At 28.1% G+C, this 138,569-nt stretch overlaps 10 protein-coding genes and 2 long non-coding RNA genes across 19 annotated transcripts; 6 read left to right on the top strand and 6 right to left on the bottom strand.

Moving 5' to 3' along the window:
- Window positions 1–4,095: 4,095 nt before the first annotated feature.
- Window positions 4,096–4,972, bottom strand: LOC127250554 (ethylene-responsive transcription factor ERF027-like). Its single transcript, XM_051273892.1, has one exon. The coding sequence runs from the start codon at window positions 4,925–4,927 to the stop codon at window positions 4,235–4,237; it is 693 nt and encodes a 230-aa protein (XP_051129849.1). The 5' UTR covers window positions 4,928–4,972; the 3' UTR covers window positions 4,096–4,234.
- An 8,981-nt stretch (window positions 4,973–13,953) lies between these two features.
- Window positions 13,954–19,507, bottom strand: LOC127250739 (lysophospholipid acyltransferase 1). The gene is made up of 8 exons (XM_051274168.1): window positions 19,039–19,507; window positions 17,381–17,436; window positions 16,373–16,593; window positions 15,870–16,278; window positions 15,392–15,477; window positions 15,244–15,307; window positions 15,047–15,159; window positions 13,954–14,296 (listed from the first exon to the last, which is right to left on the bottom strand). The coding sequence occupies exons 1-8, from the start codon at window positions 19,344–19,346 to the stop codon at window positions 14,156–14,158; spliced, it is 1,398 nt and encodes a 465-aa protein (XP_051130125.1). The 5' UTR covers window positions 19,347–19,507; the 3' UTR covers window positions 13,954–14,155.
- Window positions 19,508–24,705: 5,198 nt separating this feature from the next.
- LOC127250410 (uncharacterized) lies at window positions 24,706–28,688 on the top strand. Of its 2 annotated transcripts, none has more exons than XM_051273692.1 (10): window positions 24,706–24,822; window positions 25,597–25,703; window positions 25,819–25,946; window positions 26,030–26,096; window positions 26,629–26,681; window positions 26,782–26,836; window positions 26,927–27,001; window positions 27,458–27,575; window positions 28,223–28,269; window positions 28,360–28,688. In XM_051273692.1, the coding sequence occupies exons 2-10, from the start codon at window positions 25,620–25,622 to the stop codon at window positions 28,465–28,467; spliced, it is 735 nt and encodes a 244-aa protein (XP_051129649.1). In that variant the 5' UTR covers window positions 24,706–24,822; window positions 25,597–25,619; the 3' UTR covers window positions 28,468–28,688. The 2 variants fall into 2 exon arrangements, with proteins under 2 accessions (XP_051129649.1, XP_051129651.1); XM_051273694.1 differs by having other exon boundaries at window positions 24,737–24,822; window positions 25,593–25,703; window positions 28,360–28,687.
- A 1,387-nt stretch (window positions 28,689–30,075) lies between these two features.
- On the bottom strand, window positions 30,076–32,869 carry LOC127250611 (F-box protein PP2-A12-like). The gene is made up of 3 exons (XM_051273977.1): window positions 32,441–32,869; window positions 31,964–32,082; window positions 30,076–30,864 (listed from the first exon to the last, which is right to left on the bottom strand). Exons 1-3 carry the CDS (start codon window positions 32,759–32,761, stop codon window positions 30,447–30,449), a joined length of 858 nt encoding a protein of 285 aa, XP_051129934.1. The 5' UTR covers window positions 32,762–32,869; the 3' UTR covers window positions 30,076–30,446.
- Window positions 32,870–42,078: 9,209 nt separating this feature from the next.
- On the bottom strand, window positions 42,079–46,000 carry LOC127250443 (uncharacterized). The gene is made up of 12 exons (XM_051273726.1): window positions 45,865–46,000; window positions 45,627–45,754; window positions 44,533–44,594; window positions 44,166–44,424; window positions 43,995–44,078; window positions 43,836–43,918; window positions 43,548–43,731; window positions 43,399–43,478; window positions 43,170–43,311; window positions 42,973–43,077; window positions 42,700–42,828; window positions 42,079–42,263 (listed from the first exon to the last, which is right to left on the bottom strand). The coding sequence occupies exons 1-11, from the start codon at window positions 45,998–46,000 to the stop codon at window positions 42,721–42,723; spliced, it is 1,371 nt and encodes a 456-aa protein (XP_051129683.1). The 3' UTR covers window positions 42,079–42,263; window positions 42,700–42,720.
- Window positions 46,001–47,035: 1,035 nt separating this feature from the next.
- Window positions 47,036–49,903, top strand: LOC127250738 (pentatricopeptide repeat-containing protein At4g38150-like). Of its 3 annotated transcripts, none has more exons than XM_051274166.1 (3): window positions 47,036–47,144; window positions 47,844–48,825; window positions 49,478–49,903. In XM_051274166.1, exon 2 carries the CDS (start codon window positions 47,869–47,871, stop codon window positions 48,796–48,798), a length of 930 nt encoding a protein of 309 aa, XP_051130123.1. In that variant the 5' UTR covers window positions 47,036–47,144; window positions 47,844–47,868; the 3' UTR covers window positions 48,799–48,825; window positions 49,478–49,903. The 3 variants fall into 3 exon arrangements, with proteins under 3 accessions (XP_051130123.1, XP_051130124.1, XP_051130122.1); XM_051274167.1 differs by having other exon boundaries at window positions 47,058–47,144; window positions 47,869–48,801; XM_051274165.1 differs by having other exon boundaries at window positions 47,058–47,144; window positions 47,869–48,825.
- Window positions 49,904–53,715: 3,812 nt separating this feature from the next.
- Window positions 53,716–56,283, top strand: LOC127250734 (cytochrome P450 76C2-like). The gene is made up of 3 exons (XM_051274157.1): window positions 53,716–54,292; window positions 54,852–55,313; window positions 55,616–56,283. The coding sequence occupies exons 1-3, from the start codon at window positions 53,861–53,863 to the stop codon at window positions 56,234–56,236; spliced, it is 1,515 nt and encodes a 504-aa protein (XP_051130114.1). The 5' UTR covers window positions 53,716–53,860; the 3' UTR covers window positions 56,237–56,283.
- Window positions 56,284–60,820: 4,537 nt separating this feature from the next.
- On the top strand, window positions 60,821–64,088 carry LOC127250731 (geraniol 8-hydroxylase-like). The gene is made up of 3 exons (XM_051274153.1): window positions 60,821–61,330; window positions 62,743–63,204; window positions 63,357–64,088. Exons 1-3 carry the CDS (start codon window positions 60,899–60,901, stop codon window positions 63,975–63,977), a joined length of 1,515 nt encoding a protein of 504 aa, XP_051130110.1. The 5' UTR covers window positions 60,821–60,898; the 3' UTR covers window positions 63,978–64,088.
- A 4,963-nt stretch (window positions 64,089–69,051) lies between these two features.
- LOC127250735 (flavonoid 3'-monooxygenase CYP75B137-like) lies at window positions 69,052–107,362 on the top strand. 5 transcript variants are annotated; one of them, XM_051274163.1, is made up of 3 exons: window positions 69,052–69,553; window positions 86,073–86,534; window positions 86,680–87,473. In XM_051274163.1, the coding sequence occupies exons 1-3, from the start codon at window positions 69,122–69,124 to the stop codon at window positions 87,298–87,300; spliced, it is 1,515 nt and encodes a 504-aa protein (XP_051130120.1). In that variant the 5' UTR covers window positions 69,052–69,121; the 3' UTR covers window positions 87,301–87,473. The 5 variants fall into 5 exon arrangements, with proteins under 5 accessions (XP_051130120.1, XP_051130115.1, XP_051130117.1 ...); XM_051274158.1 differs by lacking the exons at window positions 86,073–86,534; window positions 86,680–87,473 and adding exons at window positions 70,112–70,573; window positions 70,726–71,412 and having other exon boundaries at window positions 69,058–69,553; XM_051274160.1 differs by lacking the exons at window positions 86,073–86,534; window positions 86,680–87,473 and adding exons at window positions 106,091–106,552; window positions 106,703–107,362 and having other exon boundaries at window positions 69,062–69,553.
- On the bottom strand, window positions 92,347–93,020 carry LOC127250743 (uncharacterized). The gene is made up of 3 exons (XR_007838766.1): window positions 92,913–93,020; window positions 92,634–92,834; window positions 92,347–92,555 (listed from the first exon to the last, which is right to left on the bottom strand). It is a non-coding gene; the product is annotated as an uncharacterized LOC127250743 (long non-coding RNA).
- LOC127250742 (uncharacterized) lies at window positions 98,211–99,094 on the bottom strand. The gene is made up of 3 exons (XR_007838765.1): window positions 98,987–99,094; window positions 98,708–98,908; window positions 98,211–98,629 (listed from the first exon to the last, which is right to left on the bottom strand). It is a non-coding gene; the product is annotated as an uncharacterized LOC127250742 (long non-coding RNA).
- Window positions 107,363–129,758: 22,396 nt separating the features above from the next.
- On the top strand, window positions 129,759–134,493 carry LOC127250736 (labd-13Z-ene-9,15,16-triol synthase, chloroplastic-like). Its single transcript, XM_051274164.1, has 3 exons — window positions 129,759–130,236; window positions 132,646–133,107; window positions 133,785–134,493. Exons 1-3 carry the CDS (start codon window positions 129,808–129,810, stop codon window positions 134,403–134,405), a joined length of 1,512 nt encoding a protein of 503 aa, XP_051130121.1. The 5' UTR covers window positions 129,759–129,807; the 3' UTR covers window positions 134,406–134,493.
- Window positions 134,494–138,569: the final 4,076 nt, after the last annotated feature.

The following is a 138,569-nucleotide window of genomic DNA, read 5'->3' as shown; positions in this document are numbered from 1 at the left end:
TGTCCCCATTGTCCAAGTTATATAGGACATCTTCAAATGAGGATGAGGTTGTCCAAGAATGTCGATCATCTTCTCCATCTTTCAATTTTCACATCAATTTATACTAACCAACCATTAAATTCAAATAAGTGTGTATGATTTCAATATTATTTTATTATTCTAAATAAAAAAATATAATATTTTTTCATAAAATAAATGTTTTAATAAAATTTTTACGGATTTTTAATAACTAACAACAAAATTTTCAAAAAATTTCAAATATTAAGAGTCTGTTCACCTTATAATTTTTTTTTTCACACAAATTCTTATAAATGTTACTATAAAATACAACACATGTATATTTGTACAATATATTTTATCTACTTATAAAAATCAATAAGTAAAAAAATAAAAAAATACTACCTCCGTTATTCAAATTTATTTTCATTTTTTTTATTGTCATCTAAATTTATTTTTGTTTTTATTTTTAATAAAAAATACCATTCTTTTTACTTTTTCTTTACTTATAAAAGTAAAAATTTCTATTTCTACTTATTTTTTTTAAAAATTCGTATCCGATCAAATGAGCACACAATGGAACCAAGGAGGAGGTAAAAGGTAAATATACTCTAAAATAACACAACAGAATTATTTTTTTTGGCCTCTATACCTCCTCAAAAAATATTTTTATTATTATTAAATAATAATAATAATAATAATAATAATAATAATACAAAGGGTAAACTGTTTCTTTAGTCCCGTAACTGGATCCGCTTATCATTTTAGTCTCGTAAGTGGAGCATGTCGCAAACTAGTCCCATAAGTGAAAGATTTTCGCTGTTTTAGTCCTCCGGCGCCGGAGATGCCCGCGTGGCTCGCCGGAGGTGATGTGTCTACCGGGCGTCGCTGACCTGGCAAACACGTAGATTTTTTTTTATTTTTTTTATTTTTTAAAATTTTTTTAAAACTTATTTTTAATTTATTTTAAATTTTATTTGTATTTTTTTATTTGATCCAATTAAAAAAAATAAAAAAAATATATATCCACGTGTCCGCCAGGTGTCGCTGACCTGGCGGACACGTCACCTCTGGTGAGCCACGCGGGCGTCTCCGGCGCCGGAGGACTAAAATAGCGAAAATTTTTCACTTATGGAACTAGTTTGCGACATACTCCAATTACATGACTAAAATGATAATGAGATCCAATTACGGACCTAAAAAAACAGCTTACCCTAGTATAAAAGCCACTTGAGAGAGAGATGACAGTTTATGGTTTGACCATTATTTATTCCAATATTTCGGAAAGGACTTTTTCTTCTACTTTTTGTCTCTCATATTGCTTTATTTTATATTATTTTATTTTTCCAACCAAATTTATTAATTATTATATCCCACAAAAATTAAAGGTACAAAAAAAATAAAATTTAATTTTTAGGGTAAAAGTAAATGTAATGAAAAAAAATATATATATATCTCATTATGATTTAATCATTTTGAAAGATTTGTTTCTTAAGGAAAAAAAAAAAAAAAAAAAAAACTTCTTTAAGATTTGCTGCAATATATATTGCCTCTGGTATGAAAATATTATAGATACAATGTAAAATATAATAGATAATATATATTGTATAAAATATTAACATGTATTGTCATTTTTATTTTATGTGTTATAGAATTATATCTAATACTATTTCCGTCTCACGTACCGTATCTGCTACACTGTAGACACGGTATTTTAGGAGATGTGTAATTAGTAGATAATTAAGAATGTATTCGTAAAAATAATTATCCTATAATATAAATAATTATAAATTAAGATTAAGATAACTAATTAGTTTAATTAAAATTAAAAATAAAATAAAATAAAAAAATTTAAAATGAGATTTAAGTGTGTAATCATTTTCAAAAAAAAGGAAAGTGACACGGTATGTGGAACGGACAGAAACGGCACCGTGGACATGATATCTGGGACGGAGGAAATATATTGCATGATATATATTGTAGTCCGACACTAATTTTATTTAATCAGCACGGTAATCGACGTTTTATATATATATATATATGTATTTGAATGTAATAAATTAAAATTGTCACAATCAACATGGGCGGAAAAGGAAAAACGTGATAAATAGTACTCACTGCGTTCCAATACAATAGTCTTATTTACTATTTTTGTCCGTTTCAAAACAATAGTCTTATTTTCATAAATAATCATATCACTATAAAAGTATCCTTACTTTTTCATTATTATTACACAATTGACACTACTTTTTACACTAATACACTCACAACGGCAAAAAAGTCTTTTACTCATATTTTTTATCCACTATCAATATAATACTCAATCCGTCTCGTAACAAAGTATTCATTTTTCCATTTTAGTCCGTCCCATAACAAAATATCTATTTTATTTTTTAGTAACTGTACTATCTACCTAACATTGCAAATACCCTTACAACTTACAATATATTACACAAATGTCATTACCTTTACATCATGCATACTAATAAGGTTACTTTAGTAATTTCTACTTTATTCATACTACATCTCAATATAATACTAATATTTCTAAAACTACGTTCAAAAAGCAAATGAATATCTAGTTATGGGACGGAGGAAGTATCAATATTTCTTAAATTTCGTGTCCAATACAGCCAAGACTATAATTATGGGACGGACGAAGTATTAATTATTGGTCCAACTCACTGTATATTTAATCAACTTAGGTTAGGTATTCAAGTGATCTATGTGCTTATTGTTAATTTATTAAATTTATATTTCATATATATATATAATATAATATCTTGATTTCTTAGATCCAATTTATGTTTAATAAGAAGTTGTGACTTCATTTCACAATCTACAATTTTATTTATTTCTTTTCATATAAGAATAATGATAATATTGATTTGCATGCATAATTCAAAGTTAGATTTGTTTGGAATTGATTTTGTAGTTGCAATAATAAAATTTTAAATTAAAATATTTTTATAGTATACATATTGTGATATTATAAATAATATACACGATCTTTTGATATAATATTTTATATAAAAAAATATATACGCGGTGTGTTTGGTTTGGGTTTAATTTGTAGTTTTTATTTAAATAGTATTTTAATATTCTCATTTATTAAAAGGTTAATATATAAGAATATTTAAAATTATAAAAAAAAAATCATAGTCGGATGTATTTTTTTTGGGATTTTAATTTTTAATTTTTAATTTTTTTATTTGAATTTGAATAATTATATATAAAAAAAAAATAAAAAAAAAATCAATAGAATGTGACAAATTCTACACCACAAACACACATTAATACTCAAAATCCAACAAAGCTATCAAAGTATACATAATTCAATATATATATATATATATATATGAATTCAAGACAACTCATGATTAAAAAGTTGGACCATTAGAAAATTTGAAAATAATACAACAAAATTTCCCTTCACTATATATATATATTTATTTATTTATATGTGTGTGTGACAAATTTCAGCAAACCCTAAAGATGATCAATTTCTCAATAATTTTCATTTCCAAACTAATTTCATGCAACAATTAAGGCATGCATATAATTTTTCCACATTTATTGGATTCAACATGCATTAAAAATTGATCATAATAATAAAATTGCTTATTGTAATTTGAAGATTTTGAATAATTCTATCTCCTAATTTAAAATTGGTAAAAAAAATATTGCATAAAGTAGAGAGCTTCACGCAATTTTTAAAAATATTTGTAATATTTATTTAAAATACGATAAAGACTAGTAAAATTTTTAAATTATAAAAAAATTGGTGTAGACAATTTTAAAACAAAATGTGAGTTTTAAGTAATTTTAAAAAATAATACTTCATCCGTCTATATCTAAGGATCATATTTACATTTTGTATCATTGTACTTAACATTAAAAATGTCGTTATATTTATATAATTTTTTGTAGAAATGTTTTTCTATTGACACTAATGAAATTATTTTTGTAATTTTTTTCTTAATTTGTACTATATTTATATATAATAATTAATATTCAAATATCAACATAAAAAAAAATAAATAAATAAACGAGACTATTAGAACTGGACAAAAATAGTATGTAATATTTTTAAATTATAAAGAAATTGGTGTAGACTTTTCAAAAGTGTGGGTTATAAGTAATTTTAAAAAATAATAATAAAAAGAAAATTAACACATACACACAATTTTTTCTTAATTACTTTCAATATATATATATATGTGATTATGGTTAGGCGTTAAAAGTAGCTCCAGAGCTTCCCGCAATCGGAGCCGTTGGATGGTTCATCGGACGGCGGAGATTCAATCCTGGGCGGGCTAACGAGCATGCCCTTGGCCATATCCATAAGAAGATTCGGCATATGAAACAATGCCTCCTCATCTACAAACTCCAAACGATCCTCACCGTTCATCAAACTCTCATCATCGCAATTATCAGCCGTCCGATCTTCCTGCCGCTCCTCCTCCGCAGCCGCCGTTTCCTCTTCCGCCCGCCGCATCATCTCCGCCGCGCCGGCGGCGGCTCTCCGAATGTCCGACGGCGAAGGTGACGACGGCGCGGGAAACAGCCCCACGTGGCCCGGGAAATTCAATGCCACGTCACTCCCCTTCAGCGCCGCCGCCGCCACGTCGTAGGCGGCGGCGGCCATCTCCGGCGACCGGTAAGTCCCCAGCCATATCCTCGTCGTCTTCCTCGGCTCTCGAATTTCCGACACCCATTTTCCGCTCCGGCTCCGAATTCCCCGGTACACCGGATGTCTTCCGCCGCCGGACCGGCCGCCGGAGCTCATCTTAGTGGAGATTTTATTGATCTTGATTTTAGGCGATTGATCAATCCTGGCCGTTGATTTAAAATCCGGCGGCGGCAATGGCGGCTGATCGTCAATTGGTGAAGAAGAATTTGAATGTAATTGAATGGAAGATTCAGACATATATAGATACAGATTGTTAGTATATATAAAATTGGAAGATATATATATATAATTGTTTGTATGTATATATTTGGTAAATTTAAAGATTGATAATGTGTATATATATATATATATGTATGTAATAAGTGTGTGTAAATGTAAAGGGAAAACCGTGGGAGATTCGTGGGGGAGTATGTGAAAATTAATATTTAATAATTAAAAAAATACAAAATAAAAATAAAAAATAAAAAAAGGTTATAGAAAGAAAAACACGTATTATTACAACACACAAATCCGTAGTCATTAGCTGTCTTTTCTCACATGATCGACTACTATGCTAGCCATTGCTATATATGATGTAATAAATAGTTTATATATATATATTATCTTCGTCCAGTTCTAAGGATCTTATTTACTTTTTGCATGTTAATATTTGAATATTAATTATTACATCAAAAAACGTAATAATACAAATTAAAAGAATTAAAAAATACTTCAATTGGTGTCAATAGAAGATATTTGTACCAAAAAAATTATACAAATATAAAAATATTTTTAATATTAAGTACAATAATGTAAAAAGTAAATATGATCCTTAGAAGCGACGGACAGAGTATTAGTTTATATGTAGTTGGTTTATATGTTGTATTGTATTAAATTAATACTCTATCCGTCCCGGTGCAAAGTTGTCATTTACTTTTTGCACGTAAATTTTTTAATATTAGTATTATAATTAGTTGTAATATAAAATAATTGAATTTATTATAGAAAATGACAATTTTTCAATGGGATAGAGAGAGTCAAATAATATATATCTATAATAATATTGTGCTATCAGCACAGTGTTGACAGTAATATATTATTATTAATATATTTATTTTATTATTTTGAGTTTTTTTACAATGCATTTATTTTATAATTTAGTAGATATGATTATCATATTAATAAAATATTTTTATATTTTACTTAGAATTATGAGTTTGTTTGTTTAGTGTTTTGGTTTGAAATATTTTTTTTATATGAAGTAAAAAATATTGCATAGATAATATAAAATTAATATTTTATATTAAATTTTAATTTTTTATAAAATATATATTAAAAATTATATCGAAAAAAAAAGTTTTGAGAGGGCAAACTTTTTTAGTTCCGTAACTGGACTCCTTTATCATTTTAGTCTCGTAAGTGGAGCCTGTCGCAATCTAGTCCCATAAGTGAAAAATTTTCGCTGTTTTAGTCCTCCGGCGCCGGAGATGCCCGCGTGGCTCGCCGGAGGTGACGTGTCCGCCAGGTGTCCCGCCAGGTCAGCGACACCTAGCGGACACGTGGATTTATTATTTTTTTCATTTTTTTAATGTTTTTTAATGGGACGAAATAAAAAAAAATATACAAATAAAATTAAAAATAAATTAAAATAAGTTTTAAAAAAAATTAAAAATGAAAAAAAAAAATCCACGTGTCCGCCAGGTGCCGCTGACCTGGCGGACACGTCACCTCCGGCGAGCCACGCGGACATCTCCGGCGCCGGAGGACTAAAACAACGAAAATTTTTCACTTATGAGACTAGTTTGCGACAGGCTCCACTTATGGGACTAAAATGATAAGGAAGTTCAGTTACAAGACTAAAAAAAACAGTTTACCCTTTAATTTATATATTCTTACATATTATACATCACATAGAAAAAATATAAAATATTATTAACAGATTAAATAAAAATAAATGTGTTATGTGATGTAAATATACATTGGATATACTATTTTTATAGAAATATTTATTGTTGATATAATAATATTTTTAATAAAACTAAGTATTAGATATGATCAGTATGTTTTCAACAGTTTTTAAATGAATTGATTTTTTATATGTAGTATGGTGAACTGTATTGATAATATAAAAAATAATATTTTATATTTAATAATTGATTTTTTAAAAGTGAATAATATATACCTTGTATTAATATGTGTATATTTATATTTTTTTTAATAATATTTATTTTATTGAAAAATGTTGAGTGAACGGATATATTTGAGGAACACTATAAATTAATAAATTGTTGACACTATGCTCACACTACAACAATTATATGTTGACTTATTGAATTTAATAAATTTCTCAATATTCAAACCATGTTTTAATATTATAGTATATAAAATATTAGTTGACTAAATTACATGCCTTGTTCCAATTAGATCTTAGTTAAGTTTGCTAAATTAAAATTTTCCTAAAATTTTCTTTAATAGATAATCCCTCGATTCCACCTAATTTGTCTACTTTAGTTAGGGCACGGAATTTTTTACGTATTACTCCCTCCGTCCCAAATATCATGTCCACGTTGCTATTTCTGTCAGTTCTACATACCATGTCACTTTTCTTTTCTGGAAAATGATTACACACTTTAATTTCATTTTAAATTTTTTAATTTTAATTAAACTAATTAGTTATCTTAATCTTAATTTATAATTATTTATATTATAGGATAATTATTTTCACTAATACATTCTTAATTATCTACTAATTACATCCCTCATAAAATACCGTATTTACAGTGTAGCAGACACGGGACAGAGGGAGTATATAATTAGTAAGTAATTGAAAAGTGTATTATTAAAAATAATTATAATATAATAAAAGTAATTATAGATTAAGATTAAGATGACTAAATAGTTTAAGTAAAATAAAAACATTATAAATGAGTATGAATTTTAAAACATGATAAAAGTGTATAACACGGGAAAAAATCATTTTTGGTCTCAATATAATCAAAACTCATCATTTTTTGTCATAATATAAAATTTTTATCAATTTTGGTCCCAATATAAAATTTTTATCAATTTTAGTCCCAATATAACTAAAACTCATCATTTTTTGTCCCAATATAATCAAACCTTATCTTTTTTTATCACATTGTCAACAAATAGACGGAAAATGCTTTTTATCATTTATGTGGAGCATTATATATAAATTTATTCTTTTTATCATTCCGAATTTTTTACAATAAATGTATAAAATTTTCAATTTAATAAATATAATTCTCACACATAAATAAAATGTCTTTGTATTTCATTTAAAATCTCAATCATGCTACTCTCAATCAATTGTTTTTTCGATGTCATTTTTAAATAGTATTCATTTAAAATAAAATAAATTACTATTATTATTATTTTTTTTTTTGTCTTGTATCTGACCTCATTTATGATATTATATTTGTTTGTAAATAGAATAAATAAAAAAAGAGACATGAAAGATAGAGCACTTTTACACTTTTGTCGAAGACCAAAGCAATATTACCTTTAGCCCATTCTTTTTTGTATGATAAATTTTTAATATATAAATTTTTCATGTTTTGATTTTAATGTGGGTTTTTCAATAATATAATTTAAATAAATTTTATTTTAATCTTCAATTTTATTTAAAATATTTTAAACTCTATATATTGAAAAGAAAATATATATATATATTTACATTTAAACATAACTTTTAATGATAATATTGGATCTTAAAAATCTATAAATAAATAATTCCATCCAACCTAATTTCAATAATGACAAAATAGCAATGAAATTGAACTGATCAATGAAGTGGAATATATTTAACATTTATCAAATTAATTGAAATATAAATTAGAAATATTACAAATGAATTGAAGTTAGACAAATTAAATAAAAAAGAAAAAAAAGTATAATTTAGAAAAAAGGAAATATCTTTTTAGAGGGAGAGAAAAGGATGTCGATTGTTAGACAGCCACCACGTGTTCCAACAGTTTACCATGATCTTCCCTTGATTCTCTTTATTTTCTACAATGTTTTGTTTTTTTAAAAAAAAATATATATACTCCGTCCGTCTAAAAAAGAACTATCCATTTATTTGTTTACATAGTTTTAAAAATATTAGTATTATATTTGAATATAATAGGAATAAAATAGAAATGACTAAAATAATCTTGTTAGCATATGTGATATAAAATTAATGGCATTTGTGTAATATATTGTAAGTTGTAAAGATATTTGTAATGTTAGGTAGATAGTACAGTTATTAAAAAAGGAAATGGATGCTTTGTTATGTAACGCACTAAAATGGAAAAATGGATACTTTGTTATGGGGCGGAGGGAGTATATTGCATTTCACATATTTTTTTCACAAAGTTTTAGAAACATTAGTATTATATTGAGGTGCAGTAGGAATAAAATATAAATGACTAAAATAATTTTATTAGTACGGTGTGATATAAAAGTAATGATATTTGTGTAATATATTATAAGTTGTAAGGGTATTTGTAATGTTAGATATATAATACAATTACTAAAAAAGAAAATGAGTATTCTGTTATAAGACGGACTAAAATGGAAAAATAGATAATTCTGTTATGGGACAGAGGGAGTATTATTAATACCGTAATATAATCAATTATATATAAAATACTACTATTAATTTTTTAAAACTAAAATTATAAATTCAAATATCTAAAGTATGGTTGCCCACGTTTATTTTTTCGATACGATTTTCAATATATATATATATATTATTCTCCTATAAAAATTAACAGTTAATATAAAATAGTAATAACTCCATTTTGAAAAAGAGAGCATGTGTTTGTTTTGTGTACATAAATTTTTTAATTTGTAGTAAAAATAGATAAAAATATCATTATTAGTATAGTGTAATATAAGAGTAACAACATTTTAGTAATACTTTTCTTTGTTCCTTAACAAACTATTTATTTTTCCGTTTTGATCCGCTAATAACAAAGTATTTATTTCTATTTTTAATAAATATATTATCTACCTGATATTACAAATATTCTTTCAATTTACAATATATTATATAAATGTCATTATCATACCATACAATACTAATAAAGTTAGTTTAATATTTTTACCTTTATTTCTATTACATCCTAAAATAATACTAATATTTCTAAAACTCCGTGCAAAAAACAAATAGATAAAAAGATATGAATCGAAGAGAGTACTGTATTGTAAATTGTAAATATATTTATTATGTTATGTAAGTTGTAGAATTACTATTTTTAAATAATATCCTTATTTTAGGATGGAAAAAAATAAAAAATGATATTCTTTTTATGAGACGAATAGAGTATTTTATATTTTTGATACAATTTTTCATATAACACATAAAAAAATCAATTCATTTAAAATCGTTGGGTGACCAGAGCCATTGTGGCACGTGACTTTATATATATATATATATATATATAATTAGTAATAAAATTATATATTAAGGGCAACCAATTGAATGAATATAGTCAGCAAACGTATTCTTCAGTTGAATCTTGTCAAATTTGTCGGTTATTAATTATTGCAAATTAATATTTAATTCCTAATGATCTCTCACAATTATTTATTTATTAACATTTTTTTTTTATAACGTGAAACTCGCATCTGCTATCCAAAAGTGCGCACCGGATAAATCTCGGTCGAATCTAATACCCTGCAAATCAGGCTCAACGGGAACGTAACTTCAGAGCATTGGTAATCAATACTAAATGCTAATTTAGATTTATAATATTTGTTAACCCTCGTGTTAGGTTTTATTTTTAACTTTTTAAAAGAAAATTATTAAGTAAGACTGAAAATTTTTAATGTTCCCTCCGTCCCCCATAACTAGATATTCGTTTACTTTGTGCACGTAATTTTAGAAATATTAGTATTATATTGGAATATAGTAAAAATAAAGTAAAAATGACTAAAATAACTTAATTAGTATTATGTGATATAACAGTAATGACATTTGTATAATATATTGTAAATTATAAGGATGATTGTAATGTTAAGTAAACAGTACATTTACTAAAAATAAAATAAATACCTTGTTAACGAACGAACTAAAGGAAAAAATAAAAAATAAATAGTTTATTATACGAGGCAGGAAGTAATATATATTGATAGATATATAATATCATCATTTCTCACTGCTATTCGGACACATGCAAATAAAAAAAAAAAAACAAATACAATCATAGCTTTTATTTCTTACCCAGGAAACAAGAATAAATTGATGAAATACTTATTTACCATTTCATTATGATTGAATATTATTATTATTTGAGTCAATTATGTTTCTAATACTTATAACTTTATTAAAAAAAAAAAAAAATTAAAAACATTATATATAATACTATCCCGGCCATAAGATTTCGTTTACTTTTTATGTTGATATTTAAATATTAATTATTATATCAAAACGTAGTGCAAATTAAAAAAAAAATTACAAAAATACTTTAAAAATTATACAAATAAATATAAAATATTTTTAATATTAAGTAAAACGACGCAAAAAGTAAATATAACCCTTAAAAGGTGGACGGAGGGAGTATTTATTTTCTATTTAAGTTTTTTGCTATACTCAATACTTTCAAAACATATCCAAAACCGACATTTGAAACCATAATGTAATAAGCATCCAAATCACTAATTCAAACTCGACTACGAGACAAAGATAAAGAGTAGCCGTGCAGATGAACTTCTGACCATGAGATCATATAAGTCAAACAATCAATATCTTTTGATCTTATCTGCCACATACAACTTGTCTAGCGAGACTTTTCTTGACTGAAACTAATCAGTACATGAAAATACATATGATGTGTGAACATATATATCTTAATCACGTCAATTTCCACTTTTCATGCTGATCGGATCAAATTAGCATAGTATTTGTGTTATATAGAAATATGAATTATCAACTTGTATTCTATGCGCTGACCAAATTAACACCGTATCTGCGGACTATAAAAATATACAAATGATGTATTGGTAACTAATTATAATCATCATGGTAAGAACAACCAAAGTAAACAGTCCCAAAGACAAAGACAAGGACAGACACAAGAAAACAGGGCATCAAATCAAATGATATGATGAAATATTATTGTTGTAAAGTGGTAATTAGAATGTCAGATTCAGACATAAATCCAACCAAATTCCAACTTCAATCTTTCTATGTCTCCTATGCTTTCTCGACGGCTGCGGATCCGGTACTAACTCAATCAAATCAGTTGATCCGACCAATATATGACATAAAAGTATCCACCGTATATTATATACTAGGCTAAATTGTACAAAATTTACCTGTGATTTAATGAAATTGCGTCAAATCCCCTATACTTTTAAAACTGCGTCAAACTCCCTCATGGTTTTATAAACTCTGCGTCTAACCCCCTCGACGCTCCTTATTTAACGGTATTTGACCTAAATGCGCTCAAATTGCGAATAAATTTTAAAATCTCAATTTCTAAATCTCTAAAATTACAAATATATTTATTTTTCTTATATTTAGCCTAAAAAAATAGTAAATATTCTCAAAATTAGCTATTTTTCTCAGGTTTTAAAGTTTATTTTTACTGTTTTTTAAGCTAAATATAAAAAAAAATAAATATATTTGTAATTTTAAGGATTTAAAAATTGAAATTTTAAAATTTATTAGCAGTTTGGGCACATTTAGGTCAAACACCGTTAAATAAGGAGCGTCGAGGGAGTTAGATACAGAGTTTATGAAACCACGAGGGACTTTGACGCAGTTTTTGAAGTACGGGGGATTTAACGCAATTTTGTGAAATCACATGTAGATTTTGTGCAATTTAGCCTATATACTATTATACATATTTATGATCTAGCATATGTTATGTTATAATATACTGACCAAATTGATCGGGTCAGCACCTGATCCGCGCCCTTTCTCGACTCATCCACTTGGCACAATGCACACTAGTTTCACTTGCACAACAATTATTTTACAAGTCACACACACCTATATACATGCATACATACATACATATATACATATATATTCTCAAAAACTAAGTACTATTAAATAACAAAACCATATTTGAATGAATGATGGATGACATGACCCCAACACTACTTAGGAAATACTTACCTACTTATCTTATTATGTCCAATTTAACAATCTTCAGCAATAAATACATGTATTATTATATCAATTTTTTATTCAAAACATCGTTTAATAATGAAGTTGTTGATTATTTCTATCTTAAACTCATTTCCACACTAAAAATAATTGTTATTCATTTTTTAAAATAACTACGAACTATGAAATCTTTCAATCACTTATTACACATTTCACAAAACATTATTTATTACTTTTCCAACATATATACAAAGAAACAAGATTTTTCATTTTTTAAACCATTTTTTTTATTAAATAGGTGTTCAAACCCAAAAGATCAATTTACATTTTATTCAAAACATCGTGTCTATATCTAAACATGTATTCTCACCTTAAAATTAAACATCAGAGCAATGCATATGGACTACTGATTTATAAATAAATAGATTAAAAAAAAAAATCAGGATATTCCCACGTACAATGTATATATGGATGCACAATGTGCATGTATTTACATAATATTAGTGGGGGCATGGAGGTGAGTGTGTTCTTTTAACAAAAGATATATATGATTTTTCAATAATATTAATATGTCACACACATTTATTATTTTTATATTCTCTACACAATTTTTCATACCTCAGATCAATTTTATAATACTAATAGAAAGACGTTATTACAAAAAATTATAAAGATGTTTTTAATGTTAAGTATAATAATACAAATAGTAAATGTGACCCGCGGACAGAGGGAGTATTTTAATTTATTCATAAAAAATTACTCAATATCATATTTAGTTAAAAAGTTCAATTATTCTTCAAATTTCTATCGACTATTATTCATCTATTTACACAATTGCCACTAATAGACCTTGCATATTTCTTATACTCAACCTACTTTAATTAAATAAATAAATAAAATACATATCAACCCTATAAAGTTTCAATTTTACCCTCTACAAAAAGCACAATAACAACTTTAAAATACTATCTATCACTTAATCTCCCGTAACCAAAAGTTGTAACCAAATGTTTTGAGCAACACTTTGTCGTAGGCAAAGTAAGTAGTTTATTTGAATGTAAATAATACATCACAAAAAACACCAAAACTATTAACTTACCTTACAAAGCATACTCTCTAAATTGGATACTAAAGATTTATTACCCAGAAAACACCAGATGGCTATGCAAAAAAAAAATCATCTTAATCAGATAATTTAAGACCAAAACCATAATTCAAAGTATTTCCAGCAACTAAATAACAAGCATGTAACACAGCAAAAGTCTAAGTGAGCAATAAAATAGAGAAGAAAAATAAAAGAAAATGCAGAGGATAGGGTAGGTGTATTCTTACTTAAGATCATGGAATGCAACTTTTGTCGATGTTCACTCATCTTTCTTGACTTTGGACCTTACGGGCCTAGCTGGTTTTATGATCTTTCCGAGCAGGATTAGGACGATCGGGAGAATGGTTCCTATGTAGTATACACTTGCATAAGCAGCCACTGTTTCATGCAGGCTTAGTACCTGAAAATAACATATAGCGAGATGGCAAGTTTTAACAACTCAAAATTACGATTAACATTCTAAGTTAATACTCCCTCCATCATCCAATTGTGTGTTCATTTGACCGAACACACGTTTTAGGAGAAATGGGTAAAAATAGAAACTTCTATGTTGTGTTCTTTTGTGGGTTTTTATTATTTAGATTATTTTTTCCCTAAAAAAGTATCACATCAAACAATTACTTTTCTTATTTTATACTCCCTCCGTCCCTTAACAATATATCTATTTTTCCATTTTCGTCTTTGCCATAACAAAATATTAATTTCCTTTTTAGTAACTCTAGTATGTACCTAGCATTACAAATATCCTTCAAATTTACATATATTACACAAATGTCGTTACATTTATATCATACAATACTAATATTCCTAAAACTTCGTGCAAAAAGTAAATGGATAGATAGATATGGGACGGAGGGAGTATTATACTATAAATTTATTTTACATTCAAAACATTACATCAACCTCTATTTATATCATATCAAACAACTATTCAAATTCAACTTTTTACTATTCAAAATCCAAACCCAAATACTAAAACTCACAAACAAACACACTATTACTTTTTTTTTGTAAAGAAAAGGTAGAAAATATGGTATTTTTTTACTAAAACAAGAAACGGGAATAAATTTAAATGACAACAAAAAAAATGAAAGTGAGAATAGATTTAGATGACAAATGGAGTATATAAAAATGTGGGGGAAGAGCTGACCAAGAAGCCGACGCTGGAGTAGTTCAAGACCAGTAGAGTGTAAGCAAAGTTTAGGAATACAAGCACTTTCTTGAGCTGAGCATTCTGGCAGGCTTGCTGCCATCTGTAAAGAACTGCTTGTAGAGGGAGAAAGGGTCGGGTAAGAGAGTTATAATAATGTGTCGTAATTAAGTGATATGTGTGGCTAAAAGTGTCACCTCTTGAACCGGCAATCATTGTAGCAGATTGAACAAAGAATATGATGTACCCTGGATATAATCCCTGCAAAGAGTGATACGAGTTTCAATCAGTAAACGTAAAATTAATAAATGAAAGACGCGTTATATTTTGTGCTGGGGTACTTACGTGCCATACAGCACTCACGGTTTGAGTAGCCAGTAGCTGAAAGAATCCCGGTTTTTTGCCAGGCTGGACAAGCCTCTCATAAACATCTACACGAGAAACCAATGAGTAGATGGCACAAATTATTTACAACTATAGCCGCTCTGAAGCTAACAATAGTATAAGCAGCCAAAGGATTTATTTTTTAACCGTAAACCGATCAAGAGGTGAGCAAAGTCGGAGACGCATTCACTTGAATAAATACTTTACATTTGTGTTTGTTTAAAGAACTTTGTTAGATTTTCACTATTCATAAAAGAATTTTCCTCAAAAATATCGAATCAAACACTTATTTTTCATTTTTTATATTATAATAAAAATCAACGTTACATTTAAAACATCACATCATACCGCTATTCCAATTCAAATTTTTTGCTATTCAAATCTTCATCCAAAATTCAAACTTTCAAACAAACACACCCTTAATGTAAAGATTACTTACAGTGTCTAAGCCAGGTGCTGACTTGAATATTCCATACAGTTGGTAACTGCACCGAACTCGTCGCCAACTCATTACCTAATATGTCAACATTTTTTGCTCGGTCCCATCGAGGTTTAGGCGGATTAGAATCTGTCCAGCCACTAAATCCCAGACCAGAAATAATAAAAGAAGCTTCTGAGATGGACCAAATGAAATAGTATTTCCAACGGGCAGTGAAGCCAGTCATGTACTGATAACTCAATTTTTTCCAGAAGCTGTAGTCTTGGTACACTGGCTCTGTGAATCGGGTAAGTGGAAAATGTGGAGTGAGGTAAAGATATATCCCCATACAGATTCCAGCTTGTAAAAGTGCCCTGAGAGTTGCAAGATAAGGAGACGGACGTGATCCCTGCTTGGAAGGTTGCCAGATCTGTTACAACCAATATTGAAGATTAGTAGTAGCAATGAACGATACATACAGTAGAATATATACAAAAAATATATATATAGAAAAAATGCAATACCCCTTTCCTCTCCGTCCATTCCAAATAATCTTTCATCTCATACACAGGTCCAGCAAAGTGACTACCACAACAAAGACAGTAACCAAAGTACTCAAGTAGTGATGGCAACTTGACCAACCGATTTTTCTTCTGAGCCTCACGAAGGCCATCCTCTTTCAGCAATCCATCATTGTAATTAATGACACATGAAATTATTTTCAGTGTTATCACCATAAGTGCCCCTGTGAGTTGGAAGCAGCAAGAAAGTAAATAAAATATAGATATATATTACTGTGGTTCTTATTTCTTTTTAATTTTTTAAAATCACTTCTTTTTACTCTGTGGTTCTTCGCTAGCAATGGAGTGATATGTCCGGATATCTTCTTTTTCAAGAATCGGGATATATTATAAAAGGGCCTATACTGAGAAATAAGGTATTTTACCATGGTACAGTTTAGGCTTCAGATAATGACAAGTTTTATGAACAAACTTTAGCATATTTCGACATCAACTATAATAACACACTGCAGGAGAATAATTAAAATCAGCTTCTACACAGTGGAAAAAGTTTTTCACTGATGCAAGACTGCAAATTGGGTATTGATAAAATATCGACGGCAGTAGGCTTTTGTAAGAAAAACTATTGTGGTACTTCAAAAAAGAAATTTTCTCCTAATACTCCTCTTCAGGTCTTTCATAATAAACAGATTGGTATCGTGTGAAGCTAAAACATATCAAGTGAAAATGACAAACTCATGATTATTGTGTGTGTGCGCGCAAGTGTGTAAGTCCAAACACTAAATTGGATACAATAAATACTGAAATAATCTCACACATTCATTGTTATAAATTTACATCTAAATTTCTTAAAACAGGTTATAGTCTTAAATGATTATGCCCTCTGTCTACTCCATATAAACCTCTATAGAATATTAGCATGTCATAAAACAGATGGAATTGGAAATAGACGAGAAAAATGTCCGATGCTAGAAGCAAACCAACAATATCAGGAAACAAGATGGGGCTAACCTGTAGCATCTATACCTCCTTCCTTCCATGCATCACCGCTCATGTAGTATACATGGCTACGCATTACACCAATAGTAAAATATTTTAGAAAACTTTTTCATCACAACAATGCAACTTTCAAGTACACAATTAGTATGATCTAGTGACATGAAAACAGAATTTTAGTCAAATTCCATTTGGCAAACATCTAGGTCAAAGTCCCGTTCCCAGAACACCAACTAAGTGATTGAGTGCCACTTAACAATATAAATGCCGGTACATAAGTTTAAAACAACTAAATTAAGGAAAAGTAATAAACATCTAAAAAGGTCAAGAATTATGCTAGTACACAAATAAAATGTAATCCTTTCATTATAAATCAGCATTCCACAAGAGCAACCCCAGTTCATATTCATCTAGTAGAACTTGTATGAAATTATGAAGGGAAAACTGAAATGATAAATGAGCTGATTTTTATTTTAGAGAAAGAAAAGATGAAACTGTAAATTCTGCTCAATTCTTAATGTACATGATCACAAGCATCGCAAGGCTATTCCGAAGCTTTAACCCATGTGTATTTGCATGGAATTATTATTTGATCTTTATAGGCACAATGCAATTACTTTTACAAATTTACTAGGATGACGCAGGCCCTGTTAATAAATATGCTATGCTAGTCATAGTTTGCATTAGGTTTGCTTAATTTTCCATAAAATCAGCTGTTATATCTCAGCAAAGAGCAAAGTACACTTCAAAGATGAATACACACATTCTCGATCCTGAAGCTGAAATCATACGATAGTTAAAACTTGAAATTTACAGCTTTGTTCGGCTGTTAGTTTAGCAAGTTTTACACCCATCCCAACCACCTTAACAATGACATAAAGTCCTTCAAAGATAATTTTACTCTCTCTTATATATGCAAGTAAACAACTATATTTCAATCATCACTCGTATTCATTTTCGCATCAAACTTGCCGACACTTATGACATACACATAAACATTCAAATATAGATGCACTTTAAGACCGAATTTTTCACTAACATATGACATCACATCTACGATAAACATAATTATAATTAATATAAGTATAAATGTAAATGTAAAAGCACAACCATTTTTAGAACTCTTTAAAACATACATATCTGCGTCGTCGCGCACTCAAAATTACATCGAAACAAAGCCCAATTTTACGAAAATAATCATATGCATACTTATATGTCATGATGCTTTACTAAGAAAATCTCCAGGAAAGAAATTTAGGGAAGTAGATTGAAAAATGGAATCACTGCATACGTTTCGATTTTTTATAAGTTTTAAGCAAACAGAATTTGAAGACGACAAATTTATGAACAGAATAGTTATGACAAACGTAATGCTACATGCATTTGAGCAGCAGAAAAAGCAGCCTCGGTTTTGTCAAGTGAAACAATTAATTCTTCATTGAATGCTCTTTTTGATCTGAACATATATAGACAACAAATCTCAACGCCATAGTTGTTGAAGAACAAATTCACCTAATTTTTCCAAAAATTGAACAAATGATTGAATTCCATAGAAACGACAAAGCATATAACTCAACTAAATTAGACTCCGTGAAATTAAGCGCAGTATAAAACAACAATGGCAGATCGAGAATGTTGAAACAGAGTAAGGAGAGTAAAAAATCGAAACGCACCATCCAATGAGGTAGCCGAACGCGAGGAAGTAAGTAATGATCCCGCAGTACTTCCTACAAAGCACCATCGAAGCGTATCCCAACAGCATCGGCACAACGAAATGCAGATTCGAGGAGAATCCAAACGACAGATACGAAAGAAACGCGCCGGTCGCGGCGGAGTAAACGTGGCGCCCCGCCGCCCCCCCGGGGACAAGGCGGTGGAAAGCGCCGACCGGAATAGTGGCGACGAAGCACAGCAGGAAACGGAGCACCGGAACCGAGATGCCGATCGACGCCGCCATGGTGTCCATATCCGGTAGCTCCATAATGGCTGTTCAGATTGGGGAAATCGGCGGGTAACGAGCTCCGGCGGCAGAGGTCAATGGAGCTCCGGCGGCGGCGGCGGCGGCGGGCGGTAGAGGACAACCAAAATCGAATCAATGACGTCAGTTAAATCTTAGGCATTGCTGCAAATGGAAGCCATGGATGCACTCATTTATGGCGGAGATTGGAAGCAGAGCCGAAGCGCTGGTTTACGAGTTATTCGGGTCGGGTCGGATATTTGAGTCCGGGTTTGTTTAGATGATACTGTTTTGTTTATATAAACCCCAAAAACTTGCGGTATTATTTATTAACGCTAAATTTCATATTTATAAGTGGTTTCAAGAAATTGCGTTAAATTTTTGTGCTTTTGCGTTTGGAGGTTTTTATTTAACAATATTTAACATAAATACCGTTCAAACTGTAAATAAATTTTAAAATTTTAATTTTTAAATCTCTAAAATTAAAAATATGTTTAATTTTTTTTATATTTAGTTTACAAAATCAGTAAAAATAAACTCTTAAAATTTGAGAAAAATAACTACTCCCTCCGTCAGTAAAATGACATTTTTGCCCATATTTTTTTAAAAAAAAAAAAGTAATGATGATATGTAAATTAAGGGTATTTGTGGAAAAAAGTGAAGTATTTAATAAAATGTTTACTTTGTAGTTGCACGTTTCAAAATAGAAATATGTATACTTTCTAACTGGACGGATGGAGTATTTTTTAGTAAATTTACTATTTTTTTAAGACTAAATATAAGAAAAATGAATATATTTGTAATTTGAAAGGGTTAGAAAATGATATTCTAAAATTTGTTCGCAGTATGAGCGCATTTAGATCATATAACGTTAAATAAGGACCGTCGAGGGATTAAACGCTAGAATTTATGAAATCACGAGTTTAACGCAGTTTTAGAAGTACAAAAAAAATTGATGCAATTTTATGAAACCAGAAGTAAGTTTTGTGCAATTTAATCATTTATTAATACCCGTCAAATGATATTTGGTTATGGAATAATAAATTTTATTAATAATTTGTTATAATATTATTTTATTATTTTATATATAAATAATACTATTGGTATTTTAAATAATTTTAATATTATATCAATAGTATTATTGATATTTATATAGTTTTAGTATTATATTTTAATAATATATATATGTGGATATAATTAGATAATAGAAATTTATATAATACAAATAAATAAATAAAAAATTTATATAACTAATAAAAAATTTATTTATTTATAATTAACTTAAAATTAATTTTAGAAAAGATGAAAAATTTTAAATATAGATCAAAAGATATAAAAATAAAAAGATTTTAATTAATTATCTTTATTAAAAATAACGATGAGTCATGTTTTATAAACGGACAAAAAATCGAGTCATTCTTAGCAGAAATGAGAGAGTATTTTTTTCTACCAGTTTTCTTTTTTAAAAATATATATACATATGTATTTTTTTTAAAAAAATTATATATTTATACTTATTATTATTTTTTTTTATATTACCTACATATTTATTAATATTTAAAAAGTTATTTCTTCAAATCATTTACGAAACAAACACATCCTAAATGTTTCTCTAAACAAATAAAATAAGTTAATAATGGTAAGTTATGATATTGGCTTTATTCTTTTTATAAATTTTTTTCAACGCGTTTTTTCAAAAAACGAGTAATATACTATACATATTCATTATTTTTATATTTCATACCGAATTTTCAATACTTCACATTAAAAAATTTACTTTTCAACAATCTCACAAAACAAACACATCCTATCTCTTGTGATATTATTAATAATTTTTAATAAAAATTAATAAATATATATTTAAATATTTTAAAAGTTATAGTATTAAAATTTTTATATAATATAAATATGTAAATAGATATTGATTTTTTAATTAGCATAAACTAATTTTATAAAAGTTATAAAATTTTAAATATATGATATTGTATACTTAGGTAGTTAATTAAATTAATTTTATTTTTATTATGTATCTTTTAAATTAATAAAATTTACCTAATATAAAAAGATGTTACATAAAAGGAAACATACTAAAATAAAAAATTTGTAAGCCATGGATGCACTCAAAAGAAGAGTAACATTTATTTTTTGTAAGAAGATTTTTGAATATTAGCATTATATTGGTTTATAGTGGAAAAAAAAAATAAAAATGTCCTTATTAGATTATGTGATATAAAAATAATGACATTTGTGTAATATATTTGAAATTATAACGATATTAATTATATTAAGTAGATAGTACAATTATTAAATAAAAAAATAATATTATTATTTTGATACGAATAAAAATAAACAATTATATCTTCTTAGGAGACAGAGAGATTATTTAACATTTTTTTATTATAAAAGAACACTTGCATGATGTTAGTTGGATTTTTTAAATAAATATCTAACTCAACAAAAATTTTCGGAAAGCCTTAAATATGTAAAATTAACTTCTTTTTGTTATTGACAATTATGGCCCTCAATTAATAGCATTTTTTAAAAGTTTCCAGAAATCATTGTCTCAATTATTATTATTATTTTTTTTTTATCTAGGTCACATTCTTTCTCTGCCACTAAGCGGAGATACTCTCTTCTATTTTATATTCACAACAAATATACTCATTATAATTTTTTAATAAATTTTTATTTTTATATTATATATATTATTTTTTAATTTGTAGTATTAATTATTTATTTAATTGCTTTAAAATTTATAATTATATTTTATTTAATAAATTAAAATAAATTTACTAATATTGATTTGTTCAATAGAATTATATAATATTTGTATTTATATATTTTAAATTTCAAATTGATAAAATATATTCAATATTAGTATCATTTTGTAGAATAATGAGTTATAAAAATACTACAAAATTTAAATATAACAATAAATTCAATATAAATTACAAATACAAAACATATACTCCCTCTGTCCAAGCTAAAAGTATACAATTACCTTTGACGCGGAGATTAAAGAATAATAGTATTTTAATTACAGTGGACAGGTAAAAGTAGTAAAATGACATTTTTACCCTTTTTTTTTATAAAAGTAATGATGTGATGTAAAGTAGGGGTATTTGTGGAAAAAATGGGGTATTTAATGAAATGGTTACTTTGTAATTGGACGTCCCAAAATAGAAATATGTATACTTTCTAACTGGATGAAGGGAGTATACCATACTCCCTCCGTCCAGTTACAAGGGTTACATTTACTTTTGGCGCGATGTTTAATAAATAATAGTATTTTAATTATAGTGAGTAGTTAAAAGTAGTGTAATGATATTTTTGCCTTTAATTTTTTGTGTAAAAGTAATGATGTGATGTAAACTAAGGGTATTTGTGGAAAAAAGTAGGGTATTTAATGAAATGTAAACTTTGTAATTGGACGCCCCAAAATAAAAATATGTAAACTTTGTAATCGAACGGATGAAGTATTATATATATATATGCATATAAATTGGGACACATGGCAATGAAATCACATATTCCCAGCATCTCCGTCGAGATGTGGGAAGCACCATTCTATTTTTTTTTTTTTAAATGATGATGTGATGCATCTCCTCCGGCTGCGGCGTTGTGGGTGTCTTAATACTCCCTTCCCTCGTAATATAATAGTTTTGTTTATCATTTTTGTTCATTTTAAAATAATAGTCTTGTTTTCATAAATAATCATATCACCGTAAAACTATTTTTTCATTTTTATTATACAATTGCCACTATTTTTTACACTAATTTTAAATCCGTGCCCAACCCAATTAAGATTATATTTATGGGACGGGGGTATATCATTTTTTTTCTTCCTTTCTTGGTGTTAACAAAAGAAAATTCGCTATCTTTAATTTTTTTCAATATTTATGTCACTAAAATTGATAAATTTTATTTTGAATAAAATCAAAATTGATAAAAAAAAATAATAATAATTAATGAAAAAAAAAATTGATAATTTTGATATATAATATAATCAAAAATAATTTTTACTCTAACTAAACCAATTAAGTTTGTCAAAATGAATTATCCACCGGGTTGACCCGCTCATTCCATTTTTATAAAATTGGCCTAAACGGCCTTAGACTGTCAACCTTAACGGTGGCTCGTCGAAGTGATATGTAAACTTGTTTAAACGGTTCAAATCGCCGGCTACAGTTTGTCAAAATACTTTGAGATTGAACTTTTTTAACGACGGTTTCGATTACAGTTTGACAGTTTCGATTATAGTTTATAAATCAACGATTTCGATTTAAAAACCGCCAATTACGGTTTAAACATTCGGTTTATAATATATATTTATTTTTAATATGTTTATTTGAATTTTTTTTATATTTTTGAATTTTGTTTAAAAATAATTAAATTTTATTTTAATTTTATTTAAATATATTTATTACTCTATCTCTCCCACGTATATATTCATATTGTGGTTTGTGTTTTTGTTCGTTTTCCATCTCAGGTCACTTTTCTTTTTTGAAAAATAATTATACACTTTAATATCATTTTAATTTTTTAATTCAATTTTTTTTACTTTAATTAAACTAATTAGTTATATCTTAATCTAATTTATATTATAGGATAATTATTTTTATTAATATATTCTTAATCATTTAGTAATTATACTTATCATAAATTCTTGTCTCTACGGTAATCAGGATATGCATTGTGGAACCGGGAAAGTATTATTTATGATGTAAAAGTTATATATATAAATAATTAATTAGATTATTACAATATAAACATAATTAAAAATAATAAATTTAGTAAACAATTAAATTAAAAATAAATAAAATAAATTATAAATATATTAATGTAGTAAAAAATAAAATAATTTAAATTGAATATAATTATATAATAAAATATTATAAAATTTAAAATACAAATAAAAAACAATATTATAATATTATTATTTTTCAGTACCATTACAATTATTTATATTTATTAATATTAATATTAGTTTTATTTTTATAAAAATTTAATAATATATAAAATTTAAATTATAAATATATAATAATTATTATTATTCTTATTATTATTATTATTATAAAATTATCAATTTTAATTTTTACCGTAATCAATATTTACACATCCACAAGGCACAGCCGCCGCAACCACAGGTTCCCTTCTTTCCTCCTTTTTCTTTTCTTTTCACTCTGCTGCGCCTGCGAACCGGCGGTTCACGATTCGGTTCGGTTAGTGCGACGGTTCCATCGAACCGGCGGTTCGAAACCGAATGGGCAAGTCTAGACTGATCGGCCCGTCCGCTAAACCCTAATTTTAATACTCCTATAATTTTATTAAATTATGTTTTAATATTTTAATATTTAATTTTAATATATAATTCGTATCCTATCGTCGTCTATTCTTTTTCTTCGGTTTCGTCGTAATTTTCTTTTCCGGCCTCCGTCGGCGTCGGCATCTTCGTCGTCGTTCTAACGTGTTCTTCCCTTGCGGATTCGTAGGAAGCTTTGTAAGTTCAATCCTCACGCTAATTTTGAATTATTTGTTGCGATCGATTTCATTGCCGGTTGCTATGGATAGTTAGGGTTTGAATGGTTTGATTTTACTTATAATTGATTGTGTTAATTTTATATTTATTCGAGAAACAAAACTTATTCCATCTGACGGCTTCATTTCTGTTGGTTCTGCCTAAATCCTAAACCCGAAACTTGAAGAAACTGGTGGATTTAATTTACTGAATCATATACCTACTTTTGGCTCGATATGCACGCGAAATTGCTGATTTTCTTCGGATTACAACAATCCGAAACCCAATGGCGTCCTAATTTGTTGTAATTTGCATCCAATTCTGGAAGCTTTGGTATTGTGCTATCGAAGTTAGTATAGGGTGATTTGTTTTTGTTTGGCTATATCCTATATGAGTTTAGATATGTATATATATGTGTGTGTGTGTGTGTGTGTGTGTTTTTTGAAACTTGTGGTTGCACTCATTCATTGATTAGTATAGTGTGTAAGGGATTTGATTTATCTTTCAGGAGATTGCTTTTGTTGTTTAATTGAAATATTTCATGGTGATATAATCTCTCTCTCTCTTTCTCTTGTTGACAGTTTTGCCATTTTTTTGATGAATTTCAATTCTTTCTTTTGGTTAAATGAATTTTTCTTTCAAAATTGCTGCAGAATCTCATAAGACCCTAATAATTGCTTTAATCTGCTTGATGTTATCATCAATTTACAATTATTTAGTTATATTATCTTTTTTTTTTCAATTTTGTTTAGGCAGTTCTTGTGCCCCGACCATTTGAGATGAAGAAACGCGAGCCAGCAGTCGCAACTTCGAGTAAAATTACATTCGACGCTAGTGATGACAACGAATCATCCTCTGAAGATGTATATATTCGTTATCTTGCTTCAATTTTTTTTTTTTTCGATTTGCCCCAAATTAATTTTAAAGGTTAGGGTTCGTGGCATATGTGAGATATCATGAGAGTTTTTATCTGTATAGGAGCATGAAATTGAGCAAGAGCTTGCTGAGGTGACATTCGAAGATTTGCAGAGAGCAAAATCTGATGGTTCAGATATGATTTACAGAAAGCCTAAAGTGGAGAAGAAGAGTCGAGCAAACAAGAATAGGTTTCCCATTCTTATGGTTACACTTGACCATCATATTTTCAAATTTTTCTTTGATTCTGTATATGTGTAATCTGTTTGTTTAGGCCAATGGAGATCAGTAGCAAGAAGCCTGTCAGCAAATTCAGGGAAGTTATTCAAGCTCCCAAAAGGGTAAATTCAGTTGTCCCGTTTCTTATTTTTGAAGTTTCTTGCAATCTCGGCGTCATTTGTCTTTTTGTTTTTTTGATCTTATAGCTCATGTGATGCCTTAGATGCTAAAAATTCTCCGTTAAGATAGAGGTTATGGAAAATTTTGAAAAAATGGTAAAAGGTTCAGTATGATGTGATATTTTATGAGAGAGTATTTCATGTGATATTTTTTCGAAAAAGATACTGATGATGCATAGTGCTAAAAAATAGCTTTGTTTAAGTAGACACTTTTATGAAATTTTGATACTATTCATCAACTGTAACGAATGAAGGCCCTGTAGTTGAAAATTTCTGTCATAACTCACTTGATCTAATGCTGTAATCGAAGTTTTTCAACACCTGCAAAATGCAATGAATCTTGATATGATCGTGTTTCTGTAGTTCACTATTTGTTGCTTTCTTGTTATTGTATATTTTTCTAGTAGAGAACCAATCTAATCTTGTAGATGCTCTCCAGTTCACGTCTGACAAAATTTTCTTTGCATAATGTCAGGTGGTAAGAGATCCTCGTTTCGAATCGCTTTGTGGCAATCTGGACGTAGATGGGTAATTTCTTTTGCTGTACTCATAGTGTCAATTATGATGCAATGTTTGACACTGCCGGCTTCCTTTACTTAATATTTACTGCAATACTATGAAACTGTAGGTTCAAGAAGAGATATAATTTTATTTACGAGAGTACTCTTCCTGCTGAAAAAGCTGTACGTTTGATATTCAAATGTTTTATTAATATTGCTACACCTTATAAATATTCCGCCCAGTTGAATTGGTTTACCCTTTGAGATTTTCAGGAACTAAAGAAACAGATGAAGAAAACAAAAGATCCCGAAGCCATCCATGAGCTAAAGGATCGGATAACTCGGATTGTAAGTTCCTATTAAAGGTTTATGCTTTTAGAGTTCACTTAAGGGTGTGGAGGTTTGGATTTTGAGTTGAGATTTGAATAGTAAAATTTTTGAATTGGAATAGTTGTATGATGTGATGTAAATAGATGTTGATGTGATATTTTGAATGTAAAATTGATTTTTAGAATAATATAGAAAATGAAAAATAGATGTTTGATGTGATATTTTTTGGGGGAAAATTTTGGATGAATAGTGGATTTTTGGCAAAATCCCTCAAACAAACACACCCTTAATATATACACTTACCATTAGAAGTCAATAAAAATATACAAAACACGATAATCTTTAGGATTCTTCACACTTCACAATAAAAACACTTAAAATTATAAATATTAAACAAACACACTCTGTTGTGTGTGTTAACTGCTGCATCTGGTCTTTATATTAAAAACTCTTTAAACTTTTCATGCATATTAGGACAGAGAATTGAAATCTGCGTCGACAAAGAGGACTGAGAAGGATATTTTGGCTGAGCATAAGAAGAAAGAGAGGGAAGCTGCGAAGAAAGGGAAGAAGCCCTATTACTTGAAAAAATGTAACTCTCTCGTCTCTTTGCATAAGCTTTTCTCTCCAGATCGATTTTCTTTCTCCGTGATGAAATATCTATCATGCTATTTTAGTGGTTGGTAAAAAATGTTCTCCCCTCGATCAAAGTTGTTTATACCACCTCCCGGCACTTGTCTAGTACTGCAATTCATATATTGTGTTACTTTGGCTTCACCTAAATGCACTTGGTAGTCTGAACTTTGATATAATTATCGTTGGAGCTTCGATATTGCGCGCTGCTCTGTGGCTTCAAATTGTCTTTGCAGCGTTATGAATATGGCGGCTATTCTCGACAATTGTTTTCGTTATTAATTTTGTGATGGAAAGACAATAGTGAAAGTAGGTTCCGTTTAGATAGAAGTTTAGTAATTTTTGAAAATCGCAAAAAGTTGGGTATTTGATGTGATGTTTTGTGAGGAAAAAAAGGTATTCGATGTGATGTTTATTGTTTTTGAAAAAGTTACCGTTGATAAATAGTGTAAATTTTTTTAAAAGTATCTATGTAAACTAAGCCCGAAATACCTTTCAACTAGGTTGCAATTTTCGTCATGAAGATTTCATTTTCTTATTAAACTTTTTACTCTGATTCAATCTCGATTTGTATGGTAAATGATTCTTGGTTTTTTCCTCTTGCAGCCGAGATCAAGAGGCAAAAGCTGATCGAGAAATACAAAGAGCTCAAGGTATGTGACCTACCTCCTAACCATCGTATTCTTCTGTTATGATCTCATCGATAAAACTTGCTAAACGAATACGGCCCTTTTTCTCGCCAGGATTCTGGAAAAGTTGAGGCTTACATCGACAAGAAGAGGAGGAAAAACGCGAGCAAGGACCATAGATACATGCCGTATCGTCGACCTACAGAGCAACAAAATGAATAGAGGTCTGATCTCATTTACTTTACTGCACTTAGTTATTTTTAGGTTGTCTAAATTTTGAAATGAGGTGAAATATTTATTTCCAATTATTTTGGGTTGGATTTCATATAGTTGGATCTTCTTTGTTATATGAAATTATATGTATTAGTTACTTGTAGTATGCTTTGGAGTTTTATGGTTGTGATCTTTTAGGGTCTTAGGATTAGCGTGGTTAGTTATTAGTAATTTTGAAAGTGTTTTTGGAGATTTTTTTATTTTTATTTTTTATTTTTTTTTACTTTTTTAGAACATTGAATCTAATATCTTACAAACTAGTTTACACTTTATTTAGAACATAAAAAAGAAAAAATATATTGGGTTTTTTTCTTTTTTGTTTTTACTCCCTCCGTCCCATGACAAAGTATCTATTTTTCTATTTTAGTCCTTCCCATAACAAAGTATCCATTTTTTATTATTTTTTTATTTTTTTTTTAAGTAATTGTACTATCTACTTAACATTACAAATACCCTCAAAACTTACAATGCCATTACCTTTATATCATGTATACTAACAAAGTTATTTTAGTCATTTTTATTTTATTCTTACTATATCTCAATATAATACTAATATTTCTAAAAATTACTTGCAAAAAGCAAATGAATATTTCTTTTTGGGACGGTGGGGTATAAAATATTGTAATATTTACTTTTATTTGTTTACAGAAAATTGATAAATCAAAATAAATATTTTTATAATATATATATTATCGATTCATAAAAAATCACAAAGTAAATATTTGTTCGTGGGTTTTAGTTTTTGAGTTTAGATTTTTGAATAATAAAAAGTTGAATTTGAATATTTGTTTGATGTGATATAAATAAAATTTGATGTGATGTTTTGAATGTAAAATAAATTTACTCTCTCTGTCCTAATACAATAGTCTTAGTTTACTATTTTTGTCCGTCCTAAAACAATAGTCTTATTTCTATAAATAATCATATCACTATATAACTACCTTTACTTTTTAATTATTATTACATAATTGTCATTACCTTTACATTAATACACTCACAAAGGCAAAAATGTCTTTTACCTATACTTTTTACCCACTATCAATATAATATCAATATTCTTTAAATCTCGTGCCCAATATAATTAAGACTATAGTTCCGGGATGGAGGGAGTAGTATAATATAGAAAAATAAAAGTAATTGTTTGAATTGATATTTTTAGGGGGAAAAAATCTGTGTTAAAATTCACAAAATAACACAAACGATTTGAATTTTTTTTTAAAGAAAAAAAAATGAACAAGTAGAATCTTGAGGGAAATTCCATAAACACAATTTTGATTTGTGTTTAGTTTTGTATTTTGATCTAATCATTATGATTTGTTTGATTAAGGTTCCAAACTACTCTACAAAATATTTAAAAATATCTATATCAAACAAACAAAGGCTAAGTTAAAAACATAAATAAGTTTTGACATTTTGTAAAATTTTGAAAAGCCCCAATTACTATATCAGACTAATTATACTCAATCCTAAAAGAACAAATTGCCAACTATATTAGCAAAGATCAAAACTCACTCTAGATAACTAACTATCTTAGACAGTAATGATCAAGATATTGGATAATTAATTATATTTAAAATGTCAAATATTACCATTTAGTGAAGTAACATCCAAAAGATCCTTTTTGGTAGTATTAATTAATCAACCAAAAACACAACGCTAACACTCAATACATAACATCTCTGTCCCTCAAAACACTCTGCTACTCTAAACTCTTAACTATCACTCAAACTTCCGACCACCTCCAACGGCGGCGCCACCGACATCCGACCACCTAAAACTACGCTAAAACAACAACACAAGAATCCCGAATAGATTCGACACGAAACTCGTCCTCTACTTCCTCTAACCGCAAAAGAGATCGGTTCCCATAAAAAAAAATCGAGGCAACCTTTCCCGACATTCCGGCTGGCGCCGTCCTAAAAAACTCTTTAGCGCCGCAACCGCTCTCTATACTCGATTGGATAAATCACGACCGAATCTACACAAAGACCGCCCTTCGGGTGCGTGCAATCAATTTGGGTCATCGAAAACTTGACCTTCATCGATTTGCAAGAACTCGGGACGACAAAATCGCCGGCATGGTAATGGGCCCACCTCCCCGGCTCCTTCAAGTAGCATTGCTTCGTCGCTTGCTGGCCGTCGGATGTCGAGAGCTGAAATCTCACGGGTTTCCGGTCCCATCCGTTGACGTGCTCCGTGTTGCAAATGCGCCGCCCGAATCTCCGGTCCGAGCGGCCCAAATGTAGCCGGAATAGGAGGCTGTAGGATCCCGCGGGAAACGGGAACTCGATTTCGCCGTCCACTTCGAACCACCATATTTGTTGGAGATACGCGATCGAGTGAAACCTACACGAGAAAAGATCGGATATTGTAACTATGGGCGCCGATGTCCCGAAAGGGCGTATGCGTAAGTCGTGAGTTCAATGTAATGGAAGATGAATTCGAGAAACCAAAATACATGGTTACGAGTTCAATCGCTACAAAGAATTTATTTCAACGGATAAAGTATAAACCGAAAAGCATTAACTGATAGCACGTAACAATAGTCTACACAACAAATAGTATAATTGATCTCGAACACATGATATATTAAGAAAAACATATACTCCCTCCTACCCAATTCAAAGTACTATTTTTGTCATTTTCGTCTCTCCCACTAAAAAAATATTAGTTTTATATTTTAGTAAAAATAATCATATACTAATACCAAAATATCCTATTTTTTTAATATTTATTTAAAAGGCATGGATTAACTGTTGATTCGGCCAAGTCAGCATCATGCTGATTTGACCAAATCAAACATATGCTATAAGGATGATCAACATATATTTATATGTATCTCAACATATTTATAATACTAGTATATACTATTTATAACACATCATATGCTGAGATATGTATAAATATATGTTGATCACCCCTATAACATATGCTAATTTGACCAGATCAGTACTAAGGTGACTTGGCCAGATCAGCACATGAACTACAATCTTATTTAAATTACAAATATACAATTACACAAAATAGATTACACATGCTAACAATCTCTTCATCATGTGTTGTCTATTCATATTGAACGACGAAACTCCTAAACCAAGCCATTGCATTAATTTATTAACCAAGTTTCACTATCGATTCACAAAGTGTATATGTTGAACAAACGTCAAAAATTCTACTAAACAACCCATAAATTATACCGAATATCATTGCTCGTCACATCCAAGTTGCATAGCCAATTCGCAAATCATAATGTAACTCAAATCGAATAAAGAGACAACGGATTTTCCAGATCAATCCCCGACCAACAAAATAGACTGTTATGTCCTTTTCGAGCCTCTCTAAATTGCCCTCATATGCAATTCTCATGCTTTTTCATAAAAATACACTATTTTCTCCCACAAATCATCATATCCGATTTGAATCAAAATTCAAACTCATTTCTCACCTCGATTCATCAGTCGGAATCCGGCTCCAATATCGCCGATCATCGATCCCGGTGATCGCCAATCCATTCGATGAAATGAGCATACAAATCTTCCCTGTGGTCTTATCCATCCAAACTTTCTGCAAATCAAAACCCAAATCAATAATCACATCAAATGTATTTCTTTCTACAAAGTTTTCTTTTTTTTTATATATATATATTTATACATTTTTATTTTAATATAACAAAATATGACATCAAATATTCGATTCTTCATCAAGCAGCTAAAAGCCCTCTTTCTTAACAGCATATAGTACCAAAATCACGAAACCCTAATTTCACAAAACCCTAATTTCACAAAACCCTAATTCTTCGAAGACATCACTTCTACCAACAATTATTCCACAATTCGACCTAAAACCGTCGCCAATCGACGAACAGAAACCACAATATATATATATATATATATACGAAGAAGGCGATAGAGATCGATCGAACCTTAGCGCCGCCGTCGATCGAATTCGGCGTACAAAGCGCCGCGTAAACATCTCTCTTACACAAACTCTTCGCCGGAACATCGCCGTTCCCAAAAACCCTATCGACGACGTCGCCGTAATTCGGCGGCAGCTTCGATCCCCAGACGAAATCCGCCGTCGACGCTCCTCGGAAAGCGCGATTCAGCTTCGCCAGCCGGCAGATCTGCGGCGGATCTAAGTGCACAAGCACCGACGCCACGCAGCCCTCCGGCAAGTCGCCCAACCCAGTCTCCGGCGACCGGCTCTGCGCGGAATTTGAAAATAACGAAAACGACGACCCCATTTTTTCACGAATTCGATCGGCAAATTGATATACACTTCGGCAAAAGGATTTATTTTGAGGTGATTGAAGAATCTGATTTTTACATAGAGAAGAATTTGGGAATTTTTCGCCAGTTGCAGAGGATATATAGGGAAGACGACGGTACGCGTACAGTGTGTACGCATCTGGACTTCGAGTCTACAGAAAATTTGGGAAGTGCTGGGATCTCGACTCTTGATTAATCTTATCCGTCCCCTTTTTACAGTTTAGTAATATGGTCGATTTAGATTTTCTCGGGATCTCAGCTCCTGGGATCTGGTAAGAAATAGACGTACGGGGTTTTTTTAATACTGTAGATTTCATGACTAATTTGGATATAATTTTTTTGAAATGACGATTTTGCCCTTATTTTTTGGCCCCTTCTGTACATCGCCTGTTCTGATTTTTTTTTTTTTTTTCCTTTTTTATTTTAGTGTCTTATCCAATAAAATTTTTTTAGACGTTGTTTAATTAATGGAGTAAATATTATTACTCATTGATCATTAATAATTTTTTTTATTTACTTTGAATATGTTAATTTATGTATGTTAGTATTTTATTAAAATATATTATAAATAATTTGACATATAGGATTTAAAATATATATTCTAAAATTTTCAAATTATATATATTAATTTTTATTTTAAAAATACTAATATCACTATTCATATAAAAACGAATTAGACAAATTAATTTGCCATTGATTTGCAATTGATTATATTTGGTTATTCTATTTTTCTATAAATATGTGCATCACAGGATGAACATACTGAATCATTAATAAAAGAATCTATATAAGTTAAACTTTTTTATCATATCTCCGTAAGTACAATTTTTATTTTTTTTTTATACCGTTGGAAGCATTATCTTTGTATTCTAATGACTTTATAAAGTCAAGACTCAAATACGACTATTTTCAATTAGACAACGATTTGATGTCTTACAACCAATCAATAGTATTATTCTTACGACAATTCAATGTCAAAATTCAAATATGACTATTCACTCCAAAGCTATAATGATTCATTTGCTCGTACAACAAAGCAACCGTATTATTCTTACGGTAATTCGATGCCAACATCTAATTATAGCAATTAAAAACCAAAATATGGTAATTCCATCGGTCATGCGGTCAAAAATATCACCGTACTTTCAACTTTGCAGATTATAACAATTTCGATTGCTCCTGCAACTGACTATTGCTACTATTACTCGTTGCAGGAGCTAAAAAACCATGATTCAACCATTCAGATTAATTGTTTATATAATTCTTATATATTTGGTGTTAATAAATGACAACCACAATGAGAGGTGCATCAAACATCCACGGTTGATTTTTCTGAGATGGCCATGTTCCGAACAAAATAACCTAGTTAATGCAAGAATTTAGAGACGCATTTGGCCAAATGAAAAATGCATTGGAAGCTTAATACAGGACCTTACTACAATCTCAACCTCATGATATGTTATCTTTTTTTCAAGAAGATGATTATTCGTCACTCACACCTGAGTGTGATGAAATGAGTTAACAGTCATTGGGGATCAAGGGAGTTCTCACATTGGGATATATTCGACACTCACTTCTCGAGATAATAATTTTAAAAATTCATATAGGATCAATACTTAATACGAGCATCGTGACTCTGATACCATATTAGATTATGTAAATGATCGTATTACCTTAACTTAGGGTGAAGAAACTCTCCACTTAATACCAATTGGTTTTAAGTTGGAAGTCTGAATTCCTTATTAGCATGGTATTAGAGCCTTCAATCTTGAATTCGAGTTTCACCGCCCTTCATTTGTCGTCATCCACGTGCAAGTTTTGTTTGGTGACATTTATCCCCTTGCACGTGAGGGGGCTTGTTGATTGCTTCCCGTTTGTAAATAAATAAATAAATTATGCGTATCCTAGTAGTTGAAACTTTTAGGTGAGATGATTATGTACATCATCTAACAGAGTTCATCTCTAAATTATAGGGTCTCGATTTGGTTGTGGTTTGAAATTAATAACTATTTGAGTTTTTATTTAAATACTTCATTTGTCTCACTTTTTTCGTTCACTATTTCTATTTTTGTCCGTTCCATTTTTTTTGTTCAATTCTTTTTAGAAAATATAATTATACATTTTAATCACATTTTAAATTTTCTAATTTATAATTTTTTTAATTTTTAATTATACTACTTAGTTATCTTAATCTATAATTAGCTTTATTATGCGATAATTTTTTTTACTAAATACACTTTTTAGTTGCTTACTAACCTAAATTCTCGTATCAAAAGATGAGATGGAGACAGTAATATTTTTGATATGATATTTTGTGAAAAATAAGGAATATATTTTTATTGAAAATTATGTGGGATAAATAATATTAATTTAAGTTTTAAAATATTAACAAAATAATGTATCATTCGAAACATAATTAAAACAAAACCAGCCACAATACAAAACAATAACCAAACAAAACCTTAATTATTTGAATTCTTAATTGTAATTAATTACGTCATTATCAATGTGTCTATCGATTTAGATGTTACGTATAGATGATCAATAATTAAATCAAAATTTCAAATGATAGAAATTTACAAAACTAAATTACGATGAAATATAGAACTAAAAAAATATACGATTTTTGTTTAATTAATTTATGTATATTTATATATACTATAAAATAATTATTGAATATGTGTATCATTGTATGAACATACTGAATTATTAATAAAAAATCTACATAAGTTAGACTTTTTTACCATATTTTTGTAAGTATAATTTTATTTTATTTTTTAAAATACCGTTTATAAAACGATTGCACGATTAATAAAACGATTGCACGATTATAAAAATCATATTTCAGATTTTATAAAATTTCAAACATGTAGCTACCTAAATGGCTTACATACGGATCTTACCGATTGTGCAAATTATAAAGATTGGTTAGTCTCTATATCGGTCTTCTAAGATTGTACAATCGAATACTGTGCAGATTTGAAATATCGGGTAATTCAATTGGTTATTCATTTTCAAAATTATTATTATTACTGTGTTGTTGTTGCTGCTATTAGATAAACTTATTCTGTCCATATATCTGCAGTTTGTCAATTTGATGTTTGTCAATTGAGTAATACATATTGGTCACTTGATTTACGAGAGTAAATGGTCTTTCTACGTAATACCAAATTGATTTTAAGTTAGAAATTGGAATCCTAATAAATTAAACTTTTAAGTTATATAACATTTAAATCATCTAACAAAGTTCATCCTTAAATTATATAGTTGGTTTAGTTGTAGTTTGAAATTAATATAATTATTTGAGTTTTATTTAAATAATATTTTTGATATAATGTTTTATGAAAAAATAATACTCACTCCCTCTCAAAAGCAAAGTTACATTGTTCCTAATTCAATAATTGTATAATTTAACTAACATAATAAATATTATTTCATTTTAGAATATATTGCACAAATGTTATTACTTTTATATGACACAGTACTGATAGGGGTATTTTTGTCATTTTTACTACAACATCAATATAATACTATATTAAAAAATTTACTTGCAAAAAATAAACGTCACCATTTCAATGCGATAGAAATAATATATTTTTATTGAAAATTATATGGGATGATTAATATTAATTTAAATTTGAAATATTAACAAAATAATGTATCATTTGAAACATAATTAAAACAAAACCAACCATAATATGAAACAAACTTACCAAACAAAACTTTTATTATTTGAATTCTTAATTGTAATTATTTATGTCATTGGCAGTGTGTCAATTGATTTAGATGTTATGTATAGATGATCAATAATTAAATCAAAATTTTAAATGATAGAAATTTACAAAACTAAATTACGATGAAATATAAAACTAAAAAAATACACAAATTTTGTACAATTCATTTACTAATATTTATATATACTATAAAATAATTATTGAATATAGTCTTTTATATAAAATTAGATATAAAGATAATATTTTTACAATAATATTTTTTTTTTAAAAAAAAAATAATCAAAACTTACGTCTGTCTGGTTGTAATTATAATTATGTCCAATCGTATTATAATTTTTAAAAATTTTATTTAATAAATTAAATTCAACAAGTTGCAACAAAAATAAAAAATAAAAAATAAAAGATGAACAGTTCTTATCAAATTTTTAGTTCAATATTAGAATGATTTGTTGATAAGTTGGCCACTATTGAATGTTGTCACATGTGACTAAGCAATATAGCTTATTGTTGGACACAACTTTGTACCAATTATTTAAATAAATAAATTAGATGTTGATATTTTATGAATAATTAATATTAGCAAGTTGTTAAATGTCAATTCAATAATATTATGCATGTTTATGGGACAAGTTGTCAATGTACTATTACAATGATTATTGTGATATTATGATCCCAACATAAAACTATTTTAAATGATGATAATATTTTAGTTTAAAGGGTTTTTTTTTTTTTTTTTTTTTTTTATCCGAAGTGAAATATGATAATTTTTTTCGATAATATAAAATAATAATATTTTATATCGAATATTGATTTTATGTGAAAAAATAAAATATATGTTATATATATATATTGGGAATCATATCGACGGTGACGTAGCTATTAGGAGGCAAAGGTGTTTAGTTCCCCTAGTTATTTTAATTTTGTATTTTTATTATGTAATATTTGTATAATTTAAAATTTTAAATAATTGATCACACTATAAATTTATTAAGAATATTATTATTACAAATATTTAATTCAAATATTCCAAAAAAAAAAAATTTGATTCAAAAACATTGAATATTGAGAAATATTTGAAAAAAATGGAATGGATAAACCCAACTAAAAAGTGGATGTCAACCTTAAAGATAGACGGATAAAGTATTTTTAAAAAAATTTGATTCAAACACATTGAATATTGAGAAATATTTTTGTGGTTGTCACACTTATTAAAGACTAAATTGCACAAAATTTATATGTGGTTTGACGAAATTATGTCAAATTCCCGTATTTTTAAAATTGTGTCAAACTCCCTTATGGTTCATAAACTCTGCGTCTAACCCCCTCGGCGATCCTTATTTAACGGTATTTGACCTAAATGCGTCCAAACTGCGAATAAATTTTAGAATCTCAATTTTTAAATCTCTAAAATTACAAGTATATTTATTTTTTTTTATATTTAGCCTAGAAAAATAGTAAAAATAAACTCTTAAAACCTGAGATAAATAAATATTTTTGAGTATCTTTACTATTTTTTTAGACTAAATATAGGAAAAATGAATATATTTATAATTTTAGGGGTTTAAAAATTAAGATTTTAAAATTTATTCGCAGATTGGACGCATTTAGGTCAAATACCGTTAAATAAGGACGACCGAGGGGTTAGACACAGAGTTTATGAAATTACGAGAAAGTTTGACGTAATTTTAGAAGTATACGAGATTTGACTCAATTTTATGAAACTACGTGTAAATTTTGTACAATTTAGTCTTTATTAAATTAAAAAGAAATACTCTCTCCATCAATTCATAAAGTATATATTTTTTTATTTTAAGTTGTACAATACAAAATAATTATTTTAAAAATATATATATTTTACAAGTATTTATATTTTATCGTCATATTATTACTTTTATACTAAAAAAATAAAGACAAAATTATGTTACATTATTTTTTAATTATTTATTACAATTAAAATATTATTATTTTTTAAATTTTATACCAAAAATAAATGCATTTTATCTAGAGAATATATTAAAGTTCCAAGTTGAAGAAGTGGTTTGAGACTTTTGCATTGCACATGAATCCAGCTCATCCATTAAATTTTATTTTCTTCTATATATTCGATATTCGTTAATTTATCTCATGATAGTGTTATTTGAATTTTCTATTTCAAAATAAATATGAGGATTCTTGGTGTATAATAAACATATATATATATTATTTATATAAAATTTACATAATTTAAGTTCGGATTTACACTCAATCAGTTTTGGATAAAAAATGTATTTTATGCAAATTTTAATATTCGCTCCATTCAAATACAATAGTATTGTTTACCATTTTTGTCCATCCCAAAACAATGATTTTATTTTCATAAATAATTATATCACTATAAAATTACATTTACCTTTTCATTATTATTATATAATTGTCACTACTTTTTACACTAATACACTCACAAGGGCAAAAAATTCTTTTATCCTTATTTTTTATCCACTACCAATATAATATCAATATTTCTTAAATCACATGTCAAACACAACCTAAACTATGGTTATGAGACGAATGAATGAAGTATAATATAAGAGGGTTCATATTGTAATTTAAAATAGATAATAACAATTATAAATATATACATAATATATACTCCCTTAGTCCAACTCTAATATTCCCCTGTCTCAAAACTAAAGTTTGGGTTGAGTTTGACACAAGATTTAACGAATATTGATATTATATTGATAGTAGGTAAAAAAATGTTGGTAAAAGACTTTTTTGCCCTTGTGAGTGTATTAGTGTAAAAAGTAGTGACAATTGTATAATAATAATAAAAAAGTAAATGTAGTTTTATAGTTATATGATAATTTATGAAAATAAAACTATTGTTTTGAAACGAACAAAAATGGTAACAAAACTATTATATTGAGACGAATAGAGTATATATATATTTACATTTAGCATGCGGATTAAAAAATATTTGTATTTTAATAGTAGCTAGTAAATATAATAATGTAAAGATTAAATTGTCAAAAAATATATTAAAAATTAGTGGTAAAATTCATAATTACCAAAAATAAAATATAAACTTTTGAATTGAAAAAACGAAAGTAAAAATATGTAAATGTAAAAACTATATGGAGAGTATATATTATTGAGATTTATTTAAGCAAATTGATTTTTTAGTCTAATTTGGATAACTAAAGTATTACTGATCCTTCAATCCCGATTTGTTCACTAATTTTACTTTAGTAATATGACATTTTAGATAATATAATTTTAATACTCCCTCCGTCCCATATTTATATATCCATTTACTTTTTACACGAAATTTTAGAAATATTAGGATAAAATAAAAATAAAAGTTGGTATTGTATGATATAGACGGAACAAAATAAAAAAATAGATAAATTATTAAGGGAATGAAAGAGTACTGTTTATGTCTTAAATGAAGTGTTTTATTGAATTTTTATGTATAAATCTTTAAATATTAATTATTATATTAATATATATTATAAATAAAAAAAACTAATAAAATCTCTATTAATTTTTTATAATACAAATTTAATAATATCTTTTAAAATAAATTATACAAGTATAAAAATATTTCAATATTAAACACAATAATACAAAAAATAAGTAGTACACTGGGTGTATTCTTCGACTAATTTCAAAAAATATTTTTCATTATAAAAATTAATATATTACACATATTTATTAATTTTATTTTATTTACAAAATTTTCAATATTTCACATAAATATATATCTATATATATCTTATAAGAGTGTGTTTGTTTGAGAGATTTTGTGGGATTTTCAATATTTCCACAAAAATTTTTCCCCAAAAATCAAACGCTTATTTTTCATTTTTTTTATACTCTCTCCGTACCATTGAAATAGTGACATTTGTTTTTTGCACGTAGATTTTTTAATATTAGTATTATATTTGATTGTAATAAAAAAGACAAAAATACCCTTATTAGCATAGTATAATATAAAAATAATGAAATTTGTGTAATATATTTTAAATTGAAAGAATGTTTATTATGTTAAATATGTAGTACAATTACTAAATTAAGAAATGATAACCGTGTTTTGAAACGAACGAAAATAGAAAATGGTAACTTTGTTTTGAAATAGAGGAAGTATTATACTTAAAAAAATCAATTTTATATTCAAAACATCACATCAGTTCTTATTTATATCATATCGTATAACTATTCAAATTCAAAATTTTTACTATTCAAATTTTAGCTCAAAATCCAATCCCTCAAACACACACTACCTAAAAATACTTTCACTAAACAAAACACACTTTTTTTTTATTTTTGGGCAAAATTGCCCATAACTCCATTGTGGTTTCAAAACTCACGTAAATTCTCCCTCTACTTTAAAAATTGTATGGTACCCCTTTATACTTTAAAAAACGTTGCATGAAACCCCACCACCATGAAACTTTCCTAATGTGATAAGAAGATGATTTCATATCTATATGTTTTGCATGGCAGGGGGTTTTATGCAATATATTTGAAAGTATAAGTGAGCCTCATGCAATTTTTTAAAGTAAAATGAGGATTTATGCTAAGTTTCGAAATCACAAAGTAGTTTCATGTAATATCTTTTAAAGTATAGGAGCAATTTTTTTTTTTTTTTTTTTTTTTTTTTTTGGAAAGACAATTTTGAGTCGAAAGTGTACCATTCAGATTTGTAATTTTCACCAGTAAACGACGGCGTTTGGTAAAGGTTTTGACAGCTGGCACAGTACACGCGACATTACAAGAATCTTACGTGTCAGATATTTTTATTTCTTTATTTTACTAAAACGGAAAAGGAACTTATTCGAGAAACGCATCTCGGTGCATCCAATATCTATTTAATTTAATAGAGCTTTCTAGAAACAATAAGTAGAAGAGGCCGGGAGTTCCAACACCAGACAGCCAATTTAATAGGCGTGTGGCGTTGTGGTCCCAGGAGCTTCAGAAAAATCATAAACAATTATCGTGTGCAAGGCTGTCTGTATTTGTCGTTATCTTACCGCCTTATCACTGCAATTATATGATAAGCTGTACGAACCGAACAAATCCAACGGTCCACATTCGTCCCTATCACGTCCCTATTATCTAACTCGATTATATCTAATTTGTATTATTCGTTAAATTGAAGTATCATTTATTAATAATAAATAATTTTATTTATTTATATATATTTTTTATTTTTACTTTAAATAATAATAATAATAATTACTTTTTTACTATTTTTATTTATGTCGGATACTGAATGACCGTCTCACTTAAAAACTCGAACGGTTAGGTAAACACAGTCATTAATCACTTACACACTTATCAGCAAACATAAATATATTTCTAAATAACACATTAGAGAGAGTATTATTTACATAAGCCATATTTAATACACATATATTTTCTTATACTATAAATTAACCATATCCAAAAAAAAATATATTTTTAAATTTATTAATTCCACCTATAAGTCCAAAAACTTTTAAATCCTAAACCCCAAATCAAATTGATTTGAACTTGCTATTTTCGTAGATTTTGATTCATTCAAAAAAATCATGACATTACAAACCAAAATTTGGGACAAACCATCTATTTTTGTAACATATTGCTTACAACCTTATTAGAAACATTCATCTACTATTTCACCTAAAAAAAAAAAAAAAAGAAAAAAAAAATTATATTTTTCTAACCCGAAATCCGAGCCGGAGCCGGAGCCGGAGCTACACCTTCGACCCGCCTCGATTGCCTGAAAATTTGGCAAAAAAGAACAAAAACAAACCATCATCTAATTCTTTATTCAGATAATATGGAGACTCGCAGTCGCTATTTTTCTGCGCAAACTTAGATTAATTCTTCGTATCATAAACTTGTGATCCTAAAGAATTTTTGGAAGGAAGGCGCGCTCAAGTTATCATTATGCCTATGGTTATAACATCACGCCTAAAAACAATGCATATAATACTTATAAGCTCACTCCCGGTCGCTATTTTTCTGCACAAACTTAGATTAATTATTCGTATCATAAACTTGTGATCATAAAGAATTTTTTGAAGGAAGGCGCGCCCGAGTTATCATTATGCCTATGGTTATAATATCACGCCTAAAAACATTGCATACGATACTTATAAGCGCGCTCGCCTCTATTATCGAATGTTTTTCAAATGGTAAAAATTATAGCATACCTTGTTGGACTTGAGAATCCATTATCTTTGCCAATAGTCACTCAGCCTTCCAACAATGGCGACGGCATTTTCATCATCAGGTGTCGCCTTCTGAGGATCGAAATCTTCTTTTCCGAGCCTCTCGCTTTCCTGAAGCTAATATAAAACATGTAATCTTCGGAGAAAAAGCGTTTTATGCAATGATAAAGTTCATATGGAATCAATCGAAAAGCACGTGTCAAAAGTGAATAACAATCGAACTAAGCAATAGATCAAAATATCGAAACTACTTACCTCTCCTTGGCGCAGGTTTAGGTACAAATCAGAAGCTTTAAAAGTTTCGATGGCCTTCAGTTTCTTTAGTCTGCTGAGCTGTAGTGAAGCAGGAGAATCATCATCCTGTAAACAAAAATGGGAAAAAGAAATGTCGAATGAATGAAGAAGACTGAGCTAAAAGGGAGTGCAGAAAAATTTGATAAATCTGATCTAACATTAACATTTTCGACACTGCAGGGAGTTTCGCTGGAGCCGGAATATAGTTGTCTCTTCATACATCTTACTAGGAATGTCTTATCCTGATCTTCGCCAGTTTCAGATTTGAGCGACGAACTTCCAACCTCAGGTGGAAATCGTCTGCAAGAACACCAAATGTTAGTTTAAACTCAATCGAGCAAATTCGTGCAGATACATTTTAGATTATGATGTATTGAGGCAGTTTACCTGCCGAATCTACAGCATTGCATTGTCGATTCTTTCATGGCAGATGACTTTCTTGCGGCGTATTCATCCTCATCTGCAGACTACATTTACTTCATTGTAATTGAAGAAGTTGCTGTGATCAGAATGTTTCGAATAGAGTAAGAGATAACCTGTGGAGATGGTAATGCTAGCAAGCAATTTTCAACGTATATTTCATCTATCTCCTTGCCATATTCAGTTGCATCAACAATAGTAGGTGAGATTGGTGTCGAAACTTTAGAGCTATCTGCAGCATCATGCTCATCGACATGTGTAATCGAATATTCGGCTATAACTTCTTTACTCTTTTGGGGCCTACACCACCAAATGCACATTCGGTAATTGCAGGAAGCATTAAACTAGCAATGGCACACTTCTAATGTAATCCATTAAACATTTGACTAGCTGGAGGTATTAACCTTTCATTTGATGGTGATTTCTTCGACTCTTCTGGAACTTCAGATTTCCATTTGAGATCTCTGTGACATTCCTCTTCTGCAGTCTGGATTTTTATTCAACTTTAGCGCGACTATAAGTTATGTATGATTCGCACGTTGCACAAAAGAAGAAGAGGAAACCTGAAGTGACTGTGCAATTGCACGTGCAAGTGCAATATCTTCCAGGTTTGTCGGTTCAGCTCGAGGAGTGGAATCAGCACCAAACTGTATCGAATGAAGACGACAATAAAGATGAGAGCAAATTTTAGAAGGTCAACAGAGCTAGATTCATGGTCTTAGTGTATTGCATACCAAAAATTCCTCTAATTCTTCAATGAACATTGGTGAATCTTTCTTGGAAGCTTCAATGGCTGCTTTCACCATTTCTTCTTCTATATCCTCGCGGCCAGCAGGAACATCAACAGCCATAGGAGGAGTTTCTAATGAGGATGAAGGTGAGCATTTGGATTCATCGGGTAGTTCATCGTCAATGTATGTAATATCAATAGGCATTTCATCATCATCATCAGTGATATCTAATTGAGAAGCAGAACGAGATGGTCGACGAATTCTGGAAGAGAAAGTATGTCATGTGATGTTAAAAAATGTCAATAATAATCATAAATATATATATGGAACTACTGCCTAGAACATTTTGGTTGCATTGAACAACACTAACAAGTTTCCATCTGCTTCGGCGAGGTAAGCGATTATAGCATCATTGAGGTTCCCGGAGTTCTCCTGCTCGACAAAATAAAGAACTATGAATTCAAAATCAAACAAGGACCGGAGAAAATGCAACAAAAGATGAAAACTTAGAACATAATACAAAAATGATTCCGGATAGTAAATCTTTCTTTAGAACTCTTGAACAGGGCTGTAATACAAAGGTTTCTATTCTTCTACTTGGCTGATTAATGAAAAATGAAAATGTACACAACGAGGTTTCTTCAAATCGTGTAATGACATTTGAAAACATCAAGAATGTTTGCTAGCAAAGAAGAGGAAAAGAGGCTCATCCACAACTTCCGAAATGAAAATTTCATATACATCACACTCAATGAATTTCCTAAATTAGTTGGCACAATGCAAACAAATACACAAAACAAGAACCAAGATATCGAAGACGTGAAATTAATGGTGTTGTAATACATCAAGACTCTTTGCTAAAAAGCGGAAATGAGGTGTATCCTGCTTAAGCACAAATTCCAAATGAAAACTCTATATACATCACACTCGATGAATTACTGAAATTAATCGACACAATGAAAACAAATACACAAAAAAAGAACCAAGATATCGAAGACATGCAATTAATGGCATTTGAATAAATCAAGATTCTTTGCTAGCCAAGAAGAGAAAAAGAGGCTTATCCACAAATTTCGAAATGAAAATTTCATATACATCACACTCAATGAATTGCCTAAATTAATCGACGCAATGCAAAAAAATGCACAACAAGAATCATGATATGAAGGGCGCGAAATTCCACGAGTTTGTTTAGTCACCGTTAACATTTTCCTTAATCTGCAAAAAAGTATTCTGTACACATATGTTTATGTTCAAACAAGAATCCAAAGATCACCAATAGTCCTCTAAATCAAAACTCATGGATTCTTTGCGCAAGTTCTATCAAGACCTAAATTAAGATTACATTATAATTATACCTCAGATTCATAATGAAAAGCAGAGAGAAAAGTCGTAAATCAAAGCAGAAATTATCCAAAACCCTCACAAACTTCAAGGTCTTTCATAATTCAAATCCACAAATGCCACGATCCAAGTTTCTTTAGAACATCGAGTAACAGCAACTAATAAAATCGAATTCAGAAACACCAAAACCCCAACGCGACTACCACCAAAAAGCGAGTACAATTGCCGAAGCTCGAATCGAACACCATCTAAAGGAACATCGAATAAAAACCGAAATTGAATCGAAAATACGCATTTACGATCAAGAAACACGAAAATATGAAGATAAACATTCAAATCAAGCAAATTCAATCAAGACAATCGAAAGCAGTGCGGTTGCTGATCGATAAAAGCGAAATGGAAAACAATGCCTCAAGCTTTTCAATAGCAATGGCTTCGGAAACTCCCGTTACAGCCTTGAAAGTCTCGACATCCTCTGGATCGATTACAATCATCTTGGAGAAAACCAACAAAGTGGTTCGCGTGCCGATTTTGTTATGCGAAATGTGACAACAAAATCGAATCCAAGTGAGTATTCAAAAGTAGGCAAATCACCTCTGTTCTTGGCGCCGCGATAGGGGTAGTTTCGTAAAAGAACATTAAACTGCAGGGGTAATTTGGGAATCCAAATTCTAACGGATTTTGTTGGGTAATTCCGTCCAAATGAAGTAAAGTAAGGATGTGTTTGATGTGTTTGTTGGAGGATTGAATTTTAAATTAACTATTTATCCCATTTTTTTTAAAAAAATATTAAATTAAATATTTATTTTTTATTTTTGTATATCAACACCTGTTCATACAATTGTTCAAATTTAATTTTTTTACTATTCAAATTTCAATTCAAAATCTAAACACCAGACAAATGCACCCTAAAAGTAAATTACTATATAATACTCCGTCCCACTTATTATGTCCATGTTGCCGTAAAAATACGTTAAATTCGTTGTGTTAATGTAAGGTTGACACGAAACAGAACAAAATTGATGTTTGATTTCAAATAAAAATCTAAAGTAAAATATATTAGATAATACTTTTTTTTAATAAAATAAATAAATAAATAATTGATCAATAATTTAGTTTTTATTAAAATGAGATAAAAAAATCTCTCCAAAAATTACAAAATAAAGGATTAATAGATTATTAATTTATTTTATTAAAAAAATTATTTAAAAAAATATTTTGTATTTTTTATTTGTATAAAACTTGCTTAGACTTTTTTTAAAACTAAATATTATTTACATTAATAAAAAATAATAAATAAAATATTGAGTATTTTGTGCATTTTTACTCTAATATTGGGTAGATCCGCCCATTCCACTTTTATAAATAAAACATTGGGTCGACCCGCCCATTCCACTTTTATAAAATTGGGCTAAACGGCCTCAGACGGGTCAACCTTAACGGGCCGCGGGTTGAAATGAACGGCCCATCCGATAAACCCTAATCTTAAATATAATTTATTATATATTATCTTTTAATATTTTTATATTTCATTTTAATATATTAATCATTTCGTATCGTCGTCTATGCTTTTTCTTGGCTTCGTCGTGATTTTCTTTTCCGGCCTCCGTCGACGTCGGCAGCTTCGTAGGAAGCTTTGTAAGTTCAATCCTGACTTTAATTTTTGAATTATTTGTTGTGATCGATTTCATTGCCGGTTGCGATGGATATTTAGGGCTTGAATTAATTGGTTTTAGTTGTAATTGATTGTGTTAATTTTAGATTTATTCCATCTGACTATAGTAAGGGTTTGATTTTTGTTGGTTCTGCCTAAATCCTATATTTATTCCATCTGACTATAGTAAGGGTTTCATTTTTGTTAGTTCTGCCTAAATCCTAAAGCAGAAAGTTGAAGAAACTGGTGGATTTAATTTACTGAATCATGTACCTTATTTTGGTTTGATATGCACGCGAAATTGCTGATTTTCTCCGGATTACAACAATCCGAAACCCAATGGCGTTCTAATTTATTGTAATTTGCGTCCAATTCTGGAAGCTCTGCTATTGTGCTATAGAAGTTAGTATAGTGTGATATGTTTTTGTTTGGATATATGAGTTTAGATATATACCTATATATATATATATGTATGTTTTGAACCTTGTGGATGCACTTGTTTATTGATTAGTATAGTGTGTAAGGGATTTAATTTATCTTTCAGGAGTTTGCTTTTGTTGTTTAGTTGAAATATTTCATGGTGATATATACTCTCTCTTTCTCATGTTGACAGTTTTGGCATTTTTCCTATGAATTTTGATTCTTTCTTTTGGTTAAATGAAAGTTTCTTTCAAAATTTGCAGAATCTCATCATCTTCCTTCCTTCAGATGTCCACTGCGCTCAGAACTAAGCTGCGATCTCTTTCCACAGCACATCTCTTTCGCAACATACGCACCTTTTCCTCTATCGATGATAGTGGAGGGCGTTCTAGTAACCCCCCGGAACCTATTCCTAACAGACCTCTGAGAAGGCAGTCTCATCCATCCCCAAGTTCTCGTCACCCAAAGTTTAACCCTATCCGCGAAAATGATAACCGAAGTTCAATTAAAGGCGAGACTGATTCTGATTTTTTGGAAAGGTTCAAGCTCAGTTTCGAGAGTAAACAGGAGCACCCCAACCCCAAATCTGAGATGGTGAATAGAACTGATCTGGATGGGAAATCAGAAACTGCCGAAACAGCATCTGCTCCAGAGGATGCCGATGAGATATTTAAGAAGATGAAGGAGACAGGGTTGATCCCTAATGCCGTGGCCATGCTTGACGGGCTGTGTAAAGATGGGCTGGTGCAGGAGGCAATGAAGCTGTTTGGAATGATGCGGGAGAAGGGTACAATCCCGGAGGTCATCGTGTACACGGCAGTAGTGGAAGGCTTTTGCAAGGCTTGCAAGTTTGACGATGCAGTAAGAATTTTTAAGAAAATGCAGAGCAATGGAGTGGTCCCTAATGTGTTCAGCTATCAGGTTTTGATTCGAGGGTTGTACAGTGGGAAAAGGTTGGATGACGCGCACAGGTTCACGCTTGAAGCATTGGAAGCTGGGCACTCCCCGAATTTGGAAACTTTCACGGGATTAGTCGATGCGTATTGCAGGGAGAAGGGCCTGGAAGAGGCAAAGAATGTCATTGGTTCGATGAGGGAGAGAGGATTTGCTTTCGAGGAGAAACCTGTCCGAGAATACTTGGATAAGAAAGGGCCTTTCTTGCCATTGGTTTGGGAGGCGATCCTGGGGAAGAAGGCCTCGAAGATGTCTATGTTCTGACGGGTTCTTCATTCTCCTTTTAACTTGGTATTTTGATAAACAATGCTGTGCCATTTTGAAACGGTGACATTCGTTTTTATACATATGTGCATTTGTTGTATTTCAGTTGGGGTAATTATGTCTTTCATGCCTAGTAATTATTGACATTTTAAAATATTTTTAAATACAATAATGGGTTATTTTAATTAAGCAGAGGATGATTCAGTTCACCATATTTTGTCTGTGGGTTATTTATATCATACTCCAACAAATTTATAGCGTGATTCAGCATATAAATGTTTAATGTATTTCTACTGTTTGTTGACTGGGTTAATTAACATGAAAATAAATCATGAGACGAACTAAGCTACTACATATTTAATATTATGTTGATTATTTATGATTTGCATGCTTTTCGTTTTGTTGGGATATAATTTTAATTGGCTAGGATATAAGGTTTTTGAAAACGTTTTGTTTAACTACAAAAGTGATTTTGTATAGATCGTATTGTATAGTTTTGGATGGCTTCTCTCAATAAGCAGAATACAGTTTGTTCTGATTCTTTATTAATTACATAGTAGAATGTTTAATGTTAGTAACTTAGTATCTATATATGGTTTGTTCATCTAGCTAAATAGGCGGAGAATCTTGTGTTAATTTAGTTTTTATTAAGTAATAAATTAGAATATACTGTGTGCAGGAACTTCGATGAAGTAAATGTGGCACATAGTTCAGGTCTACATGGAAATGGGGCAATGAGCATTCAACACTAGACATCTTCGAAATAGAAAAGATTTCTCTTATTAGAAGATCACTTCTAACCGACTTCTAGAGGTATGTGACGCGCTTTTTTTCTTTTTAACTAGATGAACAAAACAGGAGTTCAATTTCTTTCTTTCCTCTTTCGAATCTACTTGATAGCGAAAGAATCATCAAGAAAAAAGAAAAAAAAAACATTCCTTTTTGAGGACTATTAGTAAAATTTTGGATAGCTATAAAGTTTCGTACATTGGACACTATTAGTTGTAGGTCTATGACTATTTTAGCATCAGTGAATACGTGTGAGCGAATATGTATGATTTGGGTTACATGTTTATCTAATTAGTGAAATAATAATTTTGAACAATTGTCTTGAATGATGAAAAATTGCAAGAACTTACCTATTCTTGTTGTACATGTTTACAACATAGACCATCGTGGATTAGATTTAGGACTATTTCCATAGAAACTTCAGTTTAAAGATCAAAATGATAAAAGGCACTATAAAACATTTATCCCTAAGATCAATAGCGGCGCAAGGAGCACTATTTTACACTTGTAAAATTTTAAACTCCCTGGTCGTGTAATTTGTTTAATTCTTTGTCTAGGAATAGAATATGCCTGATAGGCGGATACTTTCGTGGTTTTCACTTTAATGAAATTTGAAGCAATTGTGTTCGAGGAACATGACACGCTTACAACTAGAGATTTTGAATCCAATTGGAGTTAATTTGAGTAAAATCTGCATTTGTGGTTTAAAATTTATGCCCGAATTTCTTGCTAACTTTGGATGGCGACATGCGGATGTTTGCATTGGTTGTTTTTACGTGTGAATGTCATGAAGAGTTTCGAGTCGATAGTTTCATTTGCTTTGTTTAATTTATGGACAACATCGAGGAAAAAGACAAGTTTCCCATCACCATCCATGATGCTAGAACATTACTTATGGTGTAATTATCGCTTCAAAAATGGAACATTACTTTTGTTTGCGCGTGCTATAGGTTTTTTGCCGGTTAGCTTTTTCTTGATTTGATTTTCGCCGCGCCCTATTGTGTTTGTGTAATAAAGTATATGCACTTGTTAGGCCGATTGCATCATCTTTGTTACTACTTATGTTTAAAGAGTATCGGTTTTCAATAAAAAAAATACTATTTCATCTGGGCAATTAAGATTCAATTTAAAGCTAAATTGTTAATAATCCTTAACCAATAAAGCTAAATCTTGTTTCTGAATACTACAAATTTGTGTTTTGCTCGTTTAGCTTAGCATACAAGTTTAAATAAGTTAAAACGAGTTGAATTTGCAAATAATTTACTTGCGTTTATAATATTTTTACCGTTTTTTTTTTTATTTTCGTCCGTCCAAATATAAGGTTACTATTTTTTAATTTAGTAACTGTATAACCTACATAACATAATAAATACCCTTTCAACTTACAATATATTACACAAATGTCATTATTTTGAAAAAACAAACGCCACCCTTGTTACGGGACGGAGGGAGTATTATTTTTTATTTTTCACCGGGATTCAAGAACTAAAGCCAAAAAAGCGCAATAGGACAAAAGGTTTTGATAGAAAAATGTTCGGAAAATTGGCGAAGGAGGAAGACCACGGCGGCGACATGACAAGGGTTTTTTTTTTTTTTTTTTTTTTTTTTTGCGACATGACAAGGGTTGATGACGCGTACTTGTGTGTATGCGATGGGCCGAGGGAGAAGTCGCGTCACATCGCACATAAAATTTTATATAACAACCATACAATATGCTGTTGGGACTCTCGTATGTTAGAAAAATAATTAATGATATGTATTCCTATTAGTTTAATTTTTTAGTTGAAACGATCATTCTGATAATCTTTTCAAAAATGTTCAAAGAAACATATTTATTATGAGTATATTTTTGAGTATGGAATTATGTATTTTAAAAAATATAATACTACTTTCGTTACTCATAAATTATATATATTTTTTATTTTGGTCTCTCTAATTACAAAGTAACTATTTAAATAATATTCATATTTTACTATTACATCATTATTTTTACATAAAAAATAATAACAAAATTATCTTTATATTATTCTTTAACTATCTGCTACAATTAAAATACTTCTCCCTCCGTCCCAATATAATAGTCTTATTTATCATTTTTGTCAGTACCAAAACAATAGTCTCATTTCCATAAATAACCATATCACCGTAAAACTATCCCTACTTTTTCATTATTATTACATAATTACCACTGCTTTTTACACTAATATACTCAAAAGAGAAAAAAAGTCATTTATCCTTATCTTTTACCGACTATCAATATAATATCAATATTTCTTAAATTTCATATCCAACACAATAAGACTATATTTTTGGGACAGAGAAAGTATTATTTTTTAAACTTCTCGCAAAAAATAAATATATATATTTTGGCTGGACGAAGGGGGTAATATAATTTTCATATGTCCCACACCATTGATTTGAGTATGATGAAGATAATATAATAAAATAGGACAACAAATGTGAAAGGGATCGACATTAATTTCTTTCCAAACTATTTGTCTCCATTTGTCTATAACAAGTTGCATAAGAAAGTTGATTTATTAGAAGCTTTTAACTCTTAATTTTACGGTCACGATTTCACCTCAATTCTATTAAATTATTATTTTTTTTTACTGTACAAGGATATTTAGAGCGTGCTTATTTGTAAGATTTTATCCATATTTTACTATTTTAATTTTCTTTTTCCTTTAAAAGATCAAATCAAACACTCAATTTTTATTAATTTTATTAAATTAAAATCTAATTTTATATTCAAAATATTACATAAATAAATATTTATATTACATCAAACAATTATTTCAATTCAAAATTTTATCGTATATATATAATATTATTATTCATTAACCAATGTGAAAATAGTAAGTGCCTTTAGTTCCACTTCCATTTACTCATTGTGCTCGCATTTGTTTTAAAAAATATTTTATCAATGGAGACTCATTTATAATTTTCTATTTCTACCAATCTTTTCAATAAAAGAATATATTTATGCATATTAATTTTTTTTCTTTATTTTTTAGCAACTTAATTTATGTTAATTATAAATATATATATCTATTTACTTTTATAATATAAAATTTATTCTTTACAAGATCACATCCATATCGAATAATTTACTTTTGTGAAATACTTAAATACATATTTTAAATTTATTTAAATTATGTATATATATGACATCATAAATAAATAACAATTAAGTACTTCCACAACCAAACTTCCAAAACCATTAACCAAACACATCGATCCTAAATTAGTGGATGGAGGAAGTATTGAAACTTATTTTCGATTGAAAACATTACATGTATCAATTACTTATTTAAAAAACATCCAACATTTATTTTCAAAACAAGTTAAAAAAGCGACGGGTTTTGTGCTGATGCAGCCAAGTCAGCATGGTGCTGATTAATTTGACCGGATCAACATATATCATATACAAATCAACGTATATTTACACATTGTACAACATATGCTAAATTATAATAGAACATATGCTGAATTATAATATAAGCTACATTGTATTATAAATATGCTAATGCATAGATATATACTGATTACATGTATAACAGATGCTGATTCGGTCAAATCAGCACCATGCTGACTTGATCGGATCAACGGCTGATCCATGCCTAGTTAAAAAGCTATCAAAATTCCATCTACCTAATGTTGTATTTGAACATAGGAGTCGCGATTTGAAGTTGAGAATAATAAAATTTAAACTCTAATAAGTGATTCATGCGACGTTGATACCATATTTCAAATATAAAATTAATTTTGAATAGGACGAAAAGAAAAATATGTAATCAATCTAATGTTTTTTTGGATAGAATAAAATTGGAGAGTCGTAAGAATCCAAGCCAATCCAACGTCCAAACAAAACATATTAACTTAAACGGTTCGCCTAGTGAGATTTGCCTTGTCGGACCTAGTTTACAAGGTATTAGATTCAGCCTGAGGGTTTACCCAGAGTGTACTCGACGAGTAGTGGCTACGGGTTCCTACGTTATAAAAAAAAAAACATATAACTTAAACTATCAAAGCCTACAACCTTTCGTATAAAGCAGGTAATTTCCAAAACCACAAGCCTAGCTAACAATTATATATTAAATGAAAATTCCAGAACATGAACAAACTAGCTAGTAGTTTAAATACATACCCACAAGCCTAACAAATTATAAATGAAAATTCTAGAACATCAACAAAACTAGTAGTTTAAATACACACTAGTTCCTTATCGAAAATTGAAGAACTCAAAACTCGAATTTAGAAAAATATAAAAATGGATCAGTTCTCTCAAGCAATTCTTACATTAGTCTCAATTCTTGTAATATTTTCTTCCATCTGCTACTTCAAATTTCTGTCCAAATCTGCAGCAAAATTCCCACCAGGGCCATGGGGTGTTCCGATACTCGGCTATCTCCCGTTCATTGGCGCTGATATGCTCAGTAAGTTCTCCCAACTCGCGAGCAAGTACGGAGAAATTTACATGCTTCGTCTTGGCAACAAGCTTTGTGTTGTCATCAATTCTCCGTCACTGGTGAAGGAGGTTGTCCGAGATCAAGACAATGTTTTCTCCAACAGGTCCCCGCCGGTTGCTGCCTTTATCGGGACTTATGGCGCGAAGGATATTGCGTGGTCGCCCAACAACTCCGAGTGGAGGGCGTTGAGGAAGGTTTTTGTGCGCGAGATGCTAAGCAATAGAAGCCTTGAGGTTTCGTTATACATAGTCATTAATTCTTTGGGAATAGTATTTTATCTCACTCGTCGTCGCGCTCTAATAATTCTAATATTGTGTGTAATACTTACGTGTGATTATTTTCTATATGATATTGCTACTTACTTGAGAAAATTGCATCTTATATCTACAATACTTCATTTATCTCAATTATTCAATTCAAATTTTAAAAAGTTTTTGAAATTTTAATTTATTCAACAATCTATGGTTTTTGTTGGATCCTTTTATAAAATTGTTAACAAAATTTATATTATAAAATTTCTGATTATGATATGAGATTTTTATGGATTCTAAAAACACAAGCTGTATTATAAAAAATATATATATATGTACAATTTCAAAACCAAGGCTATTAGGTTTGATTTAGAGTTTTGGTTTCGCACAAAGTATCTTGTAATATTTCAAAATAATACTATGAAGGAAGTTTTTCTATTCTAATGGTCAACCTATTATTATTTTCCTCCATTTTTTTTTTCCACCACGATTCATGTCAATATCTTCACAAAGTCGCATCTTAATTTTATTTCATGTGTAGCTTTCTTACACTCTTCGAAAGAACGAGGTGAGGAAGGCCATTCAACGAGTTTACAAGAATGGGAAGGCAGCTGTTGAGATTAGTTTAATAGCATTTCAAACCGAGCTGAATGTAATAACTAATTTGTTGTGGGGTGAATTGCTTCAAGGAGAAGACAAGGAAATATTTGGAAAGAAGTTTCGCGCGATTATCCCTAAGTTTGTTGATTTGTTCGGGAAGACAAATATTTCAGACTTCTATCCATTTCTGGCAGGACTCGATATTCAGGGAATAAAAAGACAGACAGAGAGCTATCGGCAAACTATAGATAGGATTCTCAATGATATCATTGAAAAGCATAAGAAGAAGTTATCGGAAGGTGTCATGGAAGAAGGGAAGAAGGACTTTCTTCAAATCTTGTTAGAGTTAATGGAGCAAGACAAAGATTCGATAAGTGTCACACAACTCAAAGCCTTGATATTGGTATGCTTCGATCATGATTAATTGAAAAACAATAAAATTAAATGACCATCTCATTTTAACATTTAAAAATTAATCAAAACATTAATTATCGATATATTTTCATTTAATTCTTTCAAGAAACATTGAATCAAATATGATGTGTTATAAATATGCTATCATGTATGTAATATATGCTGTATATCTTTATTACATATGCTGATTGGGTCAAATATGCTGATTTGAGCCAATCAACATAGGATCCACCACCATATTTATTTGATTTTTGTACGAAACATCGAATCAAACTCTTGTGCTTTTTGTAGGATATTGTTGCTGGTGGAACCGACACATCTGCGACTACAATGGAGTGGACAATGGCTGAGCTTATGAACAACCCTACGGCGATGGCGAAGGCGCAAAAGGAGTTATCCGAGGTTGTAGGATTAGACAACATTGTTGAAGAACACCACTTACCTAAGCTAAAGTACTTAGATGCTGTTCTTAAAGAAACATTACGCCTACATCCGGCAGTACCCCTTTTGGTCCCAAGATCTCCATCCCAATCTTCCATAGTCGGGGGCTACACCATCCCTAAAAACACAATGGTTTTCCTAAATGTTGCGTACATACAAAAAGATCCTCGTCTTTGGGATAGTCCACGGGAATTCAAGCCCGAGAGATTTCTAGGCGGCGATTGTGATTTTAGTGGTAATAGTTTTCATTATCTTCCATTTGGATCGGGGAGACGGATGTGCGCTGGCCTACCCTTGGCGGAGAGAATGCTAATGTATTTGCTAGCTTCACTTGTGCATTCTTTTGATTGGAAATTACCGAATGATCAAAAACTTGATATGTCGGAGGCATTCGGGATGGTGTTGAGGAAGAGTGTTCCCCTTGTTGCCATTCCTAATGCTAGGTTGTTCTATTCGAACTTATATATGTAACATATCTTCCCAGATCACAATAAACTGGTGTTTGTTCGTGGGTTTGAGTTTTTGAGTTTGGATTTTTAATAGTAAAAAAATTGAATTTGAATAGTTGTTTGATATGATATAAATACAAGTTGATATGATATTTTGAATGTAAAATAAATTTTTAGTATAAAGTCAAAAAATTAATTATTTGATTTGATCTTTTTTGTAGGAAAAAAATAATATAAATAGTAAAATTTTTGATAAAACTCACAAAAGAACACACCCTATATATTTGAACCAAACTGAAATTTTAGTCAACAGTTTACTAAATAATATTTATGTCAATAATGTTATTTTAAGTAAAGAGCTGAATTATAGGCTGATTAATAATGTTATTTTGACAAAGGTAGACACATCACATTCCTAATAGCTAGCATTTAAAAAAAAAGGGATAACTATGTTTTAGTCAAAGTACTATGTGGCACTCCTTATTAAATATAAATAAAATTAATATATCTAATATGCAAGTCATTGAAAAGGTCATCTGCAACAAATTGATTTTTTCTTAATTAAAGACCATCCAATTATTATTTTTTAAAATACCTAATATACCATCGATTAAAATCAATAGTTAGATTCACAATAAAAATTGATCGAACAGACAAAATAGATTCAGGATGATCCTGATTTTAATGTAGCATCAAGACCATACCAACACCCCTTCTAAAATTTTGAAGTCCTTGGTAGTGTAATTTTGTTTAGTTCTTTGTTACGTATAAAACATGCTATTATTGAGATATTTTAGATATTCAGTTTTAAATTCAATAGATTTATATTTATATTTAGATTTGCTTTTGTCTATAAATTAGATTACTTAGATTAGATTTGAGCCTATCGATATATAGATCATTTTATTTTAATGATCAACAAGACAATTTCATTATTTCCCCCAAAATTTCTAACACGTCTGATAGGCCTACACTTTTGTGGTTTTCACCTGAAGAACTTTGAAGCACTTGTGCTCGAGGAATATGGAACACTTACAACTAGAGTTTTTAATCCAAACCACGTTGATTCAAGTAAAAATTGCATTTGTGGTTGAAAATTTGTGCCCGAATTTCTTGCTAACTTTGGATGGTGACAGATGCTTGCATTAGTTGTTTTTATATGTGAATGTCATTTAGAGTTTCACATTTGTTGGATGCGCAGAAGCTATTAGAGAAATGCATCATTAATTTATTTATCTGCAAACAAGAGTCCCCAACGAGTCCCATCATGTAAGACTAGGGCTTTGGTATCATATCGGATGCGTAGAACGACCGTCTGATCTAAAAGCTCAAGCTATTAGGGAAACACATCATTAATTTATTTATCCGCAAACGGGAGTCCCCAACATCGTAGATAATTTCATTTGCTTCTTTAATTTCTGGACAACATCGAGGACAAAGACAAATACCCCATCATCATTTATGATGCTAGAACATTATTAGGTCTATCTATGGGTTCGAGTTGGAATTTAGGGACTATTGTTTGCTTTCTTTCTTAGAATTTTGGCTGATGTGTAGTTTCGGAAAAAAAAGGAGTTATTGTTGCACATGCTATAGGTTTTCTGTGGTTAGCTCTTTCTTCTCGATTTGGTTTTCGCTGCTCCCTATTGTGTTTGTGGAACAAATTATATGAACTTGTTAGGCGAGTTTCGATAGCATAATCTTCGTTGAGTTGAGAGCAAGTACTCATGTTTAAACGGTCTATAGTCTATGACTTTGTTTTTACTTGTAAGTACGGTTTTTAATTAAAGTATTTCGTCAAAATACTATTTAAACTAAAGATGCTGAACCATACAAAATGTCTGTATTTTGCTGAACTATTTAAGTGTGTATTTGATGGGATAATTGCAAAAAAAAAAATATCCCTTATATATATATATCATTATCATTTTTCTCATATATTTATGTTGCTGGCAAAATATATTCCACATTGCAAAATTCGCTATTTATATCCTTTATTCACGCGGTCACGCGCGTGGTGTGAACGTCACACGCGGCTAAAGAACAAAAATAGCGATTTTTTCAAACATGTGAGATATATTTTGTTAGCAACATAAATATAGGACAAAAGTGATAATGGAGTATACATAGGATATTTTTTTTTGCAATTTTCTCTGTATTTGATTGATGTTTGGAAATAAATTGATATTTATTTACAATGTAATATACATGATTAAAAATTTATATAATACAACTAAAAAAATATAAAAATTTATACATATTATGTATTATTAGTCAATAAAGTATTTTTATGAAAAAAAGAGAAATTTTGAATGTGTATATATATTATTAGAAAAAGATAGAAATAGAACATTATAATCGAATTTTTTTTTGAGAGTACTTGATCTTATTGCTATCCTTTGTTCCTTGCAAGGCGTGGCCCATTTTTATATGGCCGAGAATTGTTAACTAACTGGTTTAGGGTTCAGGGTCGAATTGAATTGAGCTTTTTATGTTTACCTTTTGGGTTCGGGTTGTTAAAAGATTTGAGCTCGACACAACATAAATCGAAAATTTTGTTTCAATAAATTAGTTCTTACAGCAATTTTTTTTTTTTAATTTTTATTTAAAAAAATTTATTTACTTAATTATTATAAAAGTATTTTTAGTGTTTTTTTTTTTGAAATAAATTTTTCTTTAAAAATGATGTATAAATAGTATTATGAAAATATATAAAAAATTTTGATATAAAATATTAATTTAATTTTCTTAACACGTTCCCCACACTCGGGATTTTCAATGCCCCCCTTCCTTCAGTTAATCTCAGAGAACTTGCCAATTTTAGTTCACAAGATTGAATGGCCAATTCTCCCCTTTGAATGCATAGCATTTGGGGTCTTTCCTCATCGTGTGTCCACGGGACAAATCCTATTTGAAATGAATGGTGTGAGTTTGTCAAATGCTCGACAAGCCGCTAAACATTCTTTAACCGATAAAGCTGAAGTTTGGTCATGTGTGTTTCTTTGAGTTTGGTTTGGGAAATTTGATTTGACTTTGGTATTATAATAATATTTGATAAGATATTTTGTGAAAGAAAAATTATAGGAGTATTTTTTTTTATTATTTTTTTAAAAAACGCATAGTCTAAATAGTAAAATATGAAAAATTTTCTTCAAAGAAACACAAAGTTTATAGCATGTAGGCTTTTGACAAGTTCAAATAATTCAAATTGAGTCAATTTTATGAACATGTCGTGTGCATTTTTAATATATACTCAACACATAACTTCAAAAGAAAGGTGAAAAGCAAATCAAAGAGAAATAAATATCAAACAAATATAGACTTAAATGTATATTAAACATTCGCCATTCAATATATATTCAATTTTATCAAATGCAATATTATTTAAATTTTCTATGGGATTCAAGAACGAAAGCCAAACAAAAAAACAAGAGGACAAGAAGTTTTGATAGCAAAGTGTGAGGCAAATTGGCGGAAGGAGGACGAAGAAGAAGACGACGATGATGACAAGGATTGATGATGTATACATGTGTGTATGAGATGCATCTCACATAAAAATTAAACAACAACAATACGAAATGCGACTTTGTATCGAACTCAGAGTGTGCTCGGAAATTTATAGTTTTAGGTGTTTTTATTTTGAGGTATATATAAAAATTGTGAAAATCTTATTTTTAGTGTGTTTTTGTTAACATTTTTTTTTTTTCTAAATTTTGTTATGAGTATATATTATATATTGTTATGTCACTCTAAAATACTAAACAAACACACTCTAAGTTTTCACATTGAATAATAAACTTTAAATTGTAATTAGCGATTCATATAGATATAAATATAACTTGATACCCTCTTCGTTCTAATTCAAAATACTTTTCTTTTTTTTTTTTTTTTTATCATTTTCATTGCCTTACTGCAAAAGTATCTATTTTTATTTTAACAAAAGTAATTCTACACTCATACCAAAATATCATTGACTTTTACTTAAATTACAAAGATATTATTACATATACAATTATTTATACGGGACAACAATATCAAAACTTCTTACATACTTCCACTTGCTAATAAAATACTACTACTATTTTTTAATCTAATATAAAATCCCAAATGGTACATTGAAAAGGGATGGAGGGAGTAAGATAATATTAATTTTGAATTTAACATAAAAAATAAAATATATTCCATCAGTCCGCCTCTAAGGGTCATATTTATATTTTGCGTCGTTGTACTTAACATTAAAAATATCCCTATATTTGTATAATTTTTTTTTGTACAAATGTCATTCTATTAATATTATAAGACACTAATGAAAGTATTTTTTTTTAATTATTTCTTAATTTGTACTACGTTTTAATATAATAATTAATACTCAAATATCAATACGTAAAAAGTAAATGAGACCCTTAGAGTTGGACGGAGGTAGTATGTAATTGATTTTATGTATTTGAGACCAAAAAAAATTGGAGGATCGTAAGAATCCAAGCGAATCCGACGTCCAAACAAAAATAAATCTAAAACTATCAAAGCAGACAACCTTCCGTATAAAGCAAGTAATTTGCAAAACCACAAGACGAACAATTATCTAATGAAAATTCTAGAACATGAACAAACCAGTAGTTTAAATACGCAGTCATTCCTTACTGAAATTTGCAGAACTCAAAACTCGAATTTAGAAAAAATAAAAATGGATCAGTTCTCTCAAGCAATTCTTACATTAGTCTCAATTCTTGTAGTAATTTTTTCGATCTGCTACTTCAAATTGCTGTCCAAATCTGCATCAAAATTCCCACCAGGGCCAAGTGGTGTGCCGATCCTCGGCTATCTCCCATTTATCGGCGCTGATATGCTCCGTAAGTTCTCCCAACTCGCGAGCAAGTACGGAGAAATCTACATGCTTCGTCTTGGCAACAAGCTTTGTGTTGTGATCAATTCTCCGTCACTTGTGAAGGAGATTGTCCGAGATCAAGATAATGTTTTCTCCAACAGGTCCACGCCGGTTGCTGCCATGATTGCGACTTATGGCGCGAAGGATATTGCGTGGTCGCCCAACAACTCCGAGTGGAGGGCGATGAGGAAGGTTTTTGTGCGCGAGATGCTAAGCAATAAAAGCCTTGAGGTTTTTTTTATATAATCGCTTTACTTTTGGTCGTTTATTCGTAGACATAATTCTTTTGAAATAGTACTTTATCTCACTGGTCGTTGCGCTCTTATTATTTTAATTTTGCATGTAACACTTATGTGTCCTTAGGTAAAGTGACGCGTTGAGAATCCACATATTACAAGAAAAAATTATTTTTGTAACAAAATTTTTTTTGTCTCTAAATCTACTTTTTCCATTACTAATGACATTAGAGACGGAATTAGAAATGAAATTACTTTAGCTACGTGAACTTTAGGGACGGAATTCCGTTACAAATATATTATTTTTTTGTAGTGACAATGCACGCTTCATTAAGCTATGTTCAAATTTAGGATTATTAGAATGAGTGAGATGATTATTTTCTAGCCGATTTCACTTACATGACTAAAATGATAAGATGTGCTATTTACTCGAGAAAATTGCATCTTCTATGTATAGGTACTCCATCTATCTCAATTATTTGCTAGTCATGCTTCATAGTTTTTTAGTTGATATAATTTAGATTTTTTATTTTTATTTTTTGAAGGGGTATATTTTTATGGGAGGTATAAAAAATTGTGTAGAGAATATAAAAATAATGAATGTGTGTGATATATTAATATTTTTTAAAAAAATATGTGTATTTTTTTGTTAAAAGAACACACTTATACATTAATAAAAATTGTATACAGAAGATTACTTAAACTAGGCGAAACTAAAGAAAAATAGAAAAAAATTTGGCGTATATGTATAATATAATTTATTTTGTTCGACACTTTCCTTCACGTGCAATTGATTTTGTTTTGTTTTGTTTTTGTTTATTATTGTGGTGTCTGAGTTTTTTTTTTTTGGTTAATTTGTGTTTTTATCTTGAATTTTTATATAAAATAGTTGTTGAATATTTTCTACGAAATATTAGTATGCATTTATATTAAAGTTATGAGATCGCGTGGTCAAACAAACAAAAAAAAAAAACATCGACGAGAAGAGAATAGTCTTAATTAGTATGTACAATTTATATTATTAAATTTCATCAAGTTATATTGAAATGATATAAAATACTCTATACATTATAATTTCTAACATAAACCACAAGCAGTTTTAAAAAGAATGTATAATTTTATAATTTTGAAGATATATATTAGTTATTAAAATTTATATATTACATGGGAATGAGACTGTAGTCTATTGGCGAAGCCTTCAATTCTTTGACCTTTTAAGTCGATATTTTCTCTTTCTTCTTCCATGTGTTTAGCTCTAGAGAAATTTGGGAGTAGAGGATTTAGTGCCGAGAGTTTCTATTCTAATGGTCAATCTATTATTAATTTCATCCCCATATTTTTTTTTTCCCACCTCGATTCATATCAATATCTTCACAAAGTCACATCTTAATTTTATTTCATGTATAGGTCTCTTACACTCTTCGAAAGAACGAGGTGAGGAAGGCCATTCAACGTGTTTATAAGAATGGAAAGGCAGCTGTCGAGATTAGTTTGCTAACATTTCAAACCGAGATGAATGTAATAACTAGTTTGCTGTGGGGTGAATTGCTTGAAGGAGAAGACGAGGAAATATATGGAAAGAAGTTTCGCGCGATTATCCCTAAGCTTATTGATTTGTTCGGGAAGCCAAATATTTCAGACTTCTATCCATTTCTGGCAGGACTCGATATTCAGGGAATAAAAAGACAGACAGAGAGCTATCTGCAAACTATAGATAGGATTCTCAATGATATCATTGAAAAGCACAAGAAGAAGTTATCGGAAGGTGTTAATGAAGAAGGGAAGAAAGACTTTCTTCAAATCTTGTTAGAGTTAAAGGAGAAAGAGAAAGATTCGATAAGTGACACACAACTCAAAGGCTTGATGTTGGTACGCTTCAATTATGATTAATTGGAAAAAAAAAAAAAAAACTAAATGATCATCTTATTTGAAAGTTTAAATTAATCAAAACATGAATTATCCATATATTTTCATTTGATTCTTTCAAGAAACATTTACTCAAACTCTTGTGGATTTTGTAGGATATTGTTGCTGGTGGAACCGACACAACTGCGACTACAATGGAGTGGGCATTGGCTGAGCTTATGAACAACCCTATGGTGATGGAGAAGGCGCAAAAGGAGTTATCCGAGGTTGTAGGATTAGACAACATTGTCGAAGAACACCACTTACCTAAGCTAAAGTACTTAAATGCTGTTCTTAAAGAAACGTTACGCATACATCCTACCGTACCCCTTTTGGTCCCGAGATCTCCATCCCAATCTTCCGTAGTTGGGGGCTACACCATTCCTAAGAACGCCATGGTTTCCATAAATGTTGCCTACATCCAAAAGGGTCCTCATTTTTGGAATAATCCACTGAAGTTCAACCCCGAGAGATTTCTAGGCAGCGAATGCGAGTTTAGTGGTAATACATTTCATTATCTTCCATTTGGATCGGGGAGACGGATGTGCGCTGGCCTACCCTTGGCGGAGAGAATGCTTATGTATTTTCTAGCTTCACTTGTGCATTCTTTTGATTGGAAATTACCGAATGATCAGAAACTTGATATGTCGGAGACATTCGGGATGATATTGAGGAAGAGTGTTCCCCTCGTTGCCATTCCTAATGCTCGATTGCTCGATTCGAACTTATATGTCTAATATATATTCCTAATAAACTACTTGCATTTTCATTTTCATTTTCATTTTCATGTATGTACTCATATTTTCAACTAATTAATATTTAATATAGGGTTTGTTTACTTTTGGTTATGTATATACATATTTTTTATATTTTATAGTTTCAATATTTTTGAAGTGAAATAGATGTTGAATATAAAACTATATACATATGCATAATATATATATATATGTATTGTGAAAAATAGAGATTAAAAAGTATTCACATATATATATATATATAAACTCAAAGTAAATTGACATTTCTTAGAACCATTTTTTAATGTATATTTTAAATATTTTATTTTTATTTTTATTTATATAAAACTTAAATAATTAGGTTCGTATTTATAATCAAATATCATTTTTGGATGAATTAAAAATTTTGTACAAATTTTAATTGAACGTAATAAATAAAATATGAAATGTTTATATATATATATTTTTATGCATTTTTAGTAAAATCTAAAAGGGTGTTATATAATTTACCAAAATAAGATATGATTTTATGGTAAAGTATTTAGATCACCTATGATAGGTTGTAGGTTTGATTTTTGCTTGTATCATTTGAGGAATTTTTTTTTTAATTAAAATAATAATTTAAAAAATTTTTGGCCTAACAAGGTACAACTCAATTTCAAAACGGATGATGCTCGGGCCTAGTTTTTCAGACTTGGTCTCAAACCGAACTGAATTATTATTTTTTTAAGTGGATAAATATATATTATATACACAGTGTTAATATGTGTAAATTATATTTTTATCTTTTATAATATTAAGAATATACGTGTTTGTGTGTATATTAGGACCGACGAATCATGAAAAATTATAAATATATGTAATTGAAAATTTACTTATGTAATTATGGTTAGTTATTGTTTTTATTATTTCCGTTGTTTATAGGGGCAAATCACAATTGAAAAATAAAATAAATAAAATACGGAGATATGTTAGCAAACACATGACTTAAAAAATAGGCACGAGCGCAACCCAGTTTAAAATTATACTAATTTATTTTTTTTTATAAAATTACTATTTTTGTTTCGGGTTTATACAATTATTTTTTTAATTTTTTTTCTAATTAAAAAATAAATTATATTAGTTCAAATACATTAATTAGAGTAAAATTTATTTTTTGATAATAAAAAATTTGAATTGAATAATGTGTTATGCTATAAGTAGTATTAATATTTATTTTGTAGGTTATATAATAATCGAAGCTGACCCAATTAACACGATAATCGAAGCTATAAATATATTATTAAATTCGATTTTTTATTTTTAATTTTTACTCGTGACTCATGTAAACATAATAAAGCCTTTAGGGTAGTTGGTGTTTTAAAATCAATTGTATATTTTATTATATAGCAAATTATATTATTGCATTTTAAAGAACACTTAGTCAACGTTTATTTTTTAATTTAAAATATTTAGAAACTGATATATTTTTCATTTAAAACGTAACATTATTACTAAATTTTTTATCATTTAAAATATTGTAGAAATTAAGTAGCAAATGCAGATCTCATCAACAATCCTACGGTGATGGGAAGGCACATAAATAATATATTAAAATAAAAATAATGTGTACGTATATGATAATATAATTTAGTTACAATAATTACATTAACATTGACTTTCTGTTTAATAAATTTAATTTGTTTATTTTTCCATTTTTTAGTGTATTAGGTATCATATAAAATATTATATTATAAAAGAAAATAATAAAATGAATTGTATTAATCATATGAAAATACTATATATATATATATCAGATTATATCATATGAATATATATATATATAATTATATCATACTCCCTCCGTCCAATTTCTATTATCCTAAAGTATATTTGTACGGTTTTTTAGGTGATTGTCTTTTTGTTATGAATTGACAAATTTACCCTTAATTGTACGGTAGAGATTAAAAGTAATAAATGAATGAAAGGTAAAAATGTAAAATTTGTGTTTAAAAAAGAAATAGGACAATAGTTATTGGACGTCCCAAATAGGAAAGTAAGACATTAGTTTGTGGACGAAGGGAGTATATCATATCTATATATATCTACTAGTTTATAATCCATGCTATGCACAAGTGATTATATAATGTGATATTTCATTTAATTTGATATTTTAAAATAATAAATTTTATTTTGACAATAAAATTTTATATAAAAATACTAAAATTATTTTATATAAAAAAGAAACTACAAATAAAAAATAAAAAATAAAAAATACAGTAACTTAACCAAATAAAGAATATTAAGCAAGTGAACTAAAGTTTCTTAAATATAGTATTTTAATTTAAACTCAAGTGAACTAAAGTTTCTTAATTATTTTAATTTAAACTCAAATATAATCGAGATGAAAAATAATTATTCATAATAACTCTTAAATTAAAATTTAAAATAAAATTAAAAAAATTTGTACCTATCGATGAATAAAATCTCGATTTCTTATCGCATTTTATTTTTTATCGATTAAAAATATTAATTACAGTTCATATAACAAAAGACTCAAATTTGAATATATTTAATTTTTTGAAAGACAAAAAAAATAAAAAATCATATTAGAATAGTAATATTCAGAATCAAATCAATTAGAAAAATATATATAAATAATAATTAATTAGTAAAAAATAAAAATAATAAAAAAAGAAATTAAAAAATAGATACAAAATAATAATAAAAGTACTAAAATAAAAACAAATTTTTTATATATTACTAAAATTTATCATAATTTCCTGTATGAATTTCTCTAATATCCTTTTAAATAAAAAGACTCAAAATTAACATATAATCTACAAAAATAGAGAAAAATATTTTAATATAATATTTAAAATCAAATCAATTAAAAAATATATAAACAATAAGAATAAAAGTAATAAATACAAATAAATATTTTATATATTAAAACTTACTATATAATTTTTTCTATGGATTCTTCAAATATTCTTTCAAATAAAAGATTTCAAATTTAAATATAATCTACAAAATTGAAAAATATACTATAATATAATTATTGAAATCAAATTAATTAGAAAAAATAAATACTTAATCAGAATGAAAAATTATGTTCGAATTTCAAATCTTTTTAATTGTCTATTTTGTTATTCTTATCTTTCTACATATTATTTTTGTTTTAAAATTTCATTGTGTATTTTATCTTTCAAATTGATTTGATTCAATAATATATTTTATATGTATTATAAAAAAACTATTTAATTAATAGTATATAATTTAATATAAAAATAATTCGTACATAGCATAGGTTACAAACTAGTATATATATTTGACAAGGGATTTCAATTTCTCAGTCACAATTTTTTTTTGAGTTTTATTTTATTTTATTTTTTAAATATTGAATTAGGAGAATAAATTAAATTTGTTAGAATAATAAATAATATAATAAAAATAAAATTTATTGGGATAATAAATAACCAAAATATGAATAAAATTAAGTTTTCATATATATATATACTTGAAAGATTAAGTCAAATAATCAAGCTAAAATTGTTCACAACAAAAATTACATTGATATTTTTGTCCAACACTACCCTGGTTCGGAAAAATGGCAATCACTGTTTTGTTCACCGTCAGATCAAGCTAAAATTTACATTAAGTGTTCGTAATTCGTTGCGTTTTCAATTCAACGGTGGATGTTTGATTGGATGTCTATAATGTGATCCGAAATTTACATAATGTGATAAAGTTTTTAGATTTATTTTTGTTGATCTTAATTTTTTTTTTTTTTTTTAATTTGTAGTTTTTCGTTTGTTGATTGAGTGGTGATTGAATGTTTTTATATGCAATTTTGAAAATATCTTATATTTAATTTGATTGTAATAAATATTCTACTTTGATCTGGACGATCCCTAGTGTTTTTTTTTTTTTTTTCCCTTTATCTTGAAGAGTTTTCCATGTGAAAAATATCTTATCTTTCATAGTTTATGTACATATATGATTCTTTATCATTCCTCATATTCTTTCAAAGAAGTAAATAATATTTTATAGTTTATTTACACATAATTTATGATACTTCTTTATATTCTTGTAAAACAATTGCATTTTCCCATCAATATATATATATATAGTGAAATTCTTATACTCCTCCGTCCGTTGACAAATTATTCATTTTTTCATTTTAGACTATCCTATAACAAAGTATTTATTTTATTTTTTAGTAATTGTACGATCTACCTAACATTAAAAATACTCTTACAACTCATAATATATTACACAAATGTCGTTACCTTTTAAAAAAAATGTCAAAAACATCCTACATACTTCCACTAAACAATAAAATAATATTATTTATTAATCTATTACAAAACTTTAAAGAAATATATTTAAGTGGGATGGAAAATATATATATATATATATTTATCACAAAATATCGTATCAAATATTATTTTAATTTCAAATACAAAATCAAAAGAAATATCACATGTACACTATCAATTAAATACATCATCCAATGAATTTTTCAAAATATGACCATATAACTTTTGTACTTTGACATTAAAATAATATATATATATGGAGATAAAATTGCAAAATATTATCTTGGTATATCTATTTTTTTTTTTATTTATCTTGTTAGCAAAAAAAAATATTGTATGCATTTGCAATAATCGTCATTTCTATTTAATTAGTATTAAAATTTTTAAATATAATTAAAGTTTATTATTTTTTCAAAATAAAAAAAGTATAATGAGATATGAACCTCTAGAAATGACAAAATAAATAAGACAAAAAAAATATATAAAATAATATTGTCGTTGAAACCTTCTTCAAATAATAATATGATTAGGTACAAGCATTAGTGGCGTAGCCCGGGGAGGCCCAAGAATATTGGGCCCACCTAATTATTTTAACTTTTTTTTTTTTTTTTTTTTTTCAAAATTGTGTATTATATAGATACAATTTTAGAATTAAATAACTACCACCCCTAATGATTTAATTAGAAAAATATTATTACAAATGCTTAATTTAATGCAGAGTTTGATAAGTCCTAGTCTAAGAAAATTGTAAAAAATTGGAAATAATTCAAGTGGATCAAATATTAGCTTAAATACACATGTTATTTGTTGTGTAAATTGCAAAACTAAAAAAACTTGAATGAGAGAATGGATCAATTCTCTCAAGCAATTCTTACATTAGTCTCGATTCTTGTAGTAGTTTCTTCGATCTGCTACTTCAAATTTCTGTCAAAATCTGCAGCAAAATCCCCTCCAGGGCCATGGGGTGTGCCGATCCTCGGCTATCTCCCGTTCATTGGCGCTGATATGCTCAGTAAGTTCTCCCAACTCGCGAGCAAGTACGGAGAAATTTACATGCTTCGTCTTGGCAACAAGCTTTGTGTTGTCATCAATTCTCCGTCACTGGTGAAGGAGGTTGTCCGAGATCAAGACAATGTTTTCTCCAACAGGTCCCCGCCGGTTGCTGCCTTTATCGGGACTTATGGCGCGAAGGATATTGCGTGGTCGCCCAACAACTCCGAGTGGAGGGCGTTGAGGAAGGTTTTTGTGCGCGAGATGCTAAGCAATAGAAGCCTTGAGGTTTTGTTATACATAGTCATTAATTCTTTGGGAATAGTATTTTATCTCACTCGTCGTCGCGCTCTAATAATTCTAATATTGTGTGTAATACTTACGTGTGATTATTTTCTATATGATATTGCTACTTACTTGAGAAAATTGCATCTTATATCTACAATACTTCATTTATCTCAATTATTCAATTCAAATTTTAAAAAGTTTTTGAAATTTTAATTTATTCAACAATCTATGGTTTTTGTTGGATCCTTTTCTAAAATTGTTAACAAAATTTATAGTATAAAATTTCTGATTATGATATGAGATTTTTATGGATTCTAAAAACACAAGCTGTATTATAAAAAATATATATATATGTACAATTTCAAAACCAAGGCTATTAGGTTTGATTTAGAGTTTTGGTTTCGCACAAAGTATCTTGTAATATTTCAAAATAATACTATGAAGGAAGTTTTTCTATTCTAATGGTCAACCTATTATTATTTTCCTCCATTTTTTTTTCCACCACGATTCATGTCAATATCTTCACAAAGTCGCATCTTAATTTTATTTCATGTGTAGCTTTCTTACACTCTTCGAAAGAACGAGGTGAGGAAGGCCATTCAACGAGTTTCCAAGAATGGGAAGGCAGCTGTTGAGATTAGTTTAATAGCATTTCAAACCGAGCTGAATGTAATAACTAATTTGTTGTGGGGTGAATTGCTTCAAGGAGAAGACAAGGAAATATTTGGAAAGAAGTTTCGCGCGATTATCCCTAAGTTTGTTGATTTGTTCGGGAAGACAAATATTTCAGACTTCTATCCATTTCTGGCAGGACTCGATATTCAGGGAATAAAAAGACAGATGGAGAGCTATCGGGGAATTATAGATAGGATTCTCAATGATATCATTGAAAAGCATAAGAAGAAGTTATCGGAAGGTGTCATGGAAGAAGGGAAGAAGGACTTTCTTCAAATCTTGTTAGAGTTAATGGAGAAAGACAAAGATTCGATAAGTGACACACAACTCAAAGCCTTGATATTGGTATGTTCGATCATGACTAGTTAAGAAAAAAAAAATTTAAATTAAATGACCGTCTCATTTGAAAGTTTAAATTAATCAAAACATGAATTATCAATATATTGTTGCATTATTCCTTCAAGAAAAATTTAATCAAACTCTAGTTGATTTTGTAGGATATTGTTGCTGGTGGAACCGATACAACTGCGACTACAATGGAGTGGGCAATGGCTGAGCTTATGAAAAACCCTATGGTGATGGAGAAGGCGCAAAAGGAGTTATCCGAGGTTGTAGGATTAGATAACATTGTCGAAGAACACCACTTGCCTAAACTAAAGTACTTAGATGCTGTTGTCAAAGAAACATTACGCCTACATCCGGCAATACCCCTTTTGGTCCCAAGATCTCCATCCCAATCTTCCATAGTCGGGGGATATACCATCCCGAAGGACACTATGGTTTTCATAAATGCTGCCTACATCCAAAAGGATCCTCGTTATTGGAATAGTCCACTGGAGTTCAAGCCCGAGAGATTTCTAGACAACGGATGTGATTTTAGTGGTAATAGTTTTCATTATCTTCCATTTGGATCGGGGAGACGGATGTGCGCTGGCCTACCCTTGGCGGAGAGAATGCTAATGTATTTTCTAGCTTCACTTGTGCATTCATTTGATTGGAAATTACCGAACGATCAGAAACTTGATATGTCGGAGGCATTCGGGATGATATTGAGGAAGAGTGTTCCCCTCGTTGCCATTCCTAATGCTCGATTGTTCGATTCGAACTTATATTTGTAAAATATCAACTAACAAACTATTTGCATTTTCATTTTCATGTGTACTAATATTTTCAACTAATTAATATGGGGTTTGCTTAGTTTGTGTTTTATATATATATATATATATATTTATATTTTATAGTTTCAATGTTTTTGAAGTGAAATAGATTTGAATATAAAATTGTATAAATATGCATAATATATATATTTATGAAAAATAGAGATTAAATAGTATTCATAAATATATATATATATATACATGTATGTATATAAACTCGAAGTAAATTGACACCTCTCAACTACAACAATTTTTTTAAAAAATATGAGCAACAAAGAGATCAATCTACCCTTCAAATTCAAAATAATATACCAAGGTTCAATCACAAGATTGCCCTTTCAAAGCTATTCACTCTCCAATTTAGTAAATATGTTCACCAAACTTAAATGTATACCAAAAACACCAAAAGAAAAAAGAAAAAAAAAAGTATATTATACACTTTAATGTTATTCATAAATTTTGATACATATTTAAAATTTTTATTATTGTCGGTAAAATTAGAAATAAACTATCAATTAATTACACTTCGTAATAAATTATCCAAATATCCCCATATAGCTTGTATACTTTATCTACTTTGACATTAATATATATACTACTTTTTAACTCTTTGTGTCAAGCCTTGTATTTGTAAATTTGACAGATGAAAGAAGTATATGATAAGCGATTTTAGGGATTCAAACATTAATATATATACTACTTTTTAACTCTTTGTGTCAAGCCTTGTATTTGTAAATTTGACAGATGAAAGAAGTATATGATAAGCGATTTTAGGGATTTAAACATTAATATATATACTACTTTTTAACTCTTTGTGTCAAGCCTTGTATTTGTAAATTTGACAGATGAAAGAAGTATATGATAAGCGATTTTAGGGATTCAAACATTAATATATATACTACTTTTTAACTCTTTGTGTCAAGCCTTGTATTTGTAAATTTGACAGATGAAAGAAGTATATGATAAGCGATTTTAGGGATTTAAACATTAATATATATACTACTTTTTAACTCTTTGTGTCAAGCCTTGTATTTGTAAATTTGACAGATGAAAGAAGTATATGATAAGCGATTTTAGGGATTCAAACATTAATATATATACTACTTTTTAACTCTTTGTGTCAAGCCTTGTATTTGTAAATTTGACAGATGAAAGAAGTATATGATAAGCGATTTTAGGGATTCAAATATAAAGATCGGCTAGAGCATATATAATTTTGGAAATTTTTTGCTTCCTTTATTTTATTTTTTTTTCAAAAAAAAGACATTGACGAAGAGAAGAATCTTAAGGAAAAAACATGTTTGTGTGTATATTAGGACTGGCGAATCAGGAAAAATCGTAAATTTAGTTATGTAATTATGATTAGTTCATCATTTACATTTTTATAACAGGGACAAATCACAATTGAATATATATATATATATATATATATGAGAATTTATGTTCGCAAGCACATGACTTGTGCATGTAAACAAAATTAGAGTCGACAAAATTGGGCCGGCCCAATTTTTTCGTGCCGGGTAAATCTAGTCTGATTTTGATTTCATGACGTATAGGCCTTGCCAGATTTCAAATTGGGCCTAAAAATATAGGGCCGAGCACAATTCAATTTGAAACTGGACCATTTTTTTTAAAAAAAAATTTAAAAAATTTACTAAGGGTGTGTTCGTTTGTAGGATTTTGACAAAATTTTACTATTCATCCAATATTTTTCTCCCAAAAATATTAAATCAAACATCTATTTTTTATTTTTTATATTATACTAAAAATCAATTTTACATTCAAAACATCGCATCAATACCTATTTATATCACATCATACAACTATTGCAAATTCAAAATTTTTACTATTCAAATCCTAACTCAAAATCCAAACCCCGAAACAAACACAACCTAAGTTTGTTTTGAATTTATACAGTTATATTCTATGTAATTTTTTTGTTAGAAATAAATTATATTAGTTTAGATACATAAATTAAACTTTATTTTTTTATATAATAAATAATTTAAATAGATGTCCACTTGACTTGATGATTTTAATTTCAGAGTTTGAAAACAATGAAGTAGAGCTGCACATCCTGCATTTGTTCGAATTTCGTTATATTTATTTAATAATTTATTAATATATATAAAAAAAAGTATTTAATTTAAAATATATATAATTTTAAATAATCAGGCCGAGCCATGCACAACCCAACCTGTATATAAAGCTGGGCGTGGCTGGTGCTCTAAAATTGAACCGGATCACTTATTATATATATCAAAATATATAGTATTTAATGTTCTTTTTATAAAATTTAAAATATTACATAAGAATTTACTTTCTTTTTATTTAAAAATGACACTCAATATTTATTTATTTACTTCTTCTTTAGAATATACCGTTCTTCCAAAAATATGCACTCTCCAATTTATTAAAATATTACTCCCTCTCTCCCAAATACCATGTCCACGTTGTCGTTTCTGTCCGTCCCACATATCATGTCCACGTTGTCGTTTCTGTCCGTCCCACATACCATGTCACTTTCCTTTTTTGGAAAATGATTACACACTTTAATCTCATTTTAAATTTTTTAATTTTATTTTTTTTTAATTTTAATTAAATTAATTAGTTATCTTAATCTTAATTTATAATTATTTATATTATAGGATAATTATTTTCACTAATACATTCTTAATTATCTAATAATTACACCCCTCGATACCGTGTCTACAGTGTAGCAGACACAGTATCTGGGACGGAAGGAGTATCAATTTTGACATATGATACAAAACTGCGCGCACCATGTTTCAGATTGTCGGAATTGCACAAAAACATTAAGACAATACATAGTGTGTATATAGTGTAGAGTGTCTACAATGATGATGAATTTGTTCGAGACATTTTTTTTGTCCTATCTCAGCTTGGCCTAGAAGAGACAAGATTGACATTGTTGTGATCAATGCCTTGTCTAATATGCAAAGAAGAGACTCCATACAATTTTAGTGCAAGAGGTTTTTATGGCTTGAAAAATATAGTTAACCTTGATGACAAAAAGACCAACTAATTATGTTGGTTTGGCGGCGAGAGAGACGAGTTTGAGTGAAAATTGCGGTAAGAGAAAGAATTCAAAACGCTCTCGAACGTGGTAATCTCATTCTCCCCGGGTTGAAGATGTTCTAACACTTCCAAAGTGATCGGAAGTCTAATGGAAGAAAAAGAAAGCGAAGATCCAATTGGAGATGTAAAAAATCTTGAAGACACTCTTACTCTCGGGTAAATAGGATATCTGCTGGTGTTATTATTGCGATGCATTGCAGTGACTAGTTGTTTTGGGTGATTGTTGGTGTTTTCTTCTTCTTCTTTTTTTTTTAATCGGACTTGTTGGTGTTTTTAGTCTTTGTAACATGGTGAAAGGTAATGGTGGACTAATTCCTAAATTGGTATCCTAAAGATAGTTCGATTACTGAATTGGGTCGTCAAACTAATTGTGTCATTTAGACTTTTACTACATTTACATTCATTATATTCACTGACGAAACTAGCATCTAAATTTCGGAGAGGCAAAATGTTATAATTTATTTAATATGCAAATTGTATATAAATACATAAAAATTAATATTTTTAATACTAAAAAAATCATAAAAATTGACTTGGGGGGTTAATTGACCCCCCAAGCCCTAGTGTAGTTCCGTCCTTGATTATATTGACACTGAGTTATTATTACAACGAGTTTATCATGTGTAACAATTGTATTTTTTATGTGTAATTTATGATTCCACTACACATTTACTCGGAGGAGTTGACCGCTTCATTGGCAGTTCGAGGGGATTTCGAACACTTATTTTCTAGCACTTATCCTAAAATGTATTATATTCAATAATTATTTTTAATTTACATATTACACAAAACTTTTTTTTTAAAAAAAAATGTGATGTTCACTATTTAATTTTTATTAAAAAATATTATACAAAATAGCAATGGTAGATCTTTTCAACAACGTTGTTTATTTAATAACACAAATAATTTAATAAAATAAAATAATATGTACATATACATTTTAGTTACACTATTTATTATACTGTAATCAATAATATATTATACTATAGAAAATTATATCACGTGCGGTCAGAATATGTTTTATATTGTATTATCATTTGTAGTCAGACATGTGCTTGCTAGTTCGGTAAAATGTGTTGGTTCAATCAAATCAACACCATACTAATTTGATGTATTCAACATGAAAATCGGTTTGTTAATTAATATAATTAATTTCTTTAATTAAAAACCATAAAAAATTAAAATTAAAATTAAAATTAAAATTTTCAATTACTAAAAATTTAATATCAACTGCATGATTAATATTTGGGTAGATCGATAGTTCAACCTACAATTATTCAGCAGGGTGTTAATCCTACAAAGCATCAGTACCATACCAATATCTTAATCATTATTAATATAACCATAAGCACAAGTGCTGAATTTAACAACAACAAAAAACCTCTTAAAAAAGTTAATTTCTTCGTCCGCCACTAAGAGTCACATTTACCTTTTGCGTCATTATACTTAAAATTAAAAATATTTTTATATTTGTAAAATTTTATATAAATATCTTTATATTAGTATTTATAAAATTTTATTTTTGCAATTTTTTCTTAATTTGTACAATGTTTTGATATAATAATTAATATTAAAAAATAAACACGCAAAAAATAAATGAGACCCTTGGAGCCGGACGGAGGTAGTATTTTAACCCTTATTGTTGGAGACTCTCCTATGTTAGAAAAATAATTAAAGAAGCGTATCCGTACAAGCTTAAACTTTTAGGTGAGACGGTCATTTCGATATATCATTTAACACATATAAAAAGAAAATGAATTCTTAAACTCCTTTTGAACACATGTCTTTTAGAGGTACTATATAAGAAAAAGACAGCGAAATTCGATCAATTTATGATAATCGATTAGTTAACATGTTGGCACGTGATCCATCTGAGAATTCTTTTAGACCTGATTTTATTGTCATTTTAGTACTAAAAATGATTGAATTTAGTACACTAACGAGATCAAATACCTCATTTTGGTCTTACGTTGCTGAAGAATGCCCATGGTTGTTTATGATACATAAGCTTTGACGAATCAGGACAAAAATTGTCAATTTAATCCTGTAATAATTATGGTTGATTATCACTTTTGTTATTTGTATTTTATAAAAGGGCCTAAACACAATTTTAATAATATACAGGACAGTGACAATTAATCATAAACGTATAACTTTGCAATTTTTTCGACGATGTTAAAAATTTTGGGGGAAAATAACGAAATTGTCTTATTGATCGTCAAAATAAGGAGTCTATATATAGGCAATACAAAATAGACTCGATAGACTCAAATCTAATAATCTAATATATGAATAAAACCAAATCTAGATATAAATCTACTAAATCTAAAACTGAATATCTAAAATATCTCAACATCCCCCTCAAACTCAAGTGGTATAACAGAAACCAACTTGAATTTGATGAGAAATTTGAATATAAACTCAAAAAAAAAAACATAAATAAAATTAGCAAAAAACGAGATGACTCCACCGGAGCCGAAAACAATATGACTCAACTGGAGCCGAAAACGAGATGACTCCACCGAAGTCGAACACGAGATGACTCTCCACCAGAGCCGAAAACAAGATGACTCTACCGGAGCCGAAAACGACATGACTTCACCGGAGCCGTCGAAAACGACATGACTCCACCGGAACCGAAAATAAGATGACTCCACCGGAGCTGAAAAACGAGATGACTCCACCGGAGCCTAAAACGACATGACTCCACTGAAGCCGAAAACGACATGACTCCACCGGAGCCGAAAACAGACAAATCGCAAACATCAGACAGATCAGATCGCACGCAGGCAACAGACAAACAACAGACAGATGGCAGATCATAGACAAATTTCCGGCAACAAATAAACAACGAAAGATGGTAGATCTCATGCAGGCAACAGACAGGCAACGACAGATGGCAGATCGCACGCAGCAACAGACAGACAACGACAGATGACAGATCGCACGCTGCAGGCAACAGACAAGTAGCGAAGATTTCAGATTGCACACAGGCAACAGATAAGCAGCAGACAGATGACAGATCGGAGATAAAACGAGACAGATTTGCAGAAAGACAACTTGCAAATACATGATCTCAAAATCACAAGACCTCCGGGTATAATCCAGGTTGAATATACCCGGGGAAACACAGGTTGGTAGGCTATATCTACGGCATGAGAAAAATAGGCTCCGATACCATGTTAGAAATTTTGGGGAAAAATAATGAGATTGTCTTATTGATCATCGAGTCTATATATAGTCAATACAAAATAGACTCGATAGACTCAAATCTAATAATCTAATATATGAATAAGACCAAATCTATATATAAATCTACTAAATCTAAAACTGAATATCTAAAATATCTCAACAGACGAATCCATATTAATGCGCAACTCGTGCCTGGTGGTGTAGGGGTTGGAAGGTCATGGGTTCAAACCCTTGACGCCTCAAGTCACCTGCCATATATGGTTCACCTAGTGTGACTTTTCCATCGAACCTGATTTGTAAGGTATTAGGTTCGATCGGGGGTTTACCAGTGCCCACTTCCGATAAGCGGTATTCTAAAATCAGCCACCTTAAAATATATCACCTCCGTCTAAGAAAAATTTGCTCGTATGAGTTAGATATATGTTTTAAAAAATATAATATTATTGTGGCCAATGACGGAACTATGTGGGGACAAAGGGCCTCCCTCCCCCACCTACCCCTATTATTTCATTATAATTTATTTATTTTTAAAAATTATATAAGGTAAATAAATGATTAAAAAATATTAAAGTTTCTGTATTTTAAAAACATTTGTATTTTTTTCATCCCAACTTAAAAGGGTATTTTGAAATTTTATAATAAATTAAGAAATAATAATATTTTATTAGTTATGAAAAATATATAATAGTTTTTGATATTTTTACCCTTTAATTTTATATATAATGTAATTATATGTATAATTATACGTTTGTAATTTAAATAAAAATTAAAGGTATTTTAGTATTTAGTGTATCAAAGAAAAAGATACTTTTAAATGAGATTGTAAAATAAGTATTTTGGATTGGAACTAAGATAGTATATCCTAGCTTTTTAGTATATCCAAAATTTATATTTATTTTTTATTATTGAAAATGTTAAAATTTTGGAATGTTGAAAATATGATACGATATCATATTATACCAAATTTTTTGCGGTACAATGATAGAATACAATTTAATATTTTCAGTATATATATATATATTATTTTGCTATTTCGATATATACTTAAAATATCGTATAATGTTTTGATATTTTGGTATTCGGTATGTCGGTATATACCAATAATTCATATATTGATACCAAAATTATTATTTTTAATTTTAGTATTGAATCCGGTATGTTTTCCATGGGTCCAAAGCCTTATATGGATACCGGGTCCGTATTCAGACCTGGATCCATATTATATCGTTCCAGATCTAGTATTTCTAGTTCTGATCTGAAATTAATCCGGATCCTGATGTTTATATATATATATATATTCTATTAGTTAGTAATATATTTATACGACTGTATATAATGTTAGTGTAAATTCTCTTTGTCATTATGACATAATTATTAATTACATAATTCTTTATATTAAATTGAAAAAATATGTTACTTAATTTAATTGTTAATTTCTTGCAAATATTAATAAATTTTATCCATTCATCCGAATCAAAATCTAATCATAATTTGTTGAATATTAGACCCAGAATTGGATCAGATCCGAATCGGATCCAATGGGACTGGATCCGGTTCCGGATCCAGAAATTGTAATGAGAGGTCGGAAACGAATCTAGAACATCAGGATTCGGATTGGATTCGACACATTGACAGGCCTATCAGTATATACCTTTGTCATACAAATTTTTTGGTATAAATAATTTTTTATACAGTATCCATATATATTTTTTAACATACCAATAATCTCAAATTGGTATGCGGTATGATCCAATATCTTCGGTACACCGGAACCATCTATATATATATATATAAACTATGTGATTTTGAAAAATTATAAAATTAGCCCCTCCTTGATCGTATTCTGGTTTCGCCCCCAATTTTGGAATATATATATATGTTGCGAAATATATGAATTAATGAACAAGAGAAATTTGATAAATTGAGTGTACTAATAATTATGACATATTTGTAAATAAATATAATATCCATGATATAAATTAAAAAATATATAAATTTCTTTTACTATAGATGGATAATATATGTTTTTGTGAATAAAAAAAATGTACAAATTTAATGAACGGTGAAAATATTATTTATTTTCCTAAAATATATTCTATTCGGCATTCATTTTAATAAAAATGCTATATAATTTTCTTTATTTAAAATTTGTTTTTGTTTTTGTTTTTGTTTTTACACGAGATTTATTTGTTTTTATTTGAAATACCGTTTAAGGTAGCAATGGGCAAACGTGATCAACAACTTGATTGAGAAGGCCTACAAATATTTTACTAAAATTAAAATAATCTGTACAGAATATATAATATTTTAGTTAAAATAATTACATAATTATTGGCTTTGCTGTTTAATAAATTAATTTATTTATTTGTCGTTTTTTAAGCCTAGTATGTAGGCATGCATTGGAAAAATATAATAAGGATAATATTCTCTGTCTCTTCGATGTAGTGTCATAATTAGTGTAGATTTAGAAAATATAAAAAGGATAATATTCTATGCGTCCTCGAGTCCAACAATATGTATTCGGATCTATTGTCACCCCTAAATTAGTTTTTAGGTTCTTAACTTGGATCCGAGAGTTAACTCAATCAAGAATTGGATACGTGTTTGGTTTGGAGAGACTTTTTTTTGTTTTTTTTTTTTTTTGAACATGAGAGACAAAAATTGTATAGATAATATAAAAATAATGTGTATAATATATATATTTTTTTAAAAAAAAAAATTGTGTAAAAAGCCACACACGGCATTCCGAATCTCATTACCTCATAGTAAACAATAATTTATTGTAGTATAAAAATTGTTTAGACAACCTTCAAACATGCACCGTACCATCAGCAAAAATGTGATGGGAAAGATTCTTTGATTCCGAATGGAGGATTGGATATACCAACTTGTTAAAATATATTTAGAAAATATATAGTATTATATATATATATATATATGTTAGCTATCTTATTTAAAAGATTTGTAGGATATTTTCATTATTTAGATAATTTGTAATCATTATAAATATGTATGAATTCTTATGATCGAAAGAGAGAATTTTAAGTTTTATATTCTGACATGATACCAAAGCTTATTTTTCACATGTCGTAAATATGGCCTACCAACTCATGTTTCTCCAGTTACATTCAACCTGGATTGCACTCGGAGGTTTTGTGATTTTGAGATCATGTCTTTGCAACTCTATCTGTCTCTGAAATCTATCTGTTATATGTCATTTGTCCGTTGTTTGTCTGTTGTCTGCATGCGATTTGAAATCGGTCTGCAATATGCCATTTGTCCACTGTTTGTCTGTTTCCTATGTTCGATCTGTTTTGTCTCTGAAATTTGTCTGAGATCTATCTAATGTCTGCTATTTGTTCTGCAATTTGTCCGATGTTTGCGATTTGTTCTATGATATATTCTGGGATATGTTTGGTGTTTGTGATCTGTTATGTGATCTTTCCGATTTTTGCGATGTGATATATCTACTATCTACGATATGTTCTGTGATATGTCTGATGTTTTCGATATGTTCTGCAATTTGTCCGATGTCTGCGATCTGTTTGTTGTTTGTGATTTGTCCGATGTCTGCAATCTGTTTTCTGTGCAATATGTCTACGTTTGAATCTGATTCCATTCAGAGTCCTATCGTTTTTACCTCTAGAAGAGAGTCATGTTGTTTTCGATTCCGGTATAGAATTATGTCGTTTTCGGCTTCAGTGGAGAGTCATGTCATTTTCGGTTCCAATGGAGAGTCATCTTGTTTTCGACTCCGGATGAGATTCATCTCATTTTCGACTTCGGTGAAGAGTCATCGTGTTTTCGGCTCCGGTGGAAAGTAAACTGTTATTTTTATTTGCGTTTTTTGCTTCTATATTCAACTTTCTTATCAAACTCAAGTTGGTGTTAGAATATGAAACTAAAATTCTCTCTTTCAATCATAAGAATTCGTACGTATTTATAATGACATACAAATCATCTAAATAATGCAAGAATCCTACAAATATTTGAAATAAGATAATTACTATAAATATAATATATATTTTTTAAATATATTTTAACACCCCTCTTCAAACTCAAGATATGATCAAACAAACTTGAGTTTTTCAGAAGTGAACGAAAAAAATATAGTCGAGATCTTTCATGAACGAACTTGAATTTGCCAAAATTGACCGAAGGTGGTGTAGCCATCCACTGGATCAGAGTCAGAATCAAAACTCAAAGTTGGAAACAGGACTCACGCGTTCACAATGGTGCTAGAGTCAGAAACAAGACTCGCTCGCTCACAGCAAAGCTAGAGTCGGAAACAAGACCCACTCACTCTCAATAGAGTTAGAGTCGAAAACATGACTCTCAACAGCATTAGAGTTAAAAGTAGAATTATGTCAATGGAGAGATCAAAATAGTAGAACTGGAAACGACATGAAAATGACAACATGATCGTAGATAGAAGCAAATACATTAATAAAATATAAAAATATATACAGGATATAACAGGTCATGGATGTACCCGAAGAGAATTTGGCTCTGATATCATGTTTGAAATTTTGGGGGAAAAAAACAATGAGACTGTATTATTGATCATAAAAATAAGGGACCTATATATAGGCAATACAAAACGGACTCGATAAATCTAAGTAATCTAATCTATGGATAAGACCAAATTTAAATATAAATCTACTAAATTTAAAACTGAATACAGTCCCACGTAAATTGTCTATTTTTTTTTTTTTTTGGTTAGACTCATATAATTTGTTTATTTATTTTTTAGTTACATTTTAAAATTTTTACTTATTTACTAATTATAATAGTTCTAATTCCCATATATTAAGTAGACAGTAGACAGGACAACTCAGGTGGATGGAGGTAGTATATTTTAACTTCATCCTTACATTCAAATTACCTCGTCTTTTGAATAGAATAAATTAGTAAATAAATAATCAATTTTTTATTTTATAGTTTTCTTTTGTAAAAATTGGATTACAATTCATTTTTAAAAAGATACTCCCTCCGTCCCATGTAATATGGGTGCATTACTGTAAACACGGAAATTTAGGTAAAGTATAATTAGTAAGTAATTAAGAAATGTATTAGTAAAAATAATTATAGATTAAGATTAAGATAACTAAACAGTTTAATTAAGATTAAAAAATTTAAATTTTAAATTTTAAAATATAATTAAAGTGTATAATTAATTTTCCAAAAAAGAAAAGGACAAATTATGTGGGACGGACGAAAATAGAAAATAGAGACAAATTATGTGGGACGGAGGGAGTAAGACTTACTTAATACTCCCTTCGTCCACTTACAATGTTTACATATTTCTATTTTGGGACGTCCAATAACAAAGTTAACATTTCATTAAATACCCTATTTTTTCCACAAATACTCTTACTTTACATCACATCATTACTTTTACACAAAAAAGTAAAGACAAAAATATCATTACACTACTTTTAATTACTCACTATAATTAAAATACTATTATTTTTTAAACACCGTGCCAACAATAAATGTAAACTTTGTAAGTGGAGTGAGGGAGTATATTTTACCTATTTCATTTGTAAAAGAATTGTTTAATTAAGTGCATGTTTACAAGCAAACATCAATTTTAGATAAAAATTTTATTTTTTCATACTTTAATTAATTTAACACAAAAAATTAAAATACAAAATATTTTAGATATTTATACTAAAACACCCTAGGGTATTATACAATGTACCTAAAATAATTCAAGAACAATTATTAGGATTCTCTCGCTCAAATCTTCAATTGTTTATTTTTATTTTTTTAAAAATAACTCAAGTTTAATAATAGAGATGACAATTATTAGGGAAGTAGGTAAACACCAAAATGTTACCCATGTGGAGTTAATCAATTATTGAAATCCTTAACGAATAAAGACAACGCGTTAAGTGTTTCGTGTAGCATTCCTATAATATTTAACAAGTACAAATATATAAAGGGATATCTATCTAATCGGATCGATTGCGTTGTCCTTAATTGTTACTCCCTCGGTCTCAGAAAATATGGAACTATTACTGTAGATACAGGAATTTAGGTAAAGTATAATTAGTAAGTAATTAAGAAGTATATTAGTAAAAATAATTATAAATTAAGATTAAGATAAATAAATAGTTTAATTAAAATTAAGAAAATTATAAAATTTAAAATTTAAAATGCAATTAAAGTGCATAATTATATTTCCAAAAATAGAAATGACAAGTTATGTGAGACAGACGAAAATAGAAAATATGGACAAATTATTTGGAATGGAGAGAGTTAAATTTTAAGAAGATATATTATCAATAATGCAAAACTAAATGCAATGACTATCGTTCGGTTACGGAGCTGATTTTGAATTAGCATCGGACTGATTTATTCAAATAACACCGATCAAAAGTGTAAGAGCATATGCTATATGTTCATATTTGAAATATGTATTTTATAAAAGTATATAATGTGCTCTTATAGTAGTATGTTATATACTCTTGGTTCTTATGCTGTATTTGTATTTTTATTATATTAATATAAATGGCTTAATTTTTGTAAAAACATCGTGTTTTATTTATTTATTTTTAAAAATTGCTTATGATATTCTATTCAGTACGATGCTAAATTTTAAATTGATTACAATTTGACAAGATTTATATCTACTAACATTTTGACGAAAATGCTAATTAAGGGCGCAGATCAAGTGTTAACCCAATCAAATAAGCATGGTACTGATTTGATCGAATCATCATATCATTTAAAAACATACCGCAAATATTTTTACATAACACACTATATGTTGTATTATAAGATATCATATGCTGAATTATAACATAATATATAATATATTATAAATATGTTATGATAATATTTAATATATATATTGAATTACCTTTATGTAACATGCTGATCGGATCCGCAGCCCGTAATTAATAAAGAAAATAATTAAACTAATTTAATGAGCGTAAATCAAAACTGTCAATTTAAAAATAAATGGACTGAAATTGACGTCCGATGAATGAAAGGGCATAAATATATATTACAAACACACACACACACTCAACAGGTATAAATATTAGCTTAAATACACATGGTATTTGTTGTGTGAATTGCAGAACACAAAACTTGAATGAGAGAATGGATCAGTTCTCTGAAGCAATTCTTACATTAGTCTCCATTCTTGTAGTATTTTTTTCGATCTGCTACTTCAAATTGCTGTCCAAATCTGCAGCAAAATTCCCACCAGGGCCGAGAGGTGTGCCGATCCTCGGCTATCTCCCATTTATCGGCTCTGATATGCTCCGTAAGTTCTCCCAACTCGCGAACAAGTACGGAGAAATCTACATGCTTCGTCTTGGCAACAAGCTTTGTGTTGTGATCAATTCTCCGTCACTCGTGAAGGAGGTTGTCCGAGATCAAGATTACGTTTTCTCCAACAGGTCCCCGCCGGTTGCTGCCATTGTTGCAACTTATGGCGCGAAGGATATTGCGTGGTCGCCCAACAATTCCGAGTGGAGGGCGATGAGGAAGGTTTTCGTGCGCGAGATGCTAAGCAATAGAAGCCTTGAGGTTTTGTTATACAATCACTATAATTTTGGTCTTTTATGCGTAAACATTCTTTGAAAATAGTACTTTATCTCATTTATAATTTTGAGTTAGCACGAATGAAGTATATATTACTCCATTTATCTCAATTACTTGCTAGTTTTGCTTCACAGTTTTCTAATCCATATAATTTAGATTTTTTTTTTTTTTTATTATTCATTTTGCTCTCACATATTTTTGTTAATATATTTTATACATTAATAAAAATCGTTTATAGAAGATTAACTAAACTTAGTGAAACTAAAGAAAAATTACAAAAAGATAGCAAAAGATTTGGCATATATGTATTTAATTTGTTCTACACTTTCCTTCGTGTGCAATTGGTTTTTATTTTTTTTTCGTTAATGTGTGTGTTTGTGTTTTAATTTTTATGCTAAATAGTTGTTGAATACGATGTTTCGAACGTAATATTAGTATGCTTTTATATTAAAATTATGAGATCACATAGTAAAAAAAGGAAAGAAAGAGAAGAGAGTAATCTTAATTAGTCCCAACATAAAATTTATATCATTAAATTTCATCAACTTGTATTGAAATAATATAAAATACTCTATAACTTATAATTTATAACATAAAACACAAGCTGTTATTAAAAAAAAAAAAAAAAAAACGTAGAATTTCAAAACCAAGGCATTGAGGTTTGATTTAGAGTTTTGGTTTCACACAGAGTATCTTGTCATATTTCGAAATCATATGAAGGAAGTTTCTATTCTAATGCTCAACCTATTATTAAGTTAATCCATTTCTTGTTTTTTCCATAGTGATTCATGTCAATTTCTTCACAAATTCACATCTTAATTTTATTTCTTGTATAGGTCTCTTACACTCTTCGAAGGAACGAGGTGAGGAAGGCCATTCAACAAGTTTACAAGAATGGAAAGGCAGCTGTTGAGATTAGTTTACTAGCATTTCAAACCGAGATGAATGTAATAACTAATTTGCTGTGGGGTGAATTGCTTGAAGGAGAAGACGAGGAAATATATGGAAAGAAGTTTTGCGCGATTATCCCTAAGTTTATTGATTTGTTCGGAAAGGCAAATATTTCAGACTTCTATCCATGTCTAGCAGGACTTGATATTCAAGGAATAAAAAGGCAGATGGAGAGCTATCGGCATGCTATAGATAGAATTCTCAATGATATCATTGAAAAGCATAAGAAGAAGTTATCGGAAGGTGTCACGGAAAAAGGGAGGAAAGACTTTCTTCAAATCTTGTTAGAGTTAAAGGAGAAAGATGAAGATTCGATAAGTGACACACAACTTAAAGCCTTGATATTGGTATGCTTTGATCATTATTAAATGAAAAAAGCAATTAAATGATCATCTCATTTGAAAGTTTAAATTAATCAAGACATGAATTATCAATATATTTTTATTTGATTCTTTTCAAGAAAAATTAATCAAACTCTTGTGGATTCTGTAGGATATCATTTCAGGAGGAACCGATACAACTGCATCGACAATTGAGTGGGTAATGGCGGAGCTATTGAACAACCCTACGGTGATGGAGAAGGCGCAAACAGAGTTAGCCGAGGTTGTAGGATTAGATAACATCGTCGAAGAACACCACTTACCTAAGCTAAAGTACTTAGATGCTGTTGTCAAAGAAACATTACGCCTACATCCGGCAATACCCCTTTTGGTCCCAAGATCTCCATCTCAATCTTCCATAGTCGGGGGATACACCATCCCAAAAGACACTATGGTTTTCATAAATGTTGCCTACATCCAAAAGGATCCTCGTTTTTGGAATAGTCCACTTGAGTTCAAGCCCGAGAGATTTCTAGGCAATGGATGTGATTTTAGTGGTAATAATTTTCAATTTCTTCCATTTGGATCGGGGAGACGGATGTGTGCTGGCCTACCCTTGGCGGAGAGAATGCTAATGTATTTTCTAGCTTCACTTGTGCATTCATTTGATTGGAAATTACCGAATGATCAGAAACTTGATATGTCGGAGAGATTCGGGATGATATTGAGGAAGAGTGTTCCCCTCGTTGCCATTCCTAATGCTCGGTTGTTTGATTCAAACTTATATATGTAATATATCGATCTTCCTAATTAAGTAATTGCAATTTCATTTTCATCTTTGTACTCATATTTAGGGTTTGCTTCCTTTGCATTTTATATATGTTCAATATTGTCCCACGTTGAAATTGATATGATGTTGGAGCTTTCCTACTTTATAACGATGAAGAGTCGCTCTATCTAATACCAGATGATTTTAGATTGTAAGTCCGAATTCAATGTTTTTTTTGAGTGAAATAGATGTTGGATATAAAATTTTCTAAGTATGCATAATATTATTTTCTTTTTTAGAAAAATAGAGATTAAATAGTATATATATGTATATAAAAAAATAAAAAATAAATTGATATCTCTCAAGTAGAACCATCTTTTGAAAATATGTGCAACAAAGAGATCAATCTACCTTCAAATTCAAAATCATATATCAAGGTTCAATCACAAGATTGTCCTTTCAAAACTATTCCCACGCCAATTTACTAAATATGTTCGCCAAACTTAAATTTATACCATGAACACCAAAAGTAAAAAATGAAAACAAAAAATAAAATATATAATGTTATTCTTAGTTTGATGCATAATAAGAATTTCACTAAACTTGCACATACACTATCGATTAATTACACGTCGTAATGAATTTATCCAAATATTCGCATATGACTTTTATACTTTATCTACTTTGAAATATATTTACTACTTTTTAGTCTTCGTGCCAAGCCTTGCATTTGTAAGTTTGGCAAATGAAAGAAGTATCATAAACTTTTTAGGGATTCAAATGTAAAGATAGCTAGGGCATAATCTTGGAAAATGTTTACTTCCCAAATTTTATTTATAAAAAAAAAAAAAAAAAAACAAAGAAAAAGAATCATGGAGGAAGAGACGAATTTTAAGGAAAAATTATTTTCGACTTGATTTTATTGTCATTTTACTACTCTATATAGAAAATGTTTGAATTTAGATACCAACTAGATTTAATACCACATTTTGGTCCTCCGACGCTGAAGAATACACATGTTTGTGTGTATATTAGGATTGACAATTAGGAAAAATTGTAAATTTAGTTATATACTTATGGTTAGTTATTATTTTCATCATTTACATTTTATAATAGGGCCTAATCGAAATTGAAAAAACAAAAAATAAAATAAAATAAAATTATACGAATTAATGTTAGCAAGCACATGACTTCTCTGTAAACAAAATTAGAGGTAACAAGTTTGGCCGGCCCCAATTTTTCATGCCAGGTCAGTCCAGTCCGACTTTAATTTTGTCTCATATAGCTTAGACTTGATTTTGAATTGGGCTTAAAAATTAGGCTCGAGCACAATCCAATTTGAAACCATACAGGCCGGCCAACCCTTTTAAAATTTTTTAAAAAGATCTACTATTTTTGTTTCGGATTTATACAATTACATTTTGTGTAACTTTTTTTAAGAACATAAATTGTATTAGTTTAAATACATAAATTAGAGTAAATCTGTATTTTTTATAATAACAAATTTAAAAAGATGTCCACTTGTATTGACGAACTTTATTTCAGAATTGAAAGTAATGAACCAAGAGCTACAGAGCCAGCATTCGTATGAATTTCGTTATATTTATTTAATTATTTATTAATATATATTATAAAATTATATAATTTTAAAAATTCAGGTCGGATCATGCACGGTTCAATCTTTATAAGCCCGGGCTTGACTAGTTCATTATTTAGTAATTATCTTCTATATGCTACTTCAAATTGCAGTCTAAATTTGAAGCAAAATTCCCACCAGGGCCATGGGGTGCGCCGATCCCCGGCTATCTCCCGTTTATTGACGCTGATATGATCAATAAGTTCTCCAAATTTGCAAGCAACTATTGTTGCGAAAATTAGAAAATCAAGAAAAGCATATAAGAATAGATGAATTTAGTGATTCAGTTCGATCATGATGATCTTTGCATGGAGCGACCAAACCAAGCATTTGCCTAACTAATTTCAGGATACAACTTACAGAGATAATAAATAAGTATATATATAGATATATATATATATATAATGTTGACCAAACTTAGCATCCGATGCAAAATCTATTTGAAAGCGATGATTCACCCTACATTATACTAACTTTGTAGAATTTTAATTTTTTTTATTTTTTCGAATTGATTCAAATATAAAAGTGGGTCACATTAATATGATTATTTATAAAATTATATTTTATTCCACATTGCTTTCAACAACAAAAAAAAAAAAAAAAAAAAAAACAAACCTTAATAGTGTTATAAATATGACAATATGTATTAACTTCAATTATTTTGCTAAAAGTTTCAATTTTCATAGAAAAAAAGATTTTAACTGCAAAATCATATTTCATAGCTAAAATTATTTGACTAAAGAAATCATGCATATTTTATTGCTAAAATTCTTTTGTTATGATTTTTTTTTTTTTATTGCAAAAGAGCTTTAGTTATTACTATTATTTTTTCTTAATATGTATAAAAAATCATGCCATTCAAAAATCTTGTCCCACATTATTAGTATTATTACTATTATTTTTAAAAGTCTTTCTATAGAAGTTATGAATTCTATTGAGTTTCCTTTATTTGATCCAACAAACGAATAGTTCTTATAATAATTATTTTCTAAAGTAATATTTTTCGTCTCCCATTGATCTTGCACAAAAATGACGAGAAGAGATTGTTGGAAAGAAAATTATTTTATGTGAAGTATAGAGAATTGTGTAGAGAATATAAAATAATGAATATTTATAGTGTATTAATTTTTATGGGAAAGCGTGCGAGAAAAAAATAGTGAAAGAACAAAGCCAATGTATAATTTTTTTTCTCTTTTCCACATATAGATATAAATTACTTTTAAATTTATTTCGATTTTAAATAATTTTTATATGATTTTTTCGTGGGTAGCACATGTATTAAGCTAGTTTATATATATTTTACGTTCTCTGATTTGTATTTTATTTTAAGTATTTTGTTTAAACTTTTTTTAATAATATTTTAATTTGATATGCTATGATTAATTTTTTTAGATTTATTGAAAATCATGCAAATTGATACAGAACAAGTAGTTTGAAATCAAAACAAAACAAACTCTTATAATTCCAAATTTTGCAACTAATCCTTCAAAAAAATTGCAATTAAATACTAGGGGTTAAATAAAACTTTATTATTAAATAATTTTATAAAAATAATCTAAATTTACAAAATAATTATTAACTAGTAATAAATTTTAAAATTAAATTTATTTTGATTATAATTCAAAACTTACAATTTACATTATTATTCTTTTTAAAAATATATTTAATAACTACTTAATTTCTTAGAGTGTGTTTGGCTTACCTCCTATTTATTTTTCTATATTATGTGGAACTTATAAAGAATTAAACCCTAAGTTCATAATCTGTCGTATTGAAATAATTGACATAAGAAAACAAAGCTAATAAGTCTAACTTTATTCCATCAACGTTGGCGGATTTAGATCTGCAAACAATGGAAGCTTTTGTATTCTTCAAGCCTATAACGCAACCATTCCCGAGAAAATCGCTAGGATTTCTGCGGTTACTACCACAATGAGATAGGAAAAGTAATAGATGTTGCGCTTAGACCTGGGATCACAACCCTAATTTATATCCATTATTATTAATTGGTCTCATCACCCAATTAATAAGTTACGAGGTTTCTGCACATAGGTGGTCCGCACTTACTAAATACATTTAAGTCCAATAAATTTATAAATTATTTAATATAGGCTTAAATAGTTACATTTAACCGATCCAACATATTATGCTTCCATTTTGGTCTTTTGCAAGCCTGGTATGATACCCACAAACTTGAGTAAATATGAATATTGTTTAAAATGATTGATTAAATTACGCACATAAATGATGTAAATTTTTTTAGAGTCCTATTAAAAAAAAACTTTAAAGTTAAATGTACGAAGTAATTATCACTTTTGTCATTTATATAATATATATTTTTTCATTTAAAGCTTGACATTCAATATTTATCTTTTATTATTTAAAATATTGTATAAAGTAGACATTGCAGATCTCATCAATAATCTGATGGCGATGGGGAAGGCACATAAATAATTTAGTAAAATAATAATAATGTGTACAGATATGATAAAGTATTTAAGTTAACAATAATAAATTAATTTGTTTATTTGTCCCTTTTTTTTAGTCTAGTAGGGTACCATATGTGTCGGAAATTCAAAATTATAAGAATATAAAAAATGATATTGTGGTTTGTTAGTGATTCGAATAATAAAATAATTACGTACAAGATGACCATATGTTGATTGCGGATTTATCAGTACCATACTGATTACCCCGATCATATGAAAATACTATAGATAATGCTATAAAAATATAACATACAACAAATATAAAATATTAATACGTGTTGTCAGTTTTATTTTATATGTATGCAATAAGTTTATATCTAAATGTGATCTCTGATATATATTATTTGTATTATCAGCACGGTGCTGATTATATTTAATAAGCGCATAGTATATTGTTAAAGATGGTTGAGTTGCTGTAGTATATTGTTTCTAATAACTTCTCGGTTGGAAGCTGCGGGTTCGAGCCCCGCCAGTCCCGACGGATCTAACATCCAGTAAATGCATAAATTTATTTTTCCCTTTTTTTGAACTAGTAAAGGGTGTCGGGGACATAATTTTTAATACAAGTCTAGTAGGATTTGCCCGACATAATTTGCAAACTATCAAATTGAGCCCGAAAATTTTACCCAATACATGCCCCCTGTTATTAAGAAAATAATAATAAAATGTAATTTTGAAAACTATACATGAGTAGCAATTATTGATCGAATCTCAAGATTGTCAATTAAAACTATTTTTTTAGAAATACGAGCAATCGAGAGATCAATTTGCTATTCAAATTCAAAATGAACTATCAAGGTTCAATCACAAGAACGTATTTTTAATTAAATTACTCCCTCGCCAAATTTATTAAATTTGTTCGTGAAAAACTCCTACCTTCTACCATATACAGCAAAATTTAAAATTTAAAAAGAAAAAATGATCTTCTTTAATGTTTCTTGTTGGATTTTTGTCCTTATGGTCCACCCCGAATAAATACACAAATACACACTCGTCTCGCAGCCCGAGCGCATTCGGGCCTGGCCCATGTCCCGACCTCACCATCCGTCCGACTCTGTCCGCATGACTTCGTCTGATTTCGACCGACCGTCCCGACTTCGTCCTGGCTTGGACCGTCCCGACTTCGTCCTGGCTTGGACCGTCCCGACTTCGTCCTGGCTTGGACCGTCCCGACTACGTCCTGGCTTGGACCGTCCCGACTTCGTCCTGGCTTGGACCGTCCCGACTTCGACCTGGCTTGGACCGTCCCGACTTCGACCGTCCGCCCGACTTCATCCCAACTTGGACCATCCGCATACATACTGACAGTCTGACCTTATGCCTCCCGACCTTGACCCACGTCCTGATCCGACCCGACTAGGATCCGCGTCTTTTTCCTTAGCCACGTCCCTGGCCGTCCGATCTGGGGCTTTGATCCTGTCCGTCCATTCGACCTGTATATATATATATATTTGGAGTGTGAGAAAAAAAAAGAATTCGATACATCACCCACTCTCTCTCAAAAAGCTTACCCTCTCTAGCCTCTCTCTCTCTCGATTGGTTCTCTCACTCTCTCGTCCGACGGCGGTTCACGGCGGTTGTTTGTGTAGTGCCTTTCCTCCTGTGTCTGTGGAGTTCCTTTGGCACCTGTTTCCCCTGTGTGTGTGTTGTTCGCAGCCGAAAGGGGCTCGTTCAACTGTAGGCTTGTGGTTTCTGTTTCCTGTATGCCTGTTACTGTTACTGTGGGGGTGTTTTGTGGTTGTGAGTCGTGGTGTTGTGGCCGATGTGCTTGTGTTAGTCGCGATTCGAGTGTGTATGTGTATATTTTGTGTTTCGAGTGGTTAGGGGCTGAGCCTAGCCAAAACTAGTTAAAGTTTTTGTTCGATTTTCTTAATAAAGAATTTGATCCTTTTCCGCAATTTTTTAATAACAAGTGGTATCAGAGCTCTGTGTGTCTTCTTTGTTATTTTGAGAAAATCGTTTTGTTCTTCTAAGTTTCAGTTAGTTTGTTACTAAACCGGTGTATTTTTCAGAAACGGTTTTGTTTTTCAAACTCTCTTTGTTAAATAAAGTATAAGTCAGGATAATCTGCCTCTGTGTGGTTTTAGATCTGTTAAATTTGTTTGGATCTCTTTACTGTGGAGTCAAGTTCAAAAGTGTTTCGAAAATATTAAAAGTTTTTGAAAAAGGTTCTTTAATATTCAAACTGTTCTCGTTTGAAAATTGTGATAAGATCTGTAAGCCTGTCATCCAGTCTGTTTTTGCATTGTTGTGTCGGATATATTGAGAACACTTTTTGGTGTTAATTTTCGGTGATTCTAACTTTTGGTTAGAAAAGAAACAAATTCTTGTAATTTTTTGTTTCTTGGAAATTAACCATTGCTAACCCCTGTTCTCCAAAAAGGAGAATAGGCTGTTTTTTGTTCTCTGTTCCTATTTTTTGTAGGAATAATATTTTTGTTGTTGCTGTGCTTCAAGGGTAATCTCTAAAACTCATCTTATACAATTACTGTTTTGTGTATGTTGATATAGTTAGGTTATATCTTGTGATTAATTCTTTGCCTGCTGTGATTATCTGTTGTGTGTGATAATCTGTATTTTCTTGCACGACAGTGTGATATTTTGCCAAATTTTTTGTTTCTGTTTTGTGTGAAAATTAGAAAAATAATTTTCTGAAAACTAAGTAATATTTGACTGAAAATCTGTTTTTTTTTTTTTTTTTTTTTTTAATATAAATAAAATGGCTAGTCATTCTGGTTTTAGTATTCTACCTTTTGATGGAAAAATGGATTTTGCAATTTGGAAACAAAAAATGAGAAGTATTTTAGTAACTCAAAGGTTGATTAAAGCAGTGGAGCCTGATCATTCAATTCAAGTTCCTCTTGAGAGGAGAGTTGAATTGGATGAAATTGCTTCATCTACTATAATCTTACATTTGGCTGATCATGTAATTAGAAAAGTAGGCAAACAAGAATCTGCTTTGGCATTATGGAACAAATTAGATGAACTATACACTCAAACATCATTACCAAGTAGAATGTATCTGTTAGAAAAATTTTTCAGTTTTAAACTTGATTTATCAAAATCAATTGAAGAAAATCTGGATGTTTTTTCTAAACTAATACAAGATATTAAACTTACTGGTGATAAAAACATTGATGATTATAGTGCTATAGTTTTATTGAATGCCATACCTAACTCATACTCTGATGTAAAATCAGCCATTAAATATGGGCGTGATTTTATTTCATTAGATGTAGTTATTAATGGTTTAAAATCTAAAGAATTAGATTTACAAACTCACAAGTCAAGTAAGGGTGAAATTATGTATGTTAGGGGTAGGTCACCTTTTAGATCAAATAAGAAAAATAATTTTGGTAGTAACAAAAACCAAAATAATAATAATAAAAATAGATCTAAAAGTAGAAATAAAAACAGATCTAAAACTCCTAATAAAGGGGGTAGAAGATGTTTTAATTGTGGTGACCCAAATCATTTTATACGCGAATGCCCTAAAAGAAATAAAAATTACAGTAATGATAGCAGTAACAATAGTCAAAGGCAGCAAACTTGTGAAGTAGCAAATATGACATTGCTTGATAAAATGAGTGATGATGTTTTTGCTGTTAAGACCGACTGTTCAAATGTGGATATTTGTGCAAATGAATGGCTTATAGATTCTGGTTGTACTTATCATATGACTCCTTTAAAATCAATTTTTAGTGAATACAAAACCTTAGAAAACTGCACTGTTTCAATGGCTGACAACAGTGTATCCAATGTTCTTGGAATAGGAAGTGTAAATTTAAAATTTAACACTGGTTTTGTATTGAAACTAAGTAATGTGAGGCATGTTCCTGGTTTATCAAATAACTTGTTATCTTGTGCTGCTTTGTCCGATTTAGAATTAGAGGGTAAATGGGGGAGTAATTGCATGAAAATTACTAAGGGGTCCTTAGTCATGTTTAAAGCTGAGAAACGTAATAATCTGTATGTTACTTGCGCTGAACCAATAAATGTGCCTGTAAATTCTGCAAATTCTGTTTTAGAGAATAGTGATTTGTGGCATAAACGACTAGGACACTTAAGTAATAGAGGTCTAGAAATTTTACATAAAACAGGCTGTTTTGGAAATATAAAATTTGAACCTGTAGTCTTTTGTGATAACTGTGTTTATGGTAAACACCATAAAGTGCACTTTCCCCAAACTCCCAATAATAACAACAGAATTTTTTCAAAACAAAAACTAGACTATTTACATGCTGATGTGTGGGGCCCAGCTAGTGAGCCCACACAAGGAGGGTCTAGGTATTTTTTGTCCATTATAGACGATTTTTCAAGAAAAGTATGGGTTTTTCTGTTAAAAAAAAAATCTGATGTATTTGAAACTTTCAAAAATTGGAAAGTTAAAATTGAAAATCAAACTGAAAAGAAAATAAAATGTCTTAGGACTGATAATGGCTTAGAATTCTGTAATTCTTGGTTTGATATGTTTTGTCAAGAAAATGGTATTAAAAGGCATAAAACTGTCCCCTACACACCCCAACAAAATGGGGTGGCTGAGAGGATGAACCGGACTCTCTTAGAGAGAGTTAGAAGCCTTTTGGCTTCTTCCGGTTTATCCAAGAAATTTTGGGGTGAAGCTGTTGTTACAGCAGCTTACATAATAAATAGATCACCTTCGATTCCATTAAATGGTTTGTGTCCTAAATTTAAGTGGACCGGTAAAAATGTTGATTTTTCAAACCTTAGGGTTTTTGGGTGTTCTGCCTTTATACGTACTAATAATGACAAGTTAGACCCTAGGGCTGAGAAGTGTGTCCTTCTAGGGTACCCGGAGGGAGTTAAGGGGTATAGACTTTGGTTAAGGTCTAGGCCCGGTTTTAAGGCCATTATTAGTAGAGATGTTGTGTTTAATGAAAATGAAATGCCATGCTTAAATGTTGAAAAATCTGTGTGGGATAAATCTGAATCAAATGTTGAAAATGTAGATTCAATTGGTACACCAAATGAGGTGGAGTATAATTCTGAGCATAACTCTGTTGATATTAGAAATGATGGAAATTATGATGGTCTGTCTGATGCTCATAATGAAATTACTCTTGAAAATAATTCTGAAATGAATTCCAATGTGCCTGAAATTGATAATTCTGTTGAGAATAATAATAATTCTGATTTTGATAGAAATGATCAAGATGAACTAGAAAATTATCAATTGACTAGAGATAGGGATAGGAGAGTCCCTAGATTACCTAGTAGGTTTGGTGATTTTGATTTAACTTCGTTAGCTTTTAGTGTGTTTGAGAATTTAGATGGTAGTGAACCTAAGACCTTTAGGGAGGCCATAAATTCTGAAAATAAAATAGATTGGTTAAAAGCTATGAAAGAAGAAATGGATTCTTTATATAATAATAAAACTTGGAGTCTAGTCCCTAAACCACCTAATTGTTCTCTTGTTGATTGTAAATGGATTTATAAGGTTAAACAAGAAGATAGTGGAATTAGGTTTAAAGCAAGATTAGTAGCCAAAGGTTTTACTCAAAAGGAGGGAATAGATTATAATGAAATTTTTGCCCCTGTTGTCAAATTTACCACTGTGAGAATCATGTTAGCTTTAGTTGCCTTTTATGACTGGGAATTAAAGCAATTAGATGTTAAAACTGCCTTTTTACATGGTGAATTAGATGAGAAGATTTATATGAAACAACCTGAAGGTTTTATTGATAAAAATAAAACTAATCATGTTTGTTTGTTAAACAAGTCTTTGTATGGTTTAAAACAGTCACCTAGACAATGGAATATCAAATTTGATAATTGTATGAAAAATCTTGAGTTTACTAAAAGCAAATTTGATTATTGTTTATACTTTAAAACTGTTGAAAGCCAACCTATTTTTCTTCTCATTTATGTGGACGATATGTTGATTATAAGTCCCTGTATAAAGCTGATTGATAATGTGATTAAGTGTTTGTGTGATAATTTTGACATGAAATTGTTGGGGGATGCCAAGGTGATATTAGGCATGACAATTATTAGAGATAGAAAAAATTTCAAACTGTTTTTAAACCAATCCTCCTATATTTCGAAAATTATTAAAAAATTTTCCATGTGTGATGCAAAATCTGTATCTGTTCCAATGGCTTCTAATTTTGTGTTAAGTAGGGACCAATGTCCAAAATCTGAATCTGATTGTGAATATATGAAGCATGTGCCATACTCTAATGCCATAGGTTCCATAATGTACTTAATGGTTAGCACTAGGCCTGACTTAGCCTATGCAATTAGTTGTTTAAGTAGGTATATGTCAAATCCAGGCTTAGAACATTGGCATGCCTTAAAGTGGGTGTTTAGATACTTATCTGGTACAATCAATGTGGGTTTAGTCTTTGGTAAATATACTAAAAATATACAGTTAGAGGGTTTTGTAGATTCAAATTACGCTAATGATAGAGACACTAGGAAAAGTACTACCTCATATATTTTTACCTTGTGTGGAACTAGTGTTAGCTGGAAATCACAATTGCAACATATTGTTGCTTTGTCCACAACTGAATCTGAGTATGTAGCAATAACTGAAGCTTTAAAGGAAGCAGTGTGGTTAAAGGGTTTAATTACTGAAATTGGTTACTTGCAACATACTGTCACTGTTTTTTCGGATAGTCAGTCCGGAATTCAATTGTGTAAAAATCCTGTGTTTCATGATAGAACTAAACACATTGATGTACGTTTTCATTTTATTCGGGACATAGTATCTAAAGACATAGTAAAATTAGAGAAGATCCCGTCTGAATATAACCCAGCTGATATGGGTACTAAGGTTCTGCCTGCAAGTAAATTCGTATCTTGTATGAGATATATACATTGTGATACTTTTGATTAGTCTTATACTACTTAGTGTGGTTGGTAGGCTAATTTAGTGTTTTTTTTTTTTTTAACATTGTGTATCTGTGTTGCAGGTATAGGGTAATATATAATGAAATAAAATAGGCGATGATGTTCCCCGACCATTCGGACCAAAAGTCAGGTGGAGGATTTGTTGGATTTTTGTCCTTATGGTCCACCCCGAATAAATACACAAATACACACTCGTCTCGCAGCCCGAGCGCATTCGGGCCTGGCCCATGTCCCGACCTCACCATCCGTCCGACTCTGTCCGCATGACTTCGTCTGATTTCGACCGACCGTCCCGACTTCGTCCTGGCTTGGACCGTCCCGACTTCGTCCTGGCTTGGACCGTCCCGACTTCGTCCTGGCTTGGACCGTCCCGACTACGTCCTGGCTTGGACCGTCCCGACTTCGTCCTGGCTTGGACCGTCCCGACTTTGACCTGGCTTGGACCGTCCCGACTTCGACCGTCCGCCCGACTTCATCCCAACTTGGACCATCCGCATACATACTGACAGTCTGACCTTATGCCTCCCGACCTTGACCCACGTCCTGATCCGACCCGACTAGGATCCGCGTCTTTTTCCTTAGCCACGTCCCTGGCCGTCCGATCTGGGGCTTTGATCCTGTCCGTCCATTCGACCTGTATATATATATATATTTGGAGTGTGAGAAAAAAAAAGAATTCGATACATCACCCACTCTCTCTCAAAAAGCTTACCCTCTCTAGCCTCTCTCTCTCTCGATTGGTTCTCTCACTCTCTCGTCCGACGGCGGTTCACGGCGGTTGTTTGTGTAGTGCCTTTCCTCCTGTGTCTGTGGAGTTCCTTTGGCACCTGTTTCCCCTGTGTGTGTGTTGTTCGCAGCCGAAAGGGGCTCGTTCAACTGTAGGCTTGTGGTTTCTGTTTCCTGTATGCCTGTTACTGTTACTGTGGGGGTGTTTTGTGGTTGTGAGTCGTGGTGTTGTGGCCGATGTGCTTGTGTTAGTCGCGATTCGAGTGTGTATGTGTATATTTTGTGTTTCGAGTGGTTAGGGGCTGAGCCTAGCCAAAACTAGTTAAAGTTTTTGTTCGATTTTCTTAATAAAGAATTTGATCCTTTTCCGCAATTTTTTAATAACATTTCTCATATTTTAGATAAATAATTACGGGTGTGTTTGTAGGTTTTAGTTTTTTTATTTGAATTTTTGAATAGTAAAAAGTTAAATTTGAATAGTTGGTTGATATGATATAAATAGATTTGATGTGATGTTTTGAATATAAATAAATTTTTAGTATAATATAAAATAATAATAATAATAATTGTTTGAGTTGATATGTTTTTTTTTGAGAAAAAAAATTTTCATAGTAAAAATTCACAAAAAACGCAATCTACAATTTTACCACTATAATTAAATATCACATACACTATCAATTAAAAACATTTTCCAATGAGTTTTTCAAAATATGCCCATGTGACTTTTGTGCTAAACCTTATATTGGTAAGTGTGACCATAAATACATGATTAAATTTTAAATTTTTCTTGAAAAATTCATGTTAGCAGCCATGTGACTCATGTAAATAAAATAAAGCCTTTAGGATGGTTGGTTCTATAAAATCAACCTTTTATCTCTTACTAACTCTATCCCGCTCTAAGGTCGCATTTACTTTTTGCGTATTGATATTTGAATATTAATTATTATATCAAAACATAGTACAAATTAAAAAAAATTGTAAAAATACTTTCATTAGTTTCTTATAATACTAATAGAATGACATATGTACAAAAAAAAATTATACAAATATAAGGATATTTTTAATGTTAATACAATGACGCAAAAGGTAAATGTGACCCTTAGAGGCGGACGAATAGAATATTTTATAGCAGGTTCATATCTTTTGTTTATATTGTCATTTCTATTCATCCTATGTCTTCTTTCTTTTCTTTCTTTTTTTTTTCTGAAAAAAAAAAAATTACACCTGTAACAATATTTTAAATTCCTTAATCTATAATTACCCTAATTTTAACTAGATTAATTAATTATACTTATTTTAATCTATATTACTTTTATTGTATTACAATTACTTTTACTAATATATACCTTGAGATTTGTTTTATATTTATTAATTATATTACTTATAAAATCTTGTATCTACAATGTGCAAGACGAGAGAGTATGTTACTCTATTTTTCTCCATCTCATTTCAAAAGGGTCACTTGCTTCTTTTTTTTTTTTTTTTTATAGTGAATTAAAAAATAATAGTAATATTTTATTAACTAGTGAAAGTATGTAAGATAGTTTGACACTTTTGTTCTTACAAAATACAAATAAAATAATAATATTTTTTGTAATTTATGTAAAAGTAGAGGTATTTTTATATTTTTATATAATATGCTTTTACTATATTAGGAAAATGATATTTTTAGAGAGAAGCAGAAATGCTAAAAGAAATACTTTGAATTCAAAAAAATAAAGTATTTCTTATCCTAGAAATATTATATTCAATATTTATTTTAATTTAAAATATTATTCAAAAAAAATGTTTTTTATTTATATAAATTGTGGTGTTCAACACTTTTTTTTAAAAAAAGAAACATTCTATTCTCATTGTCCGGGATAATATGCAATTTTATTTGAATACAAAAACTAAAAAATAATAATATTTTCATATAAAATTGGAGTATAAAGTTAGAATATTATAAAAAATATATTAAAAAAATTGATAAAAAAAAGTGGCGATTAAACACAAAAAAAACATAGTGATAAATTAATTATTAGTAATTAAATTAGGGGTAATAAAATGATAAATGAATAAATTTATTTATTATAAATAGATGATGCATAGGTTTAGTATATATTCAAAAAAAATAGTGACAAAATTATTCCGAAATGTAAAGAGAAGGCACAAAAATAATTTATTAAAATAAAAGCAAACGTGTACACATATGAAAATATTTTAGTTACAATAATTAGAAAAGACTCTAGTACATATATGATAATATCGTGTATTGTTTGATGTGATTTTCAGACTATTTTACTTATTTCAATATTTGTCTCATTTGCGTTTCCAATATTATTAAAAAAAATAATATATTGTTTAATACTCCCTCCGTCTTATTTCTATTATCCTAAAATATATTTACACGATTTATTAGGTAATTGCCTTTTTATTATAATTTAACAAATTTATCCTTAATTGTATGGTAAAGATTAAAAGTATAAATGAATAAAGAGTAAAAATGTAAAATTTGTGTTTAAAAAAAAAATAGAACAATAGTTGTTGGACAAATAAGAAAATAGGACATTAGTTTATGGACGGGGGAGTATATAATTTGCAGATTATTGTACTTATTTAAAAACTTATCTCATATGCGATTCCAACATTTAAAAAAATATATATTATTTGATGTGATATAGTCTCGCACAGTATACACAACAATTATTTTAACGTATAATATACTCTTATATAGCACACGCTGTCATTATATAAACGAACTATATTGTATGTAATAAAAATGTATATTGTTTCTATATTTTACATGTGATGATTTGAAAATTTAGCACATTGCTCAACTCAGCCCAAATCAGCACTGTAACTTTGAGAAAATTGCAAACAATATATCACACGTATACCCGATTATCACTTTTATCATGTACTTATCTCGCTGACAAAATATATCTCACTGACAAAATATATCTCACATGTTTGCTAAAGTCGCTATTTTTATCCTTTGACGACTCGTGGCCACGCGTAACGGCGCATGGTGTGAATGTCACGTGCAGGCAAATGATATAAATAACGAATTTTGTAAATATATGGGATATATTTTGCCAGTGAAATAAATACAGGACAAAAGTGATAATAAGGTGTAAGTGTGAGATATTTTTTTGCAATTTTCTCCCGTAACTTTCATTAAAAAAAAAAAAAAAAGTAATTTCCAAAACCAAACATGACTAAAATTTTAAGGAAAAATTATTTTATACTTGGTTTTATCGTCATTTTAGTACTCTATATATAGAAAATGTTTGAATTTAGGACACCAACTAGATTTAATACTTCATTTTGGTCCTTATGGTGATGAAAGAATGCCCATGTTTGTGTGTATATATATTAGCTCCCTCAAATAACAAAAAAACTTGCAAATTTAGTCATTAATCTATGTTTGATTATAACTTTTATTTGATAACATGAGAATTCCGCATGTAAGATCTGAAGGCGTTGGGAGTTTGAATCTATTACTTCACGATCACGAGTCCACCTCCGCACCACCAAGTCACTCGAGACAGTGTGACGAAGGAGTATATTACTTCTTACCCTAAAATATATTTCATCCGTTTCAAATCAAAGTATTATTTTTACTATCTTCGTTTGTGCTACTCAAAAGTATTCAATTTTTATTTTACTAAAATTATTCGTATACTAATACCAAAATATCCTTAACATTTACTTAAATTACAAACGTACTATTAGACATACAGTTCATTTATACATAAGGTTAAAAGGAAAAATTGTTAAAATTTCTTATACATTTCCACTAATCAATAAAATATTATTATTTATTAATCTACTACAAAACTCCAAAGAATCCATTTGAAGTGAAACGAATGAAATATCATATTTAATATTTATTCTTAATTTAAAATATTATCTAAAAAACTTTTTTATATATATTTAAAATATGACGTTCTATATATATATAGTTTTTAAAATATATTATACTCCCACTATGTAAGATAATATTTTTATACTCCCACTATCTAACATAATTATGCAACTTTATTTGAGTACAAAGAGTAAACATTTTTTTATGATGTTTTAATATAAAAGTGGGACATATACAAAGTAGAATTATAAAATATATATATTTAAAAAATTGATTAAAAAAATGTGGTATAAGTACAAAAATTAATGATAAAGCGGTTATTATTGATTAAATTAAAGATAATAAAATTATAAATGAATAATTTACTATAAATAAATTATATATAAATTTAATAAATATATCAAAAATAAAGAATAACAACAAAATAATTCTCGATGGAGAGATTACAAAATAGTAATGTAGATTTCATCAACAACACTAGTGACGGAGAAGGCACACAAATAATATATTAAAATAGAAATAACATGTATCTATATATATATATATATATATATGATATTCTCTTTATTCTATATAAAGGGTTCATTTTTTCTATTTCTATTTATCTCACATAATTTGTTATTTTCTTTTCGGAAATATAATCAACACTTTAGTCATATTTTAGATTTCATAATTTATAATTTTTTAAATTTTAATTAAACTATTTAATTATCTTAATATTAATCTATAATTATTTTTATTATATAACAAGTATTTTTATTAATATATTTCTTAATTAATCTTTATCTCGATTCTCGTATCTATATTAACATAGATACTTTTTGTGGGATGGAGGGAGTAATATTTTAGTTACAATAATTAGAAAAGACTATATTACAACTATTTTACTTATCTAAAAAATTTTATCCCATGTGTGTTATTACAACTATTTTACTTTGAGGTTTTGGTTTTGAGTTTTGATTTTGAATAGTAAAATTTTGAATTGAAATAGTTGTTTGATGTGATATAAATATGATGTGATGTTTTGAATGTAAAATTAGATTTTAGTGTAATAAAATAAATAAAGAACAAATGTTTGATTTGATATTTTTTTAGAAAAAAAAAAATTAGAATAGTAAAATCAGACATAAAATCTTACTGGTAAACAGACCCAAAAGAAGTTTGATGTATTGTTTAATGTGATTTGTAAACTATTTTACTATCTCAATCCACATACTGTAATATTTTTTATTTTAGTCTATCCACACTACTCTGCAATATTTTCAAATTAGTAAATAATTAACTATATTTTATGTCATCACATCATTCAAATAAAAATAACAAATATACACTTTTATTTATCACATCACTTAATTCTCAATTTATTTTATTTAAAATTACCCATTTAAATTCTGGTGTCAAAAATTAAATATTTCACCATATGTGGGACGAAGATAGTATTATTTGATGTGATTTGCAAGCTATTGTACTTATCTAAAATTTTATGCAATGTGTAGTTCCAGCATTATCCCGTAAAATGGTTTGTTGATGTATTGGTGGATTCGTGACTGTGGGTTATAGATTCAAATCTCCAATGTCTACCAGTCTTGTTCGCCACACATAGTTTCCTAATATGATTTGTCTTATCGGACTTAATTTATATGCTAATAGGTTTTCCGAAATCTTATCCAAAATGCATTCAAAGAGTAGCTGCTTGCGGATCCTACGTCATTAAAAAAAAAAAAAAAAAAGATAATTTCCTAAAATCAAACATAACTAGAAAATAGATGCAAGTAGAGGTTTGTCTTTTTGCTTAATACAACATAGAATTATTCTAATCATAATTAAATTAATTAATTATACTAACAGCCCCCCCCCCCCCCCCCCCCCCCACACAAATGAAATTTAAATACACAATCATCTCTTGTTGAAATTGCAAAACTTAAAAATGGATCAGTTCTCTCAAGCAATCCTTCCATTAGTCTCAATTCTTGTAGTAATTTCTTCAATCTGCTACTTCAAATGGCTGTCCAAATCTGCAGCAAAATTCCCACCAGGGCCATGGGGTGTCCCGATACTCGGCTACCTCCCGTTTATCGGCGCCGATATGCTCCATAAGTTCTCCCAACTCGCGAGCAAGTACGGAGAAATCTACATGCTCCGCCTTGGCAACAAGCTTTGTGTTGTGATCAACTCTCCGTCACTCGTGAAGGAGGTTGTCCGAGATCAAGATAACGTTTTCTCCAACAGGTCCCCGCCCGTTGCCGGCTTTATTGTGAGTTATGGCGCGAAGGATATGGTGTGGTCGCCCAACAACTCCGAGTGGAGGGCGTTGCGAAAGATTTCCTCGCGCGAGATGCTGAACAATAGAAGCCTTGAGGTTTTGTGTTATACCACACTACTTTCATTAAAGTTTGAATTACAATGTGTTGTTATATGTCTACGGAAATATTTAGGTTGGTTGACTCTCGTTTGTAGATAAATAAATAAGTGATGCATATTCTAACAGTTTAAACTTTTATATGAGATGATCATTTATATCATCTAACATGGTATCAGAGCCGTAGGTCTCGAATTTGTGTTGGTTGACTCCCGGTATTAGATAAATATATGGTTAAGTTACACACAAAATTAAGATGATTAGAGCAACAAATGAGGTGACTATTTCTTCGAAGAGTTCATTTAAATGATAGAATGATAGAAATTGCCTATATATATATATTTAGAGAGAGAGAGAGAGAAAAAAAAAAAAAAAAAAAGAGAGAAAGAGAGAGAGAGATCACACTCCATCTGTTTCAATCACTCTAATTAGTATGAAAAATTAGTATGTTTCTACAGTAAAGTGTAAGATTTGATACGTATAAAGATATATTGGATTGACTTTTGAATTTATTGAATTGATTTTTAATAACACCGATTTTCTAAATCTTATCACAAGATTATCGTGCTGATTGGACCCAATCAACAAATGAATATAAAAAACTCCGACTATCTATTAAACTATGCTTGTTTTACTGTTTATTTATTTTTGTTTCTCGACCAAAAGTATTCTTATACCATTGGTTTAAAAAATAAAATAAAATAGAGTATTAGATCACATATAATTAACACAACTTATGCTGTAATATTTCGTGATAATATGGAAAAAGTTTCTATTCTAGCTAGGTTTAGTCTATTATCAATTCCATCCAATATTTCTCCCCGTCAAGATTGATATCAACATCTTCACAAAGTTGTATCTTAATTTTATTTCATGAATAGCTCTCTTACAATCTTCGAAAGAACGAGGTGAGGAAGGCCATTCGACGTGTTTACAAGAATGGAAAGGCAGCTGTGGAGATTAATGTCCTAGCATTTCAAACCGAGCTGAATGTAATAACTAGTTTGCTGTGGGGTGAATTGCTCCAAGGAGAAGAGGAGGAAATAATTGGCAAGAAGTTTCGCGGGGTTGTCCCTAAGCTTATTGATTTAATCGGGAAGCCAAATATTTCAGACTTCTATCCATTTCTTGCCGGACTCGATATCCAGGGAATAAAAAGACAGATGGAGAGCTATTGGCGAACTATCGATACAATTCTTGATGATGTCATTGAAAAGCATAAGAAGAAGTTATCGAAAGGTGTCATGGAAGTAGGGAGGAAAGACTTTCTTCAAATCTTGTTAGAGTTTAAGGAGAAAGACAAAGATTCGATAAGTGACACACAACTCAAAGCCTTGATGTTGGTATATATGCTTCGATCATTTTTTAAAAGAAAGAATTAACTAACTGACCATCTCATCTGAAAGTTTAAATTAGTCAAAACAAAAATCATCTATATATTTTTATTTAATTCTTTCAAGAAACATTTGATCAAAGTCTTGTGGATTTTGTAGGATATTGTTGCTGGTGGAACCGACACATCTGCGACTACAATGGAGTGGGCAATGGCCGAGCTTATGAACAACCCTATAATTATGGAGAAGGCGCAAAAGGAGTTATCCGAGGTTGTAGGATTAGACAACATTGTCGAAGAACACCACTTACCTAAGCTAAAATACTTAGATGCTGTTGTTAAAGAAACATTACGCCTACATCCGGCAGTACCCCTTTTGGTCCCGAGATCTCCATCCCAATCTTCCATAGTCGGGGGCTACACCATCCCTAAGAACACCACGGTTTTCATAAATGTCGCCTACATCCAAAAGGATCCTCGTTTTTGGGATAATCCACGGGAATTCAAGCCCGAGAGATTTTTAGGCGGCGAATATGATTTTAGTGGTAATAGTTTTAAATTTCTTCCATTTGGATCGGGGAGACGGATATGCGTTGGCCTACCCTTGGGGGAGCGAATGGTAATGTATTTTCTAGCTTCACTTGTGCATTCTTTCGATTGGAAATTACCGAATGATCAGAAACTTGATATGTCGGAAGAATTCGGGATGATGTTGAGGAAAAGTGTCCCCCTTGTTGCCATCCCTAATCCAAGGTTGTTCGATTCGAAATTATATATGTAAGTGTATGTCTTTCTAATAAACTACTTGCAATTTCATTTATCTTCATGTGCCTAATTTTTTTTAGGAAAGCTGAGAGATTAAACGATAAAAATAAATTATACTATTAAAAAAAATAAAACTCAAAGTATATTAATTAGTTTTCAGAAATATGAGTAATGAAGAGATCAATTTGCCCATCAAATTCAAAATCAGCTATCAAGATTCAATCACAAGACTGTCTTTTCAAAACTATTTCCTCTTCAATTTATTAAATTTGTTCACTAATCTTATGTTATATGATGCATGAATAACAAAATAAAAAAAATCATTCACTTAAGTGTTCATGTTTCAAAATATCATTATTTGCAATTTTATTGCTATCATTAAATTATGGCTGCTTTAGGGTGTTAGATGTTGTAGAAACAAAAAAAAGATCGAATCAAACCGCCGAATCGAATTGAATCGAACTGAATTTTCGATTAACTGATCAAATTCGATTCGAATACAAATACTGTATACTTGATATTTGTACGGTTCAGTTCGGTTTCGATTTTTGATATATTTTTTTTTGTTCGATTAACCGAACCGAATCGAATATGTTTATATATTTATATTATTATATATTAAAATTTTTATAATAATTATATTCAGTTCGGCAATTCAAAATATTTGCAAATATTTTTATTTAATTAGAATTTTAATTTTTTTTTTCGGTTCAATTCGAATTATTTGTAAATATTGCAAATATTTTCAGTTAATCGAAATTTTCGATCCGAATACCGTTCGCAGTTTCGGGTATTTGTTCGGTTCGATTCGAATACCAAATACCTGGATATTTACAAATACCCGACCCCTAGTAGACACATATATATATATATGTATATGTGTGTGTGCTGATTTTTTTATAGCCCGAAGATCACAATTATGATTGATTCAATGAATATTATTAACCAAGGTTAAATTTATATATAAATTAGATTTACTTGTTTTTTGTAATAATTACAATTTAACTAAGTAATCTAATTTAGACAATAAATTTGAAAAATTTTGGTTTGGGTTTGGTATTAAAATATGTTGGGACTGGGTCAACTCTCAACACTAGTATGATATTGTCCACTTTGAACTGAGTTGCACGGATTTGGTTTTGGATATTCTCCAAAAGGCCTCATGCCTGCCCACCTTGTACCGCCTATCACAAAGGGACCCGCTGTCTGACTACCTCAATCGGGACCGACCCAACACCACCAGGAGATTTTCGACACAAGGCACATCTGCAAGTCACGAGGGCGAGCCCACCACCACAACCAATGTCCAAAGTCACCCAGTCCACTTCACCATTGAACCGGGCTCTGATACTACTGTTGGGACTGGGTCAACTCAACACTATTATGATATTGTCGGCTGAGCCCGCACGGATTTGTTTTTGGATATTCTCCAAAATGCCTTATAGTAATGAAGTTCACTTGAGACTTATTCAAGATTTGGGTTTGCACCCCAACAAAATAATATTTTATGGGATGTTTTCTAAAAAAAGAAATGTATTTTTTTTTTCAAAAAATAGGCAGAGTCCAGTAAAATTTGAAAAGAAAAAATTGTGGCATTATTTCACGAAATTAAACATTGAAATAAGAATAATTACTTTTTTTCCAAAAATAAATTCTTTAATTGAAGTTATTGGATCATGTAGATTGAGAGCCAAGAGCCTATATAGCCTTTCTTTACTTTATCTACTTTCACTAATTTGTCACTGTTTATTTTGCAAAAAAAATATATATATATCAAATACAATTTTTTTCTCACAAAACATCGTATTATATACAAATTTTTTATTATTATTTTTATAAAATTTTAAAATTCTAAAAACTTCAATCTAAACAAAGCCCAAGTTATTGGTACAAGAAGTGCTGGCCCTAGGCCCGGACCACTTGAGCCAGGCCCAACACCCCAAAATTTTTTTGGGCCCTTCTAGGGATCCATTTCTATAAAAATTAAAAATATATGTATAAGATTAAAATATATATTAAAATTTATTTGATTGTATTTATATTTGAGTGTTTTATTTAAATTTTAATTTAAATATATTTAACATGATATTTTCTAAAAAAATAATAATAATATTCCATATTTTTTATTAAAAACATCCAACCAATCTCAATAAAATTTTTAAATAATAATAAATAATTTAAAAAGTGTTATTTTAATATTACTTCTATGTAAAAAGTTTAAATTAGGGTTTTTTTTTTATTATTTTTGCTCGAAACCTCGTAAAATTCAGGAACAGCCCTAGACACGAGGAAGACACATGGGGACATATTAGCTGAAAAATTAATTAGGGTTTTTTTTTTAATATTATTTTATAATAATATTTTTGTTTAATATTTATTTTGAATTCATTGTTTCAAAAGTAATTATGTATATTTTTATTTTAATTACGAAATATAAAGTGATAAGAATAAAATATACTCCTTTCGTCCCAATATAATAGTCTTATTTACTATTTTTGTCCGTTCGAAAACAATAGTCTTATTTTTATAAATAATCATATCACTGTAAAACTACCCTTACTCTTTTATTATTATTACACAATTGTCACTATCTTTTACACTGATACACTCACAAGGGCAAAAATGTCTTTTACTTATACTTTTTATCCATTATCAATATAATATCAGTATTTCTTAAATCTCGTATCCAACACAACCAAGACTATAGTTCCAGGACGGAGGGAGTATTATATTGTCAAAAATTCATTTATAGTTTTGAAGATAAAACTAAATATATTTAATTTATAATTAAAAAAAAAACACATTATATCATAATGATATCACAAGTAAAATTTTAATGAATTATTATATATATTATGTTGCAATACTTAAAAAAGAAAAAAAATGTGTAAAACAAATTATATAATTTATAATATGATTATCAAGGTATCTTGGGTAAAAAAAAAATTAATCGTGTTATATAATCTAACAAAGTAAATATATATAATTTTATTTATTGTTTAATCTATCAAATTAAGCATTACATTAATTAGTTCTTTGATTATTTAATCTATTGAAATAATCATTAGTATTATAATGCAATTCTTCGAAGTAAACGTCCTCATATTTCAGCAATATGTGCAATACAACATATGTTAAATTATAACTCAGTATATGTTATCTTATAATACAATATATGTTGTACCCCTCCGTCTCACTTCTCATCTTCACCTTTTCATTTTCGTCCGTCCCACTTATTTTGTTAATTTTCTTTTTTGGAAAAGAATTATACACTTTAATTTTATTTTAAATATTTAATTTATATTTTTTTAATTTTAATTATACTAATCAGCTATTTTAATCTTAAATCTATAATTATTTTTATTATATGATAATTATTTTCACTAATACATTTTAAATTATTTACTAATTATTCCCCTCCTAAATTCTCGTGTCTACGGTAAAACAGACAAAATATCTGGGACAAAAAAAGTATTATATATAAATATATATTGGTCATTTGTATAATATATATTTATCCAATCAAATCAATATTATATTGACTTAGCTAAATTAGCATAGGATACGCATCCGAAAAATGAATAACAAAAATAACACAATTGGACTAACATTGTAACCGGAGAAAGATTGAAATACAAAATAAGAAAATTTCTAGAAATTAAAAAGTAAAATTATAACCAAATTTAAAATATAAAATCAAACAAAAACAATAAAAATAGAAACAAATCATTCTTTTAATTGTATCTTGGATTTCTAACTGATTTAAGAAAATCTCTGAACTCAGTCACGAGTATATTAAATCAAAGGCACACATGAAAAATTAGGGCATGGATCATGTGCTTATTTCCTTAAGTAAGCGTCATATTGATTTAATCGGATCAGTATATATAATAAAATTTCTACAAATGAAAAATTAAAATTATAACTAAAAAAGGGTGGGGGGGGGGAGGGTGGGGTGGGGGTAGAGGAGGGCGTAGGAAGAAAATATAGTTGAATCTTATGTGAACCGTGTTTCTTTTTACACCACATCTTTTAGTCCAACAAAATAATTCCAATTTCATAAATTCTTATTTAGTTGTCGTTTAAAATTGACTTGAAATAAAATTTTAATTTGAATTTATATTTGATAATATTTTACTTTAATATTTTATAATAAAAAATAATAATACTTTCATCCGTCCTAATTCAAAAGATTATTTTTATTATTTTCGTTTGTCCCGCTAAAAGGTACATATTTTTATTTTTAGTAAAAATAATATACTAATACTAAATACCCTTAACTTTTATTTAAATTACAAACGTACCATTACACATACAATTACTTTATACTCCCTCCGTAACACTTAATTTGTCCATCTTTTTCATTTTCGTTCATCCTACATAAATTGTCTATTTCATTTTATAAAATATAATTATACACTTTAATCACATTTTAAAATTTATAATTTATAATTTTTTTAATTAAAGTATTTAGTCATCTTAATGTTAATCTTTAATTATTTTTATTATATCATAATTATTTTTAGTAATAAACTTTTTAATTACTTACTAATTACATAATACATAAAACTCCATGCCCCAACTAAAATGAACAATTTAACTAGAACAAAGAGAGTACAAAAGTCAAATGACAAAAATTAAAATTTTTTGTCACACCTTTACGGACCAATAAAATATTATTATACTCTAATATATTATAAAATCTCAAAAACCCTTTTCAAAAGATCGAAAAAATTATATTTTTATCAAAAATATATATATATAATAAATAATTGGTAAAATTGCTTATAACTTCTCTGTGGTTTCGAAATTCAGCGTAAAATCTCCCTATACTTTAAAAATTATACGGTACCCCTTATACTTTAAAAAACGTTGCATAAAACCTCACCACCATAAAACTTTCCTCATGTGATAAAAAGATGATTTCATATCTATATGTTTTGCATGGCAGAGGGGTTTCATGCAATATTTTTGAAAGTATAAGGGAACATCATGCAATTTTTTAAAGTAAGGTGAGGATTTATGCTAAGTTTCGAAAACCACATAGCGGTTTCATGCAATATTTTTTAAAGTATAAGGTGGCGTCATACAATTTTTAAAATAGAAAGAAGATTTATCCTGAGTTTAGAAATCACTTGGGAGTTATGGACAATTTTGCCTAAATAATTTTCATTTTCATTTGAAATTCTAAAAAGAACAAAACAATAATCTTCATTTAGTCATACTAAACCCTCAACCACATGATCTTTTAGGACCACAAATTTTTTATAAATTCTTATTATTATAATCTTCATTTTGGTCTTCCAATACATCTTTTTGTCCCACCAAATTTTACTTATTTCAACCGTATAATTTGTCTATATTCTTTTTATTTTTATTTATTTTACATAATTTATTTTTATTTTTAAAAGGATAATTATACATTTTATTATTTTTAAAAAGATAATTATATATTTTAATCATATTTTAAATTTTATAAATTATAATTTTTTATTTTATTTAAATTAATTAGTTATATTTATTTTAATATATAATTATTTGTATTATATAATAATTATTTTTACTAGATTAAATTTTATAACATTCCTTTGTATTTTTAGTAAAAATGCACAAATCTCTCTATATTTTATTTGTTGCGTAAAACACTCATGTGTTAATGTGAAGTTTACACAAAATATCTCATTGTCCAAAACTCACATTTGGATTTAAATAAAGATCTAAATTACGCTAGTTTTATACAAATAAAAAATTTAAAATATCTTAAATAATTTTTTTAATAATTTTTATTATAATTTTTATAAAAATTATACTCCCTCCATCCTAAAAGAGACGTCTTATTGGGTGTTGGCACGAGAATTAAGAAATAATAGTATTTAATCAAAAGTAAGTATAAAGTAGAATATAAAGACTAAAATGTCTTATTTTTTTGAAAGATTTTAAAGTAGGTTAGAATAATTTTGTTTTTGAACGGAGTAAAATGGAAAAACAAGACAACTTTTTTGGGATTGAGGGAGTATAATAATTTGTCTCCAAAAAACTATAAAAATAAAGATTAATCAGTTATTTATTTATTTTATTAAAAAAATTATTTAAGATATTTTATATTTTTTATTTATATAAAACTTACTTAATTTATGTCTTTATTAGAAGCAAACCTCAGTTTAAGACAAAGAAAGTGTTTCGTACAAATTTTAAATTGACATAAAGGAGTCTCACGCAATAAATAAAATATAGAGTGTTTTATACATTTTTATTAAAATACAAGAAAGTGTTATATAATTTATCATTTTACTAATATACTTGTTAATTATTTACTAATTATATAATTGCATAAATTTATGTATTTATAGGACATTGGACGAATGTGGTGGTACAAACATAGTAATAAATCCTTATCGGCGTTAGTTTGATCTAATCAGCATATGTAATAAAGATATACGATATACTTCATATGTTCCATATCTATCTATTTATTTACTTTTTGCACAGAATTTTAGAAATATTAGTATTGTATTGGGATGTAATAGAAATAAAGCTAAAAAGACTAAACTACCCTCATTAGTTATGTATGATGTAAAGGTAATGACATTGGTGTAATATATTATAAATTAAAATGATATTTGTAATATTAAGTAGATAGTACAATTACTAAAAAATGAAATAAATATTATTTTATATGAAGGACTAAAATAAAAAAATAAATAAATTATTAAGAGAATGACAAAATATATATTATATATTATAGAGTAGCGTTATCATTGAAATGAATTTGAAAATTAGTAAAAAAATAGATACATTTTTAGTCGAACTTATTATACATTATTTTCTATTTTATATTTATATTTTATGTTTAGATGATAATTCGATAGAATATTTTATAAGAAAATAATACTACTATTTTTTACTGTCGGTTAAAATTATATATTTTCTCCGTCCACCTTAAAAGTTTATATTTACTTTTTGTGTGTTGCTCTTTAAATATTAATTATTATATCAAAATATAGTATAAATTAAGTAAAAAAATAAAAATACTTTTATTAATGTCTTTAATACAAATATAATGATATTTGTATACAAATACAATGATATTTTTAAAGTTAAGTACAATGACGTAAAATATAAATGTAAACTTTCAAAACAGACTGAGGAATATAAGTTATTTATAATAAAAAATTATTCATTTATAATTTTATCGCTTTATACTTTGAAATAATTACTCGCTTCATTCAATTTCTATTGTCCTAAAATATATTTGCACGGTTTTTTAAGTGATTGTCTTTTTGTTATTAATTGACAAATTTACCCTTAATTATATGGTAGAGATTAAAAGTAATAGATGAATTAAGGATAAAAATGTAAAATTTGTGTTTAAAAGAAAAATAGGACAATAGTTGTTGGACGTCCCAAATAAAAAAGTAGGACATTAGTTTGTGGACGGAGGGAGTATTATTTTAGCGCTACAATTAAATAATACTTTCAATATCAATTAAAATATTTAATGAAATTTTCATAATACTTTTATTTTTTATTTTACATATTTTACTTTTATATTAAAATATTATTTTTCTATCTCGGATGAAAGTATCTACCTAAGTTTTGTAATATATTAAATAATAATAATATTTTATTGATTAGTAAAAATATGTAAGGGATTTTAACATTTGTACTATTTAACTTTATATATAAAGTAATTGTAGGTGTCATTATATATTTATAATTTAAATAAAAATCAAAAATATTTTATTATTAGTATATGATTAAATAGAAAATAAATATTTTTTAGTGGAATAAAAAATAAAAATATTTTTTGAGTTGGGATAAAAATAGTACTCCCTCAGTCCCAAAATTATAGTCTGATTTGTATTTGGCATGAGATTTAAGAAATATTGATATTATATTGGCAGTGGGTAAAAAGTACGAGTAAGAGACTTTTTTGCCCTTGTGAATATATTAGTATAAAAAGTAATGTTAATTGTGCAATAATAATGAAAAAATAATGATAATTTTATAGTGATATGATTATTTATTGAAATAAAACTATTGTTTTAGAACGGACAAAAATGATAAACAAGACTATTGTATTGGACCGAATAAAGTATTATTTTTAATTTTCAGAGAATATATAAATTATATAATAATAATAATAATAATAATAATAATAATAATAATAATAATAATAAAAGAGTCGTAATTTGTTCATCGTTGACTGACAAGAGAGTTGAATTCAAATATGCAAATTCTTAAATTTCGACACTTTCGAAACTTCATATAAAAATGACATTAATTAAAAGTTCTCTTTACCAACTTTTTATAGTATTATTTTTTATTTTTATTTTTGTACTAGAAGGGTTTGTTTGGTTGTGTTTTATTTCATTTTCTACTACCTGTTTTTATTATATCTGCATAATCTCCCTCAAAATATCACATATTACTCCCTCCGTCCGTAACATGGGTGTATTACTGTAGACACAGAAATTTAGGTAAAGTATAATTAGTAAGTAATTAAAAAGTATATTAGTAAAAATAATTATAGATTAAGATTAAAATAAGTAAATAGTTTAATTAAAAATTTAAAAAAATTATAAAATTTAAAATTTAAAATGCGATTAAAGTGCATAATTATATTTCCAAAAATAGAAAGGACAAATTATGTGGGACAGACGAAAATAGAAAATAGGGACAAATTACGTGGGACGGAGGGAGTATAAATTTATTTACATAATAGACCATATAAAATTTATTTTTCTAATACATCACATCAAATATTTATTTATATCATTTTAAATATTTATCTATATTACACCAAACAATTATTCTAATTCAATTTTTATTTTTTTTACTATACTCAAAACATCAAACATCAAAACACAACTAAAGTATTTTCTTAAAAAAAAAAAAGAATATTCCCTCCGTCCACATATAAAATATACAATTATTTTTAGCGCGATATTTAAAAAATACTAGTATTTTAAATTATTATTAAAATATTATTACTAATAAAATATACAATTACTATTTCTTACGTATTTTTACTAATTAATAAAATATTATTATTTTTTTAAATTAATACAAAACTTTAAAAGAGTACATCCAAAAGAGATTAGAAAATTATAATATTCTTTTATTTTTAAGAAACAAAATGGCAAAAATTTCATTTGGCATTGGACCCATTCATGCCAAATATATACTTTTTCTATTATAAAAATTTTATGTTCATTTTCATTTTCAAGGTGACACTAAAAAATATTTTCTCTGTCATGCGTTAATATATATATATATATATTTATATATCTCGCATTAATGTAATTATTTCTATTTTTTTAAAATAATTATAGACCTTACTCTTTTTTTTTTTTTTCCAAATACTTTCGTACCTAAAGATAAGGGCACAATTATTTTTAGAATACTTTTTAACTATTAATTATAAATAAAATACTCCCTTCGTCCCGTAATAAGGGTAGCGTTTGCTTTTTGCACATAGATTTTTAAATATTAATATTATATTGAATTGTAGTAAAAAATACAAAAATACCCCTATTAGTATAGTGCAATATAAAAGTAATGGCATTTGTATAATATATTGTAAGTTGAAAAGGTATTTATTATGTGAAGTAGGTAGTACAATTACTAAACTAGGAAATCGTAACCTTGTTTTGGGACGGATGAAAATGAAAAATGGTAACATTTCAATGGGACAGAGAAAGTACTATTATTTTTTAAATTTCACATAAAAAATAAATATACACCTTAACGCATAATAGAGAAAATATTTATTTTTATTTAGTAAAAATTTATATTTAATTTTTGTCACTCTCTTATACTAAAAAAGAAAAAATATACTATCTCTCTCCTTTAATTAGGTATCTATTTTTCTTTTGCGCAATTGTATTTACCATTAAAAATATATTTATATTTATATAATTTTTTTTGTACAAATAACATTATATGAGTATATAAATACTAATAGAAATATTTTTGTCATTTTTCATTGATTTGTAATACGTTTTGATATTATAATTAGTTTTTTAAGATCAACATGAAAAAAAATAAATAAATAGATACTCAATTACGGAAAGAAAGAAATATTAATTGTTATCTATCTGCATAAAAACTTGTGCCTAAAAATATGAACACGATTTTTGCCTCAAAGAATATATGCGTAGGTATAAAATAAGAGGTCAAGATTATAATAATAATGATGATTAATTATGTTTATAATATTATTATTAAGAATTAAACTTTCGATATGTTCGTTAATGGATAACTATTTTGTTGACTTAGACAATTTCAACTTATTGGATAATAATAAGAACATTTTTTTACAATTATCTTTTACCATACATAAACATTGTCTGTTTAATAATATTTTTTTTAATTAAATCATACTTATTGCTTTTTTAAAGAATTGATACATCCAACAAAAAAAATATATATAAGCAGAAATTAAATATTTAACAATTATCTAATTTATTTTTGGAAATTTTACATTCTCAAATTTTAAAATTTAAGAAAAAAAAAAGTTACTTATAAAATTGGAAACAATATTAGTAATTCTTAAGTTATATTGTATAAATAGTATATTAAATTTATATATTTATGGTGCGTTTATTATATAAGATCAAGATGAATACTATTATTTTATTCGACCTAATTTATATTTACTTTTAATGTATTAAAACTCTATATAATTGAAAATCCAGTATAATAATATAAATTTGTAGGATTATTAGTACTATTTAATCATATTTAATAAAATAGCTAAATTAATTTTGTTTTTAGACATTTGAAAGCATTTTCTATAAATAATAACAATCACTTTCTTTAATATATATATATATATATATTCATTTAAAATGTAATTTTAATCAATAAAATATAAAAATGATACTCTCTCCGTCCCACATACCGTGTCTGCTACACCGTAGACACGGTATTTTAGGAGAAGTGTAATTAGTAGATAATTAAGAATGTATTAGCGAAAATAATTATCCGATAATATAAATAATTATAAATTAAGATTAAAATAACTAATTAGTTTAATTAAAATTAAAAAGTTTAAAATGAAATTAAAGTGTGTAATCATTTTTCAAAAAATGAAAGTGATATGGTATGTGAGACAGACAGAAACGGCAACATGGACATGGTATGTGGACGGAAGGAGTATAAAATATATTGCTTAAACTTAATTTATAATTTTAAAAATAACATAAATTATATTATAATTTATAATAAGATTATAAAAGGTATTTTGAATAAAAAAAAATCAAATAAATAATCAAATAAAGTAAATATAATTTTATCTAATATTTAATCATACAAAGTAATTATTATATTAATTAATACATTGATTATATACACTACAAAAATATATATATATATTTGTAACGGAATTTCGTCCCTAAAGTTCAAGTAGCTTAACGTAATTCCATTCATATTTCCGTCTCTAATGTCATTAGTAACGGAAAAAATAGATTTAGAGACAAAAAAGTACTGTTACAAAAATAATTTTTTCTTGTAGTGATAATTTATCGAACTAATATAAATATTATAATCAAATCCTTCAAAATAAAGTCAGTCTATCGTACTAGATGTTTTAATGCCAATTTTCAATTAATATATGTGTTTATTTAATTCGAATAACTTCAATTTTCAAAATAGAATATTATATAATAAAAACTATTTATATATTATTAAACAATAAAAATATATAAAAATAAATAAATTATTGTAAATTCATAAAATAGTAGAAGTAATAAATTGAAAGTTTTGGTTCTTATGACTATTAATCAAAGAAAATTAAAAATACATGTTGAAGTGAATATAATGTGACTGAAAAGAAAAATAATTAGGTAATAATAATAATAATAATAATATCAATGTCATTAGCCATTGAATGTTAGGATTAAAAAATATTTTGGACGTAATGTATGATTAAATTTTCGTTAATCGATGTAATTAGTCAAATTAATCAATTTATTTATTGTTGATGATGTTGTTTAACATTTAATCGGAATTATTTGAATAATGATAGGCTAGTCGCGCCCGTGCCACGCAAGGATGTTAATTGATAAATTAATTGTTTTGTTATTTCTTTTGTCAAATATATATTAAAAAAATTTCGAGACAGTTGAATTGTTAAAATTGATCGTTATTTGTTAAAAAAAAAATGTAAAAAATGTCAATGTGAAAACAATATGAACAAATAAGCTTGCAATCCGATATTCTTTTGACGATCTATATTAATGATGTTTTCTCATATTAAAAAAAGAAATATATATATATATATATTATTATCATTTTAAAATTTTATTAGGAAAATTTATCAATTTTGAAATAGTTTCAAGATAATTGTATGAACAATTCAAGTTAAGTTTTCTATTATATCTCTAATACACAAATGTATCATACAAAATATTATTTTATTTGAAAAATAAAATTATGTAAAAAATTATGTTATAACTAAACAAAATTTATAATCATTCTTTTAATATGAAACTGAAATTTTCTATTTCAATTATAAAAATCCATACATATTTATAGCGATATACAAATTGTCTAAATAAGATAAGAATCATACGAATCTTTTAAACAAAACAACTACCATAAATATAATATATTATTTCTAAATATATTTTAACACATATTATTGATTTAAATTCGTAATGATTAATATATAGAACTATTTTAAAGATATATAAATTCATTAACATTGAAAATAATATTCAATGTATCCATATGTAGTAATATCGAAGTAAAATCATTTACTAGTATTTGTTAAGTATATTAGATAAAGGAAAAAATTGTTGTTTTTAGTCTCTTAATTGATCTAAGTATCATTTAATTTTCGTAATTAAAGTATGTATAAAAATCATTCTTTAAATAATTTTTTGGTATAATTGGTTACAAATCGTAGCATTCGTCTGGCACATTGGAGCACATGTATCTGTTAGGTATGCGCAAAAAAAAAATACTTACGGGACTAAAATTATAAGGGATTCAGTTACGGAAAATATATATAAATAAACAATAGTCTAATTTTCATAAATAAACATATTAAATAAAATTTTCATTACTTTTTTATGAGTAACTGTTTTTTTAGTCCCGTAATTGGACCCCCATATCATTTTAGTTCCGTAAGTGGAGCCTGTCGCAAACTAGTCCCATAAGTGGAAAATTTTCATTGTTTTAGTCATCCGGCGCTGGAAACGCCTGCGTGGCTCGCCGGAAACCACATGTCCGCCAGGTGTCCTGCCAGGTAAGTGACATTTGGCGGACACGTGGATTTTAGTTTTTTTTTTTAATTTTTTAATTTTTTTTAAAAATTAGACCAAATAAAAAAATTAAAAAAAACAAATAAATTAAAAATAATTTTCTTTAAAAAATTAAAAAATAAAAAAATAAAATCCACGTATCCGCTAAGTGTCGCTAACCTGGCGGACACGTGGCCTCCGGCGAGCTACGCGGGCGTCTCTGGCGCCGGAGGACTAAAACAGTAAAAAATTTTAACTTATGAGACTAGTTTGCGACAGGCTTCACTTACAAGACTAAAAAAATAGTTTACCTTTTTTTTTTAATTATTATTACACAAATTTTGTTACTTTTTAAACAACTACTTTCACAATGACATTTTTTTATATATATTTTTTTACCTATTACCAATATAATATCCATATTCCTTAAATTCTCTGTCGAACTCCAATAAGATTATTATTCTAGAAGAGAGAGTATTATATATACCAATTGTACAAAATTCAAATTATATTTAAATTAGTTGATATTAAAAATAATATTTAATGCATATAAATGTTTGGAATTTAATGCATATAAATGTTTGGAAGTAGCTTTTCATATAATTTTTAATTTTTAAAAAAGTTTTTAATTATTTGATTTGTCAAAAAGCTAATTTAAATGTGCGATAAATTAATATTTTGAAATAACTTTTTTAATTTAAAAAACTTATTTTTGATAATTTTTTAATTTTATTTTCTATTTTTCTTTTACCCTTAATAATTAAAATTTATTTCACATATATTAATATGTTTTATTATAATATTTATTAATTATTTTATTATATTTCTTCTATAATTTTACAGTAATTAAAATTATTATTTTTTATATATAAATTATTTTATTTGTGCAATTTTTAGTGTGTTAAAATAAAAGTATTAACATATATATATATATATATTTATTAAAGATGAATATATTAAAATTATAAATCTAAAAAATTTATAAAAAATTAACTTAATAGAAAATACATGTATCAATAATTTGTTCTTTTATATTTTACACTATTTTTAATGAAAAAAGTGGTCATATATTTTAATAAGTATACAATCTTATTTTTAGAAAAAAAAATTTAAAAACAACGAAAAGCAATAAATTTTATAAAAAGTTATAGTTTTTAATACGTAATAATAAAAATTCTATACACAGAAAGAATACAACTAACTATTTAAAAATGGGAAAAATTATTTTTATGTATACTCCATTATTATTTTTATCTTATTTATCTTTTTAGCAAAATATATTTTACATGTTTGTAAATGTCGTTATTTCTATCATTTGGCCACACGCGCAGCCAAATAATAAAGATAGCAAACTTCGCAAACATGTGAGATATATTTTACTAATAAAAAAAATACAAAATAATAATAATAATAATAAGGTATATATAAGAGATATTTTTTTGCAATTTTTTACCGAACATATATGTTTAAATATCACCAAAACCCCACACATTAATCTGAATTAATATACATAGGTCGATGATTAGTTCATCAATTTTATCTTTTTTTTTTTTACTCAAATTATTAACTAAGTTATAATTTTTTAAATTATTTATAAAATTTCGAGTAGACAACACTAATGTTATATAGAGATCGAAAAAAATTTGTAATTAAATTACAATTTTAAAAAATAAATTAAAATGATAATTACACAGTAATAAAATATGACCGTCATTGTTCAAACACACAACTTTCAACTAAATTATAATTTAAAATTTGTTTATAAATATAAATAAACATCACTAATATTATACTCCCTACATAAAAAGACTAAACTTATAATTTTACGGTCAGAATAAAAAATACCATTTTTCATAGAAAAAAAATAACAATGATCTAACCAAATATATATATATTTTTTATATTATTTTTATTTTAATGTCAAAGATAAAATACATTATAATATTTTATTATATTATACTAATATAAAATACTAAACTTACTCTTGGAATGAGAAAATATATGGACACCATTTTTATAATATTTATATTTAATTGATAAAATCTATCAATCTTTAATATTTACAATATTAAAAAGTAATCGTCTAAGTATTTTAATTTATTCAAATAATTTTTATATTAAAATAATTATATACTTCCTCCATACACTTCGGATCACATTTATCTTTTGCACCATTGTATTTAAAATTAAAAATATTTTTCTTTTTGTATAATTTTTTTGTACCAATGTCATTATATTATTATTACAAGACACTAATAAAAGTATATTTACAATTTTTTTTTTATAATTTGTACTACTTTTTGATATACTTTATCCATCCCACTTAATTTGTCAACTATTTTTATTTCTGTCCCATATAATTTGTCATTTTATTTTTTAGAAATACAATTATATATTTAATTATATTTTAAAATTCACAATTTATAATTTTTTTAAATTTTAATTAAATTATTTAGTAATTTTAATCTAAAATTATTTTTAATCTTTACTTATACATTTCTTAACTACTCACTAATTACGTAATATCTAAAACTCTGTGTCTCATCTAAATGGAATAAATTAACCGGAACAGATGAAATAATAATTAATATTTCAATATAAACATACAAAAAGCAAATGAATACAAAAAGCAAATGAAACATTTAAAGTTAGAACGAATAAAGTACTCCCTCTGTCCCACATAATTTGTTCCTATTTTCGTCCGTCTCACATAACTTGTCTTTTCTATTTTTTGAAATATAATTATGCACTTTAATCGCATTTTAAATTTTATAATTTTCTTAATTTTAATCAAATAATTTATTTATCTTAATCTTAATTTATAATTATTTTTACTAAATAATAATTATTTTTACTAATACTTTTTTAATTATTTATTAATTATACTTTATCTAAATTCTCATGTCTACGGTAATAGTCCCATATTTTCTGTGACGGAGGAGGAAGTATTTAATAATAAATAATAAATTTTAACACTTCTATAAAATATATAATCAAGTCGTGCATAACACGGTTTCCGATTTTTACCTGGAATTGAATCGGCCACGTCGCTCCTTTGATTATTATTTTTTTTAAAATTTTTTTAGGTGGGCCCCACAACTGAAAATAATAATAAAATAAAAAAAAAAGAAAAAGAAAAAGAGTGGAGACCGGATAGGGAAGTGGCATGGGAGAGGTGGCGGCGGCATGGATTAGTGACGTGGCATTTTTTTTCAATTTGCCGTTATTATTATACGAGGGGCCACGTCAAAATTAGAAAAAATATATATTTTATTAATTAGTAAAAATATATAAAATATTTTGATATTTTTGTTCGTAAAAAATAATTGAATATGTAATATATTAATATTACTGTATGATTATTTTTATTAAAATAGAAAAAAATTACTCTTTTCGTTCCATAACAAACTATCAATTTTTTTATTTTAGTCTATCTCATAATAAAGTATCTATTTTTTTTAGTAACTTGTTATCTACCTAACATTACAAATACCCTTACAACTTACAATATATTACACAAATATCATTATATTTATATCATATATACTAATAAAATTATTTTAGTCATTTCTATTGTATTTTTACCATATTTCAATATATAATTAATATTTTAAAATTACATACAAAAAACAAATAAATATTTACTTATGAGACGAAAGAAGTATTTAGAGTGAAACAGATTAAAAATAATAAAAAATAAAAAAATATAAAAAGTATTTTAAGCCTTCACAGAAGTAGGAGAAAGTAGATAATTGTACGGATATTCATTCATTCCATGACAACCTATTTTATTTATATATTTTGTTCCACTTTTGGCCATTATTGCATGTCAACAATTCAAAATGTCAAAAATTCATATTATGCTACGTGGCCTAAAATCGTTCACCTATCTAGTCGTTTATTGGCGTGCTACGCTATTAAAATTTAATTATATATATATATATATGTTAATTTTTAATTTAAATAATAATTTGAATTAGATATTTTATAAAAGGAAATACTTCCTACTTCCAAGAAGTAAATATTCATTGTTTTTTTTTACATAATTTTAAAAATATTAATATTATATTGGGATACAGTAGGAATAAAGTAGAAATGACTAAAATAACTTTATTAGTATGTGTTATATAAAAGGTAATGAAATTTGTGTAATATATTGTAAGTTGTGAGGGTATTTGTAATGTTAAGTAAATAGTACAGTTACTTAACAAGGAAATTGATACTTTGTTATAGGACGGATTAAAATGAAAAAATAAATACTTTGTTAAGAGACGGAGAGAGTACCTTTTTAGTCGTGTATATAAACTTTTGTTTTATTATATCTCACCTACAGAATTGATGTACTTTCTTTGGCCACTTTTAATATTTATATTCCCTCCGTCGCACTGGAAAAATGACATTTATTTTTTGTATATAAAATTTGAAATATAATATTATATTAGATTGTAGTAAAAAAAATAAAAATATTCGTATTAATATGGTGTAATATAAAAGTAATGATATCTATGTAATATATTGTATGTTGAAAGAGTATTTATTATGTTAGATAAGTAGTACAATTATTAAATTAGAAAATAGTAACTTTATTTTAAGACGGACGAAAATAAAAAATTGTAACATTTGAATGAGACAGAAAAAGTATATTTTTATTTTCGTCCATTAAATTGAAAAGTTTACATTTTTTTTTAATAACTGTGAACTCTATAATTAACTATTAAGAAATTTTTTACACTTATTTACCATCTTAGGGTGTGTTTGTTTTGTGATATAACTTAAAGAAGAAGTTTTTGACAAAGAGATATGAGAAATTAAATAAGAAATATAATAATAAATGTGTGTAATATATTAATATTTTGAAAAAATATGTGTGTATGTTTTTTTTTTTTTTTTTTATTAAAGAATACACTCTTACTCGTATTTTATTATACATTTAAATCTAAAACTAAGGGTGTGTTGTCTGGGGGTTTGGATTTTGAGTTGAGATTTGAATAGTAAAAATTTTGAATTTGAATAGTTGTATGATGTGATATAAATAGGTATTGATGTGATGTTTTGAATGTAAAATTAATTTTTAGTATAATATAAAAAATAAAAAATAGGTATTTGATTTGATGTTTTAAGGGGAAAAAATTGGATGAATAGTATAAATCCAATCCAATCCCCCAAACAAACACACCCTAAAAGTAAAGACAATTGGTCTTTACAATATTATATCTACACACAATTTTTATGAAAAAAAATAAATATAACTTTTAGAATCGAAAAAATAAAATAAATAAATAAAAAATTTAAGAACCTTACTAGCACATAATTATATGTAAGAAAAAAACAAAACAAAAAACTTAAAACTTAAAAATATTAGTCCACATGTCTGATAAAATTTATACTCCATCCGTTTCAATACAATAGTCTTATTTATTATTTTTGTCCGTCTCAAAACAATAGTCTTATTTCCATAAATAACTATATCACTATATAACTACCATTCCTTTTTCATTATTACACAATTGTCACTATCTTTTACACTAATACACTCACAAAGGCAAAAATGTCTTTTACCTATACTTTTTATCTATTATTAATATAATATCAATATTTCTTAAATCTCATGCCAAATACAATCAAAACTATAATTTCGAAACAGAAAAAATATCTATTTTGCTTTCATTTATAATAAATAATTATTACATACTTTTTAATTTATACTATTCAATATTATATTTATTTACAAAATAGCATGATTATTTAACATTCAAGCTATAAAATTTATTTTCTAACTTCATAACTCATTTGTATACTTTTAAAGATATCATAATTAATCAATATAATGCTCTCTCAAGTCTCACTAAAAAGTGTTGGATAAGGAAAATTTTTAAAAAATATAATTAGTAAGTAAATAAGAAATATATTAATAAAAATAATTATATATTAAAATTAAGATATAAAATAATTTAATTAAGATTAAAAATATTAATTATAAAATTACAAATGTGATTAATTTTTTTTTTTTTTTTTATAATTTTCGTTTATTCCACTTAATAAAAAGGGAATAGTATAGAGTGAGTAGATAAAATAATGATAATTTGATTACTCCATCGTCATTCAAATCTATGTTTACTTTATTTTTCGAGTTGTTAACGAAAAATATTTTTATTTCATTTTTAAGTAAAAAATTATTTTATTTTTATACTGTTTTTTACTATAAAAAAATTAATAATTATTATTCACTTTGATTAAAATATGTAATCAATTAAATGAACGCAGATTTGCACGACTGAAAAAATATTATTTATTAAAATAAATGTAACAAAATTATAAATCGATAAAATTATTTAAAAAAAAAATGACATAATTATCTTTGACCGAATAATATGAAGATAGGTACCTAGTGTAATTTTGGGTCCTACTTCCTAGCGTCGGCACTAGGGATGGTTTCCGCTTACCGAGTCAAGATCGGTTTGATATCATAAGGGATTGCAATTATTTAATGTTTGACTTATATATATATATTTAAAATAATCAGTTTGCTAAGTATTTTTTAATAAAATATTTTTTTTTATAAATATTTTATTATACGTCCGATTTTAGGGATTTTATTTATTTATTTATTTTTCAGTGTTAATTTTTTAATATTAATTATTATATAAAAAATATAGTAAAAATTTAAGAAAAATTTTCACGTATCCTTGACGTGACATCTACGTAGCAATGACATGTCAGTCATGTCAGTAACGGCTGGCCAGCGTGGCGACTTTGGCACCGAATGATCATTTTAACCAAAAAAAAATTTACTTACAGAACTATTTTTAAATATGATTTACTTAAAATTTTAAAATGATAAAAAAAAAAATTAGATACGATGCTAAAAAAATAATTTAGCGAAAAATTTTCTCATAAAAGAGAAACATACCAAATATTATTGGGGCAAGATAAAAGTTGGTAGGAGATAGTGTTTCACTTTATTCATTTCTTATTGGCTAAAAGATCTCTATAGACATTGATTTTGATTGGTCGAGAGTTTGGGTTGAAAGTTCATCTTTTTCAACACACTCATCTTTGTTGTAGGTTTTTGGTCTTATCCATAGAAAAAACTAGCTTTGTTCACATTGTATTTTTAAATTGCATGATTATTCATAAATATTATTTTAAAAATATAAAATATATATTAACAGAATATATAATATATATTATTTAATTATAAAATATTAATTTTTTAGCGTAAAATATTATACTATTTCCGTTACGGCAAAGATGAGTAATTTAATTATAAACACGGTATTTTATATAGTTTACATCAGTAAGATATTAATAATAAGTTATGATATCTTTTTTTTTATTTTTTGTATAAATAGTATTGCTGGTATTTTAAATATTTTTTAGTATTATATCTCAATAAAATATATGCAATATGGAATAATGAAATTCTGTATAATACAAATAAATAAAAAGATATATTTATTTATTTATAATTAATTTAAAATTAATAGTATAAAAATGATAAATTTTAAATATAAATAAAAATATTTATTTATTAAAAAAATTATAAAAATAAAAAATTTTGAGTGAATCCTACGTCTAAAAAGTTAAAAATTTAATTGAATTGATTTATATATTAACTATATTTAAGACTAATAAATTTATTAAAAAAAAAAAGAAACATCTTTTGTTAAACAAAAAAAAAAAAATTTATAGCGGGATCGAAAGAATATTTTATATTATTAAAATAATTATTTATATCTAACATAAAAAAATAATTTATTAAAACATACAAAATATAAAAAGAGTCTAGTCACATCAAAATATAATATTATATCAAATAATTATAAAATAATTAAACTTATTGAAATATGCAGAAAGAAAACACAACGAAACCAACGACTTTTTGGACAAAAAAAGGAAAGTGAGAAACATCTCCTACAATTTAAAAAGACCAAAAAAATATAAAAATGAATATAGGGTGTGTTTGTTCGGGGATTTGGATTTTGAGTTGGGATTTAAATAGTAAAAATTTTAAATTTGAATATTTGTGTAATGCTATATAAATAGGTGTTGATGTGATGTTTTGAATATAAAATTAATTTTTAGTATAATATAAAAAATAAAAAATAAGTGTTTGATTTGATTTTTTTGAGGAAAAAAAATGGGATGAATAGTAAGATTAAAATCCAATCCCCCAAACAAACACACCCATAGAGTTTTAGGAATTTTGAAGTTTTCGAAACTTTGAAAATAGTAGCTTGTGTTCATCTAATAAAATTTAAGACATCATGAATATTACAAATAAAGTTTAGTAAATTGATTCTAGTAAGTTATGGAATTAATTTTAAAAAAAATATGGAATTTTAAATATTGATAAAAATATTTGTTTATTAAGAAGTTATAAAACTAAGAATGATTTTGAGTAAATACTATGTATAAAAGATAAGAAATTTAATTAAATTAATTTATATTTTATTAAATATGTCTAAAATAGATAAATTTACTAAAAACCGAAACATATAAATTGTTATAGGAAACCTAAATTACGAAAAGATGTCATTTGTTATGAAACAGATGATATATAATGTTTTCCAAAAATAAAACTGTAAGGTGCGTTCTTTTATCAAATTTTACTAAATTCCTATTATTCACTAATTTTTTTTCAACAAAAATAACAAATTAAATATTTATTTTTTATTTTTATATTATACTTCATCCGTCCCATATCTATCTATACGTTTATTTTTTTCACGTAGTTTTAGAAATATTAGTATTATATTGAGATATAGTAAAAATAAAAATAAAAAGACTAAACTAATCTTATTAGTATTGTATGATATAAAGATAATGACATTTGTATAATATACGATAAATTGAAAGGTTATTTGTAATGTTAGTTAAATAATACAAGTACTAAAAATAAAAATGAATACTTTATTATGGGACGCCCCCAAAATGTAAAAATAAATAGTTTATAACTAAGTGATAGAGGGAATAGTAAAAATTAATTTTACATTAAAAAACATCACATCAGCACCTATTTATATCATTATCACGCAACTATTCCAATTCAAAATTTTTACTATTTAAATCGCAATAAAAACTCCAAACCCCCCAAACAAACACACCCAAAATTTAAAAGTTCAAAACTATTTATTTATTTATTTATTTTTGTTTTATAAAACCAGACCATTTCTTTAGCCTTTAAATAGACACTTCATGCCTTGTTCAAGTCACAGAACTCAGAACTTCAAATTATTCACAAACAAAAATGGATCAGTTCTCTCAATCAGTTCTTACACTAGTCTCAATCCTTGTCGTAATTTCTACCATCTTCTACTTCAAATTTCAGTCCAAATCTTCATCAAAATTACCACCAGGCCCATGGGGCGTCCCGATCCTCGGCTATCTCCCGTTCATCGGCTCCGATATGAATAAGTTGTCCCAACTCGCGAGCAAATACGGCCAAATATACAAACTCCAACTCGGCAATAAACTTTGCGTCGTTGTCAATTCTCCGGCCCTCGTGAAAGAGGTTGTCCGAGATCACGACATCGTTTTCGCAAACCGGTCTGTGCCTGTCGCGGCCTTTGTCGCCACCTACGGCGCAAAGGATATTGTTTGGTCGGCTAATAACCCCGAGTGGCGAGCATTGCGGAAAGTATTCGTCCGGGAGATGATGAGCAATAGAAGCCTCGAGGTTTTTCTTTATTTATTTTTATTTTATTTTATATACAGTCGCTTCAGTTAATTTCTTTTTTTTTTTTTTTGATCTGCCGTTGCTATTTTTTGAATACGTACTGAATAAATTTTTTTAAATTAGAGTCAATAGGTCGCGCACTAGGCAAGTCGTGAGTGACAAGCTCGATTTATTCGAGCCTTTGACTACAATTTACATATTTTTATTCATTTGGCAGAATTTATTATAAAAAAATCATTTCAAATACTAAATTTTTTACTTTTTTTTTCAAAGCCTCGTTTGAGTTAGTTATACAAAGATTTATTAGTATATTTTATGGAGAATTATGTAGTTTGTTTTGAACTATTTCTAAGATATTATTTTCACTATACATCTTATTATAATTTAATTTGTTTTTTCTTGTAAGACATCACCTCGATATATTTATCATCTACTTTAACCGTTCAGTAAATTTAGAATATTTAGGTTCGACACAAAGATTAAAAGAAAAGTTATTGAAAAAATAATAAAATAAAAAAGATAGTTGAGATATTTTCTAAAATATACTAAAAATTTTAAAAATGAGAAGAGAATAATAAAGACAGTGACGCTTTTTTATAAATAAGTATTAAATAAATGATAATAGTTAGATTTTGATTTGTTAAGTTCGCCAAAATTATTAATAAAGTAAATTTAACAAACAGATTAAAAAAATTAAGAATAAATTTAACTTAAGAGAGTACTTAATATTTCATATTCAAAATTTATTTTTCTTTCAAACGAAACATTAATTTCAATTTGAAATATTTACTATTTTCAAAACGCAATATTATTATTATTAGGCTATATCTTCGAGATTTTATTTTCACTATGCATCTATTATATTTCATTCGTTATTTACTAATCTATTCATTTTTTTTGTTTTGGTCGGTCTGATAACAAAGTATCAATTTTCTTTTTTACTAATTGTACTAACTACCTAACATTACAATACAAGTATCTTTCCAATTTACAATATATTATACAAATTCCATTACCTTTTATATCATGCAATACTAATAGAGTTAATTTAGTCTTTTTACCTTTATTTTTACTTTATCCTAATATAATTTAATATTTCTAAAATTCCGTAAAAAAACAAATTGATATATAGATATGAGACGGAAGGAGTATAGTATAATTTGCTTTCCTCTTAAGATATCACCTCAATGTATCTATCACTTATTTAATGTTTTATATCCAAAACTTTATTTTTCATTAAAAAAAAACATAAAGTAAATTTCAATTAAAAATGTCACTATTCTCAAAACAAAATTATTTTAATCATATTATAATTTAAATAAACTAAATAAAAATATTAAACCTTTATGACATTGACTAGGTAATTAGCGTGATATTATTATTTCCTGATTAAAGTGACACGTGTATGGTCACAAACATGCCGGCCCCGGACATGGCCACGTGATTCACGCCCAAAGCCTAAAATGTGTTTCTCCTAATTTGGTTTGAAAAAAAAAGTTAAATTTGAAAAAAAAAAAAAAAAAATTGAATTTAGTATTAGAATAATATTTAATAATATGTTTTTATATATATAAAAAAAATTATTATTTTTTTTCGATTATAAGGGTTTTATTTATTTTTTGTTTGTTGATTTTTGAATATCAATTATTATATCAAAACATAGTACAAATTAGAAAAAAATGATAAAAATACTTATATTAGTATTTTATAATACTATTGTAAAGACATTTGTGCAAAAATAATATAAATATAATGATGTTTTTAATGTTAAGTACAATGACGCAAATGATAGATGAGCCAGTAGAAAGAAGTATTTTTTTGAGAAATAGAAAGTTAAATAATAAAAATTGTGGTGCAAAAGAAATACACAAATGCATATATAAAATAGATTTGTATAAATAATATAATAATAATAATAATAATGAGTGTGAAATATATTAATTTTTTGGAAAAATTTATGAAAAGAACGAAACTAATATTTTTATCTTTTTCTTCTTTTTTAATCTACCTAAAATTTTAAAATATTTTCATAAAATATCTACACGCAAAACAAATTTGATCCTGATATTTTGAAGTGATGAACATCTTCGATTGTATAACTTTAATAGTTTTTTCAAATGGTAAAACCTTTGATAGTTTTTTTATTTTTTTATATTTGAAATGATTTTATAGTTTATTTTTAAAACGTTAAGAAGAAAAAATTGTGTAATTAAATAAAAATATTGTAACAAGTTTCGAACATTCAAAATTTAAAATAATAGCAAAGGATCTCCAACAAAGTGAGCACATATTATTTGTTTCATTTTTTTTTTAATAATATGAGACTCCTCAGTCGCTACTTTTTTTTTAGTACCCTTTGAATAAATTTCATTATTCGTCTATATTTACTTCTATTAACTTTTTTAACAGCAAACTTACTCTCTCCGCAAGAACGAGGTGAGGAAATCCATTCGACAAATATACGAGAATGGAAAGACAGCCGTGGAAATTAGTATGTTAGCATTTCAAACCGAGATAAATGTAATAACCAAATTGTTGTGGGGCGGATTGCTTCGAGGGGCAGACGAGGAAGTAATTGGAAACAAGTTTCGCGAGATCCTTCCTAAGGTTATTGATGTGTTTGGAAAACCAAACATTTCAGACTACTATCCATTTCTTGCAAGATTCGACATTCAAGGAATAAAAAGAGAGACGGAGAGGTATATGGTACATTTGGATAAGATTGTTATCGAAGTTGTTGAAAGTTATAAGAAGAAGTTTTCGAGAGGTGTTGTGGAAGAAGGGAAGAGAGACTTTCTTCAAATCTTGTTCGAGTTAAAGGCCGATGACGAAGATTTGATAACCGACACACAACTCAAAGCCTTGTTGTTGGTATGCTTCGCTTCACGATTTCTTACTATTTATCAATTTTTTTTTTTCTTTTGAAAAATGATCAAATCATTTATTTATTTTTACTTGATATATTATACACCAAATCAATTTTTCATTAAAAAAATCACATTAAATACTTTTTATGGTAGACGCATTTCAGTAGGATCTATATAATATATATTTGAAATTTAAATTATACTTAAAATGCTATTTTTGGCGTCAAATGTAGGATATTTTGAAAGAGAAGAAAATTGTCAAATCGTCGAAATACTTTTTCTAATTCTAAATTTTACTACTTCCTTCGTTCCCATTTAACAAGGACATTATTTTTTAATTTAGTAATTATGCTTAACATAACAAATACCATTTCAACTTACAATATATTACGTAAATGTTATTGCTTTTATATTACACAATATTAATAGGGTTATTTTTGTCCTTTTCACTACAATCTAATATAATATTAATATTAAAAAATTTATGTGTAACAAGTAAACATTACTCCCTTTAGGGACAAAGAGAGTATTTTCAAATCTCAAATCCAAATCTAATGTAAAAGTTTAAATTAATAGGATCATGAACCATTCTATATATCTTATAAAATTTTAAATACGATTTGGGTTCATGGATAATGATCGTTATATTCTTTGTCGCATTAACTCTTGTCGATCGTGTAGGACATCGTTGCAGCAGCAACCGACACATCAACAACTTCAATAGAGTGGGCAATGGCGGAGCTAATCAACAGCCCTACGGCGATGGCAAAGGCGCAAAAGGAGTTATCCGAGGTTGTGGGATTAGACAACATTGTCGAAGAACACCACTTGCCCAAACTAAAGTACTTAGACGCCGTTTTTAAAGAAACATTACGCCTACATCCCGTAGTACCCTTTTTGATGCCGAGGTCTACATCCGAGTCTTCCATTGTTGGGGGATACACCATCCCTAAGGGCACCATGGTTTTCATAAATCTTCCTTACATCCAAAAGGATCCTCGTTTTTGGAACAGTCCGCAGGAGTTTAAACCCGAGAGATTTCTTGGCACGGAATTTGATTTTACTGGTAATAGTTTTCATTATCTTCCATTTGGATCAGGGAGACGGATGTGCGCTGGCCTACCCTTGGCGGAGAGAATGCTAATGTACTTTCTAGCTTCACTTTTGCATTCTTTCGACTGGAAATCGCCGAATGATCAGAAACTTGATATGTCGGAGGCGTTCGGGATAATGTTGAGGAAGAGTGTTCCCCTTGCTGCCATCCCTATTCCTAGGTTGTCCGGTTCGAACTTATATACGTAAAATGTTTGTCATTTTTCGAATAAACTACTTGCAATTTCCTTTATGTACCCATGTTTGCAACTATAAGAAATATAATAAGTTTTGCTTACTTTGCATTTTGGCTTTTTTTTTTTTTTTTTAATATCTTTTATGCGAAATATATATTATATATGAAATTTTCTAAACGATGTTTTTGAGGAAAATTGAGAGATTAAAAGATAGATATATATATATATATATATAACTCAAAGTAAATATATATAGATATGTATATATATTTTAAAGAAATATGAGCAATGGATAGATCATTAATCCACCCTTCAAATTTAAAATCAGCTATCAAGGTTCAATCACAAGATTTTCTTTTCAAAATTACTCCCTCGCCAAATTTATTAATTTTGTTCGCTAAATTTATACTCATACCATAAATAATACTTCCTCCGTCGTTCAATTGTGTGCTCATTTAACCGAGCATGGATTTTAAGAAAAATTAATAAAAGAAAAACTTTTACTTTTTTAAGTAAAAAAAAAGTAGAAAAAATGATATTTTGTTACTATAAAAGAAAACGACAAATAAATTTTGATGAAAACCAAAAATTGAAAGTGAGAATAAATTTAACTGAGAGAGTAATAAACAATCTAATTTTGGAAATTTTTTGCTTTCCTTAGTTTTTAAGAAAACATTATTCCAGACCTCGTTTTCTTGTTATTTTAGTACTCTATATAAAAAATCTTTGAATTTAGGATATTGAGGAGTCGTTTGAATTGATTTAAAAGAAAAAAAGTAGAAGTCCAAGCAAAAATCAGAAGCAATTTAATTTTTTGTTGGAATAAATTTTTATAAATTTTACTATTTTTTAGAAAAAATATATTTGAATATAATAAAATTTAAAATATTTTTAAACCGTCAAAGTAATCCAAAAAGACGTGCTGTTAAATAAAATAAGTAAGTAGATCAAATACCTCAGTTTTGGTCCTACAGTGCCGAAGAACAAAGCCCATGTTTGTGTGTATATATTAGTGATAATGGAACGAGGTAGTATGGAAAATTTAAAAAAAGGGCGCATTCGACTATTGGTAGCGCGCGAAAGTATGTATACATCTGGTTATTTGAAAAATATATTTTATACTCTTTGATTGGTAAGTATCCAGGTGAAATTTAGAAATTTTAAGTCGAGAATCATTTTAAAGAATTACTTATAGTTGAATCCGCGAAGAACTGTACTTGAAGGTGTTTATAATATAGTGTTTAATGTGTCCTCATTTACCGAAGAGGAAAGTATTATTTTGTATTTGGACAAAAAAAATTACAAAATGAAATTTTCTAAGGGATGGAGTGAGTATTTTTGTTTTGCTTTGCTTTTTTGAGTTGATATAATAATTAACATTTCTATTAAATATTGACATTGGATATGAAAATAAAAATATAATACTTCCACTAATTTTACCATTTTTGTCCGTTCCAAAACAATAGTCTTATTTTCATAAATAATCATATCACCGTAAAACTACCCTTACTTTTTCATTTATATTACACAATTGCCACTATTTTTTATACTAATACACTCACTAGGGCAAAAAAGTCTTTTATCCATACTTTTATCAGCTACCAATATAATATCAATATTCCTTAAATACCGTGTCGGACACAATTAGCCCTTATTTTTGGGACAGAGGGAGTAGAATCTATCTTTATTTTTGTTTTCTAATAATATATTTCAATTGAATCGGTTTCCATGCTGAGTGGGTCAATTCCGACATGATATATATTATTGATTTCGGTATAATAAACAATATTTATACACTATAATACAATATATAAATTGCGCAATAAATTTCACATAGCACCTTAACCACGTATATTTTAATTGATCATATTTTTAAATAATATTTTCTTTTGAAAAAACAAAATATTAAGTTATAAAAAACTAGGAAAATGCTGAACTCCCATATTAATATAAAAAATCTGATGGTACAATATATATTTATAAAAAATGATAAAATTAAAAATTTGAATACTTAATAATTAAAATGAATCAAGAGAAAATAAATAAAGCTTCGCTTTCTTTGATTTTTTTTTTTTTCATTATTTTTACCATGCAAGTTTTATAATATTCTATAAAAAAGTCATTTTCCTAATATTTATATTAAGTTAAACTATTATTTAAAGACAATATATAGATATAGATACAAATACAAATACATACACAAAATACAATAATTATACATTACTCTTGGCCTCTTGTGCTTCGTAATTAAGGTTTGAAAAAGTCAAATTTTATATGAGATGCATATTAACTTACAGTACCAATTAACCATTAGATTAATCGAGCCTAGTTTGCAGGGTATTAGGTTTGGCCAGGGGTTTACCCAGTGCACACTTTCGGATAGCGGCTGTTGCGGGTTTCCACATCATAAAAAAAAATAAATCTTATTTTGATCCTCCGACAATAATTGTTGAATCAAGAAATTCTCTAATCTATTTTGACATATGATCTTTTTATTTTTTTATTTTATTTTATTCTTTATAACGTGGGAACTCACAGCCGCTACCCGAAAGTGCGCACTGGGTAAACCCTCGGCCGAACCTAATACCCTGCAAACCAGGCTCGACAGGCAAGTCACACTAGCATATGGATCTTTTTATTCTTTCTTGTTGTTCACAGGTTTTTATTTGGAGTAAAACGTCTCATCAGGTTGCAGACTGACAGTAACATTCCTTGTCTCTCTCACGGTTGGTGAAGTAAATAAGACAAAAAGAGATTGTTTTGGATGGTCAACTTGGGAACAAATTTCATACAGAGACACACAATACCTTTTAGGTGCAAGGGATTTTAATTGTGTTTGTTTTACATGGTGACTGCTACATTGTAAGCCGTGTGTGAGGTTTGGTTGTTGGAAAGGGTTTTGAGAGTTGTATGTAGTCTGAGAAAGTGTGTTTAATCTTCTCAACTCCAACCATTCACTTCTCCATGTATTGAGTGAGTGCTTGTCACTTTTATTCACCGAAGACCTCGTCGAAGGAAGGAGAAATCGGAATTCTGTAAGGGGAGACATCCAAATCCCGAGCAGCCTTGTTCTTTGGTAGTTGTCAGCACGAGTCTGTGATAACGTAGAGGAGTATTTCCAAAGTAACAAATGCAGAGGAATGGGTTGAAGGAGTGGTGGTTGTCATGGTTCTTAATCAACAACACTTATTAGTGAATTTCTTCTGGATTGGTATCACCCGAATGTAAAATTATTTATATCTGAACCAGGTAAATAGATCGTGTCTTATTTACAGTTTTGTATTTCCGTATGCATTCATTTGACAATATGATGTATAATTGTGATATAACTATGCTTCGGGAGTTGACCATTGTTTAAATATTCAAAAAAAATTTGGTGCATCACCTATTCCCAACATTAATCAATGCTCGAGTTTGCATACACATCAGCATCGACGGAGTTATATTAGCATAGATGCAACTCATATGCCGCTCCAAAGGAATATAGTAAAATTTCGAAAAATCCAGAAAGCGAAAAGCAAAAGTTAAAAAATACATATTTTAAATATAATTTTATTTTTTTAAAAAAGTATATTTTCTAGAAAAATCAATACCACACTGATTTCCAGTATAGGCTGCTAAGTGATTCGGGTCACTTATTCTTGCGTTCATATCTAACATTTTAATATCTATTTTTTTTTTTTATATATATTATTATATTTATAAATATATATATTTTTAAAAAATATCAAATTACGTATTTATTTATTTTACATTAAAAGTAACTATCAAACAATCCAAATCATCGAAACATGCCAAAAGCACAACCAAACAAACAACTTTTTGGAAATAAATTATTGAAAAATTTTTAAGGAGAAAAATCTCAGTTAGAAATTAATATAATAATAATAATAATAATAATTAAATGAAGGAGTCCAATAATTTATGCTCCGTACAGATATAGTTTTTTGAAAGGTCTGGAGTGGTGAAATCATTGACACCAATCAAATTAAAATTATTATTTAATAGGAAATTTTATAATAAAAAATAATTATTTGATCTGATATATATATATATATATTAAATGATAGGAGCTTTTAGATATGCGTAAACAATATTATTTGCATTAAATTATATATTAGTTACTTCTGTGTTATTAAAAATGCCAAAAATACATTTGTGTATTATTATTATTATT

Source organism: Andrographis paniculata, unplaced genomic scaffold (genome assembly GCF_009805555.1).
Source record: "Andrographis paniculata isolate CXL003 unplaced genomic scaffold, ASM980555v1 Contig37END, whole genome shotgun sequence".
NCBI classification, from domain to species: Eukaryota; Viridiplantae; Streptophyta; class Magnoliopsida; order Lamiales; family Acanthaceae; genus Andrographis; species Andrographis paniculata.
This window is presented reverse-complemented; position numbering and strand designations above follow the sequence as displayed.

What these genes read in the sequence shown, in the direction of transcription:
- LOC127250739 (XM_051274168.1), bottom strand. Translation starts at nt 19,346, where the DNA reads ATGGAGCTACCGGATATGGACACCATGGCGGCGTCGATCGGCATCTCG. An exon ending in AGGAGGTATAGATGCTACAG is followed by an intron (nt 16,594 to 17,380) that starts GTTAGCCCCATC and finishes TCCAACTCACAG; the next exon opens with GGGCACTTATGGTGATAACA. An exon ending in CAGCACCTGGCTTAGACACT is followed by an intron (nt 15,478 to 15,869) that starts GTAAGTAATCTT and finishes TTTCTCGTGTAG; the next exon opens with ATGTTTATGAGAGGCTTGTC.
- LOC127250410 (XM_051273692.1), top strand. Translation starts at nt 25,620, where the DNA reads ATGAAGAAACGCGAGCCAGCAGTCGCAACTTCGAGTAAAATTACATTC. An exon ending in TTATTCAAGCTCCCAAAAGG is followed by an intron (nt 26,097 to 26,628) that starts GTAAATTCAGTT and finishes GCATAATGTCAG; the next exon opens with GTGGTAAGAGATCCTCGTTT. An exon ending in AGAAATACAAAGAGCTCAAG is followed by an intron (nt 28,270 to 28,359) that starts GTATGTGACCTA and finishes TTTTCTCGCCAG; the next exon opens with GATTCTGGAAAAGTTGAGGC.
- LOC127250554 (XM_051273892.1), bottom strand. Translation starts at nt 4,927, where the DNA reads ATGTCTGAATCTTCCATTCAATTACATTCAAATTCTTCTTCACCAATT.
- LOC127250735 (XM_051274160.1), top strand. Translation starts at nt 69,122, where the DNA reads ATGGATCAATTCTCTCAAGCAATTCTTACATTAGTCTCGATTCTTGTA. An exon ending in TAAGCAATAGAAGCCTTGAG is followed by an intron (nt 69,554 to 106,090) that starts GTTTTGTTATAC and finishes TTTCATGAATAG; the next exon opens with CTCTCTTACAATCTTCGAAA. An exon ending in AACTCAAAGCCTTGATGTTG is followed by an intron (nt 106,553 to 106,702) that starts GTATATATGCTT and finishes TGGATTTTGTAG; the next exon opens with GATATTGTTGCTGGTGGAAC.
- LOC127250734 (XM_051274157.1), top strand. Translation starts at nt 53,861, where the DNA reads ATGGATCAGTTCTCTCAAGCAATTCTTACATTAGTCTCAATTCTTGTA. An exon ending in TAAGCAATAGAAGCCTTGAG is followed by an intron (nt 54,293 to 54,851) that starts GTTTCGTTATAC and finishes TTTCATGTGTAG; the next exon opens with CTTTCTTACACTCTTCGAAA. An exon ending in AACTCAAAGCCTTGATATTG is followed by an intron (nt 55,314 to 55,615) that starts GTATGCTTCGAT and finishes TGCTTTTTGTAG; the next exon opens with GATATTGTTGCTGGTGGAAC.
- LOC127250738 (XM_051274166.1), top strand. Translation starts at nt 47,869, where the DNA reads ATGTCCACTGCGCTCAGAACTAAGCTGCGATCTCTTTCCACAGCACAT.
- LOC127250443 (XM_051273726.1), bottom strand. Translation starts at nt 46,000, where the DNA reads ATGATTGTAATCGATCCAGAGGATGTCGAGACTTTCAAGGCTGTAACG. An exon ending in CAATTGCACAGTCACTTCAG is followed by an intron (nt 43,919 to 43,994) that starts GTTTCCTCTTCT and finishes ATAAAAATCCAG; the next exon opens with ACTGCAGAAGAGGAATGTCA. An exon ending in TAGCATTACCATCTCCACAG is followed by an intron (nt 43,479 to 43,547) that starts GTTATCTCTTAC and finishes AAGTAAATGTAG; the next exon opens with TCTGCAGATGAGGATGAATA.
- LOC127250611 (XM_051273977.1), bottom strand. Translation starts at nt 32,761, where the DNA reads ATGGGGTCGTCGTTTTCGTTATTTTCAAATTCCGCGCAGAGCCGGTCG. An exon ending in CGATCGACGGCGGCGCTAAG is followed by an intron (nt 32,083 to 32,440) that starts GTTCGATCGATC and finishes TTTGATTTGCAG; the next exon opens with AAAGTTTGGATGGATAAGAC. An exon ending in ATTCCGACTGATGAATCGAG is followed by an intron (nt 30,865 to 31,963) that starts GTGAGAAATGAG and finishes TTTCTCGTGTAG; the next exon opens with GTTTCACTCGATCGCGTATC.
- LOC127250731 (XM_051274153.1), top strand. Translation starts at nt 60,899, where the DNA reads ATGGATCAGTTCTCTCAAGCAATTCTTACATTAGTCTCAATTCTTGTA. An exon ending in TAAGCAATAAAAGCCTTGAG is followed by an intron (nt 61,331 to 62,742) that starts GTTTTTTTTATA and finishes TTTCATGTATAG; the next exon opens with GTCTCTTACACTCTTCGAAA. An exon ending in AACTCAAAGGCTTGATGTTG is followed by an intron (nt 63,205 to 63,356) that starts GTACGCTTCAAT and finishes TGGATTTTGTAG; the next exon opens with GATATTGTTGCTGGTGGAAC.
- LOC127250736 (XM_051274164.1), top strand. Translation starts at nt 129,808, where the DNA reads ATGGATCAGTTCTCTCAATCAGTTCTTACACTAGTCTCAATCCTTGTC. An exon ending in TGAGCAATAGAAGCCTCGAG is followed by an intron (nt 130,237 to 132,645) that starts GTTTTTCTTTAT and finishes CTTTTTTAACAG; the next exon opens with CAAACTTACTCTCTCCGCAA. An exon ending in AACTCAAAGCCTTGTTGTTG is followed by an intron (nt 133,108 to 133,784) that starts GTATGCTTCGCT and finishes TCGATCGTGTAG; the next exon opens with GACATCGTTGCAGCAGCAAC.